Source organism: Ctenopharyngodon idella, chromosome 14, assembly GCF_019924925.1.
Source record: "Ctenopharyngodon idella isolate HZGC_01 chromosome 14, HZGC01, whole genome shotgun sequence".
Classification (NCBI taxonomy): Eukaryota; Metazoa; Chordata; class Actinopteri; order Cypriniformes; family Xenocyprididae; genus Ctenopharyngodon; species Ctenopharyngodon idella.
In genome coordinates, this window is record NC_067233.1 from 12,496,976 (window position 1) to 12,600,621 (window position 103,646).

Consider the following 103,646-nt stretch of genomic DNA (forward strand, 5'->3'; position numbering starts at 1 on the left):
TTCTAAAAAAAAATGTTTTGTTACTCACAACTTTCTAAAGGAAAATAAATGTTTGAAAATGTTTTTAACTGATAAATATTTGTTATGGATAAAGTTTCTAAAACCTAAGTCGACTACCTAGATTCTATGGCAACATTGAATGCACAGTATCTTTCATGAAAGTCGAAAAATGTCAGTTTGTCAATTCAGTACTGAAAACTTGGCAAACCAAATAATAATAATCAAAGTTCAATATAAGTTGACTATTTTAGGCTTTGCTTGTGTGTGCTTTATTTTTATGCTTGCTTGTGTTGTTAGCTTTGCAGCACTGATCTCAAAGCTGCAAATTCACTTTGCAAGTTGTTTGATTCGGTTTGTAAGTTTTCAAGTGGTAAATTAGTGTTTTTTGCAATTGATCGACACCAGCCACCTTGTCAGCTCATTCGTGACTCTTAAATGTATTTTTCATTAAAAAGTTAGAGAAAATCATGTAATTTGCTAAAAATAGAGATGTTAAAAATGAATAACATTAATATTTTCACACATATACTTCTCTATAGGACAGGAACTAAGACAAGACCTATTACTTATAATTGCACATGATAAGACTAATTACTTATAATTACACATTAATCATTTATTTACTTCATGCGTATGGTACTTTAATTATAACTATGAGTAGAAATATAAGGAGGTGAGCTCTCGCCTGCTCAATGTTTTTAAAGCAAATTTCAATCCTTGTTGACAGTTTTGTGGTATAAGATTTAGGAATGTTGGCATTTAGAAATTGAATTTTTTTTTTTTTTTTTTTTTTTTTTTGGAAATGTTTGTCTCTTTAGTTCAGTTTATTGGTTGTAGAGTTGTTGGGGTGATCCTTTGCTGAGCAGCTTTTTTTATATTTTGTCAGACAGGTGTCTGTAAACTAGTATATATAGTGGATTAGGGTTGGTTTAAAGGGATAGTTCACCCAAAAATGAAAATTTTATGTTTATCTACTTACCCCCAGGGCATCCAAGATGTAGATGACTTTGTTTCTTCAGTAGAACACAAATGATGATTTTTAACCCCAACCGTTGCAGTCTGTCAGTCGTAAAATGCATGTCAATGGGAACACAATCTATGAGTGTAAAAAAAAAACATGCACAGACAAATCCAAATTAAACCCTGCGGCTCGTGACGACACATTGATGTCCTAAGACACGAAACGATCGGTTTGTGCGAGAAACTGAACAATATTTATATCATTTTTTACCTCTAATACACCACTATGTCCAACTGCCTTGAGTGCACGCACGGCATCTGGTGCGTGAGGTGTGTACGTGCTCTGGCGTAGTTTAAAGGATTAGTCCACTTTCAAATAAAATTTTCCTGATAATTTACTCACCCCCATGTCATCCAAGATGTTCATGTCTTTCTTTCTTCAGTCGAAAAGAAATGAAGGTTTTTGATGAAAACATTCCAGGATTATTCTCCTTATAGTGGACTTCAATGGTCTCTCCAAACGGTTGAATGAAATTACAGTTTCAGTGCAGCTTCAAAGGGCTTTAAACGTTACCAGACGAGGAATAAGGGTCTTATCTAGCAAAATGATTGGTCATTTTCTTAAAAAATACAAATGTATATGCTTTATAAACACAAATGATCGCCTTGCACGTGCTTCCGCTTTCCGTATTCTTCAAAAAGCTTACGCTGTATGTCCTATGCCTTCCCTATTCTACTTAAGGAAAAAACTGAACTAGTGCCGCGTTCTTTCTGTAAGTTGAATGACATGAACATCTTGGATGACATGGGGATGAGTAAATTATCAGGAAAATTTTATTTGGAAGTGGACTAATCCTTTAAACTATGCCAGAGTGCGTACGCACCTCAGCACCGGATGCCGTGCGCGCGCTCAAGGCAGTTGGAGATAGTGGTGTATTAGAGGTAAAAAATGATATAAATATCGTTCGGTTTATCGCACAAACCGATCGTTTCGTGTCTTAGGACATCAATGTGTCGTCACGAGCTGCAGGGTTTCATTTAGATTTGTCTGTGCATGTTTTTTTACACTCATAGATTGTGTTCCCATTGCCATTCATTATACAAATGACAGACTGTAACGGTTGGAGTTAAAAATCATCATTTGTGTTCTACTGAAGAAACAAAGTCACCTACATCTTGGATCCCCTGGGGGTAAGCAGATAAACATCAAATTTTCATTTTTGGGTGAACTATCCCTTTAAGTTATAGTTGTGAACAATCTTCGAACTAACTCACGACTAAGGACTTGCTTCTGAAAGTGCATGATTTTCTTTTCTTTTCATATGCTATGAATTCAATTAAAACAAAGCACAGACAGAAGAGAAAATGAAATTTGGTCAGCAGTCAGAAAATCTTGTCTTGTGTTGCATATTCTATCCTCACATCTGAAATGATTGATATGGCTTTATTTGTGTGGCGTTGAAGTACGTTACAGTCATCTAATTATTAGAACTAGTTATGTCTTTACATATATTAATTGATTCACATTTCAAATGAGGTCTTTCACTTATGATTAATTAACATTTGGCTTAAATTTAGCCAAAAGTCTTGTTTTAAAGTATTCATACTCTCTAGTACAGTGGTATAGGGAAAAGGAAAAGGTAGATATGACATCAGCCTTTCATCCTTTTATACTAAACAGGAATTAAAAAAAAGTAGAAAACTGTGAAGATGAATTTGATGAGCAGTGTCCTTTTGTTCTGCTGACCAACTTTAGTAAAAATAACTATGTTCTGAAGCTGTCTTTCCATTCCAGCTGGATATCTGCCATGTTGTCGGATCCATCAAATGATTAATGGACAAGTCTCTTGGGATGGGTCTGATCAATTAAAAATAGATACTGAGACAGTCTGCAAGAGCGATTGAAAAACAAAAAGCATCAATTACAGAAAGATGTCGGTTCTTGTTTGGTGAACCACATTGATGACTAGACCAAATTTGCCGTGAAGCCATTTTCATTTAGTTTCTAAGCTCATGCTTTGACAACTGACAAAAGAGTCATCGCTTTGCTAGAAGGCTGTGTGCTTGAAAGATCCTCGCCGAACATGTAAGAGGTAATAATTGCAAAATGCTAAGGACAATTAGCACAAATAAAGGAAGATTACAAATGACTGGAGCACAGATGGTGCATGCAGAAACACACTTTTGTCCAGGATGTCTTGCCAGTTTCTTAGATTAATGCTGGTAAAGATTAGGTTGTCCCTGCAAGTAAAGGGTTGCATTAGAGCTCTATCTTCTGTAGCAATCTCCACTCAGTATTTATTTGAGAAATTGGCACTTTCAAAGACTGCATCACACAATCTATAGTCATCATGAGTCCTCTTTTCTTACCTCTCTTTTTTAATTTTTTTCTTGTGAAAGACAGATTTGAGTTGTTTGAGCTGGAGCCTGACTGATGGATGTTTTGGAAGTTGAATTATTTGCAGTAAGTTTGCCCTTGAAAATGAATTCACGGGTGCATAGAGGGCAAAGCGTCCATGGCAGTGGGAGTTCAAATTAGATTTTAGTCAACTGTACTGGACACTTACCACTTTTTGCTTTGCTTATGAGTGCTCTTAAGTCTTTAACTCACCCTTTGGCATTGTATGTACTTTATTGACTTGGTGAAAGAGAGTGTATTTTTCACTGTGGCGGTAATGGTCTGAAATCTAATGACTCATGACAAAGAATTGCTTTTTGTTTGTGTGATCATTTAAGTGTTGTGCCTTTTGATGGATGAAGAAATTCAAGTTATGGACTGCAAGAATATTGGCCTTGAAATGTGAAACAACCACACTTTAATCCTAAAGCATAAGAGAGACTGTACATCACTAAACCATTGCTGTACTTTTGCGTGTGGGAATTCAGTTTACTCGCTAACCTCCTGCAATCCACTTTAATCTGTGGCGAACTATGGCATGCAAATTCAGTGTAGATTTTGAGAGCACGTTTGCGTCAATACTGGATTCACTTAATTCCTGTAGTGAATTTGCCATTAAAACAAAATAAAGAGCATTTGAAAAATTTTTTAGGGAACTAACTTTTGGTGATACTAGTCAACCTAACATTTCTAAAAAAACATTGATAAATGTCTTTGTCTTCGAACATCAAACTTTTACTTGAAGTTGTCCAGCATGACCTTTTAATGACATTTGAAGAGGTTTCAGACCCGAGTGTAGCTTGACCTTGAAGCTCTGGTGGCCCTGCAATGCTCACCATGAAGATTCTTCAATTACAGCCAGGGCATTCTCTGACAGGAGATGACATCATGTTTCATCTGTACTGGACAGTCTCTTTGCTCCAATTGCGTTAGTGTGACTTGAGGCAAACCTTTGGCTTTGATGAAACCATTTTGTCCAAAGTTCTTCTTTCTTCCCCATAGAGGTTATATTGGATCAGTGTCAGCAGATAAATTATTGGTGTATGACTGAAGTCAAGTAAGGTGAAAATAGGAACATAAAAAAGGAAACTGAGCAAAAGAATGGCCTTGTCCCTCTGACTCTCATTGGAAAAGTCACATGTGGTTGAGTGCACCAACAAAAGGTCAACAATGGCCAGTGTAAATGCAACCAAGAGTGAAATAATCTAATGTGGGGCAGTGCAGAATATTTTCACCTTTTTTTTTTTTTTTTTTTGCTGTCCTCATCCTTCAAAGGCTGCTTGCAAAGGTATGAGTGCAATGACAGTGCCAAATCAATGTATTTTACAAGCATCTCTTAGAATACTAATATACAGTATGGATGACTTTTGTTTGAAGGTACTTGATGGTTCTCTTTACTGACAGGCCGTGATTGATTGGACTACTAAAAGTACCAAAGCATTTCAACCTTAATTTTGATCATTGCCATTAAAGGCAAGAATGGTAGCAAGAATCATCATGGGTGCATTTAAAAAATACTGGGATTTTCTTCTGTGTAAGGATTGCATTAAAGGGATAGTTCACCCAAAAAATGTATATTGTAATTATTTACTCACCCTCAGGTAATTCCAAACCTGTATGAATTTCTTTGTTCTGCTGAACACAAAGGAATATATTTGGAAGAATGTCAGTAACCAAACAGATCTTGCACCCCATTGACTACCATAGTATTTATTTTTCCTACTATGGTAGTAAATTATCAGCTGTAACATGAAAATAATTATCAGTATCAGCTAGAATTTTTAATATCAATACATAACATTGTACTTTTGTGCCATATCTATGCCAAAATGACAATAAACTATAACTGTTACTATTACTAAAATAAATGAATAGTCCAGGTTTAAGCATAGAAACATGTTTTATTTCACCATTGTAAGGCTTAAACAGTGTATTTTGTACAGGGAAGCTGGGCCAGCAGGGTTTGTTTTGTTTAATGTGAAACACAGACCAGTGTTTAAGGGAAAAAAGTCAGCATGTTTTTTGTTATGAACAACAGCTGGTGCAGAGATATAGCCAATGATTTCAGTCACTGCACTCCAGACCTAGAATATGTAATTATCTACTGCAGGCCCTTTTACTTCAACCGTCAGCTTCACTCTTTTGTTTATAATGGAGTATATATTCCCTCTTAAAGGTAATGTGTTTTTATAAATACTCTTATACCATTTCATTTCACATTTATTTGTATAGAGCTTTTCACAATACATATCATTTCAAAGCAGCTTTACAGAAAATGCATGTCAACATCACAGTTTAGAATAATCTGTAATCAGAGGTGACTGTGTCCAAGTTATGCAGTTTCAGAAATGCACATATACAAATCACACAGTTAGCTACCAATGTATTAATTTAAACAATGTATTAATTTAAGGCTCACTGAAGTAATTAATACATGTTTACAAATGATTGGGATAGGCATATATAGCAAAATTTGGAATGGTGCATGTTAATCCAGAGTTTGCGTCATCTCAAGTCCTCACAGGGGTTGGAGTCATCTCTTCACAGGTGTTGGGGCATCTGAAGTCTTCATAAGAGGCTGGATCCAAACTGGAGCTGGCGTACTCTCTAGATACCTTGGGATGGGCATCCCGAGATAAAACAGAAAATCAAATGGAAAATAATTAGCGTAGCTGCTGTTCATAACATTAACCAATACCAGTTTAATGTTGATAGACAACTCAGAGTAAGCCATTCATAGATTGATTGAAAATATAAACAATGTGGCTGTGTGGTGCTTTCAGGGATTGCTATGCTTGAGTTTTTTTTTTTTCAGTTCTGTATAGTTCCACGGAAATTGCACTTCACTTTGAGTCAAATGGAAACTTCACACTTTTAGAATTTTCTTCTTAATGATTTTAACCATAACAGCATGAAGACTGATCTACCCAAGTAAGAACATCATCAGATCCATGGCTTATCCAGAGAAGGGAACCCGTTAAATTACTTTTAGACCTTCATTACAGGGCCATTCTGAGGGCCATACATGTAATTGAGATTCTGCTGATCACAAACTAAAGGAAGAGGCTGAAGCTAAGCTAAGTGCAAGTCTACCAGAATTGATGCCTGGCATTGGAGACTCGTCTTCTTCCTTCCCCATTCAGTCGTGTCTGACACTCTGCGAACCCCTGTGGTAAAAAAATATTCTCCATGCTGTCCTGTCGAGCACTGCTTCTTTCAACTGTTCAATGTTCATATTGGTGTCTGTTTTGAAGGTGTCAAGCCAGCGAGTTCTTTGCCATCCCCAACATTACAGATTTCTCTAGCTAGTTCTCTATTTGTTTTCCTGTCTGTCCATGGTATTCGTAACACCAGTACCACATTTTAAATGCATCGATTTTCCTTCTATCGACCTTTCTTAATGTCCAGCTCTTGCACCTGTACAATGTTATGGGAAAAATTATGGTTCTGATTAATCTGCATTTGGTAGTTTAAGTGATGTTTTTGCTTTTCCGGATCTTATTCATACCAACCATTGCAGTATGGCCTAATGCGACCTGCGCTTAATTTCAGGGGTGGATTTTCCATCTTGGTCAATTTTTGAACCGAGGAAGATGAAATCCCAAACTGATTCGATTTCTTCATCATTGATTTTAATCTTCACTTCTCCACTAGTTGCTGTCTTCATGAACTTTGTTTTTTATGTTAAGGTGCAACCCCGTTTTTTACTTTCTTTCTTGACTTTCTTTTCTTTCTTTCTTGATTTTTAAAATCCGCCAGCAAGGTTGTATTGTCTGCATATCTCAAACTGTTGATGCTTCTTCCCCCAATCCTCACTCCAACATTGTATGAGTCCAGGTCTAAATTTTTCATAATCACCTCAGCATAAAGTTTGAAAAGAAATAGAGACAAAATACAGCCCTGTTTCAATCCTGAACCAATCTGTATCACCGTAAAGGAGGGCCGCTGTCCTGCAGAGTTTAAACCAGCTCCAACCAGCTCCAACACACCTGCTTGAAAGTTTCTTGTATGCCTACTGAGACACTGATTAGCTGGTTCAGATGTGTTTAATTGGGGTTGGAGCTAAACTTTGCAGGACAGCGCCCCTCCAGGACCGAGTTTGGAGACCTCTACCGTAAAGCACTGTTGCTTCTTAATCGGTGTACAGCGATTTAATAAACTTGATCAATTGAACTGCTGTAGTACAGCTCTTCTGTATATTCTCTCCACCTGTTCTTGATCTTTGATTGGCCACTCAGTTAATTTCCATCACAATCCCTGACCGTTCCTTTTTGGGCAGAACAACTGGATTGCATCTTCACTGCAGCAAACATGGCTCTGGTGTAACCTTTCCTACATTGTTCATTCAACTGTCTGTCCTTGTCCTTCCTAGCTTATAGCATTGGAACTCTGCGCTCATCTTTTTAACCTTGTCCTTATTGCTCCTGGCTTTGTCTACTCTTCGCTGATTGGCTATGTTAACGGTGTTGACGGTTAGCCACCTATTCGTCATCTTAGGCTTTTGGTAAGAAGCATATTTCTCAGCAATTTTGACGATAGTATCTCTGATCTCCCGCCATTGCTCATCTGGACCTTTCCCTTCTAGACTGAGCAGGTCAAACCTGTTACTTCTACAGCATAAATTGATGGCATGTTATTGACGTTGAATTGGAGACAGTTGTAGGCATTACAAAGTATGCTGGACTTCTTTCACTTACTTACTGGGAAACCTTGAGTGTGGTATGGTCTACAGTATGGATGGATGTACTGAAACTGTCACCTCGTCTGCCTCATTCTGTGAGAAAATCTGTCTGCCCAAGAAAGCAGTCATCAACAATAATAAGTCCTCTCTCTAGAGATTTGACAGGGCTCAGGAAAGCAAGGAAGTGGCCTACAAATCAGGTGGCAGAATGGTGGACAAGGAAACTAAATTGAACAAGGATGTAATGTCTGCAAAGAGGGATTGCAAGGAGTGGCTGGAGCATGACTATACCAACAACAGCAGAGTGAACATCTCAACAAAGAGTCAGCAGGTACAATAGGGTTGAAATGATTTCTTGTAAAAACAAACAAACAAATAAAAAAACACTGCAATTGGATTTAAAGAATCAATTAAATGATAAACAAAGGCGCAAATATAGTACAAAACAAATATGCTTATTGTAGCATGATTGTGGCTGTCAAACTGCATGTGCATCAGTTTTAACAATACCCTCAATAGGCTAAATAAATAACTATAATAATTGCTCATTCTAGCATTAGAATTTTGCACCCAGCACATATTTATCTTGTTTTTGGATGTATTTCGTGTGTTTAATGCTGAAAACTTGTGCTGTTTACCAGTTGGAAATGATCTTTGACCATGACAACAAAACTGTTCATTCTGAATAAAACAATAGGCTAAATGTTGATATCTGTCTTAGTTAGTCAAGTCCTTTTTGGGTTTTTTTTTAGTTTTGTTTTTTTTCTTACTGGAAATGTTGTTTTATTTTATTATTGTATGAATCTAATTAACTTCCACTGAAGTTGCAGCATTGTGATACTATGATAATGACTGTATAACACCTAAAATACAATACCACATTTAGAGATGACATTGCGCAATAGTGTTAAGCACCATGAAGACATTTTTTTTAATTTTTTTTTATTTTTTCGTTCTTATAAGTACCTAATACCTAGCATCTGCATAGAGTTACAAGCTTGTGACAACATCCTTTAAGTTTGTTAATTTAGGAAACCAGTTACTAAGAAACAAAAGAAATAGAAAAAGATGAAAACCAAAACTTTGTATTTAATTTTGAGAGTTTTTGTGAAATAAGTCAAAGTAAAATAATTTCTTTTCTCAGTGGATGTTAACCAAGGCAGCTGAGTTTTAGACTGGCAGCTAGTAGCCAGTTTTAATTGGCATATGATCAATAGCATCTGTCCCTACAACTTGCTACATTGTATACACTTGAGTTGCACTGGAGTTCTTACAAAAGCAGAATACTTTGCAGTAATTGGTATAGTTGGAAGACCTACCTTTTAGGGTCCTAGTGGGACACAAGGGTGAAGATAGTCTTGTCAGCTTACGTGCTTTATTCTTGAAAAGTGCTTGACCTGGCCGACTCTGGAGTGTCATTGTGCCTTGAAGGATGGAGCCAGAGGTTAGAGTGCCCAGGACTCAGACGTCAAGCCTTGTGGCAAAATTGAGACTTTTAAGCAAATCACATCCAACAGCAGACAGTCAAAGACAGCAAAGTTTGACCTATGACCCTGCAAGGAGGAACAACTATAAATGTGTGACATTTCTTTTAAGAAGTGTTCACTCAGCCTTGTGACATGAATCCAGACCCTAAATTTTTTAATTGTTGTTGTTAAATTATAAGTACAATTAGCACAGTTTTCACAAATAAGCTGTCAAATCTGCACTAGAAACAGAAAGTGATTACAATACATGTCTAATACACTCAATGTGCTTTCCAAATAATTTATAACTTGGCTGTCTCTTGCAATTACAGAAAAGTGATGTTGATTTATTTATGTAATGTGTTTTCTTTTCATGTTTTTTCCACAATTTCTTGCAGGCTAAAACTCTTTCCCATCACTATATCCGCTATATGAGATGGAGAAAACATTATTTACTCTTATGCTTACCAAGGCTGCATTTATTTGATAAAAAAATACAGTAAAACATTAATATTGTGAAATTTTATTATAATCTAAAATAGTTGTTTTCTATTGTGAGATATATTTAATAATGTAATTTATTCCTGTGATGGCACATCACATCATTTTTATCATTAGTTTTCATTATTTCATCACTCATTTCATTATTTCAAAATGCTGATTTGGTACTCTAGAAACATTTCAATGTTGAAAACTGATATGCTGCTTAATATTTTTTGTCTTTCAGGATTTTTTTGATGAATAGAAAGTTCAAAAGAACTTAATTTAAATAAAATACATATGTTTTGTAACAATGTAAGTATTTACTGTCACTTTTATGGCAGGAACACACCAAACCGACGCCGACGAACTAGTGGCGACGAAAACAGACTGCGGGGTTGGCTCACGTCGGCAGCGTCTGGGTCCAAAGTTGGCCTGGCACACCAAACCGACGCTCGACAGCCGACGGCCAAGTAGCACGTCCGTTCTGCGCCTGCATAAGATGAAATGCCTTTCTGTACCAGCAGGTGGCAGTAGCTGAACAGCCAATCAGAATGATCAGATGGCCCGACGGACGAATTCAACATGTCGAATCGGCCGAAAAAAAGCTGACGAGGACCAACTTCAGCCAACGGTGCAGAACACACTGAGAAAACTTAGTCGGCCGATGAACAAAAACTGCCCGACGGCCGACCATTGGCTTGGTGTGTTCCTGCCTTTAATCAATTTATTGCATCCTTGCTGAATAAAAGTATTATTCTTTCAAAAAAACATTTATTAATAAATAAAAATCTTACTGACCCTAAACTTTTGAACGGTAATGCAAATGAGATTTTCTCTTAGGCTTTGCCCTTCTCCATTACATTACCTGTTGAGCTGCTAACTGGCGAAAGTTTATAAGTGTCATTGAGTCTGATGATCTCTCAGCCTTATGTTGTAGTGGTAGGTTTGCAAGGTCATGCTAAATGTCTTGTTGTCATGTGTTGTGCCACCTTAAACCAATTAAGCTAGCATGTTACGAAACTGTTAACACTTCAAAAGGCCAAGGATTGGTGCCATCACTGCCGTTGAGCTTGAATCGCACACATCTGTGAAGTGCAAAGTCTTACCCAAGCCCTTAGCTAATCCACCTCTCGCCCCGCAAACCATCATTTCAAGCAGTGCAAATGCAGAGTTTAGGACAAATATATAGGTAAATCAGGGCCGGCAGCACATCCCAATCACACTCATGACCTCACACGCCATTTATCTCTCATCAGACAAACTGAATGTGCCCTAAATATGGAATAAAATGCGGGGAAAAGTGGTTGCTTATCGAGGAACTCCCAGGTGGCAGTGCTTAATGTATAATTATGGCGTGTGGCATGCGGCTTTCATTTTGAAGAGAGCAACGGTTTAATTACAGAGCTACCTCTGTTGATAGGAGTGTCTCTGCTTCTGCTGCCGTTGTCAGCTAAAAAACTCTGTGTGATCCCATGTTCAGATACTCCACATGTCTCATTAACCTGCCGGCACTGCTTGTGTTTTTCCTCGCAGTACTGCAAGATGTTAGTCTTCTAAAAGGCAGTAGAAGAGTGCCTTCAGCAGCCTCTGTGTTGAAATCGAACGTTTGAAGTTGCAGCTCTATATCTGATGACAGTTAACCACAGGACGAGATGCAGATGGTAGATGTGCAGTCGTGTGTATAAGTATACAGTGATGAATCATCCATATTCATCTCATTATTGTCAAAATGGTAAAATGAAGCTGGCAAAAACATTGTAGTTTGGTTGTGCATCATATTTAAACACATATGAACATACCATTTATACAGCTAGCAACCCCCATGTGTTATATGTCCTATTATGCCTCTTTTCACAAGATGTAATACAAGTCTCTGGTGTTCCCAGAATGTGTCTGTGAAGTTTCAGCTCAAAATACCCCACAAATCATTTATTATAGCTTGTCAAATTTGCTCCTATTTGGGTGTGATTAAAAACACGCTGTTTTTGTGTCCCTTTAAATGCAAATGAGCTGCTGCTCCCGGCTGCTTTCCAGAAGAGGGTGGAGCTTTAACAGCTTGCGCTTCAGTTGCTCAACAACAACAAAGTCGGAGAATCTCACGCAGCCAAAATGACGATTGTCAGTAACTGTGTTCAGCCTTACATTGTTCAAACCAGAGTCGGACACTGATGGAGAGACTCAGGAAGAAGTTACAACTTTTAGAATGAATCTGGATGTTTCTGAATGGTTAGTGGATAAATTTATGTAGTTGTTGTGGAGTTGATTCAACTCATCGACTAGCATGTACCATCATGTTAATCTTTTGTGCAAATTCAGCGTTGAAATGACCCTCGTTTGTGAATCGGTCGGGTGTGAATTGACGGCATGGCAACAACACTCTACTACAACAACTCTTCTGTAAAGCAGTTCATTACCACACTGCCTTTTTTTGCGTGTTCCCGGGGGCAGGGTTTATGTAAATTTTGGGGATTGTGATGTCACCAACCTGGGAAGAAGCTCATTGTAGTCCCTACTACCCCTTTGTTGTAGTCCTTAAAAAGCAATTTCTTTAAAAGAAAACATCTCCCTTTGCACTGAACTTTGAGCGTCGTAACTTTGCAGATGTTGTTTATGCTCAAACAGCAACATAACTAAAGTTTAAAAAGTGAAATAATAATCAAAGACCCCTTTAAAGCTGATGCTGAATGGCAATATTTTTTTATTCTTTTTTCTTTTTCAAAGCACATATTAGGACTTCATTTCAAAGACGGATTTGCAGTAGTGAGTCTATTGACCATAAGCTAAAGTCCTTGACAAACAGTCTGTATGCTGTCTGTGAGCACCTGAAAGCTCCCTCCAGAGATCATTTTGCACTCCAAGAAACACTCGCATTTACACGCAAAAAAAAAAAAAAAAAAAAGCCCTGATCGGTTTGTGATGCTCTTTTCTTTAAAGAAGGCATCAATGATTCCAGCATCCCTTTCCTGCACTGCAAATCACAATCTTTTCAACCTGATGGTAAGCTTTGGTTAAATGAAAATCCTAGTGTATGCATTCAGTTTGTGCCAAGCAATTCTAGACAGTCAATAGGTTTCTCATCTGTCTACAAACTTTATTATATTAGTGGGATAAAATTTAATGCTTTGTTGTAAAGGCATAGTTTGACCTTGAATGACTGCATATGAGATTTAAGGGTACAATAGTGAGTAAAATAAATTATATATATATATATATATATATATATATATATATATATAAATATGAGTGAATAACTGCTAAAGAAAAAAAAAGCAATATTGAAGAATCATAAAAAAATAGTCCTTTAAATGCACATTGTATATTCCAAGTCTTCTAAATCCATACAATAGCTTTGTGTAAGGAACAGATTGAAATTTAAGCCATTGTTCTCTGACTGGCATATCTTTACTTCTGCCACATGTACAGTAGTGGCCAAAAGTGATGTCCACACTGTAAAAACAAATTTGTTCAGTTTACTTAATTCAATTGTGCAAACTCGTTGCCTTAATTCAATAAAGTAAGCTTTACTTAATTGTATTAAGTTGATCTTACTTAAACCATTTAAGTTTTGTCAACTTAATTCTATCTGTGATCTGAGGAAGTGTACTCCCAGAGTGCACTGCGGCACAAATAAAGTAATTGCTTTGTTTTACTGTTTGTGGCTTTGTTTTACAATTTTATTTGTTGTCTTGTGTCAGTATTACCCCAACAATGACAGCAAATAAAATTGTAATGGTCCTATTAAAAAAAAAACTTAACTGTTACCGTTGTTGTGTTTTGCATGCTGAATGTTGATGCCTTTGTGTGACTCGCGCAAGGTTGATTGCAAGACACTGGCTCAACTAGAGAGGAATCAACCCTTTAAAAAGTTTGATGTTTCACAATAGTATGGTGTTTATGATATATATGTTATGATCTAATAAAACAAAATTCTACACAAAGTCTAAATTAGTTATTGGTTTAGTGCCAAATTATGTCACTTTTTAAAAGCGATCTATTTAATATGTCTCTTCCTGTGAAACCACAAATAACTGTAATTCCCTGTTTGGAAATCAATTGGAATCAACTGGAAGAGAGTTATAATAACATAAGTGAAGTTCCAAGTGCACAACCAAAGGAAACGCTAATCACTAAAATGGTGAGAAGAAATTTTAGGAAATCAGCATGAATTTATGGTCAACTTAAGCGACATTATCCCAAACATTTTAGTTGTATTGATAATTTAATATTCAAGATCACTTTAAGAAAATGAGTGAATGCAACTAAAGAAAGATAATTGCAGAAGTGGAGAAAATGAGTGAAAAGTCTATTAAGAATTGCCCCGCCTTAAAAAAAACTTTTTTTTTTTTTTTTTTTTTGCTTGACGAAATGGTACTCAAACCAGTCAAGTAATTTTTACTTGGGTTTTCTGAGTAACAAAGCATAGCACGCAAACAGTAAAGATTACTAAATTGTTTTAAGTAAGTTCAACAAATTCTTGGACATTAAGTAAAGTTCACTAAAAAAGGTTAGTTAGAACAACGGTTAGGTTTTACAGAGGAAATTTGACATCTTCACCCTTTTAATTTATTATTTAAAATATATAAATATATTATTAAAATGTTATTTAAATATTATGTTAAAGATTTTGTAAGCACATTGTGTAGTTGCGTTTGGAGTCAATTGTTTTATTTTTGATAACACAATGAAATATGCCAAATTGTGTGGACATAATTTTTGGCCAGGCTGTCATAAAAAGAAATTATGAACACATGCAAAAATGGGAGAACCAACGAAATATTAATAACTGATTATGTTGTAATAAATGTAGTTTTTTTTTTCCTGCAAGCTTTTTGCATTTGTTTTTTGTTTTGTTTTTTTGTATAGGAAAATAAAACCTTTTATTTTACTTAAAAAATAAAACCTTAAAAAAATAACTTGACTTTATTCTTAATGTTACGACATTAATCATGTAATGTTAGAATTTTATCTTTAAACCTTTGACTTTTTTTCTCGTCAAAAGCCTAATGAAAGATTATTCTCAAAACATTGAGACAACTTAATGTTATGACTTTTTACTCGCCTAATTTTGTGTCCTCTACACTGTTACTTCAATCACTACTTTTAATGTTACAGTTTTAGTCTTAATTTTACTTAAAGTATTGAATTTATTGTGTACTTTAAATCACTATTTTAATGTTACAGTCTTATAAAAACTTTGTGGCTTTATTCTTGTAAAATGCCTATTATGAATTTATTCTTAAACATTACAGCTTTTCTTTAAATCTCTCTTTTTTAAGTTTAACATGGAACTAAAACTCAAAAGCCATACCTTTTGTGTTTCACAGAAAAAAGGGAAAAAAATACAGGGTTGGAAATGATGACAAACTTTTTGGGCGAACCGTTCCTTTAAGACTTTGTTTTCATTTAACACTGTCAATATAAAAAAGTAATGCAAAGATCAAAGCAGAGAGACAAGATGAACTATTTGAAATACATTATTCAGTAATAGTGGATACTGTTGAGACTACCTAGAGCAGATTTTTGAATAATTGCCCCCATAATGGCATTGGCTGTGCTTTTTGATGTGAAAGAAAGATAAATATTTCACATGCTGGTTCAGAACGCCGTCATTAATATCACTATGGCATCAAGACTGACCTGTGGGAATGTGTTCTGAACAAAGCACTTCCTGTGGCATTCCTCTATTTGATTTCCTGCAGTAACCTTGGTGATCGGCTCTTATGGGCCAATTAATTCAGGTCACAGTTTCATCTTATTGGTCCATGCAGCAGAGTACCCAGCGCTGATGCAGCCTGAATACCAGCCAGGAAGAAATGATTCTTCACTCCCCTGGCTCCTATTGGCGCCTGCCTGACACCACTACCAAACTGGGCAAGTCCTTGGTCTGGACCCATTCTCAGCTGTCAAACCAAGGACCTTTTAACTTCCCTTTTAATTTACCCTGTGTGTCTTTTCCCTATAGAAAAAAAGCTTTTTTTCTATTCACAAGTCAATCTTTTGTAAGCTGTCTGTAAGAGTACTCGTTTTAGTTGCGTCTCATGGCAATAGGGTGTAAGAAGACTTCGGCATGTGTGTTTGTATGTGTTTGCATGAAAATGGGCAGACTTGTGCTTCTGTGAGCAGCTTGCAGATTACAAATTAGGCCCACATCCTTTGCAGAGCTCGTGGGCCTTAGTCTGAGAACCTCATTACCTATTCAGGTCACTACAGGACAACAAAGCTGGTCTGCTCAGAATATAGCCAATGCACTAAGGGACGCTCGGCTTATTCAGGCCCTTGATTTCAGCTCCTCCAATAAAATGGCAGCTTTGATGTCAGGTAGGTAGGCCTAATGGACAACTAATGAGCCATCACATGGTGGCCAGGCATTTTGAATACATGTCTGATCTTAGGATTAAAAGGCCTGTGCGTCTCCATATTGAGATGTGTGTGGCTTGAGACACTGTGAGATGAAAGATGAAAATGGCTGACTATTTAAATTATTTTCAAGGCTACATCAGCCATACATGTTTTAGTGCTCAGGCTTTGCCATGTTGTTTGTGTTTCATGCATTTCCACAGCAGATTACTTAATGCTTTGGCTTTTAGTACAAGATCTTGTAGTACAAGCTTTTATTTCTTTTTTTTTTTAATACATACTGCATTATCTTCAAGGTCACATATATGTAGAATGCCTTAGCCCTCAATTCTTCATAAACACTCTAATTCCAGTTGTTTATGTGCCGGTCTACCCATGTGTTTCTGAGCTCTACAAAGAGTCCAGATTGGTGATTGACGAATTCTTTACAAAGATAGATGGCAAATGAATAGTTTGTTTGGAACAGCATGATTGCTTTCACTCTAACTGTTAATGTACCTGAGCCCGTTCACCTTGAAGACCATCATTTGTAGGCGAGCGAGAGTTAAGAGTAGAGCATATTATAATGCAATACAAATTTGTGAATTAGAGCTGATTTGAAGCAGCTCGTCTGTCACCACTCTCTGTTGTGTTATTTTGAAAGGTTATAGGGTTTATAGCACGGACCGGGTGTGTTTTGTAACCTTTAGTCATGATGTGCCAAGCCCCTCTAGGCTGATTGCTGATGCATTAGTGCTCTCGCTTTGACTTCATCATGCAATGTTTAGAGCAGGACACACTCACAGTTCCCTTTAAAAGCAGTTGTGACCCCTGCTTGTTATGTGCTGCTGGCTTTTCAGCTCAGTCCAACACAATAAACACGTTTCTTTTGTTACAATTCCATAGAGTTCATATGAAAGAGATGTGTAAAATTTTGTCAGTGTTAACAGAAAAGTTCTTGGTGCAACGCTATTTTTTAAAATTTACTGTATGCATGTAATAAACATGTAATACCATTCAAAATTTTTAGATAGGTAAGATTTTTTGTTTGTTTGTTTTTAAAAGTCTCTTCTGGTCACAAAGGCTGCATTTATTTGGTCGATCCAAATTACAGCAAAAACAGAAATGTTGTGAAATAAAATTTTTACAATTTAGTTGTTCAATATATTTTAAAATGCAATTTATTCCTGTGATGCAAAGCTGAATTTTCAGCATCATTACTCAAATTTTCAGTGTCACATGATCCTTCAGAAAACATCCTAAAATGCTGATTTCCTGCTCAAAAAATACTTCTTATTATTATAAATTTTGAAAACAGTTGTTTAAATGTTTTTTTTTTTTTTTTCAGGATTCTTTGATGAACTGAAAGATCAAAATAACAGTATTTATCTGAAATCGAGCTTTTGTAACATTATAAATGTCTTTACTGTCACTTTTGATCAGTTTAACTCCGGAGGGTTAATAAAGGCCTTCTGAAATGAAGCGATGCGTTTGTGTAAAAAAAAAAAAAAAAAATCCATATTTAACAAGTTATGAAGTAAAATATGTAGCTTCCACCAGACCGCCTTCTGTATTCTTCAAAAAGCTTAACGCTGTACAACCTACGCCTTCCCTATTCAACTTACGAAACTGACGCAATGCCAGTTACGTTTTTTTCCGTAATTTGAATATAAATTTGGACTAAACTGCAATCTCTGATGAAATGAAGTGGTCTTGCGGGATTGGAACGACAAAAGACGAAAGTCTTATGGGATTGCAACGACATGAGGGTGAGTAATTAATGTCAGAATTTTCATTTTTGGGTTAACTATTTTGGGTGAACAATTAATATTTTTGTAGGAACCATGATTTTTTTTTTTTTTTTTCTCAGGATACTTTAATGAATAGAGTTCAAAAGAGCAAAATATTTATTTCAAATAGAAATCTTTTTTTTTTTTTTTTTTTTTTTCAATGAATGTCTTTACTGTCACTTTTGATCCTTGCTGAATAAAGGTATTCATTTATTTGAAGAAACAAAAAATCTTACTGGCACCAAACTTTTGAACAGTGTATATTATATATTTATATTTTTTGGATTCCCCTCCCCCACCCCCATGCCAATAATCAGTGATGTGTTTAGTCCTTTTGGGGTAGCAGGGATGCAGCGCTCACTATTGAGATTGTGATGGTGGAGCGAAAGCAGTGAATTATAGCTAGAAACTGAAAGCATCTCTTTGAGGCTCATTGTAATTGCTATTGGTGTGCCATCATGTCATTAAAATGGAGCCCTTGAGGAAAAAAAACAGCCAACTTCTTCCCCAGTGTTTGACAGTGTGACTTGGTCTTCATTGATGCTATATGCAGCTCACATTGGGCACCGCACGGCTGGTGCCTGCTTCAGTAAAATAACAAAAATTAATATTAATGTCACAGAGAATGTATTATGTTCTAACAGAGGGGGGTGCGAATGGCATATATGATACTTCTGCTCACTTCTCAGTTCGAAGTAAGCTATGGCATGTTTTACTGAAATTGCGCTCTAGCCAAGAAAAATGTAGACTGAGGTAATTCGACTTTAATCACCATGTTAGTGGTAAGCTATGTCATGTCATTAACCACAGGTATTTCATTTGTATATGGGTACTTTCTAAGTATGATTACATGACAGAAATTGTGCACAGTATTTAGATCAAGCGGTGACACAGCTTACCCCACTCCCCAGACAATTTTTTCACATCCCACTATACTTAACAGTCTCTGTAAGCCTCAGTGTAGGCCTCAGATGAAACTGATTGACATCAAGACTGTGATTCTGAAGGAGCCAACTTGTCTATTAACTGATCCATTAAAGAGGCGCAGATCTGTAAAAAACGTTTGTCGCTTTGCCTTTGTGAATCTCGCAACAGTGCGCTGGTGTTAGAGCTGTACTGTGTGAATATAGATGAGTCTCTGATCCCATTATCTAACCAGTTTAACTTGGAAATCCCCTTGGCTAAGTAATCGCTTTTGAAAAGCCTTTAAATATGAATGAGCTGTTTGTCTTGCTGTAGGGGTTACAGAGGGGTGGATGAAATAATCAATGTTTTAATGGTAAAAGGCAATGCTTAAATTAGTCATGTTGAAGAATTGATGAGTGAAATTATTACAACAAGGAAAATGGAGTTGATCAAACATTCACTTGGTGTAATCTTTGCCTGCTGCACATCAAGAATATAAAAATGTTATTTGATAAAAATATTTATTGCACTAAAACAATTGACTAATTCAACATCACATCTATTGTCTTATAGTTTTTTTTATCTCTTAAGCTGATTATATAAGTATATTTTATATATTAACCTTATATTAAGTTAAAACTTATATTAAGTATATGATTATGATTAAGTGACCTGAGTTAACCTGAGTATATGAGTAAGTATGTGCCCTATTAGAAACTGATATGGTTATTTTTTTACCAGTACCACCGTCATCCGCTTGAACAACTTGATGGAAACGCACCTAATTCGCATTTGTCCTTTTTTCTTTTTTTGCGACCTTTGAAAAGATTTGCTTTACGTTTGGATGGAAACCCAGCTATTCTGACTTAAGATTACATCAGACCTCCTATCAATTCACCATTAGTTATTAAATTATATATATAAAAAAGGCACTTACTACTCTCAAAGGAGCTAAATCGCAGAGGAAAATCAGAGGTCAAATTAAAACAGTTTCTTTTCGGACTATTTAAAAATAGAGAAGAATAGATTCATAAAATTGTAAGGGACCATATTCCCTGTGGAAAAACATTCCTCCACTACCTTTGAACAAAGTTCATAAAGCTTCAATTAACTAAGGTTTCAAGTTATGCCTCATCCTATTTCCTTTCAGTTTTCAAGGCAGTTTGAAATCCTCTGAGGTTCTTTCTCCTTGTTAATAAAGCATATTACTGTACGATATACTTTAATAACAAAGCCAAGGCTTCCATTCTACTGCATGTTTGATGTCTGATTGAGTCGTCTTTTTCATTTGGACTGTTTTTTAGGATTGACCTGAATGAGATGCAATGAAATTCTCCACTAGTTTATTGTGTGTGCAGCATTTTACAGCACGGCTACTTTCCTCCTCTAAATCCCCTCTTCTCTGTTTATCCAACCGGCTGGAAATCTTCTAAACACCAGCACAATGGGACTGCGGTGATGGCAGCCTGTTTAATAGGAGCTGATCCCCAGCTGTTTAAATATGCAGTCTGTTTTACCACGGAAACTTTCCAAGCTTCTTAATTGATACTAAGACTTTTTGAAAGCAGTATGGCTGCCTGGCACCGCAAGGTGTTATGGACTGGAATGCCATTGTTCTCTTTACAAATTGGTGGTCTTTAATGAGGACCACCTTGCCTTATACCATTGTCTCTAGTACAATTAGCAACATGCTGGATTACGCCACCCTAAAGATGGTTCAAGGAAACAGTGAAACAGGCCGTAATGTGTTTAAAGCCCCTCGGTCAACAATGTTCCCAAACATAAGGTTTTATTTGCTTTGTCTGTTTTATTGCCTTTGGATCCAGGTTTTCCCATTCACACCCCCCTTTTTTTTCTCTTTTGGGTGCTTTATCTCCTACCCCTGCCCCCAAGACCACCCTCCTCTTTCCTCTTTTTTGTTTTTTCTATCACTAACCCTCGATCTCACTGTCTTCTTTCTTCTCAGTTATTGCTTACTTTGTTTCATTGTAGTTGGTGCTGTCAAGTTTTTCCATGAGAAGTTTATTGCTGCCATACAGAATGTATTAGTCTCACTAGGAGGGTCAATATGAGTAGATGATGGAAGCGCTGTTGATAATGAAATGTGAGTGGGTAGCGTTGCAAGGACAGTAGACACATTCCCCTGCTCAGCCAGCTGTATGCACCTGCATTGTGAAAAAAAATGGGAGCAAATAAGGAGGGAGTCAGAGGAGATGGGGAAGGTGGTAAGATTTGCGGGTAAATAGACATAGGCAAAATGTTTGAAAATTCAACAGATGTTCCATAGGGAGATCAACTTTTTATCTTCCAGTTGTGATTTTATATATCCAGTTCTAACTTTTAAATCTCACAATGACTAAATTTCACAAATTGCAATTTTATTTTTCATAATTGCAGGTTACATTTCTCACAAGTGCAACTTTATATCTCCAAATTGTGACTGTGTAACTCACAATGTGACTTTAAATGCAACTTTTTATCTCACAGTGTAACTTTATTTTAAACTTTAGATCACATATGTATTCTGCACTATTCCACTTGTCTCAATAAACGTCCAAGACAACAGCCTTATCCACACCATAAACAAACAAAGGTAACACTGTACAATAAGGTTCATTAGTTAACATTAGTTAACAACATTAGTTAACATGAACTAATAATGAACTGCACTTATACAGCATTTATTAATCTTTGTTAATGTTAATTTCAACATTTACTAATCCATTATTAAAATCTTTTTAACATTAGTTAATGCACTGTGAACTAACATGAACAAACAATGAACAACTGTATTTTCATTAACTAACGTTACTGAAGATTAGTAAATATCTTAGCTCTTAGGTCTTTTTTGTGTGATATAAAGCTTTGCTTGTAAATACAGTAACAACTGTGTTGCTCATGGTTAGTTCATGTTAGTTAATGTATTAACTAATGAACCTTATTGTAAAGTGTTACCCAAACAAACAAACAAAAAGGCTAAGTTGACCATTAATTCATTCCATAACAGACTAAAATACTGCTTGCAAACACTGGAGGTTTTGATTGGCTAGATGTTTTCCAGTTATCCGAGGCTATGATCTGTTCTAACCCCTTCCTCATGCCTCTCTGATGAAACTACATCTCTGAATGGCATCATTATTAATGCCCCTCATAATGCCCACTTTGTGGAAAATGGACACTGCATTTCGTGGTTGAGCTTTTCTTGTAAATTTGAAGGCATTTAGAAAAAAAAAAAGGAGCATGCGTTTGCCTGTCCCCTCAACCTTGATCAGGTCAATAAAGCTCTTGCAGTGGATGATATAAGCTCTATGATAGGCACAGAGGTAATGAGAGAGCTTTAGATGCAGAGTTGAAGAAAATTAATCTGACCTGATAGAATAGAAAGGGAAATGAAATGGCCAAATATCACCCAATACAAAGACCAAGATTATATCTCTCACAAATGAAATGTCACAGACAGTGCTTCATTTACATGTCCTCACCTGATGATCCATCAAACCGTCACTTGTCAAGTGTATGCTTTCTTTTTTTCACCCCTCTGTTATGCTCATGCACTTCCAAGTTCTTACTTCTTATTTCAAACTTTGTGGAAGAGAAAATGGGCATTTGGGTGACCTATAAATCCTTCATCGCTCACACAGGTCCAATCAATTGCCTGATGTCTGCAAACCACTCCAGAGAGTTAAGGTCACAAAGCTAGATGTCCCTGATGCTTCTAGGTTTGTCACACTCTGATTCTCCTGGTTCTTTTCTCCAAAATTTGTTATGCTGCCTCACTGCTTCGGACCCTCCTTCTCTGACTCTATCAAAACAACAGTCATTAGGCAAATTTGCTTTGGTGCAAGATTATGTTAATTATCGCCAAATTATCACTTCATTAAAGCGGGTAGAGATAAATTATCTTTTTGATGAAATGGTTGCAGAATGGGAAAATAATGATCTGACTAAAATAAATAAATAAATGCAATCTTGCGCAAACGAAATAAATAACTAATCAGAGGGAGCAGGCGGCAAGCCGCTCTCTCGCTGCACAATGGGATGTGACAGAATGAGTTTTATAGAGAGAGCCGTTCCTTCCAGCATTCTCCATGTTTCTATAGTGGGACCCATACACTTTCCTAATTGAGGTATACATTAATCATTCCAAATACCAATTATAATGAAGGCCTTCATCAGCCTCACACGGCACCCTTTGTTTCCAAAACAAAGTGTGCTGCTCCAAGGAAAGACTGTGGTATAATTTTGTAGATTGATGTCTCCATAATAATCATTATTATTGTAGGTATTATCCTCATGACAAATTTTGCTCTGCTTCTTTCAGGGCGAACGCAATTATGTTTGAATGCCACCGTGGCTGAAAACACGGCAGTGGAGGCATTTAGACTTGTTCTGAGATGCCGTAGCCTACCACATTATACCTGAATGTGTGTCAGAGGAGATTATAATGCTGGAGCCAGTGCCCAAGTACAGTATGTTCTAACTCTGGTCTTAGAATGGTGGAAAGATTGGATTGCCATGGCAACGTCAGCAGGACACCTCATTCCCTGTTGCTGGCCTGTGGTTGGTGGCACATAAAAACAGATGGAATGGGTTTGGCTTCAGAGAGCATACACTCGGATCGGTGTCTCTGCTTGTGTTAGACTTTTGTCCTTGATCTAAGGAGGCCCAAATAGCGTCCAAGTACAATTAGTACTCTTATTGTATTTACTGTATGTTCTTGTTTATTTACAAGTTTGCTAGTTTTGTGCTAGTGAGCTCTTCCATTACCTCTTTACTGGGTTCCTGTAGGAATAGTTTGCTTAAATACAGGCCATAAATCACATTCAAAAGTAAGATTTTTGGTGAGATTACAAAACAAAAGTTACATTTTCAGCAGCAGATACTTCAGGCTTTAGTGTTACATGATCCTTCAGAACATTCTAAATATATATTTCTTATCAATTTTGAAAACAGTTGTGCTGCTTAATATTTTTGTGGAAACTGATACATTTTTTTCAGGATTATATGATGAATTGAAGCATTTGTGACCCGTGCTGGCAAAATGAGTCGCAATGAGCAAATTTTCAAAAATGAGTTATTGTTATTTTCACAATCTCTATTAATAAAAAAAACTTCAAAATGATGTATGATTTGTTGGAATCTGACAAAAAATGACTGAGCTACACCTGTTTGAAGTCGATAGAGTCAGCAAGGTCAATTTTGAAAAAAATCAAGTTAGTTTTCTGAAGGTTCCAAAACAAAATCACCTAGCAACCATACCTTAATAACACCTAATTTGGCACACACCTCATCAAAACCAAATATCTATAGGAAAACACATATATTCAACTTTTTTTTTTCAATATTTTACTTCAATATTTTGAAGAACTGTAATTCTGTTTATATGTGTAGATCATGCGTTGAGGTGTCTTGGTGTGCGCGCTTCGGATCTGTCAGCGCGAGTAAGATCGATTTGTTTACATCAGCATGAGATTGAAAATCACATTTCATTGGTTCAGACTCATGCCATCAAAAACTTGCTATGATATTCACAAAGTTGGAATGCTGCGCTTTAAAACGATACTAAACTTGGACTAATGAGGAAGTTGCTATGAGGAAGTGCGAGTGGTAAAGCAGCATTTTTCATGGACAAAGGAAAGTTACTCCTCTCACAAAACATACAATTAAAGATACTTTTAATTGCTATTTAAAGCATTTGGATCGTTAGATGAGGGCTTAATCAACTAATTTTTGTGAAAACCTCAAATTCGGCAAATTTTTGACTTGTTTTGCCTGTAGCTCATAATTAGCCTGTGCGCAGACTCATTTAGCCAGCACGGGTCACGTTTATTTGAAATAGAACTTGTATGTAACAGCATCCAGTCCTTCTTGTCACTTCTGATCAATTTAATGCATTCTTGCTGAATGAAAGTTATAACCAGCAGTTGCCTAAATGAAAATGCTTGACCTCATTTTAAAAAAAGTATATCAGAGAAATTAAGTTAGCACTTTTCCAAGAGAATGACTGCATCTGGCTGGCTTTATTACTGTATATCTTTTTCTGTTGATATGACCACATTATAATTATTTTTGATTAGTTATTGTGCAAGACGTTTGGCAGCGAATTTACAACACCTTCTGTCTGTTAAATCATGATTATGTTTGCCAGCACTGCATACGTGTTCACTAGCACAAAGCTTTTGCTCATGCCAGTGTTCCATTTTCTTAGACATGACAGCATCTTAAATCTAGATTTCAGAGTGCAGGAAGATGAAATAAACTGTTGCCTTTGGCTGAGCTGAATCCAATGCTTTTGCATTTAGATCTCTGTGACTTCATGCCTTTTTGGTTTCCTTTCCCTCCACTTATCTTTTCTCTTTCAGCCAAGCAAGGAAATTGCTCCTCTCAATCGGTTGCTGTAGTAGCCCAGTGCTCCTCTGTATGAGCAAACTGAAGCCCTGTGCCCGTAGATCACATAATCCCCTCAGGCTCCACTGTAATGGCACTGCAGCGTTGCACTGAAACTCACTCACTCATTGGTTGCATCATCTGAATATAGGTATGTCTTCCTGTTCATTTCAAATGAGTTGGATAAAGTTTGGAACATTCAGGAGGCATACGACAACCTCTTCTCGAGCCTCTCCACTTTTTTAACTCCACAGTTATTTACCATCATGATGAAAGCAATTGTAGGACCTTATATAACTCCAAGTTAAGTGATGTGAATAAAGTCGCGATAGCAGCAGAGCATTATTGTGATTTCTGTAGCTTTACAGTTCCCGCTTCCCACAAACTGTAGATTGAACCTGCGACCTTTGTGTTGGCGGTTGAGATGTTTTGAATTTAGCATATGATTTGGCCACTGTGATTAAATAAACATTGTAGAGTGGGCTCTCAGTCATTGTGAACTGATGGCAGACTCCATACCCTACAAGGTTATGGAAATGTCCCGGTGGTGAAGTTGTTTATGGATTATAGACCTTTGTGGTTCTTCTGCAAGACAGCCAGCGCTGAAATATTAGGCATAGCACAAATAAACATCAGTCTAATGGGAGACTACATTTTCCGTGTGCTAGTCAACAACAGTACAGCTATAAATGTAATGTACTGTATAATTTGCAACTATCTCCTCTCTTTTTAATGCAGCTTTACCTCTGATGATCTTCCCAAGTTCGGCTCAAGAGACACAAAATCCAATTTAGTCCTCCCGCTGTACTCTGTACACCTGTCCTCTGAGCTCTGGGCTCATTTTCAGCTTTTTGTTTCCACCTTTAATTAACAACTGAGAAAACAAAGGTAACATGCACAGCTAAATAGTGCAATGTCACACAGTTCAGCTGAGACTTCCATCGACCACAAAATTACTCTCAAATGGAATTAATCCCATTCTGGCACACTGGCTTGCAAAGTACACTAATACATTGTTATATTATTCATTCATTCATGTGGGTTACCATGAAAATATATTCCTTTTGTTAATTGTCAGTGATTTTGTGTTTACAGTTGCTTTTAATGCATTTTGATTTTAACAGCAGATATTTTGTGCCAACAAAAGGCATAATATATTACTTTAGTATGTCAATGTTATTAACATAAGCCATACTACACACAAATAAATGCAATTATATACATGCACAGTTTAGATTATATTTCTTTAGTATCACCAAAGTCCCTTTAGACAAGTCATGTCACTCGGCCATCTTTGAAACGCCTCTCGGGCATCCAAGTGCAGCTCCTATCTCATGGAATGGGGAAACATCAAATTCTCTAAAGCTGTATGCCAAGCTTTCGATTAAATTTCATATTTGAAATCAGCAATGAAATCTGACAACAACTGTCTCAAAAATTTTGTTTCTAAACGCTCGAATCATGACAAAAAACTGTATTTTTCAGGCTGGATCAACCTAATGCGCATGCACAGTCCTAAATGCGCATCTCTTGTGCCTCATTTCGGAGGCGCGCGTCTGACTGTTTCTATAGAAACCGGAGCTTCTAACGGCTGCTGCAGTGACGTGATGACTTTACCAATCGCGATTGGCTCTTATTTAGAAGGCGGGACTTATTCCGCCATATTGCACGTTGCACTTTCTCCCATTCATAATAATACGAGTTACACGTCTTGTGTTATTCTATAGTCTTTGGTATCACTCATGTCATGTATGGTAGAAATTCCCCTACGCACCTGACTTAAGCTAAATGGAGCGATTCCACTTCGACACCTACAAATGTGTACTATACTAGTGTCTAAACTTCAACACCTGCTTCAAGTTGGGCGACATCTCACCCCTTATGAACACTATCACTTGGGAATAATGTCTCTAGTGCTCCAGTAACCAAACAGGCTGCAGACAATGCCTTTGAATATGCTTTAATCACTGCCATGAGGATCTCATATCAATCAAATACAATCCCCATCGACAAAAAGCGTACGAGAGTTTTTATAGAATAGGAGCATGGCATAGGTGACATGATTCATTACATCATTCTTCTCCAATATGATTGGTTCTTCATATGTATAATTCTCTGTTACTAGGTAAAAGCAAATTTGGATTCCTTGATACTTGAGCTTGTTGCTTGGGTCATGATGTTATATACAGTATATCACAAATTAGACAAATTTGTATATTGTCTAATATCTACATACATATATCTCCACAAAGCGGTGTGCCTGCAACCCCTTCAGCCGTGACTTATTCACGATACAGCAATAGCCTTGAGTACCTTATTGCTTTTATAAAATGGTTACCACACAATACAAATATTAAAGCCAAAAATATGTAACAATGCAACTTTCATGAAGTCAACTCTTACTAAAAGCCTTCCTTCCGCCGAAAAAAATAGTCCCTGACCGTGAACAGCAACAGAAGTTACATTATTAGGCCATTAGATGGCGGCAAAGAGTGTCTTTATGAGTGTGTCCGTCAGTAGCAAAGACTTCTACATTGAAAAGACTGAATTGTTGTGAACACAGAACAAGACGCAACTGACAAATGGTTTGACTAGCACTGTCAGTCACGGGAAAACCCCTTAACTGTTAAAACGACAAGATAATACATTGGACGTTTAAACAGATTTTTTATTATGAACATAGGACTGACCTGAAGGAAAATTTTAAATCGGAATGCAGATAATAAACTCGCTCACTCGATCTCTTTCTCACAAGACTCTTCTACATAATACAGTAAGCTTCAATGAACAATATCAATTGAGAACAAACAGTTTACGTTCCTATAAGGTTGGCTGCTAAGGGTGTTGTGTAGTGATACACAGAACAGTTGGGTGAAGCGGTCATAGCCGTGTTTTATCGTGAATAAAACACAGCTATTGACCAATCAGAATCAAGGACAGGAACTAACCCTTTTATATATATAATTTCCTCAACACATGCTTGTTGATATTAAATAAGGGATATGATTTTACAATAAGTTGTAGTTAAAATGAGTTAATGCATCCGGTATCATAAACTAACAATGAACAATACATTTACAGCATTTATTAATATTAATTAATTTATAAATATACTTATACAATTGTATGCATTATGAGCAACAGTATATTTATAAATATAAATATTTTTACATATAAGCATTACCCTAACTAATAAATGCTGTAAAAATGTTGTTCAACTAATGCATTGATTCTAACTTCTCTGCAAAGTGTTGCCAAAAAAAGCAACAAAACATATTTATAAAGAAAAGGGAGGAAGCAAAAAAAATTAGGACAAGTAGAAGAAATAGAGTTTGTTACAAATGGTTAGACAAATAAAAACCACAATGGGAGCCATTAAGTGCCTGTTAACAGGTGCATGTTATTGTCTCGTGCACTCTGGCATCCACAATTCGTGTCCTCTAATTGCATACTTGGTTTTCGCACTTGAGGAACGTCTGATTGGGAGTTGATTAGTGAATGAGTTCTCCACATCCACATGAAAGGTGTTTAGATGCCACCGAGAGTGGAAAGTTTCAGTTTGTGATGAAGGGCTTGTGATTCAGGGACCATTTCATTTAAAAAGCCATAATCTAGAGGAGTCAAAGACATCTGAGTAATCTTGCTATAGATTTGCACTCATGTATAATATTGTTTAGTCTCCTCTATGACAGAGAGACATGGATATTGTGAGGATGGGGAAAACATGGAATCTGAGATGAGATGACAAATTTCCTTTCATTCTAGATTTTGTTTTCAGTCGTTTTGCTCAGTAACATGAATGAGTTTGGTGAGCTGTCTTGTAGGTAAAGATTAGATGTCAAACATCGCATTCCCATATAATTAAATGTTTCTTGTCTTTACAAATTGGCCAAAAGTTTCCCACTATGTAGCTTTACTTGTTTGTTTGTTTGTTTGTTTGTTTGTTTGTTTGCTGTGCCATGATCAGCACATGGCGGTGTCACATCACTTTATTTAGCAACATAATCTGCATTTGTTTTAGTTCATCCAAAATCAACATGCCAATGTGAGTCAAGCTTCAAAGCAAACTGCTTCCTATTGATACTGAACATTTTCTTTGGATGTGAAACAAAGCTTAGGCACAGCTAAAAGGGGGAAAAATTCCCACATTTTAGGATGGATCCAGAAAATTAATTAGAAAACAAACTGGACAGAACATAAAAATCTTAGTGGGCATGCCAGTGTTTCATCTGTTTACTGTTTAAATCATAGAAGCTGTTTGTTTGGCAGTGTCGAAATATTCTGTATCCCTGTAGCTTCATTCAGCTCTCCTACAGATGGATTTCTCTCTTTGAGCGTCCTGGTTTATCTGCAACAGTTCAAAATTATGATAGAAACTTTGGCTGCATAGAGCAGAAAGCTTTTTCCACTGGTGTGAGATGTTGAGGAAGAACACATGGAGTTTACTTTCTTCAGGGTAACAGGGTCACCAAAGGGAGATTTTTCTAAAATACTGAAATATTGCACAGTAAGTTGTGATTTTTTGCCTTCTACACAATGATTACCCTTGGAGAAAATCATTATTTCATTATATCATGCATAACCATTGTAATCTTTATCAAAATGACCAGATGAGTGCTTTGAGATCTCTCATTATGAGGTCTTTAAAAGTCATTGTAGTGTGGAGAGAACATTCACAGCATTGTCTGTTTTATTGAATAAATGCAAAAAATATCTGTGTTCTAAGACCTAGTGAGCTGCCTACTTAGACTGCATTTGAAGGCATCATAGGCACATTCCTACGATGGCCGAGAGAGCTCAACACGCTGCAACTGAAGAAAACACATGCAGATAGAAAAACCACCAGCAAATTAAAACATTTTCATCAGTTTGACAACACATCTGCTGCAAATACTTACTATGCAACCACATACAGAAACACTCTGCAAATGCTCACAATGCAACCAAATACAGAGACATGTTGCAAATACTCACAATGGAACCAAATATAGAAACGCGCTGCAAATACTCACAACGTAACCAAATACAGAAACATGCTGCAAATACTGACAATGTAACCAAATACAGAAATGCACTGCAAATAGCACAATGCTCAACACACTGCAACTGAAGAAAACACATGCAATCAGAAAAAACACCAGCAAATTAAGAAAACATCTTCATCAGTTTGATAACAAATCTGCTGCAAATACTCAAACACAACCAAATACAGAAACGCGCTACAAATGCTCACAACACAACCAAATACGGAAACGTGCTGCAAATAGCACATAGGTCAACGCACTGAAACTGAAGAAAACACATGCAAATAGAAAAAAACACCAGCAAATTAAGAAATCATCTTCATCAGTTTGACAACACATCTGCTGCAAATACTCACAATGCAATCAAATACAGAAACATGCTTCAAATACTCACAATGCACCCAAATACACAACAGAAATGTTTCAAGGGGACCCCAACAAGTGTTGTTTTGGTAAACATTTATACTTTGTGAATTATGCAATTCCTGAGTGCAATGCAATGAGCTCCATTAAAAATACATTCAAGATGGTGGACAGGTTGAGAGAAATGTTAATTATAAATATTCTTATATTTCATTCAGCAATGTGAAGTATTCATAAGATGTCTCTTTTTATCCTTTAAATTAGGCTGCCCCAAAATGCATTGCAATGAGTTACATAAAAATATTTATTTTGTGAAAAAATATTCTTTGTGAACATATTTCAGTTGAACTAAAGTTGACTACCCAGCATTTGTTTTATTTATTTGTTTATGCTAATTAGAGAATCACATTGTTAGCGTAGCAACAGGATAACTTCAAATTTGATTGGTCTTCTTGAAACTTGATTGATCTCCTGCTTTCATATGGAATGGCAAGGTTTTATATGACACCATAATTTAGGAACATAAACATGACAGCTTAATTTGTATGAATAATCTGTTATGCCTATTGTTTATTTAATCAAAGCGAGCTTGCAGTGTTGCAATGCAAAATAAGTGTAGATTTTTAGATGCAGGTTTGATGATGTTGCTTTGATCTAGTCTCAGAATGAGTGAATACTAATCATTCCTTACATAAGCTATCCCTGGGGTTCAGCCATTAACACATGGTCCAACACCCTGCCAAAAAACCTTGCCTGCCATCCAAATCTCCCCAACCCAGTGCTGTTCACCTCCGTATTGTATCACGTACACCCCAGGCTCGTTCTAACCTTGGGCCAGCTCAAGACCCCAGTCCCCTTGTAATGAACATGATAATTAATGAGAACCATGACCAAGCAGTGTGAATTATGTTGGCTTTGTTACCAGTACTATGGCACACAGATGTATAATAAACCTTGCCTAAAATAAGACCTGGAATAAAAAGCTATTAATACAAGTCATCACGACTGTAATGACTCATTTGCACAAAGGAGGAAGAATGGTAATCTGAACACATTTAAAATTGAAGCTGACAATGAACTTGGTGCTGGCGAGTATACGCTTAATGCATCGCATTTTTGAGGTGAATGGTCCCTCCCCATGACAACTCCTAAGTATTTTTTTTTTTTAATTTTACAAGTAAATTGTTGTAAAGATGATAAACTAATCGTTTGATTGAAATACTTTTATTTTGGTTAAATATAAGCAAAGAAATCTCCCAAGATAACACATTTTTAAGAATAAATGGGATAAATAGACTTGCAACAGGGTTTCTAAGACTAACCTGAAATATATAGAAAAATGTAATTATTATATTATATTATATTATATTATATTATATTAGAGACTTGATTTGAGATCTAAAGAATTTTGAAAATGTCTGAGGGGTACAAGATGGAACAAATAATAGGATATTTGGGAAATAAGAAACAGCTAAAAAATAAAAGCAAAATCTCTCCCCTCTGTTAGCATACAGCAGCCTTATATGTATGGGGACGAGTTAAATGACATGCCTAGTGATTTTTAGCTAGCCCTTGCACATTTCTGATCTTGCATGAGAGTGCAATCCATCTTGTCGAATTACTGTAATGTTGGAAGAATAGTCCAAATCAGTTTTCAGCCAACTCCATTGTCACTTTTGGGTTTGTATAAAAGGCTGTTGGCCAAGAAAGAAATGAACATAAGAGCTTTGATTCAAACAGGGAAGATGGAGAGACCTCACAGGATCATTCGATCCTTGTCAATACAAAAGCCTCAGGTGCTCTTGTTCTTTTAGTGTGTGATTCTTCTTCTGTGTATAAGGCAGTCTGGCATATCTGCCATCTAGTCTTTTGCTACAGGGAGGATGTAGTCACCTCTCATTCTTTCTTTTCTTTCCTCTTCCTTTCAGATTATACCAAGCGTCTGACATATGTTGCCAGACAATTTCACTGACATGCAGAAAGCTTAGGTCAACTAATCAATCTCTCCATACTGTACTTCTGCCGGGTTAGCATGAGAGATCCTTGACCCCGATTGGAGTGGTGGATAATGCAAACTGTAACGGCCAGACTTTAATTTTCAACTTTTCTGTCGGCTCTTTTGTCCTCTCGAGAGGGGGCATTGACAGCTGTTTCCTTGGATCTTTGGCCCATGTCCGACATGCCCTGGACTGAGAGGGGTGGCTTAGGTCAGACAGTGAGTACGTCAGCTCAAGACTGGCTTCTCTAAAGGCCACTTTTCTCAGACAGTCAAGGCTATCAGGGAATCAGGCGTGGTTATGATATCATCTGTCTGCCTTTAGCCCAATTACTGTGTGGTGGCTTCCCCCCGGTGCCACAATGAATCTGGGCAGCCTGCAGTAAACACAAAACACTGTGTCATTTTTCATTTGCAGGGCTGATTAGGGTTATATTGTGGGGACTACATACAGATGAGGCAGTGTTTGTCAGATTTGTAATGGTGGGTGAGAAATGGAAAGGCTAATCAACCTTGTGACTGACGGTAATGATCGACCTCAGGTCCTGTTCGTGTATAAACAAAGTGCAAATTCTCCTGTGATGCTTCTCTTAATGATGTGCTTGAGCATTTAGCGTCGCTAGAATAACTTCTCACTTCTTTGGATTGCTACAAATAAGTACATATCCCTATTCAGGGCCGACGCCAATTGAGAAAAGTGAAAGCGAAAAGCGAGCATGCATTCAAAAGCGATTACAAATTCATGAAATGAACCCACCAACCCCCCCTCCATCTCCCCGGCTGAACATGATTTCGCAGCCCAGGCTCATTAGAAAAGCGTACCTGTGTCAAAATTTTTGCCAAACGCAAAATACGTTGCATCGTACACGTTTCGCAACAGTTTCAAAGTGAAATGTCCAGTGAGTGGCACTAAAAGCGTGTTTAGTTTTTTTTTTGGAACAGATGAAGGTGAATATGGCAACGTTTTATTACGCTGGAGTCTGTACATATCACCGCAGTTCTGAATTGATAATGTCCAGTGAGTTGCGCTAAAAGCTTAATGCTCTTTCACGTTTAATAACGTACACCTACACTAAACCCTGAACCTACCCGATAGTGTTAAAAAAAGGAAATGTGACATGAATATGCAATCATAACCATGGCATTTTAGCTTGTTTTTGAACTCGTCTTTGACCTCTTTTACCGTGACTCAATCGTCTTTCATGGGATTCGTAGCTGAGCTTTTCGCATTGCAAGTACAATTCTGTACCAGCTGAGCTACCGAGCAAGCTTGTTACATCTGGAGCTGGGTAGGTGATGCAAACTCCAAAATATATTCGTTTACAAATCATGCACTATGGTAAAAAGTGTTTTGAGGTCATAACATTATTGTGCAAGGAGTCGCGTGAAATCAAGTCTTTATTAATCCGTAATCTAGTGTTCATTTTTGCTGGAAACTGCAGTGATATGTACGTATTGGTATGTATTTGAAGATTTGCAAAAATGTTGACACAGGTACGTTTTTCCAATGAGTCTCTGTTGCGATTTCGGCAGTCGCTGACACCCCCTAGAAATATACATGCCCCCCGATGTGTGCCCTGGCTTCGGCTCTATACCTATAATTGGTTTGCCTGGTACTCTGAAGAATGTCTTTATTGTAGTAGTTGAATCCAGCCCTGTAGTGTTAGCTTTGGTTTTGTTTAAAATTTGTGAGACGGCTTAAAAAAAACCTCAAAATTTCCTCTTTGTAGAATAATCATGAATTATAATGAATGTTCACTTGCCAAAGCCTTGTTTGAAAGTTTGAGAAGAAAAAGAAAAAAATCCAAAGCCTGAAGTATGAAAGTTTGATAGATACCACCTACAGAAATGTGAAATCTTTGGTTTAATTTTTGGTTTAATTTAGTTTATGTATTTCATAATGTTTATTAATTAAAATTTTTTAGACCAAAGTAGAAGTATGCTGTGCTGAGTTGGCTCTATTTGGCTCTATGGCTCTCTTTTTTTTATGTTTGTATTTTATTTACAAAATTTAGGAATTTTCAGTGGGCCATTTGCAATGGACCTCCAGAGGTCCTCAGACACTGTTTTGCAAATTTCTGTGGTAAGACAAGTTATAAATGCAGCATCTCAATACAGTGTGTAGATCTATTTTTGGCACTGGATTTCAAGCCTGGCTATATTTTCGCAATTGACTGAATTAGTATTGGCCACATTATATGGCTACAACTCCTGGCAGACCATCTTTTCCTTCCTTCCATACTCTTTGAACCCATTGTTTTGCAACTTGTAAATCCATAACCCTATTCTCTATTGTAATGAACTCTGACTTCCTGCAATTCACACTCCCGGATCCTTCATTTGAAGAATGTCAGAGTTATAAGATGACTACAGGGAAGAGAATAGGAGGCACTTAACATGAAGAGTCTTCAGAGCCAAGAAATCTGATCCATATTGCAGCTAAGTTTAGGTTCCCGCTTTGTGCAGGTGCAGGTTCTTTCCTCATTGAGACACTCTGCAAGGCTAGGCCAGTACATACATTTGTGAGTCAGACAATTGATCACACAAAGGGTCACCTCTGCTTCTTTAGGCCTTTGATTTGTATCCTCATTGACATCACACATGGGCTTTTCAGTTCTTTGTTAATACCACAATTCCCAGTGTTCTTCACTTTCAAATGAGACTGACCTTCCAGCACAGAGGCATTCCTCCTCCAGCCTACTGTGCACCCCAGGCATCCCTGCACCTCATGCAGATGGGCTGTATGGCTGCATGCAGGTAGGCTCTGTGCTGGCTTCAGGTCGATCCGATTACTCTCCTGTGGTGAGGATAATGGCCTTGCCTGAAGGTGTGGATCTTTAGGAGAGGCCATTATCTGCCTGACATGTCCTCCTTGGTCTTCTGCACAAGGCGTTAGTGTCTAGACCAGAAAGGTAGCCAGTCACAGTTGCACATCAGTATACCACATGCACTTGATAAAATGACAATATCCTAGAATGATGATGGTAAACAATGCGGCTTTGTTTTTATGGAGCATAGAGTGTTGCAGAAAGACAGCCAGCCATTGAATGTAATATAGTATGTCCTTCTACAGCCATTCTTAAAGGGGTAGTTCACCTAAAAATAAAAAGTTATGTCACTGTTTACTCACTCTTATGTCATTCTAAACCCTAGGAGTTTTTTCTTTGGTGGAACACACAAGGCTGTTCTTGCCTATACAATGCAAGTAATTGGGGACTGAGCTTCAAAGATAGATATGTGACTTTCTTCTTTCTGATGAGCACAATCAGAGAAATAAGTTACGAAGTAAGATATCTAGCTTCCACAAGACCGCTTTCTGTATTCTACTTACGAAGAAAGTGTAAAACTCTCGCAGTTCAAAAAGCTTACGCTACGTTCTACGCCTTCCCTATTCAACTTACGGGAAAAAGTGTAACTGACGCGACGCAAGTTTACACTTTCTTCATTACTTGAATACGGAAGGCGGTCTGGCGGAAGCTAGATATTTTACTTCATAACTTGTTAAATATGGATTTTTAAAAAACATTTTTTACACAGATGCATCGCTTCTCTTCAGAAGGCCTTTATTAACCCCCCGGAGCCGTGTGGAACATGTTTATGATGGATGGATGTGGATGGAGACACTTTCTTCAGCTCATAATCGTTTGGTAACGCTTACTGCCATTATAAAGCTTGGATGCGTCAGGATATTTATTAATATTTCTCCGATTGTGTTCATCAGAAAGAAGAAAGTCATATACACCTAGAATGAGGGTGAGTAAAGCTTGGGGTAATTTTCATTTGAAAGTGAATTCATCCGTTAAATTTAGTTTTGTTGGTCTAACCTTATTAAGGTTAAATCAATGATGTTAACCTAACTAGTAACATTTCCAATAATTTAATAAAAGTTTTTATTTATTTATTTTTTATCAATGCATGGAAAAGATCAACATTTTTTTTTTTTAAATTCTCTTCTTATTTCACAAAAGAATGTTATATTTGGAATAACATGAGGGTAAATGATGACAGAATTTTCATTTTTGGGGTAATGTTCCTTTAAGACATCCTTTACTGTGCTGCTAGTACACCTGCTGTGGCCCAGTCATTATTTGCAGCTCTATGCCATGATGTGTTCCACAATTAGCATCCAAATTAAGAGTATAAAGAAAGAACATTGGCCCTGAGATTTATTGCCTTGTCCCAAAATGCTCTCCCACAAAGGGCACAGCAGGGTGACTGGGTTATAGCCCAGTACTGACATTCCAAGTGCTTTTTGACCCCAGTAGGGTATGTCTAAATTATTAAGCAAAGCAGTTGGTTTTGATATACTTTTTTACACTTAATAAATAATGAAAAATAACTTTTAGTCTTGTAAATTTAAATATATATATATATATATATTTTTTTTTTTTTTACATAAATTTCAGTTTGCCCTCCAGCTATTGTTTGGGATACAGAACTGGTCCCAGAGGTTGGCCTGAATGAACAGTGGGTCACAATGAGCCCTTTCCCCACTGCTGGAGCAGCTGCACTCCTTTTGATAGAATGAGGTCAGTTCAAGAATGGAGATGGCTGGAACTGATTGAGGGGCCTATTCAAAGAAATAAGGTACAAACTGTTTTGTATTGGTGGAAAAAAGTGGCACCCTCCCCCCATTCCCCTTCCCCTCCTCCCACTTTTATTTCTTTGCATGTCGCTGTCTGGAATAAATCATTTAAATTGTTCTCTGATTCCCTCTTCTACCATTTGGCAAAATGATAATTGAAACATTAATAGGTCGTTAATAGGATGTGTGTCCCGGTAACCTTTGAGATAAATCTCTCTATAATGGGATGAATTCACCCTGACCAACAGGAATCTAGAGTAATTAAACATGAGGTGACGAGGCTCATTTGGGCATGTCTTATTATTCATTTGTAGCTCAGAGCAGTGTGCGCTGCCATTGGAACAGATTTAGGAGTCGGAAAAAGGACGCATTTGTTGGTCATTACACCGAGTTTGTTTGCAGTACTAATGATGAGGCCTACAAGCCTTTTTAAATTAGATGCTTGACTTTAAAGCCTTGGGTTAAGTGTAGTGTCCTATTAGTGACCCTGATTCATTAAAACAACATAATATAGTGCAGTGCAGGCACTATAGGCAGTCCAGTGTGTGTTTGAATTTTGTGGTCCAGGTCCTGCTTGAAAGTTGTAACAATGCGCCCCTTTCTCTGTGTCATTTTCAGTCTTTTGTCAGATGTTGTTTAGACAGATAAGTAGCATCACATTGCACTGGGTATGAATCCAAGTAATGATGTACTTGGCCAGTTGTGTGCATCATCCACTTCAGCAAATTAGAACGACCAGTCATTTGAAATTGACACTCCTCAGTTGGATGATTCCCAAACGGCTGCTTTATTTGGCAGCATTAGGTGTATTTTCTGCTGTCGTTTTTTGCAATTAGTCAGAATCAGGATATGTAAAAATTATGTTGCAGAATGATTTTGTAGGGAAGCATTCAGATTGGACCTCAGCGAAAACTAATTTTCATTTGATTGTCATCACAGCAGCCGCCATTGCCACACACATTAGCATATTACTTTCAAGGAAAATTAACAGTAGATATTCATATCACATTAAAGATTTTAATGAATTATGGCAAGACAAAAGATCGCTTAAGAAAGGATAATTGCTGTATGCTGAACTCGGGTTGCGCTCATTACTTTTCAACAATGCCGTCTCGCTCTCTTCCTCTCCAATCGAGACGGATCTATTCCATTATGAGCCATTTGATGGCAAATTAAAAAGAGTGTGATGGAAACATGCAGAACTGATGAATTTAGACAAGGAGACAAAGTGGAGAACATTTAATAGTTTAATAATAAGCTGCAGTATACATTCAGTGATAATTCCGTTTTTCATGTTGCCAGAAGCTGTTTGGTGAGACCAGCAAAAACATTCAACTACTAGATCTATATCTTTTTCACACATTGCTGCTGTTTGTACTTCCCACATTATAAAATGAGTATTGCAAAGAAACTGATTTTGCAATTTCTCTCCATCCCCCGCTATTGCAATTCCACCAAATCAGTTTTTTTTTCTCCTGCAGTAAAACAAACTTGTTTGGTTGGGCTTGGTACGGCATTCTTAAATGATCTGGAAAAATGGAGGGCTGTACTTGATGATAGATAGCAAAGCAAGTCTGTTTCAGAGCATCTGGGTTTGCTTTACATGGAACCATTTGGCGCCTCTCAAACACTTCAGAAATGAGTGGAACCATTTTGAGTGACTCAAAATGGTAGTGTTACTCTTACCCTTACTTGAGTATTAAGATTAAACAACAACCTGTTATCTTGAAAGTTTAATGTTTGTCGCAATTTTTTTGGTTTCTTTTGCTATCTCACTCTAAGCTCATTGTACTGACACACTACTGTTGGTGTTGATTTTTTTTTTTTTGATATTTTTTTTGTCTTTTTCACTTTTTTTTTTTTGCCCACACAGAAACTTGATGGCACAAGAACTGACCAATAAGAAACTCTTTTACAACAAGGTAGACTGCAATCAACAGTTGCCAGGGGTAACACAGTGAACAAAAATTCAAGATCAATTGAAAATGTAAAAAAAAAAAAAAAAAGGGATTAACATAGTCAATAAAAAGGGGACAAATAAAGAAAAAAGCCAGTTAATTTCAAGTATAACTTACTGATAAAATAACTACACAGCATTAAATATTCTCATTATACATTTTAAATTATTTATAAAATATATTTTGGCATATATGTTTTTTTTTTCCTTTTTGTGTTTGTGTACAAACGCTACTGTAGCTTTAGTTGAACACCAATGTTTATTTTTTTTTTTTACTTTCGCAACAAAACATTAAAGGGATTGTCACATAACAACAGATTATTAAAAATGATAGTAGTAAACCCTAAACAGAGTTTCACATAGCAAGACGTAAGTGACGACCCCTTCTATCCTAGCCCCATAGTCAAAATCCAAAAAAGTACAAGACCAGAGCACGAAGTTCTAGTAAACTGCGCTCCACTGGCTACAATCAGGAAAGGGCACAGGAGATTTCAAAAGCAACAAGTCTTATGTGGTTTTTTTTTCTTCTTTTTTTTCTGTATATATATATATATATATTTATATCTGGCTGGTAAGTCTGGGGGATCGGTCTCTCCCTATTCCAGTTTTTCGGTGAGCTTGAGCTGATAGCGCAACTTCACTTAGCTCCATCTGTGATAAAAAATAAGCACTGTAGCGACCTCATGGTTTGCTGACATTGGAATGTCTTGAGGGAAACAGAGAAGGGTTGTCTTATCAGACCAGTGAGAAGCCACTGAAATGAAATGAAATCTGTGGGAGCGTTCCTGTGCGCTCTCCCGCAATCGGACGGCTTACGTCAGATGGGAAGAGTCTCGCTAATCTGTAGCGTCAGAGAGACCCACGTCCTCTTCGGGAACAGTGAGCGGTTTGGCAGCTGAAGCAAAAACTGCATACCAAAGAAGGCATTAGAAGAAAGTTAGAAGTCTCTTTTGAGTCTACAAGGCATGACTGTACTCAGGTGTCACCGGCGGTGCCCTGGAAGGTCTTTTTCCTCTAAGGGTAAGACGTGAGAGCAGGGTGGTGCGTGTCACGCAGCATACAGTAACCAGCCTGTCCACTGCAGATAGACGATTGCGACGAACGTACAAGCATTGTTGTTACTACCAAGCCACGATGACAGTCTGAGCTCGCAGATACATTTTCAGCTTAGTTTGTTCGGTCTCTGGAGAATACATTGTGCTGCACATGTGTCTCCCCCTTCTATCCCCAGGCCCGTTCGGCTCAACGCTCACAAAAGCACACATATACACACAAACGCACACGTCGGCACACACTCGTAGTAGTGTATGCTTTCTGTGTACACGTGGGAGTCGGTTAAAGCACGATGTCCTTCAGCCGCTTGCTGCCGGGGGATTCCTTCTCACGGCCGTCCTGCAAGAGCGTGTTGATCTCCCGCATAGCCGGCTCACTGTCTTTCCCCTCCGGCTGTCGGAGCAGGCTGTGGTTGGCTATGCGCTCTACGTCCCGGCATTTCAGTGTGTTGTAAGCGGAGGGTGGTTTGGACTGGGGGCTCTTCAGGTGCACAGGGGAGGTGATGGGGCTAACTGCCTCTCGGCCGTTTCCCGCCTCGCGAACTGTGCCGTTGGTCTTGGGGCTGCAGACGGCCGGCTCTGCCGTTTGTCGCCTGCCCCTCTGTTCAGCCCGCTCCTCGTCTGGCCCGTCTTTGCCAAAGGTGGCAAAAGTCCTTTTGGTGGTGCCACAGTCCTCATAATGCGGTACGTCCACGGTTGTGGCCTCGATGGACAGAGCTATGACGTTGCGGCCGTGTTCAGGAGACTTCACTTTCGCTGGCATCGGCACCCGGGGCATCCAGCAGCGATCCGAGTGGCCCAGGATACGACATTCGTCTTGGCAGTGGAAACCCTCTGACTGATCTGCACAGAGAGAGAGAGAGAGAGAGAGAGAGAGAGAGAGAGAGAGAGAGAGAGAGAGAGAGAGAGAGAGAGAGAGAGAGAGAGAGAGAGAGAGAGAGAGTTAGTTTTGTTGTCTAAACAAGGGGTTTTCAAACTGTGGGTCGCACGCAGTCACATGGCTGCAGCTAAATTGCTTAGTACGATTTTTGAATCGCTACATGTTATATAGCAGCGGCTCGGTGCACATTATTAACGAAACTTGTTCGATTACACCGGAGAATTCATATGTCATTAAAAGGCTGTTTCAGGTCTGTTTATTCATCTCTGACATCTGTTCAACTCAGCGCTGTTGTCTTTCAGAAACATGGTTGAGCGTTCTTTGCGTTCCCCCCATGCATTTGGCTACCTCCCAACACATAAGGAAAATAATAAACATGTTAAAAGCATTTTACATGAACACACAGAACAAGCATTAGAGAGTTCTCTGCGCTGAACATCGAGATGAGTTTAAAGCCCGGATTGGCTGTTCAGCTACTGCCACCTACTGGTACAGAAAAGCATTTCTTCTTACACAGGCGCAGAACGGACGTGCTATTTGGCCGTCGGGTGTCGAGCGTCGGTTTGGTGTGTCAGGGCAACTTTGGACCCAGACGCTGCCGACGTGAGCCAACCCCGCAATCTGCTTTCGTCACCACTAGTTCGTCGGCGTCGGCTTGGTGTTTTCCGGGCTTAACACTCGCAGCGCGGATCACAGTTCATATCCTGACCAGAGCGAGCGTGTTTCAAGTTTTTATTGACATTTTATCTACTCTAATGCTCCAAACATGAACCAGCACATTATACGTGCACGTTTAATCATCTTAAAATAAAATATGTGCACTGTACAGTGGTATGTCTTATCATGAACGATGGATTATTTTACGTAAACAGAACTTTCCCCCATACTTCACTTGAAAATCTTGAGATAGATTATACTTGTCTAGGTGGGTCCTGAAATGAAAAATATTGAGAACCCCTGGTCTAAACTGTGCCGTTTGCACAGCTTCTGCTTATTTGTGGTTTCTTTCATGGATTTCAGATGTAGTTTGTTTTGGTGCTTTCATCTTTCCAGCACATGTCAGAGCTGGAAATGGGAAAAAAGACTCCGTCATGCTGAAGAGCTCCGCTCCATTTTAATGTAAGCTGGCACCACTGCTTCAACAAGTTTTAATGCTAGAACTTTCAAGAGCCTTTTAATAAACCAATTAAAGGGTGCATTGTTAAATCAAAAGTGGATCACCATCTTGTGAGTAATTGTTTCACTCTGTCGCCAAGCTTGATGAAAGGAGGGTTTAGACAGTGCAATCAGAGATTTCACAGTGAGGGACACTGGCAAAGTAGCCTCATTGTTAAATGCTGAACATTGTGCTCTGTCTCTGTCATCTAGCTGGCAGTTATAAATATGTAATGATGTTTTAAAGCTGTTGTGGAGTTAAAAAAAAAAAAAAAAAGATTTGTCTGAGCCAGTATTACTACAGATCTGTCCTTTGTTGTGTTGGAGGGAAGAGCTTTCAAGCTGTTTTTTGTATCATTATAACAACAAAAAAAGCCAAGCTCTCTCTCTCCTCAAGTTGAGGAGCTGTCTGCCTCTTTCCCTTCCCTTTTATTTAAAAGAGATGCATCTGTAATAATCAAGGCAGCTCTCTTTTTATTAGCAGTCAGCCCAAAACAGCTTTCTGCGTGAGTCCTTTTGACTCCATACATATTTCATTATTGGCCATCTGGATAGACAAGCACAACAAGAGCACTCTCTCTGCTTAAATGTTTGCTAATATACACAAATGGCATTTGCATAACAAAATCGCTTCCTCAGATTGCTGTTTCCACATGCACCACTAACATATAATAAATAAGAGCATAATTAGGGATGCACTATTAATTCTGGCCAATAGCAATAATACAAATTATTTTTAGATCGCCGATAACCAATAAATTACCTAGTTTATTTAGGCATCTGAATTCTTGATTGCACCACATTTATACATAAAAAATATATAATAGCATTATAATTTACAAAAAAATGTGTATGTGTATACGTGTAAAAACAAATAACTGACATAGTACCAACATATGTGTATTCCTAAAGTGTGACGTTCCAAAGTCACTTTGATGAATACTGATATAGTGTTTGCAGTAATTTTAATGCCAGAGAACACCTGTTATTGTTGATTGTCACCAAATGATTCACTGCATGACAAGTTCACATGCTATCACCCAAAATAGACAGATAATCTGCCGCACAGATGTTTGTTGACACATTTGGTCAGCTTCCCTATTGGTAAATCAGCCCAAAGGTTGAGACCTTGCTACGTACTTGTAGCCCTCAGTGACAGTGAGAGATTGTGGGAAGGATTCACACATTTACATCTGGCACTCCGAGCTTGACAGATCATCCAATTAAAATCACTAATTATCTGCTTTTCCTGCTCTTTCAGGACTCTGAGGGACAACACAGCTTTGGGGCCTGAATCAATATTTAAAGATTGAAGCGTTGCTTTCCAAGATCTCCACTGCCAAAACTGTCACCCTTAAAATGTGTTCTAATGAGATTGACAGATTACTAACTGAAGTCTGGAGACACTTCACATCTCCTGCGGCACATGTGAGAAGATGAGAGCTCCTGTGTGTTTGTGTATCTGTGTCCATAAGAGAGATTTCACCCAAATATATGGACGGCAACATTCACACCCAGACCGTCACTCACATGGATACTTCCTCATACTAAAACTCGGAAGAGCAGCAGGGAGAATGGAGAAATTAAATTGAAAAAGTAAAAAATAAATTGAAAAGTAAAGCTCCGGATTGACTACGGTATCTCAAGTGGCTCAAATTTAGCCCATAATTACCAAGCCCTGTGAACACGCACACAAGTCCACATCTTGAAAGTGCTTTTCATCACCAAAAGTCAATGTTATCACCATAGCAACAAGGGTGAGTCTCACCATTATCCACATATACAGCGAGCAACTGCCGAGGACACCACACCTGCCATGGTGCAATCTGCCTACCCAGAATTCCTCCTTTCATTTCATAAGAATCGGCTTTTCTACAGAAGCATGGATTTATCTGCATCCTGTGGATCAATAGGAGGCACTTTAACAAGATTCAAATCATTTTCACCTCTTGAATGGGCAACACACAAAAATAGAGTGAATTTTCCAATTCCCCTTCCTTATGACGGGAGGGACACACACATACATTGAATGTTGTCGTCTTTTTCAGCCTCTGTCCTTTAAGGGGACTCCCGCGGAGCGATTCTCTTGTAAATTACATTGCTGTGAATGCAGAACGCCATTAACAGCTCTCTTGCATCCTGTCAGTGGTTTATCCACAAAACTCACAGATGTTTCTCTCAAAGATCTGTGCTAACCACATAACAAATTGCAGTAAGACATGACAGCCTGTCGACCCGTGACAAAACAAGAATCTCTTCCTATCTTTTTTTGCAATACGAGAGATATAAATATAATGCCAACAAATGAAGCAATTAAAGCTTCAATGCAGCTGATCTTTGAGTTTTGCAGAAGAGAGCAGTGAAAGGCAGACAGCCCTCCTACAGAGAATGTCTATTGAAAGTCATCAGGAAAATACACTTGCCAATCAGATCCGGGAAAAGACTTAAAATACAGTCCGGAGCACTATGTCAGAAGGAACATTTGCTGTCTAGGATTTAAAGCCTACTAATTATGGTCTTGGCTCTGGCTAGAGACGGAAGCGTCTATGTTTTCTCACTCTTCCACATTTGTAAAGTAAAGTAAAGCACACAGTTTATAAAAAAATGTCACGGGGATGAAAGTCCCACAGCAGTGCTGAGTATTGGAAATATTGGGATTTATTTTTTGCACTGAGACGATGAAAGAATGCACAAGGTGTTCGGGAATGTTTTAAATATGTTTACTGCGATCTGCATTCTGCAAGGCTGAAGAATAATAAATAGTGCCACTTGTAATGCAAAGGCTCACTTGATAATAACCCACCATGGCTGTCAGCTTGTAGTAGAACAACATCAGTTTACTTCACGAGAGAGGAACTCGGACCAATCAGGTCTGTCCTCTAATGAGTTTAGAATGAACCATGGATGGATGGATAGATGGATAGATGATAGATGATAGATGCTAGATAGATAGATAGATAGATAGATAGATAGATAGATATTTGAACTGTAATAAATCTGTAAATTCCTCTTCCTGACACTCTAATTCAACTTCCTGATATCAAAATTTTGCACAACGCTGCAACCTAAAGAGGGATTTTTATCCATTAAAAATGTCTGTTGTCATAAACATGGCTAAATGAGCTAAATTTGTGGGTGGGCTGAGTTTCACATTGGCTTTTAATTTGGAAAAAATGAACATCTTTTGTGTCACTGCCAGACTTTTATCTTGTTTGGAAGCTATTATGCTCCTTCTTGGAAAACGCACTTTCTTTTCTCTCCAAAAATTCGGGCACGAGCGCTGGAGGTATGCATTGTTGATGTAATGAGAGAGAGGGATGGAGAAAATGCAACTAATGTACCTGTTTAAATAGACCCGGGCTCAGAGAGTATATGAGGTAAAGTGGGCATACTCACTCGCTCTCAAACATACTCTGCGACTGTGGAAGTAATTGCAACCACGGGGCCCTGCAGTTTTCACTGTGACACTATTCAGTCACTTTGGATTTACGGGCTTGGGGAAAGAATGTCATTTCTTTGAGGAACAAGGTGAAACAGCCAAAGAAACAAGCAAGACGTTCCTAATAAATCAAACCATTTTGAGCTACATGATGCATCGTTTTAAAGATTAACTATATTAAACCTGAGCGTGTTTTGATGCGGTTTTGAGCATAAAGATCGTATAAATCATATTTAGACGCATTCTGCCTCCAAAAGCATATTTTTCTTCTTGTTAGTCTCTCTCTCTATTGTTGTTCAGTGTAGACTGATGAAACAATTCAGCTGCAGCCGACTCCTGTGAGAAATAATGTACTGAGTGAGAGAGCAGACGTCTGTTGTGGTGCTCACTTTTTCACTATTATATATTTTTTTATTATTCTTATAATAATAAATAGTGCATTTCTGTTTAATTTCGTGATTTCCCACCAGTGTTTAGAAAGCTAAATGAAACAGTAATGTCAAATTTTGTATCTTATTTATTATTATTATTTAATAGGCTACTACTACTACTACTACTACTACTAATAATAATAATACATATGTTTTTTTTATTTATCATTTATTCTTATTTATTTTGTATGTATTACCTCTGAACCTTTTTGTGGAACAAGCACTTGGCAATGGCTTGAAAGAAAATAGGTAGCACATTATTTATTATTTATTATTTAATAATAATAAATAATAACATTTTTTTATTTTTTTTATTATTTAATGATACATTAAATATTATTTTATATATATTTTATATAAATATTATAAGATATTATTAATGATTTCCTGCCAGTCTTTAGAAAGCAGAATGGAACAGTAATAATGTCAAATTTTGTACATTGTTATTATTATTATTGAATTTTGTTATTTTACTTTTATTTATTATCTCCCTATTATTTATTTTGTTGATATTTATTATCGCTGGACCTTTCTGCTTTCTGCCAACACTTTGCAGTAGGTGGCACATTAAACCGTGTGCCATGTTAATTTGGCTATATGAGAGACTTAAATAAATAAAGCAAATATTGTTAATCTCATTCACGTCATTCGTTGGAGGCACAGGAAGTGGCCAGGAGGTCCTGGGTGACTTTGCAGCGCGTCCGTCCAGGATGAGGGTCATGTTGGGAACCTTGTCTCCACTCTAACACTATCGCAAGCTGCCATGCACAGGCTACGACAAGCCAGGCAGACGCTGGGGGCTTCCCACGAGGGAGAGTCCAAGTGCTGCTGTCATCCCAGCCAGGCAATTCAGTCTGTGCACCATAAATCAGCCGCGAGCCCTCAGCCCTGCGGGACCACAAGATGGAGTGTGATGGTCTTGTTTTTACAAACAGTGGAGGAGGATGCGTCACTGAGCCACGAAGACGGCACTCGGTGCAGAGACCTTGCCATCTAGAGCAGCTCTCTAGCATTCTCACTCCATCTGCTCGCTCCCTGTCTTTCTCTTTTTTCTCCTTCCCTCTTTCACACCATTTGGAAAATTAGTCTGTTTCGGTATTACACCTGTACATCTGCTTTCCTCTGTCTTCTCCCCTCAATTTCTGTGACTCCTTCAGGAAAGTGACCTTGACATCCTCTGTCTTTCTTTGGTTCGTATATTAATTATTGAGGATCTAATACTTGCTGCTTAGCCTTGTTAAGGACTGTCACACGGATGGCAAATCAAGGGTTCCCTGTGCCTGCGTCTGTGTCTTAACATTAGTACCAGTCAATTTATCAGGAAGTAAATCAGGGTCTGGTCTATCCCGCTCTGGTAAGTGTGTCTGACAGCCAGTCTCCTCAGTGAAGCCATCTGCACTTCTTTAATCTCAAACCCATACTGACAGCTTAACTTATATCTGTGGTTTACCACTGCATCGTTCTTTTCTGACTGTAGCCTTTGTGTGAATTAGTAGCACAGCTCCAAAATATATCTCTCCGCCTCTCCTCCCGCCCCATCAGACCCTCTGTGGCTGGTCCTAGTTAAAGAATGAATTTCTAAACTGGTGCTGACAAACAATGGAGTAGCCATAGATTGGTACAAACAGTATCTGCTTAACAGCTGTGTAAGTACATGAGGGAAAATGACACAGTGATGCTGTATTATGAATCACTTTGAAGCAAAAATGAGCTGCTTTATGTTGGAGAAGAGGAGGGTGGAGGCTAGCAAATGGACTGCTTGATGTTTTGGTAATGAGCTGAGCATATGCCTCACACAGGTAGAATATATTTCTTTACTTTATGGCGAGGGACTGTTTAGTAGAATTATTTGTTTGCAATAGCATTACGATACAATTGTTTTTACAAATCCAGTTTATATAAGGCTATATTCTTCTGTTGTGATCCATTGCTTGCTAACATTTATTATTGAAGGATTAGTTCACTTCAGAATTAAAATTTTTCTGATTATTTACTCACCCCCATGTCATCCAAGATGTTTATGTCTTTCTTTCTTCAGTCGAAAAGAAATTATGGTTTTGAGGAAAACATTCCAGGATTTTTCTCCATATAGTGGACTTCAATGGCTACCAATGGGTTGAAGGTCCAAATTGCAGTTTCAATGCAGCTTCAAAGTGCTCTACACAATCCCAGCTGAGGAATAAGGGTCTTATCTAGTGAAACAATTGGTCATTTTCTAAAAAAAAAAATGTATATACTTTTTAACCACAAATGCTCGTCTTGCACTAGCTCTGCAATGCTCGGCACGCATTACGTAGGGGGAAAAACTCCATCTCATTTTCTCCTCCGACTTCAAAATCATCCAACATCACTGTTTTACCTTTTTTTTTTTTTTTTTTAAGGCCGATTGACTTAGCTTTTGCACGTTCGCTTTGTAAACACTTGCTTGGTACTTCCACCTATGTCACGTGACTTTTCCAACATGGAACTTTTTTTGTGACTTTTTTTTTTTTTTTGGCTGATTGTTTCACTAGATAAGACTCTTATTCCTTGGCTGGGATCGTGTAGAGCCATTTGAAGCTGCATTTAAACCACAATTTGGACCTTCAACCCGTTGGAAACTGAAGTCCACTATATGGAGAAACCCTGGAATGTTTTCCTCAAAAACCTTCATTTCTTTTCAACTGAAGAAAGAAAGACATAAACATCTTGGATGACATGGGGGTGAGGTAAATTATAAGGAAATTTTAATTCTAAGGTGAACTAATCCTTTAACTATGTCAGGGATTTTAAAGGTTTTTAATATATGATGACCTGCTTTCAAGAGACCCCCTTTGTAAAATATGAAGATAGCTATATATTTTCATGTATAAACACCCATTAATACAGTGAAAAATAAATGATTGTAAATATAATAGAATAAAATAATATATAAATATATACTGTCTAATTAGCTGGCAGTGTGTAATTTTCTATTCACTATTAGAGTACTTTTAGTTGTATAAATAAGAAACCATAAAATCATTTGTAATTATTTTTGTGATCTTAAACCATTCTTTAGAAAGCAGAATGCAACAATAATGTCAATGTCAAATTCTCTACATTTGTTATTAAATTATTATTAATGTATTGCTATTTTATTGTTTTATTTTTATTCTTTTTTTTTTTTCCTGGACCTTTCTGCTTGCCCACACTCATTGCCAACACAAATAATGATAATAAAAAAAATTCTGCTTACCCACAGTTTGCAAGCTACTGAATTTCGTGACTAAATCCTAAGCTGAAAGTATCAGCATGTGATGACTGGGAGCCATTTTGTGGGAAAGGCATCTTAAGAATAGTTTAGTCATAATTGTTGACAGTATATCTGAACTTATTTAATTTAATCATTGAAATGAAAAGGTTGATTATGAAGGACGCAGTTACTGTCTTTCTGCTCTTTATTGTATAGAAAGCTTCATAGCCACTATTAGAAGCTGAACTGAGCTAAAGGGTTAGAATCCCTTGAGGATGACCAGAGACCGATGTCATCTCCCTGTTGCCGTGCCACTGCACACTTAAAGCTCTCCAGTGAATGGTGTCATGGCCTGAGAAGTAGATAGCATGCTAACATAGGGTGAAGTGACCTCTTAGAGGCCACTGATATAAAACATGGGAAATATCTGACAGAAAACAGGATATTATGTCTCTGGGTTTGGAAATTACAGAAGCACAAAGAAGGCCATTATAGTGGTACTCAACCCCAGAGTTTTCTTGATAATGGCGGTCCCAAAATGAACCTGACTCATAGATCTGGCAGCCACCAAGGCACGCACTCTAAGGCAGCCAGTCGCAAGAGCGGGCTCTTCTTTTCCAAAAGGATTGGTTTGTGGAGGACATCTTTAAATACTGTTACAAATGCTGTATTCTGTGTTTAAGCTTGACCGAGCAATGTAGCTAATTTACTCAGAAACCCTTGAGTCTGAGAAGAGCGAGAGGGACAAAGCAGACAGTAAATTACATCTGTGAGGGGACGGGCTGGGCTTTGGGGGTTGAGGGTTTGGATGGGTGGGGAGGGGGGAGTGAAACGGAGGACGCAAACTCACTGGCTGCAGCAAATTAAATCATCTGTGAGAAGCACATTGCCGAAGTCGGTGAACCCCTCTGAAATCTGCAGGCCAGCCTCTTTTCTTGAAGCAAGCCTAAGAGATATTCTCCTATTAGGGCTTTATTTGCTATTCATAAAGCATCCAGCCTGGAAAATGTAACTGGCTTCAGGGCAGGGGTGGCAAAAATAGATTTGTGGGTGGATGAATGTACAGTTTTCCTTATATTTATTCGGTGTTTCTTGACCTTCGTTCTTTATTCAATTACTGCTTGCATTTGAGCTGAGAAAAATAAAAAGAATAATTCATTACAATATATATTATACTACTTTTCAAACGTTTGAGGTCTGAAATTTTTTTTTTTTAAGTCTCTTGTGCTGACCAAGGTTGCATTGAATCAAAAGTACCATAAAAAATAGTAATATTTTGGAAACTATTCTTATTATTACAATTTAAAATAACTGTTATCTATTTGAATACCATTTAAAATGTAATTCATTACTTCACATTTACATTACATTTACATGTAGTCATTTAGCAGATGCTTTTCTCCAAAGCGACTTACTTCAGTCCTCAGTGTCACATAATCCTTCAGAAATCATTGTGCTCAAGAAAAAAATTCTTATTATTATGGAAGCTAAAGAGTTTATTTGTATTAATATTTTTTTTGTGAAAACCATGATATATTCTTTGTTAAAACTCTTTGATGACTAAAAAGAACAACATTTCTTTAAATAGAATTCCTTTGTAACGTCTTCACTGTCACTTTTGATCAATTCAATGCATCTTCGCTGAATAAAGGACTAAAATGAATCTTACTGACCTCGAACTTTTAAAAGGTAGTGTATATAAATATATATGTTAAACATAATCAAAAGCCAAAAGATTCATGGATTGACCAAAGCAGAAGTGGCTATTTAAATCCAAAAACAGAACTCAGTAAAAACTTAACATCCTTTCCCATAAACTATGCTATTGCTTCATTTTCCTCCTATTGTGTTATTTTTTATTCAGTGGAAATAAAGCCGATGCCCTGTTCCTGTCAAGCTAAGACTGACAGAAACGTACCCGGACACAATGCAACCTGAGTGCCTAAAATCAGTGTCTCTTCGCTTCAACAGCTGGGCCCAACTGCGTAAGCCGAATACTAATATCTCCAGACTGTCGTTCCCTGTGAGACGCATGTGAGCGGCCTGCTTGCATAGACTGTGTTACATAATTAATGCAGTGTGCCTTCTCATTCAGGCATGTTCGCTGTTCACTGTGTCAGCCTTGGCTATGCGTTTTATATTCTGTTTCATCTTGATTTTTGGGGGTTTTTTTTCAAGCTGGCCTATCTGATTCGCTTTCTTTCATTCTTTTGTCTTTCTTTTCTTCTGTCTCTCATTCTCTTCTTCGTGCCCGTCTGCCTCTTTCTCCTACTTTCTTTTAACCGACTCCCTCATTATTTCCCATATTGCCCCTTCTGCCTCTCTCCTTCTTTCACATTCTATCTTTTCAGATAACGCAGGGAGACTGTACACTGTTTGACTGCTTGTTAACGTTCTATTTGTCTTTATTTTTCAGAGTTGATTTTCGTACGCATATAAAGTCGGTTGTGAAAGTGCTACCTGTAACGGAAGAACTGCCTGCCTTCCATCATATCATCATAGCCCAGTATGACAAGAGTCGGCAGCCAAGAGGAGGAGCCCTGCTGGCTCACCTGATGCTTATTGTACTGCCGATATACAGCATTGAAGTCCAGGTGCAGTATAGCCGTGCCACCTCTAAGTCGGTAACCGTCTGGCCTCTCACCAGGGACGCCACACCCCGTTTTGTTTTCACATCCCTATGGACGCTTATAGTCTCCCTTTTTATTACTATTTCAATAGTCTTCACTCCCCACATGCCCAAAACAGCAGCTCTGGCCAACCATTGCAAAACGCGGTGTAATACTGAGTAAAATTGACAAGCGGAGCAGCACTGCAGCTGAAATGGCAGCAGACCTTGCCTTGAATTGCAGCCAGACGGTAGGGAGGGGACATATGTGATTGCTCATCTATATGCTGCAAAAGCTTACCTTAAAGAAAGCATGAGTCATGCACCGAGCAGAGACTCAGCAGTGGGGCGTATTCCTCAGTGAAAACCCTGAGATCACAAACAAGAAGAAAAACAGCACAGACTAATGTCAGACTCGAGTTGAGTCAAAGGAAGTTAGTGGGTCATTGGCGATGGAAGGCACCCGGTTGTGCCAGAGTGGCGGGTGGGATTGCGAAAGGCACAATGTGGGCAGTGTTGCTGTGGCTGAAGTTAATTGGATTTCCTTGGTGCCCACTCTTGGCCACATGCAGGGCCGTGACATTAAATGCCCTTATCTATGACAGAAGAATAAGACCAAGTACAGAGAAAGCCACTAGTCTTAAGAAGCCTTACTGACAGTCCCTAGTCACCTCATGTGCTCTTTCACAATTCCAGCTCAACTGGGGCAGAACTGGACTCCAGGGGTGGGCAGCTTGAGTTTGGCATGCTATAAAGTAGCCCCAGAAACTATTAGGAAATTTAGTCACTTAAAAAGTTATGAATTTCATTTAAGAATATTAATCCAAGTGGCATCTGCAAATATGACATCGGCAATGATGCTAGCAGAACTAAATTTACTTTTCAATGAATTATTTTTATTTTTTTCGTGGCTGTGTGCTACTGCTCAGAAGTTTGGGGTCAGTATGATTTTTTTTTTTTTAAATAAATTAATATTTTTTATCCAGCAGGGATGCATTAAATTGACAGTTATAATAATACACTTATAATGCAGTCTTGGTGAGCATAAGATACATCTTTCAAAAATATTAAAAATCTTACTGACCCCAAGCTTCAAGTCAGTTCATATGAAATTCACACAGGTGTTTAAGCAGAATAACCCCTGGTTAGTTAATTTTTTTTTACTGTAAAACTAAATCAGAAAGCCTCCAAGACTTTTTGCCTTCATTCTGAACAACGTATCTATTGGTTCATTTTTTTGAAACATAAAAACTTTTTGTGAAAATTTTTGATTGAAAGGTGTGCTTGTGCTATTTGTATTCTTTACAATAAATGGCACTTGTTTTGACATTTTGTTGTATAATGAAAAGTTAATAAAAAGTTTGTTGTATAATGAAAAGTCCATATATTTTTAATTGTGATTTACTGTATTTCACAACAGGGAAGCGGTCTTGCTTGAGGCTCAGAAGCAAAGCCCACGAGAGGAGCTCAACATGGGAGCTAATGATCCCATAAAGGCCAAAGATTAAATTAGACATCTATCACCAATGCGCAATTGTGTAAGTGACAGCTCAGATTTGGATGGAGACATATTAGGCTGAAATTTTGTGATGTTAATGTGACAGAAATGATGATCAAGATTGCATATTATCCTTTAACAAAGGGTCTGAGCCCCCGCTGTGATGTTTGGCCCATTTGATTGTGTTGATCTCCAGTCTTGCAGTGCAGCAGCCCATTCCAGCCTACTCTTTAATGGATAGTGCACAAGAGCAGGGGAGCATCATTAAAAAACCCATTTTGAGGCCTCCCTGTCTCCCATTAAACTTAACAGCCAGCCTCCCCCATTAGTTTTTATTCTCCTTTTTAAGGGGTTGGGGGCAAGAGCCCTAAAACCATGAAGGTTAATTGGCTACCCAGAGGATGAAGTGATTGAGTTCAATCTCCTTTTTTTTGGAAGCCTTGAAAACAGACCGTAGGGGCGGCATAGAGGAAAACAAAGTCTGTTGCAGTGGCACGCTCAGAATGCATGCCACACTGTCTTTTTTCCTCTGAGGAAAACGATTGTTTAAGCTCTGGGGAGAGCTGACCGCTTTGAGAGAAAGAAAGGAGAGTATTTGCACGTAAAAGGTTTGCTGAGGTTTTCTGCTTTGTGAAGCTGACATTATACAGAGATAAAGCCTTTGGGCAAAGTGGGGATACTCCCAGGGTTTGTGGCCATAACTGATCTCACTCACCAGTCCCTGTCTTTAATCTTTCATCAATAGCTGATAATCTGCCTGACTGAGGTCATTTTTATGCAGGAAGAAACTGAAGTGAATTTTAACCTACTGAGATCATCTGCAATGGAGTGTGTGAAGATGCACTGAGGACAGAAGGATAAAGCAGTGACAAGATGAAGGCATCCCTGTGAACCCGGTCAGTCGTTCCCCACAGCACAGTCATTGCTTTGATGGTACGTCTGCGTATGCATTTCAGCCGATCATTTCATGTTTACACCAGGGCAAATGAATATACATCAGAGTGACAGGATACAGAAAGGGCAACTGCCCAGGGTTTTAACCTTTTCGTAATGGCTGTAATTACCTCAGACGAGCAGGAGGCATCATTTTAGTGTTGCGATTCAGAATGAGTCGTAATATGGGAGAAATGCAATGCCATAATGGGGTGTATTAAAGACAAAACAGGGAAATATAGCATGGAAAGGGAATGGAGGACGACTTCTATTCACTAAAATGCATGCTGCGTTAATAGGAAGGGGGTTAAAAGAGAAATTCTCGCACTGCCGCAGTGACAGAGCAGCCAGTTCTCCCTTGTATCTTTTTCTCCTCTCTCTTTTCTCTCTCTCATTCACTCACACCCCCCTCTCTCTTTTCTACCCAGCTGCAGTGATAAATGTCTCTTTGTATTCTGGACAGAAAACTGCCGGGTACAATGTACTTGTCAGAAGACAGCTGATTTTTTTCCCCTTCACCGCTGCAGAGTTTTGGCTATTCGTAATCTTTCCTTGAGTGAGCGAACCCCAGCTGTCCTAGAAAAAAAATGCAATACGCAATTGACATTTGCTAAAGTAAATAATGTGTGCAACAGATTATCGTGTTTGTATAAGCGTGGGTGTGTTTTGTGAGTTCAGAACGCTCTTTTAATCAGCACGCATTTCGGTGGACACGCGTGTAGTTTTGTCTGTAAGCGTGAATCAGGAATGTCGAGTTTTAGTGAAGCGAGCTGAGCTATTTTAATGGGAGTTAATGGAGTTGACTGTAGAGTCGGACTTGCTGTGGGTGCTGTGGGCTTCATGCCAGCAGGGATCTCATCCTGCCATCTATTAAACCGACTGCCTACCAATCGAGGCTCACTTTTTGGCAGCACTTGCCACACAGTCCAATCCAATCCCTGTCAAACAGAGAGGCTGTGAGGATGAGGGTCTGGTTCAGCTCGGCATCGGTGCTGATGGGATGCCGCTGATTGGATGAATTTTCTAGTACTCGGTGTGTGATCTGCAATTTACGCGACCCCTACGGGATTCAACAATAAGGTTTTTTTTTTCTTTTTCTTCTGGCTCTGCTCACATTTTCACTAACCCCAACACGAAAGAACTGATTTTTAATTTTAGCAACGTATTTTTCAATTTTTAAGTTTTTTTTTTTTTTTTTGTAAACAATGTTTACACATTTGTTTTATTTTTTAAATATATTTTTTATTTGTATTTTTTATATAACTTTTTTCCTTCGACAAATGAAAATTTGCAACAAACTGGAAATGTATACAATGTAATATATCCATAAATTCATAAATGCACTTTTTTGGAAAATGATGGGAAATGGGTTCAATGGCAGAATTTGCAACAACAGTGTAAAATAAATCAGAGAAAACCCAAACATCTAAGTTCACAAGGCATAAAAATGAAGATCATTGAATGTAAACTTTTCAGTGGCAGTGAAAGGCCTGAAAGGACAAGTGATGATCCTGTCAACTAGCCCAAGAGTCTCTGACGCTGACTAGTGGGCCATCCTTATTTTTGAGCCCTGCTCTATCCCACCCGGGTAGAAGAATCTGGCGCGGGTTGCAAGAAATGCTTACTTGGAGACCTAGGCACCCCAGTAGCAGTTGTTACAATGAGCCCATTATAGTCCCAGAGCCCTCCACTGGGATGGACTTTGTCTCACCTCACTATTAGTTACGTTCCAGTTAGAGCACAGCTGGGGATGCGATGTGGTTAGCTTCATTTTACCTTCTGCACCCTAGAGGGTGTTTTGCTCCTGGGCTTTGTTACTTGTGGATTTTCATGACTGCGAGAGAAAGTAATGCAGGTTTGGATGAGGGTCATGAGTCAGGAAGGGCCAGGGGGGTACGGAGCAGATGGACATGAGGATGAAACTTGTGTGGCCAAGAAATCCAGCGTAGTTAAAGACAACTCTCCAAAAACACAGATCAATCAGGATAGCACAATTTGGCACACTGCAGACAGCGTGGCGCCGCGTTTCAGCTGACCTATCTGTCTATCCGGCTAAAACCCTCACTCAATGCTTTTCCTTTTGCACAGTCCCTCTCTCATTAACCCTTAGATGCACACTTTTTCATTTCTCCCTCCTTTTAGTCTCCCAAATTGACTTGAGATTGAAGAGCTGCAGTTCTTTCTCACCGTGACTATTAAACAGCACATTACCTTGCCGCCTTAATCTTCTCCTCTGTGTTGAGCACAAGGCCAATCTCCCAGCATTCCTATCTGTGCAGTATTGCACCCAGTTACATACGTGTTCAACAAACAATTGGGATTCAGCCTGTTTTCCGAGGAGATTATTAACAAACAGCCGAGGAGCGTTGGTCCTGAATAAGCAATGGAATCCTGAGCCTTTTTTTCCTAACTGTTCCACTCTCTTTCTCACTTTCTGTGAATCAAAGCTAGGATTGTCTAGAAAATGAGCTGTCAACTGAGAGTTCACAATGAGATACATCAGCCTCATTGCCAACCCTAGAAATAATGAACCGCTCCTTTTTCCCCCTTTGATATGTTCAATAAGCCACCCATAACAAGTGCAGAAAGATAAGAAGCCCCCTCTTGAGCTGATTAAACCCCATTCCGAGTATTCAGCAGGAGATTGGGGGCTCAAGACAGAACAGTGCTATTCAGAGTTATGTGATTGTCTGAGATGTTTTCATGTTTTTGAGAGGAAGGCACGCCTTCAAAGAGAATGACCTCAAGGCCTACCTGCCAGAGTACGGTGTGAAAGCAGTGAATAAAAACACGATTAATTTCCCCATTTTTACACAGTGTTGTGAAGGTAGCTGCTGCAGTGCTAAGCTTCAATGCCTTGCAGTAATACTCTGACACCTTATAGAGAGAAAAACGCTTTAATGCAGGAAAGTAAACAGCACGTTTAAGAGGACGTTCACACAGGCACTCTATCTGGGCTACTTTTTAATCGCTAGTCTATTCTACACTTAGGGCCAGATTTACTAAACGGGGCAAATTAGTGTGAGAGCGCAATTCCACAAATGCACCAATGGGAGTGGCAAGTTTTGCACGGGATCTACTGCTGACGCGCAAATTAAAGATCACAGACGCAGTCAAATCATTTACATAATGACCAACGCAATCTAACAAGAGCAGCACAAATAAGCAGAGCTGATGCTCTCGATCAGGTGCGGATCGACACAGGCGCAACTTGTTACATGTAATCTGACAAACACGTACAAATATATGGGCCTGATATCGTTTGCCAAGCCATGTTGGCCTGTATATATACATATATATAGGCTAACATGGCTTGGCAAACGATATGTTCGGATAACGTCTTCCTCTGGCATTCCAAAGAAATTAATATGAGTGAAAAAATTATTTTTTCCCTTCTGCCACGCACTCTCTGTGCCATGCAGCCATGTTGCAAAATGGGTTAGGACATGCTTTTTTTGGGCATTAAATAAACGCGCAAATACCAGTAAATTGACGAGCGCAAAGATTAATAAATCATGTTTCCTGATTCATTTAAATACTCTCCTCCCATAAATTTTGCGTCTGAAAGGGAAACTCCTACAAATGCATATGCAATAAGGTCAGCCGCAAAAACAACTCAGTCCACACCTTTTCAGCACTAATTTTGCACTGCGTGTCTTTAGTAAATCCCAACAGTAGTTTTTTAACGCCAAAAGAGGGTTAGCTGTTAGTAAATCTGGCCCATAGATGGACCTGGCCAATAATCACATTCTGTTCAAATCTATTGTGCTCCGCCTAGCTTGTGTTTTTAACACAAGAATACATCACACACAGACAATATTAATTTTAAGGTGTTTTTTTTTTTTTTTCTTTTAGCCTTTTAGTTTTTTACTTTTGACGAATATACAGAATGCTTTTAATCTTTGTTATTGGAATGTTATTGTTATTTTTCCTTGTCATATTTTTATTTTAACAGTTTGTTTTCCTTGAAATAGTTTAATTATTGTCATGATGTGCATTTGTCATCTCCATTATCATTGACAAAATCAAAACCCTTCATTAACATCCATTTTCATCAGTAATTTCATTGACTAATTTAACACTGCACTTAGCCCATTAAAGGCAAAATGTGTGGCATTTTGATTAACATGTTTTTCATATCATTTTCATTAATTACACACCATAGAAATGTAATTTAATGCAATAAGTCCAAATTATATAACCATTTATTTATATACCTGTGTGTCTTATATCAGTCAGAAACTCAGTGAGCCTTTAACGTCTGATTCAGTCAAATGTTAATATTAGTTTTTAAGAGAAGTCAGCTGTCATGGTGCACCCTTGAGGCTGCAGTTCAGTTCAGAGTGGAGAGAAAACCGCACTAGACTGTCAAAGTCATCATTTCTCCTGCTCTCTGCACCCTGCTTACCTGACTCAGAGTCCTCTCTCTGTCTTTCTCTGTACCTGTCTTCATTTTGACATCTGTCAGCATTTGCATTAGGCGATCAGAGACCCCCACGCAAAAAAAGAAAAGAATAAAAATGTTCACCTAAAAGTTTGGGGTGAGACTGGAGTGCAAAAACTGTTATTTATAGTTGTCAATTATTTTAATATGAGAAAAACTGGCAGGAAAGTTGAGCAGTACAGTGCGTATACAGATCTTGCCTGTAACGGGTTGGAGAGAAGGAGAGGGCGACTAAAGAGGAGGAGTTTGTGATGGGTGAGGGGGTCCATGGGGGGTGGTGGAGACAAAAAGGGAAACTCTTTTATCAATTTCATCAAAATCAATTAGAAGCCAGAGTCTACTGATGGGGCACTGGGTGGTGGAGGGAGTGTAAAATCCTGGGGCAAGGGAGGAGATACAAGCCCGTGGGGAAAGAGGAATTGATGAATAAAAGACTCCCGGGGTCGGGGACACTCTGAGTGGAACATGCTGGAACTCAGCAGCTGCAAATTGAGCTGCCAAAGCTCCTCAATCTCCTCTGGGGGTGGGAAAAAAGAGAGAGGAGAAGAAGAGCTTAATGGTGACTGTCATTTTGTCTGGTGGGACTGGGAACTCTACAAATAGCCTTCAACTAGACCTCTGGCCTAGAACAAACAAAATCAGCAGTCAATCCTTGAGATTCACAGATTTGTTTGGGCCCGTACGGGCCGTAAATGCTCTTGAAGGGATGTGGAAAGTAAATGCAGAAGTATTTTTCATGTTTATATGCTATTTCTATCAGGTACCATCATCCTCAAGAGTCTTTTGCTACTAAACTGATGTATAATTCAACACAGGGAGGCTTTAAACACAGAGGGAAGGGTTCGGTCAACGATGTCCACGCCATAATGCATTCATCACCATTTCACTGAGAACTGTAGGTAATTCTGGCCTAATTCAATCATTAGTCTTGACTCTTGACCACCACAGCCCTCAGCCTGCTACAGCAGCATTAGCACCGTCTCCCATGCTGTCAAGAACACGCCATCTCCCAATAAGTGCAACGTTTCATGCCATAGAAGCCTCCATAAATTGCTGTATTCTTGAAATAAAGAGTGTAAACTGCAGGAAATAGGCATAGATCAAGGTAATAGAATAAAAAGGCTATGAAGGAAGCACCCCTGAGGAAGTTTGTGTATTGTGTATTAAGAGACTACAGTCCTAAGAGGGCTTTTTCCCCCCGTTCTCACACTACATCTCACAATGGAAGAGAAGTTGGGGAGGAGCATTTTTAAATCGGAGGTAACACTGTGTCCCTGGTGCAAACGTTACCTTTTCAAAGAGCTGCATGAATCATAAGCATTTACACTGCTTGGCAGCCTGGGGAACGAGACAGGAGGGAGCTTAACTATCCCTCAACTTCCTGCCTCTGTCTGTTTCCAGGAAGAACGAGTGGGGAGTGGGGAGTGGGGAGTGGGGGGGGGGCATAAAAACAAAAGCAAAAAGGGGAAACAAAGGAGAGTTTTTATATCCAGAATCTCTGTTTATCTCCTCTGGCAATTGCAGTTTAAACTTGTTTCACTGTACTAGAACAGTTAAAGGGTAGATCAGAGGTATTCCCACTAGAAAAGCTATATGCTTTAGTGTCTTGGTGAATGAGTGTGTCTATTTCCTAGCTGGAAATTCAGCCTCAGGTTGGTTTTTGGTGAATCTGTAAGAAACCAAACTAACACCAAACTCTAGTGTAGCACCTTTTATGATACAAAATAAGGTACATGAGCCGCTAAACATGAGGATCTCAGAACTTTCAGCAAATAGTCCACCTGAGGTTTCAGCAAGCACACTTCAGCAAAATAATAAAGTGCAACACTTTTTCAGTAGCCTTGGTTCCAGAAGTAGTTTACCATAGGGATTAAAAGAGTTATAAGCCATGACCCAAACCAATGAGCTATGAGGTGAATCACAAAATGGCAAACTTTGATGGGGGAAAAAAAAAAAAAAACTACAATGCCATGAAGCATTGCGAATGACAATTAACTTAAAGGATTAGTTCACTTTAAAATGAAAATTGCCTCAAGCTTTACTCACCCTCAAACCATCATAGGTGTATATGACTTTCTTCTTTCAGGTGAATACAATCAGAGTTATATTAATAATCACTCTGATGCTCCTAAGATTTATAATGGCAGTGCAAAGAAACCACCTGTTTGAAACTTAAGAAAGTGCATCCATCCATCATAAACGTACTACATACAGCTCCGGGAGGTTAATAAAGGCCTTCTGAAGCGAAGCAATGCATTTGTGTAAGAAAAATATCAATATTTAACATGTAATAAAATAAAATAACTAGCTTCTGACAGACCGCCTTCCATATTCAACTTATGAAGAAAGTGCAATGGCTCTCGCAGTTCAAAACGCTTACGCTACGTCCTACGCCTTCAGCTTACGAAACATTTTCTATTTTTTGCGTAAGTTGAAATGGAAGGCAGTCTGGCGGAAGCTAGTTATTTACCTTTATAACTTTTTAAATATGGATATTTTTCTTACACAAACACATCGCTTCATTTCTGAGGCCTTTATTAACCCCCCGGAGCCGTGTGGAGTACGTTTATGATGGATGGATGCACTTTCTTCAGCTTCCAACTGGTGGTTTCCGTTCACTGCCATTATAAAGCTTAGGAGCATCAGGGTGATTATTAATATAACTCCGACTGTATTCGTCTGAAAGAAGATAGTCATATACACCTAGGATGGCTTAAGGGTGAGTAAATCATGGGGTAATTTTCATTTTAAAGTGAACTAATCCTTTAAAAAACGATGAAGAAATGTAAAACTATTCATCTAAAGAAATGTAAAACTATCCTAATTCTCTTATTAGTGGAGATTTTTTTGCAGAATCATGGATAATGTAGTTTTTTACTAGGAATTTTGCTGTTAAACATGGTTATTTTAAAAAATACATTTAAATAACGTGAGTTGATGGTTTCAACAAAAACAGAAAATGACAGGAATTTTTATTTCTGGCACCCAACAGTTGCACTCTAGAAGACTGCAGAGATTGTAATGGCAGAAGAATTCCATTATGTTTCTGCATATGTAATGTCCATGGTCAGTTCATTTCATAATTATCAACAGGCTATGATACATCTGCGGCTATAGACTTTTAAAGGACTTAAATGAGAGCTGTCTGTTCATTGCATTGCTTTTCACTGGAGTAAAGGGGCCTGTAACTGCTGCAGAATAATATGATAGAAGACATGCCTCAAAATGACATTAGTATCTGATACTTGTCACCATCTAATGGCTTTGGTTAAAACCGATGACAGCGACATTGAAGTGGTTGCTCATTTTGCTTATCTGCTATCCTTTATTTTTAATGTTTGCTTGCTCATGGGCAGATAAGAGCTTTGCTAATGATAAAATGGCTGACCTGGAAAAGCTTCATCTATTTGTAACATTCTCTGTGTACATTTTTCTAATTGTGTCCAATTACAGTATGCGAGTGCCAAGCTGGAGGGTATGTCAGAGTGCATTTTATGAGTCCTATATATGCATTTCTCTTAAGGAGAGACGTCTACAACAGCTTAAACTGTAGTCATGAGGCTTACTAATTGTTCATTACAAGTTGACAGGAAGTTGGCGGTGGAAGAAATGCAGAAAGATCTCCATCATGGAAACCCAGAGGCTTGTAATTCCTCTCAGCGTTTTCCATAGCGCAGACAACACATGGACGCCATGGTGAGCCTAGAAACGTTCAAACAAATCTGCTGATGCATCCGACGTGTTTACATCTAAAATTTAAATGGGAGAACATTTCCTCCCTCCGGTTGCCAAGTAGCCATACGTCTTGCGATTTATCTGGAGAACAAGCCGGTTAATTAGCCTGCTGAAATTAGCCATAGAGCACACGATCTGGACCAAATGAGATCTTAATTGGTTCACCTGCCAATTCTACATAATTCAGGCTCCTGCTTTACAGAGGGGAAAAAAACACAATGAGGAAGAACAAGCTAAATTATTTTATAGCCGTTAACTTGGTCTTTTCTCATCCTTAGCTCTCTTATTAGGCTCTTCTTCCCCAAGCAAGATACAGGGATCTGTAAGCAGCAGTACCATGAGTCAGACGCAGCCAGGCTTGATTTAACGCGTCGCAGGCGTGCCACAATGCGTCACGTTCTTTAAACTCCAATCTGAGTGATCGTCCTGTTGATTTTAATGACCTCATTTCCCTCAGAAATGCTCTTTATTCTACTCTTTTTTTTTCTTTCTTTTTTTTTCTATTCAGCAAATGTCAAGCTCTCATTGTAATTCAGAAAATTGGTTGACTAATTTCCATCCCACAAGAATAGAGTTTTCGGTATTGACTATAAGCGGCCACTGGAGGTGTTCAATTGTTCTAAATTACATAGATCAAAGGCTGATTGAGCATGACAACACAAAACAATCGGTGCAATAAAACCATTCAGAGCCCTCTTTTGGTCTTCTCCGCGCTTTGATCCTCAGTAGCGCTGCCACTCGTCTCTCTATAACTTTGTAGCATTGAGTGACAGTAGCTGAGAGTGAACATGACCTCCTACTGACTCCTGCCATCATACCGGATGTCTTTAACGGCAGTTTAAAAAAAAAAGAAAAAAAAGAAACATCAACATTAATTCCCTGCTAAATGATCCGCGTGAATTATGCATGAGGAGACTGCGTGATATGTAGATTTCCACCTTCAACCTTTGTCAGCCTAATTGCTGCCATTTAGGTCTGGATCTGAAGTGTTGCAGTCGACTGCAGACGCGGCTCACATCCGTCAATAATGTTCCCGGGCTTCGTATCAAAGACACTCCAGGAAGAGAAGTGCTGCCTGTGCATTAGCTAGGCGCCTCAAGGCCAACTCTGCCAGCGAAGCTATGTCTTGATTTTTTTTCCCTATATGCTTTCAGCTAGTCAAGATCTTTCTGTCTTACCTTGGTCAGGTAGCTGCGAGTTGTTGGGGGGTACGGTCATATTCAGTACATCGTTGACAGCCGTGTCAGCGTAGTGCCCTCTCTGAACATCATGTTCGCTGTCGGTTTGGTCGCTCTCCTCATGCCCGCTGTCCTTCAGACTGTTTCCTTCCATGTCCTTGAATGTTGACGTGCTACAGCCAGGTGAAGGAGAAAAGACGAGAAAGGAGGATAGTGTTATTTGTCTGTCAACTTTGGTTTCATCATTCTCTCTCTCTTCACCCCATGCTACCTCTATTTATCTTCTAGCTACTCCAATGGTGTAGCTGGAAAGAAGTTGTTTTACTAAGATTCTTATATGATGGGATAAAGGATCAGGGGTCAATGGCCTGCACTCACTGTGGCTGTGCAGAGATTTTCTGTGTTCCTACATTTTCTTTAGACACTTTCAGAAATATGTCTTGTATATCTGTTGATTGCAGATGCATTTATAGGATAGTTGACCCAAAAATGAAAACTCTGTCATCATTTACTCACCCTTATGTCAGATTCTTAAGCTCTGGCTTTCTTTTATCTATGTAACACAAAAGGTGGATATTGAAAAATATATTGACTGCTCTCTAATGTAAGTGAATGAGGACTAGGGTTGTCAAAATCCAAAATGAAAAAAAAAGAAAAAAAAAAAAAGTATTATATTTGTGATGCATATGATGGATCTGTGTGAGGAACAGACCAAAATAAAGGCATATTATGGTGATGATTAAGTCATTAATAACAGTGGTGCCATATGTCTTGAGAGGTTAATATTTTTAATTTCTCCAGAATAATATACAAAATGACTTGTCTGAAATACTTTTACGATTCATTTTTGTCTTTTAAAACTTGATTGCCTTTCACTTTCATGGTGCTGACAAAACGATTTTCTTAAAATTCACTGTAACACTTTACAATAAAATGGAAAAAAACAATAAAATTTTTTTTTTAATCTTAGCTGTTTTTGATTTCAACATTTACTAATACTTTTAGTAATACTACTAATACTACTTTTACTATTTACTATTTTCTAATACTAAATCTGTTGTTGCATTTTTATTAAGTAACTAACAAAGATGAATAAATACTGTAACAAAGATATTGCTCATTTTTATTTTTTAACCACTGTTAACTAATGGAACCTGGGGGTGAGTAAATGATAACAGAACTATTTCTTTAAAAAAGTACAATTGTTTTCATGTAAAATATGTACATGTAACAAAATGCAAAGCACAGATATAGATATCTTGTATAACACCACTGCATGAGCCATCAATATTTATGGTTTCTTTTCCTGGAAGAGAAAGACTTAAATTTTGACAAAACAAAAGCTATGATTCTTTTATTGCATGGGTTTTTTAACGTAAACAAAATCAGGCCGCTTATTGAGGAAAACTTGTGTTGGTCACATAAACCCCTGGAAGTTTTAAAGAAGAGGTGTAATAATTTGAGAAAACTATGCTTTCCCTCTTTACCTACATTCAATGACTTGAAAGAACGAGAGGGGTAAAAAAAAAAAAGGAAGCTGCAAATTGACAACTGCAGTGCACAAGCCTGATTTCCCTTAATTTGATAGTTAGCCCAGTGGAACACATTCAGCTTCTGAAGCAACAGCGAGGATCAGAAACGCATGCATACACAAACACACACTGACTTGCATAGACAAAAGCATCTCTGTAGCCTCTTCTAAGGAGAAAGAGAGGAGAGAGAGAGAAAGGGGGGGGGGATTCTAGCAATGTCACTGCAATGGTGGTACTGCAGCCTCTGATTTTATCAGTCTAATTGCACCTGTCCCAGTCTGTGCGCCCACAGGCTCCAGAGGGGATTTCTTTGTAGTGTCGCAGAGCCAAACAGCAGACACTTGAATACTCTTCGTTTATGTAAACATAGGCAGTGCTTTCTTCAGAAGATAAAATTGCTGTAATTGGTTTGAAAAATGCAGTACTGAGGTAAACCGGAATGTTCTTTTGCTTCAGGTAAGAGAGGCATTACAGTCCCGGTGCACATCCGTAGCATATCTGCATGCCAATGGTCCATGCCAGTCAATAGCCTCCTTTTAGACGGACTGAGGAATGCTGGCCAAGTCCTGCCAGTACAAAGGTTCTATTGTCCTTGCTCCTTTCTTCAAAAATGCTTAATAATGTTACCTTTTCCTTATCTCTGTGGCCTTACAAAGCCCTCCTTGTGTGCACTGAGGAAGAATCCCCTGGAATTCCAGGATTAAAATTCATGTAGATTTAGCTATCTGATTAACATCTACACAGATGTAGCTTAACCATCCAAGCCTCCTCCGCTCTGGGCTACAGCTTTAATATTCTCTAACATGTAATATGTATACACGTTTGCAGGGATTTGATGGAATTATTCATATTAGGGAAAAAAGAAGAAATACTTGATGAGGATGTGCTAAATCACTTATAATACTGAATTATTAAAACTTAACACTGCCCATTTATAAACATATTGAGCATTAATATCTTACCCACAATATGTGGCCAACCCTAGACTTTATTTTTTGGTTATTTTTAATGAGAATGGCATTTTAAAAGGGCCGTATATATTTTCAAGGTAAAGAGAGTGCTGTACGGTGGCACTGTACTCTAATTGTATGTTCATCCATTGAAACTAATATGCAAAAACATATCATTGCGAAATATCTGACACCCAGTCAATGTGGAAAAGGCAGAATATGTGCTAAATTACTAGTATTGCTGTTTGCACATGCAAGTAGGGTGTTTAGCATACTACAAAATAAAATATGAAGAAAAAAAAAGAAACTGTGATCTGTCCGCTTTAAGGACACATCTAAATAAGTGAGATAAGTTAATCTGATTGCTTTATAAAGACATACCTTTTAATTAGGTGTGCTCTGCTGTTTACATAACTGGAGTCAATGGAATAATTCTCCGTCTGGGGGAAAGAGACAGAATTAAAGAGGGAGGGAGAGAGAGAGAGAGAAAGAAAGAGAGAGAACAAAAATGAATTTAATTATGCAGCAACCAAAATAATGTCACCAGTAATTGCCTTTCAATATAAATGTTATTTTACACAAAGACTCTAGTTAGCTGCCTGGGCTTTCAAAGGCAAACTCCCCCATTCTCTTTCTAAGCACATGTGGCCTGTTCTGCTGCAGTGAGTCTGCTCCTGTCGTCACTCCTCCAGCCTCCCCCACCCACAAAACCATCCTTAGTCAGACCACGCTCTTCAAAATGTCATTAAGCCAGACTGGGGAATAGAGGAGGGGTTTGGGGGTTAGAGAAGAAAGTTTCCTCTCTTCGAATACTGCTTTTCCTCACAACACTTTTGAGGATGCTAATGTGGAAATATCAAAGAAATAAATAAACGGAGGGAGGAAATTAAGAGCATGTCAGGGGATTTTTTAACTTTGCAATTGCAGATGAAAAAGCCTCGATCTGCATTTGATGACTCTTTGACCCACATTGAGAAAGACACTTCAGAGTCTTCTGGAAGGCATCGCTTTCTGAATAAAAGACTAGAAGTGTGCTGTAGAGCTGGGTGATATATTTATCGAGTGTTTGCAGCATATTTGTGGTGGTATTTCTGGGGTTATGAAATTTAAGCAACATCATGAATAATGCAAAGACTTTAACGCACTTCATATTTGGTCATTAAATTTTGTAAACAGCATGACTAATTTCACAATCCTCTTTGACTTGCAGGAATTAGAGTGTAAAGACAGATATGTTCCTAAGTCATGCTGTTAAGTTCAAATAATTTCCAAGAATCACTTTAAATTGAATAGGAACTTTATTCAAAGATTTATTTGCATGGTCAAAAAGTCTCCACATGGCATATTTAAAATAATTAGTATAAAATATATTCATCTCAATTAGTGCTTATAATGATGAGAGATATTATTAAAAACTTAAGGTTGATTTCCTCTTTGGAATAAACATTTTCAATCTAACATGGCTACTACAGATGCATGTATTTTCCATGGGGAGAAACCTGCCTCTCAGATTCAACTTCAGCTGATTCTAAACCGAGATAGAAAAGAATTCAATGGCTTCCTTCCAGGGGTATGTCTAGCCATCAGCCCCTCTGACAACAGCAGTCACCCAGACGATAAGAAGGTTAATGCAGACAGTGCAACAAGCCCAATGATTATGCCGCCAGCCAGGGACCTCCAGACTAGCTGCTGGGAGACAGATACAAGCTATCATAATCACATACAGAATAACTCTGCATAAAGATCTATGATCCCAAACACATGCCCATTTCCTTTCCATTTCCCACTTGTATATATCACCAGTGACTACGAGATCCCTACAGCACAAGACGCTACAACTGTAAATACATAAAAGTGACATGTCAGTGGAAATTATTTCATTATATTATATTATATTATATTATATTATATTATATTATATTATCTGTGCAAAAGTCTTAGGCCACCACCAGAATTGTTGTTTTATAAATGTTTTAATGATCATACATATTTATTTTTCTGTCTCTTTATTAAGTAACAAACAGAAAATACAGGAAATATGTACAAAAAACGGAACAAAATGGCTTCTTTAAGCAAAAAATAGTATTTAGTGTGACCTCCTGGACTTCTTCCAGTTTCTCAAAGAAAACTTCTCATCAGATTTTGAAAGTTTTCTTGGCCTTCCAGTCCTTTTCCATTCCATTTAGGTTTAAGAGAGCCAGGTTCCTGTTATTGCTCAAATGTAAGAGGAGGTCACTTAAATACTTGCCACATTAGCCTATAAAAGCTGTTTTTCTGATTTTTTTTTTTTTTTTTTTAATACTGCATACAAATTTCCTGTATTTTCTGGTTATATTCTAATAAAGAGACATAATTAAATATGGTCATTATACCATTGCTAAAACAACATATAATGGTGGCCTAAGACTTTTGCACAGTATTATATTATATTATATTAATTATATTATGCAAACATTATTATGTCCGCTAAGACCAAATACATTAACGTTGCCATATTCATTAATGTGCCAAAAGGATTTTGATAGTTGTCATGATTGAATTAATTTTAACAATATACAGTCAAACCAAAAATTATTCAGACACTAGATATAATTTTTTTATTTTTTTTACTAGTGGGTGTAGGACACTATACTTCATTTATGTAAGTGAGGATACCAAAATAAAGTAAACTGTGACATATTATACCCAAAAATTCTTGTACAGTGGACTACCAGTAAAATTGATAAAAATGTGGGACCAAAAATTATTCAGACACTTTGACCTGACCAGGTTTTGCTTAAGTGTTATCTGACATAATTAAGATTAATTTTTTTCTTAACTCTGAGATTTTGTCATATTTTATTAAAACTATAGTAAATAAACTGTAATAATGAATTAAATGTTCAAGGTGTCTGAATAAAGTTTGGTTTGACTGTATATTTTTTTAAATGAAATATGTAAGGAACTGTCTCTTTAGAGGCCTGTTAAATATATTATAATATTAAATAATATTTAATGTTTCATTTACTAATTTTGACTTTGTTTTTCTAGTGTAGTAATGCTCATCACTGTCGACTTCAGACCTTCTTCCATCTTCAGTCAAAATAAGCTGCAGCTTACCGCTTCACCTCCACACTTCTTAATTACCTCCACGCATGATAATATTTTAATTACAAGTGACAGCTGACCAGACGTCTAATTGAGATGTTTAGGCTGGTGAAATCTGGACCCACTGAAGGTTAATGTCCTCTTTTATGTGTGTGTGTGTGTGTGTGTGTGTGTGTGTGTTTGGAGGGGAGGGGGTTCTTGCCTGTGTGGGTGCTTGCTATGGCTGTAATTAAACCTTAAGTCATTGTAATCAAGGAGATAATTTGTAAAAAGCCATTTTAATTAACATTATATTAGCAGACCTCAATTTGGAACATACTCTTGTTTGTTCTCGTTGCAGCTCACAAGGTAGTTATTTGCCTCTTTGTTCCTGTCCGGCTTGACTCCATTAATATCAAAGTAATAGGCATGAGCAATTATTTCAGAACTCTAACAAGGCAGGTGTGTGTATGTATATATATACACACACACATATATATATATATATATATATATATATATATATATATATATATATATATATATATATATGCAAAGAGTTTGGTTTTTTTATGCCACCTGTGCTCTACTTTAGTCCCTGTGAGAACTCATTACAGAGCCTTTCCATCTCTACAGTCGTTCACAAAAAGACTAATGAATAGCAATGCACTTAGCAACAAGGGGAAGGCTTCATTAAAAAAAGACAGTATACAAATTTCCAAATGATGTGCCTCTATGTGGCCGGCCCATAATTGGTTCTGAGCAGCCTTATCCAGATCTCTGCTGGGAGAGCGAGAGGCCGTCCTCCTTGTGTATCTACACATATGAATCTATGCTCTCACTCTCCTCGGCCACGGCACTTAAAACAAATGAGAGCACTGTTGAAACGCAGTTACACTGCACGGATCACTAACCCTTTTACGAGAAGAGTCGCTATCGATGATGCAGGCTCCGTCATCTCAGCAGATTTCCTTCTGTTGACATTTTGATCTCTCTGCTTATATCAGAGTGGGCTAATTGGAGTAATAGCTTCAGTTATGCAAATGCAGCTGCTGTTCCATAGAGACATCTCACTGCTAGATATTACGAAATATGCTTCAGTACTGTATTCGAGCAGATATCAACACGTTCTTTGAAGAACGTGATAGATAAGTGCCATTATTCCACAACAAAAGCATTTATTGATGTGTGGTGATGATTCGCTAATGGATCATGATAATTAGTAAGCTTCCCTCAAAAAGGGATATCAATTGTATTGCACAACGTTCTTGTGTTTTTCATTAATTCAGGTTGATGGCCAGAGGGCATTTAAGAGGCGCCCTTGGCCCTTAGAGGTCTTTATGCCAGAGAGCTTCCATGCATTAGCGGCAATCTTCCTGTAAAGTAATGTACTGTATGCCTACACCGCTGACCGCCATCAAATCATAAGGACTATCAATATTTCTTTCACAGAGGTTGGGTTTCAGGCTCAGAGATGAGGGCTGCTTAAACTACAGACGAGCTGCCACAAATGGCTACTTAATCAGGTTCTACAATGTGTTGTTATGATCCGAGCGGCCCCAGTTTGGCGGCCAGTGTCACCCTATCCCCGTAATTATTGTTGTGTTTCTTCCCACATACTTAAGGGTCCGGCGGGGCAAATCGCACCCTAAGAGCTCTGTGAGCAAAGGCGGAAAGGCTGGAGAGGAAAGTAATGGAAAGGGGGCGGTAAACGAGACCTTCAGAGAGCTAGGCGACACCCTAACCTCATTTTTCTCTCTCTCTCTCTCTCTCTCTCTCTCTCTGTCTTTCTCTCCAACCTGCAGCCTCTAACCCCAACCGAACTCTTCCAACTTCAGCCAGTGGAGAGGAAAAGCAATCTCCTCGCTTAGTTGCCGCTGTGAGATTTGATTTGCCTTCTTCCCAGCGTGACAATTGGTTCCGTAGTCCGGATGCAAGAGCGTTCATTGTACGGGGGCCAGATGCAACGAGTATGCGGAGCATGAGTTCTTTAGGTGGTAAAGAAATGGGAAAAAAACATACTTGTCACACCTCTGCTGCAATTTATGTATTATCTCTACTGAGACTGATACATCAGCCCGTACTTGCATTGACACATGCAAATTATGCACTAATTCAAACTGCACGCTAGAACAGCAATTAATAATTATCAGACTGTACCCTTGTTTTCACCACCGTAGATAAAATGCCTATTAAATCTGATTTTAATTCATTTCAGGACACAAAACTAGTGAAATTAAAGCTCGAAGCATTTTCTTGTTCATTTTAGGGAGTGGTTGGGGACAAAAAAAAAACGTGTCTTGAAGATCAAGCGAGTCCCTTTTTCTTGTTTCTAACTCCACTAAAGTTCAAATGCTCCTAATATGTCACAGTCAGAGGTGGAAAAGCATATTCTCACTGCACTTCCACTGAATACCAATGCTGCGGCAAAATAAAATTATTTTTATAAAAAAAAAAAAAAAAGCATTATGTATTACATGAACTAAAAAAGCAATATGAAGGACCTCAATTAAAATAAAACCGTTCTATTAACTCATTTTAATAGCAGTTTGGTGTTATTTGGAAGCTGACTCTTCAGTCATCTTAAAGCTTATTTACACAGTCCCCAGAGTGCTGGGAGGAAATCGGTACTCATAATGAGTCCTGTTGTTTATTTACCTCCATCCACAAGGAGCTTACTGAGGAGAGGTTATCATGAGGCAAAGGCAGGTAGCGCATAGCTATTTTCTTGTTAAAAAAAAAACTGGAGACAGGCTTTGTTGAGCAGGGCTTAGTGATAGGAGCAGAAATGAGCCTGTAGCAAGGGTGGCATTTTCCACGGAGGCTTAGGAGATGTCTATATGTCTACAAATGTAGTGCTGCAGTGAGGCTGCAGAGAAATTACGTGTGTGCTGTTTGACTGTGCGAATGGAGCAGGGGAGTCTCACACCCGCCGGCATATTGAAAGCCAATCTCAACATGGAGTCACTCTGCACAGACATCACACACTTTCCCTTTTTCCTTCTATGACATGCAGGCCTTCCTTTACTTTTATTTTCATTGTTTTCTTGCCTCCTACTCCCTTGAAGCCTTCTCTTTTCACCCTGCCATCTTTTTGGTGGGTCTGCAGCATCTCTAAGCCGCTCGTCTCGCTCCACACGGCACCCGTGAAGACAGGAACGGACCACCGCGGCTTCATCTTCGCACCTGGTAGGAGTGGATTTATCCTTCCTTCCCCAGCTCAGAGAAAGACAGCACTCCTCAGCCCGGTGTTAGGTTGCCAACCCCTGATTATAGAATTTCCCATAGATCCTCTGCCATCTGCTAGATTATAGATTTCCCCCCCTTCTCTTCCAGACCGTGTGAGCCCTAGGGGAGGCTCGACAGTATAAAGCAAGGTGAAGGAGTGCCTCAGGCTCGCCCTGGCATCGGGATGAGATTACGTTTTCTATTTCTGCCTCTTCGGAAGGAACCGTGATGAATATCAGGACTTGTTGTCGCTTAATAGAAGCCGGCTACCTACAAACACAAATTATAATGAATCAATCGCTACGGGAGCCCATGTGACAAATAAGCTGCCATATCCTCGAGATCATTCCACTTCATCACCTGTCAATTCACACTCAACCCAGTTAGGCTCGTTGCAAATCCATCTTATTATGAAACCATTTCCGAGTATAAACGCTTTTGGAGCTTTAAACTGGCTGTATGTTGTTGTTAAAAAGAAAAAAAAAACGCCCAGTCAAAGTGATTTGTATTTTCAAAAAACAATTCCACAAAAAAAAAAAAAAAAGTCTATCCTACGGTAACCTTCGCATTATTCCTCTAACTAAAGCAGTGCTCCACGGGGACAAAACAGTGTGTTACAAATGAGTAAACACAATATGCTTCCCTACCTCATTCATTCAACATAGCTTTTCCTGTGAAGTGTAGTAGATATATTTCCTTTAAGAAAGCTCTCATAAACAACCAAAGGAGAAATGGGTATTTCCCAGATCACCCGTTAACAGAGAAGGGAAAAAGAAAATGCCCTTCTGTTTGATCCTGTAAAAGACTCAATCTACATTTGCTAAGGGCTATAGGCTCCATTCAGTTTGTGTGTGTGATTAATTATGCATACATTAATAGCAGCTATGTTAATAATTCATAAGGTCGTCATATGTCAGAACTCTCTGCCTTTTAGCATGATAAAAAGATTTAAATAACCTTTCCTATCATGCATATATGCATTCCTCCAAGGAGGATCATACTGTTGTGTTGTTTTCTAACTTTTGGCCACATTCCTACTGTGACACTCCTTTCTGATCTACTGTATATGTGAGTGTGTACTTTGATATTTCTCTTTTACAAGAAGACTTGGGTTGTTTGTTGTTGGTCTGTGGTGTGTGGGAATTCATCAGATACTCTGTCCACTATAAATAGCTCTTTGGACGTTACAATATCCTTTTCAACCCGCAGTGTGTGTCTGTGTGTGTTTCATAGATTCACAATCTGCTTGGATGTTTTACAGGAAGCAGACTGGTCATAATAGAAGAGAAGGTGTGTGTGTGATTGTGGTGGTGTGTGGGTGGGGGGCCTTGGCTATCATATTGCATTTTCAGAGGACAGTTTAGCTATAGAAACTAATGAAACTCAAATGGTCGCAACTAGCAGAAGTCAGTCCTATGGGATTTTATTCTAATTCAAATGCTTGGACTAAAACAGATTCACTCCTTTCATTCAAAAGGCTCCTCACATCCACCTGGCGTCACCTGGGATGGAAAAGGAGAGTCACCGGGGCGATAGATAATAGCAGAATGTACAAACCTGTGTTGGTTTACTAGCCTTCAGATAAAAGGATGTGACACACACAGGTTATTGAGGTACAGTCTTTGTTTTCCTACTGAATTAGGGGAATTTTCTTTCAATTCTGGCTCTTAGTATTATTAGGAAATCTATAATGAATGCATTACTGTTCAAAATATTGTGGTTAGTTATTTTTTATGTTTTTTGAAAGAAGTGTCTTATACTCATCGTTTATTTGATCATTTGAGTGAAATATTAATTTAAAATAACTGTTTTCTGTTTCATTATATTTTAGAATGCAATTTATTCCTGTGATGGCAAAGCTGAATTTTCAGCATCATTACTCCAGTTTTCAGTGTCACATGATCCTTCAGAAATCATTCTAATATGCTGATGTGGTGCTCCAGAATGATCAGAATATGACAAAACATTGATCTTAATATTATATATGTTGAAAACAGATGTGCTGCTTAATATTTTTGTGAATACTGTGATATATTTCTTTCAGGATTCTTTGAATCCAACAGAATTCAACAGAACAGCATTTAAAAAAAGAAAAAAAAAGAAATATTCTGTAAAGAAAAAAGTCTTTACTGTCACTTTTGATCAATTTAATGTATCCTCGCTCAATAAAAGTATACATTTATTTTTTTTTAAAAATCTTACTGACCCCCAACTTTTGAATAGTAGTGTAAATTAATCATAAATATTATAAAGTATAAATATATCATAATCATATAAATTAATTTTCAAACAATTCTATAGGTTTTTAAGGTTTTCTTTTAATCTAAATACTTAAACAGCACTGTTTGTAACATATCTAGCATATTTAATGGTGCTTGTTAATTTGCCTATTCTTAAAAGGTTTGCTCATGATAGATAGATATATAGACAGACAGATAGACAGACCGACAGACAGACAGGCAGGCAGGCAGGCAGGCGCCAAATGACTCTGGCTGCACTGTTGAACATGAAGAGAGTGAGTGCTTCGCCTGTTATATTCACAGCTCAGGATGAGCACCATTGAGCCATTTTACACCATAGTCATGCATCTTTCTGTTTCTCTCTCCCTCACTGACACACTCACTAATACACACAGAGACTCATTCGGCGGGCGTGAGTGGAGATGAGCGATGTGAACACCTTTACATCAGTGTAATATCCAGCACTGGGCTCCAGCAGGGAGTGCCGACTCATCCATTCTGGATGCTGCTTTTGTTATGAGTGTAAATCATATACTCGCTTGACACTTTGATCCAAAATAATGACATAGTATCTAGGGGTATATCCTCCCAAATATCTATCAACATACTAAGATGTCTAACAGACCATGCCACCCTTCCCCCACGCCTTCAGCCCATTTGCCTCCCTCACCAAAAGCGTGGCACCTTTTCACAATGACAAGGCACAAAAGCAACAGGATTTTTTTTTTTTCTTTCTTTTTCCTGTGGATGGAAATTTGCAGCTACTCATTACAGACTCTTAGTCTCTCCGGATATACTCCCTGTCTGTCGCTGCCTCAAGTGCACTTTCTCTTTCTCACTCTGTTTTTTCATCTCTCTCTTTTCCCCCTCTCTAAGACGGATTGAGCCAGCCTCCTTATTGACATCTTCTTACTGACATCCCTAACAGATGAGATGCGTGGAGATGCAATGTGATGCAATGTGCAAACAGGAAGCGGTGCGGTAGAATGCAGGTGGAACTTCATCATCTTTCACTAATCCCTCCAACCTTCCCCACTTATTCAAACAAACAGTGTTTACTGAATACTTGGCTTCGGTTCCCAGGCTCCAGAGCTACGGTGTAGCAGTTACCACATGGTCTAGACATTTTGAGGTGATGCTAATACGGATGACAGATTCAAGCCTCTCTCTCTTTCCACTATGTAACAATCTAACTGTGGTTCACATAAGGGGTTCTCAAAAATCATTCAATTATTCACATTCAAATCAGCCACTTTAACGATACACACAAAAACCACGCACAGTTTTGTTTCTCCTTATATGTTAAGTGTCTTATCCCGCATCCATCTTTTGTGTTAGAACGTTATAAAAGTGAGTAAATATTGACAGACATTTTGGGCAAACTTACTATTTAACATGGCTCTTGCAATGCAGTATTTCTTTCTTTCTTTCTTTCTTTCTTTCTTTTTAAAATGCATTTTTATCATTTAAATGATTCATATAGTCAAACCAAAAATTATTCAGACATTTTTTTATATTTTTGATATATTTATACTAGTGCAGGACACTATAGTTCATTTATGTAAGAGAGGATAGCAAAATAAAGTAAACTGTGACATATTATACCCAAAAATTCTTCATACAGTGGACTACCAGGAAAATTAATAAAACCAAAAGTTATTACACTTTGATCTGACCATTTTTTGCTTAAGTGTTATCTGACATAATTAAGATTATTTTTTTCTGACACAGTTTAACTCTAACATCTTGTCATATTTTATTACCATTTTTTTAAACTATAGTGAATAAACTGTATTAAAGAATGAAATGTTCAAGATGTCTGAAAAAATGTTGGTTTGACTGTATATTTTTAAGTCTATTGACAATATGACAAGTGAAAATGCTAAGTTAATATTTATGAGGTTTAAAAAAATTAAAGACTTTAAACTTACCTGCCCTGCTAATATTGTTGGCTCCTTAATTTTATTTTTCATTTTTTTTAACTTTTTTGGATTTTTTAATTCAATTTTGGACAAAATCATCTGCTAAATAAGGTATTTGTATTTTTTATTATTACTCATTATTAAGTGGCTACATTTTGTAACAATATGTGACCCGTGCCTGGCAAAATGATTCGGAATGCGCATGGGCTAATTTCAAGCTACAGGCAAAACAAGTGCTCGAAATTGATGTTTTCACAAAAATGAGTTCATTAAGCCTACGTCTAGCGATCCCAATGCTTCAAATAGCAATTAAATATCTTAAAGTATCTTTATTTGTTTTCTGAGAGTACCTTTTCATTTGACCATGAAAAATGCAGTTTTTCTCTGCTCACTTCTGAATGATTGGCGCTTCCTCTCAGCACAAGTTTGGTATTGTTGTAAAACGCAGCATTCCATCTTTGTGAATATTAATAGCGAATTCTCGATGGCATGAGTATGAACCAGTGAAATGTGATTTTCAAACTCATGCTGATGTAAATAATGATCGTGCACAAAGATGCCTCAGACAGCGCGCGATCCCGATATACACATTTACACAGAATTACAGTATTTAAAAAAATCTGTTTTGGCGAGTATTCACGCAGACATCTGTTATGTCTTAAGTGAACGTTTGGTTAACTGTTTGGGAAAAACATCTGATGTGTAACATTATTTTAGATCTGTGTGGTACAGCAGGTCTTAATATATAGGAAATCTGTTTTGTTAATGTTAATCAAACAATTGTGAAATCTGAAAAAAGTTGAATATATATATTTTTCCTATAAGATATGGGTTTTGGCTTGGTTTGTGCCAAATTTGGTGGTACTGCCAGGGATTTTAAGGTAAGGTTGCTAGATGATTTTGTTTTGGAACCTTAACTTTAACTCGATTTTTCTCAAAATGACTGGTTTTTCTCAGTCATTTTTTGTTAGATTCCAACAAATCATACATCATTTTGAATGGTTTTTAACAGAAAATGTGAGAATAAATTTGAGAATGGGAGATAAATTGCTCAGTTTGACTCATTTTGCCAGCACGGGTCACATAATTTGCTCTGTTTTTCTAGCCAAAAAGAAAAAAAACGAACCACTGTAAGAAAAAACTGCAAAGATGCAAAAACCATTCCTCCAAGCCCCCTCTTTTGCACTTTACCACCTTACTACGTGCTGCTGGATGACAGGCGTAATAGTGGCTGGGCACTCCCGCAATGCCCTAATGGACAGATGGGTGGATAAAAACTCCACTGTAATCATAACAAGCTTGACCCAATCAGCATAATTCATGATGCAATACTATAAAAGTAGTTAGCACTCAGATTTAGGCACGCTGGACACATCTGCTCCTAATATTTGAAATGGCCTTTTTTAGCAGCTGTCAGCATCGGGATCGAGAGCAACGCTTTACCTTGCCACACATCAGTGGCTCATCTGTAGACCAATGAGCAGATGTTAATCAGGGTGCTGACAGTCTGCCATCACCACTCCACAACAACGTTCCTTCACACCATTGCGCTGCGCGTTACACGAGGGACTGCTGACAGATATGGGCCTAATTCAAGCATGCATTTCTTTGGATTTTCAATTAGCAATTTCCTTCAAAACCTTCTCTCAACTAAACTTCGACACTTATTTAACACCCTTCCCTACACTCCTTTAACACTGTACAAACAAATAAACCCACAGCAGCAGCAACACACTTTACATGCGTGCTGACAGGCTCACACCCTTGTTTTACATTACCACATCCTGGTGCCTGACCACATATGTTCGCAGACACACTTTCCTAAGTTGGCCGATAGGGGTGCTGCTCTGCTCCAGCTCCCAGAGAGAGCGGAGCAGCTTGTTAGCTTGCTGTGGCGAGGAGGGCCAGATGCTGCGGGCTTGACCCCATGCCGCCACAGCAGCTGAAACACACCAGGATTATCTGTACTGACTTTCTTTAATTTAATTTGTATTAGACCATCTTTAGGGCCAAACAGGTTTGGGGGGAGGAGAGCCTGGAAAGGGGGTTGTGGACCAAAAAAAAACAACAGCATACGGATGGCACATCACCCCCTCAGTGCTTTAAACATCTGCATTCACGCTGTTAAAGATCAGATTGGTATTTGGCATTGTGCCAGTATAACGACAGTAAAAGCACACCTTGTGTCACACTATTGTCACCAAGACTTCCTCGAAATAAAGAGCTGAAATCATTTGGCTTGTAAACAATGCGTGGTAATTCTCTCTTATCAAAGACATCAGGGTGCATTCGTGTGCATGCACACGTGGGTGTGCTTGTGTATTTTTGCATGTGCGCAGCGGTTTTCGGAGGCTCCCTATGTGTCTGTACAGATTCAAATTGTGTTAGTTTGTCTTTGTGTCAGAGCAGTGGCGAACCATTTCATTCATCTCTTGTTATTTGGCTCCTCCTGATTAGCAGCCAATTTCATTCCTTGCAGGCTGATAAAAAATGTGATATCCTATAGAGTTGGACTCTTTTTATTTATTCAGAGGGCTCCAACTGTGGCCATTCTATTTAATCTACATGATGTTTTTCAAAAGCAAAGTGGTGAAATCCCTCTACAGTTTTAAGCTTCAAAACCCAATACTTAACTGGGATTCAAGCTAAGCTTGGGCGAAAATGGTTCCCCCTCCGTATGCGCAGCGTGGCTGTATCTCTAATTTAGCATTTTAATGCCACTCTCCGGAGAAAGTCGTAGCCATTTTGCATGAGGAGCCACGGGATTCTCTTTGTGTTTTTGTTCAGGTGGCAGGCTTGTTGATTGAAGCTATCGTGCACTAAAAAAGCAAAGCAATGCCACACACATGCGCACATGCAGCGGCTGCTAGGAAAAAAAAAAGAACAACATCAGTGCAGCATAGACAGATCAAGAGTGCGAACATCTATAAAAAGATAGTACTGCTGGAGAGTGTCAAAGTGGAGAAGAGTTAATCTTCCTCTGTTTTGATGGCAAGTGAAATAATTGGGCTCTCTTACACTCATTACATGAGAATAATGCCAACCTAAGAGTTCTCCAGCAGCTCCAATTTTGTTCAGTTCAAGCTTTGAAAAATAGCACTTCCCCTGATTAGCAGAAACAGAGAAGATCTGACACCTGGGGTCCTGGGCTCTAGGTTAATAACCAATTTAAGACATTTTTCGAAAATGATTCTTTAAAATGGGGTTGTAACATCTACAGGGGGAATTTGATGGGGATTTTAGTTGCTTGCGCTCAGGTAATTATTGACACAAAATATGCTGTTTCGCTCTTTGACTGAATTTGTCTTCAAAATCCTTGTGTTGTCTGAAAATACTCCACGTATCCATCCTAGTTTTATCCAGATATGCCAACAAACTGTCCTAATATGGAAAGTGAAGCTGATTTTTACATTTAATGACTCAAATCCTTGTTATTTTCTCTATTATTCTCATAATTATCGCAATCAACTGTCTACCTTTATAGATGCCCATATTGAGAGTGTAGTTTGACGAACCTGCCAAGCCTGGCAAACAGCCCTTCAGATAAATGCGGCATAATTACTGTCCTGGTTAACAGGCCTGCTTTAAAAGAGATCATTAGTTAGACTAGAGACGAGGTCAGCCTAAACAATATAGGGTATCGGTTTTGAAGAGAGAGAGCATTTATCTCTCCTTTTGTTCTTACAAAACCAATATGTAGTGATTTCTGAAATGGATTTCTCGTATATTGTTAGATTTGCTAATTAAAACATGTACAGATCGGCGCGGTTGGATTCTTTGTTAATTAACACCCAGAAAGTAACTTTAAGGTGAATTCAGAGAGAAAGAATCAAGTGACGTCCCTTTCCCAGTGGAGAACAGGTGCTCTCAGGAGCATGCAGATAATAGGAGGTTAAAAAGGTGTCACCTTGTAAACAAGAATCTACGCACACACACACCTCTATTTTTGCATTGCTCCCTTAGTGATTGTCTCCCCACTGGATACTCGCTTTCTAGACCAAAAAAAGGTTGTGCTCTCTGTGCCTTTGCCCCTGCGGAGTCCGATTTCTCTCGCTCTTCACCCCCGTGAGACACATGGCAGCCTCTCGCTTTCGTGCAATTTCAAACAACACATATCATGACGTGCTGGATAAGTGCTTGTTGCCCTAGCAGCCACGACAGTGAGACATCCAAAAAAAAAAAAAAAAAACAGAACTTAATTTATTGAGCTTTAAACAAACAAGCTCAATTTGGATACATTCGCATTTTGCTCTGTGCCTCGCTGCTGCAAAATAAAAAAAAGAAAAAGTAGATAAATAATTCAAGTAATGACAACCGCAGCCTTTGTTCACCAACTTCCTTTCAGATCTAAGAGTTATCTACTTTACAAATGCTTGTTTTGTGGTGTTGTATCAAGCGAGTAAATAAAACTTCCAGCTGTCTTGCCATCATTCCGAATAAGAATTGTATTCAAAGTGAAAACTGAAAGCCTGTACATATGCAATCCTGTCAATCCACTTCCTGTAGATAAATAAATAAATATAGGCATAGCTAAACAGCTGTGTCTAGGATTATGAAAAGGATAACCTGTTTTTTTTTTTTTTTTAATGCAGCTTTTATGGTTGTATTTTGTTGCCTTACTATTTACAAATAAATGTAAAGCTTTAATTAATAAAAAAAATAGAGATATGAATGTCTATAGCAAAATTAACACATTCATATTTCTTTTTTTTTTTCATTCATTTTATCACTTCTTATGAATATGACCTTCTTAAGAGTTAGTTAAAGGGATAGTTAATCAAAAAATGACAATTTTTGTCATCATTTACTAGCCTTCATGTTCCTTTCTTTCTTCTGGCACACAAAAGAAGATATTTTGCAAAAATGTCTGTGTTTTTTAGTCCAAACAGTGGATGTGGGGTTTCTTTTTGTATGGACAAACAGAAACATTCTTTAAAATATCACTTTTTTGGAGTTTTTAAACCAGTCCTTAAAACTTAGTTGTTTCATGTAACATTTAAAACTATGCTAGTGTAGTATTATTACTATTATTGACTATTTTCTGTTTTTCACAGAAGAAAGAAAGTCATACAGGATGGAACGACATGAGGGTGATGAAATTATTTTTAGGTAAACTATCCCTTTAGGAATTAGAAATAGAGTCAAATATGAATGTCTAAGTAGTAACACAGATATAAAACATGTCCTACTGATTTTCAAGAAGCTAGACTATAGGCTGTGACCATTGGGAGACGGATTTATAGAAAATTTACAAAAAGTTATCAAACTGAAAACAGCTTTAAGCTTCCTAACATGCTGTTTTCCTGCATTTGGGAATGAATAGCTTGCTACTGCTTGTTTTACTCATTTACTCCAATAATATATGATCTCAGTACTTTCTGCTTGCTTATACGTGTATTCTGGTGACACATGATCGCTGATAAATGGCCACATTATCTGACTGTAACCAGTTTCTTATATACACTTTTTTTTGGAAGTCACTGGGAAGTGTTGAGGGAAGCACTGATAAGCAGCTCTTATCCTTTTAAGACTGCCCCTTAATCCGACAGAGGGGAAGCTGCAGCTTTAAGAGATTTAGCCTGGATTATTGCTAGTCTTCCAAATTAAACCAAAAGTCAGCTTTCTGTGGTTGCTCATGCAAACTACAGCCCACCACAGCACTGCGACTGGAGCATTATAATTAGAAACACTCCCTGTCTCTCTTTCTTTCCCTATCCAGCCCAGTAAGCAGCACCCAGGTAGCATCTCTTTACAGTCTCTGAGCAGTTGTCTGCCCACGGTCTCAATTTCTCCATCCTGGAAGCCCGGTCCTTCTAGCGGCTAAACCTCAGGCGTTCCTCTGAACCAGGGTGAGTTGTCTCGAGCACAACCAATCTGGTCTTAAGCCTGTAGAGTAATCATTATTAAGACACGAGAGAGTCTGTGAGTCTCTCCGACGTCCCCTAATCTGTCAGCCAGGCTTGTCTGCGGTGCATTAGCACGCCTATAAAACATGCTCAGGACCGCAGGGCTATCGATGGCAGGAAGGGCTCGCTAGTACCTGTGTTCTATCTAATGGCGAGCGATGTTTTGAAGTAACTAAATCAGCAGAGGCCATAAAATATGAAAATACCATAAAGCAAACATTGTCAGCAAGAGCCCAGAGCTACATTGTCAAGCTACCTCCCTGCACCTTCGTATTTCAGGACACGACATAAAAATAGACCACAATAACAATTAATCACGCTCTGTGGGGAGAAGCTAAGAACCCCTGAGAGAAAACTGTCTCTCTCCATTTGTTATATGAAACACCCAAGACATAATAAACAAGAGACCAACAGAGAATAACACCCCTCCGCACCATACACCACCCCCTCGGGCGATATTTATGACAGATCAACTCGTGCGTTTGGGGGCGTCTTTGTGGGCTTTTGTCGCTATAACTGGCTCTGTCGGTTCGCTTTAGGCTAACGATGTCTCAAAAGTTGGGTCCACCAAACACAGGTCTTTAAAGTGACCTGCACCCCCAAGGACAAATTAAGCCGTTATCATTACAGCAGAGAAGCAAGACTCGTCAACCCTATGCAATTCCAGTCTTTCATTCGCTCACATTCTTCATCATTCTTTCTTTCAGAGCAGCTGTCTTGTCAGAATGTGGTTAGAGAGGCTGCAGCCCATGCTGAGAGCACAGCGCCCAGAAACAGAGCAGCAAATCAGAACACACCGATCTCATTCATTAACTTTGGCTCTCTGGCTGCAGGACATCAAACGCTGGACGTGACAAGAGAGTCAAGGCAAACCTCCATTGTGTCTTGTGGAGTGGTCTCCCAAAAAAAAAAAAAAAAGGCAGCTTTAAATCATTTTTGCTTTTTCTGTTGCATCATAGACATTCAATTTCAGGAGCTTTTCACTAGCAGATGTTTATTTTGGTAAGTTGGGTTTTCTAGCACTTTTGACTCTGCATGTCTCAGGCTTTCAGGTAAAATAAAATAATAAAAAAAACCCTCTAGAAACAGCAAATCGTGTCAGTAAAGTAGGCCTACTGGAATCCCATTTATGCAGGAGGCTTGAGCAATCAAAATGCAAAACAGGATCAAACCTTTCCAACCCCTTGAAAAACAAACAAGCCAGAGGAAAATTCTCACAGCATCTTGCCAATACCATCAACGTATTTCTCACTAAACTTGAACTTTGTTTCCAAAATTCTCATTGGCCCGTGTCAAGGCTTTCATTTACTCACCCTCATGACTTTCCTTCAAAGAAAAGAAGTCGTATGGGTTTGGAACGACATGAGGGTGAGTAAATGATGGCAGAATTTTCCTCTTCGGGTGAAATATCCCTTTAAGACAACACAAAGAACAGCCAGAAGCGGTATGGAGGAAGAGGGGAATATTGAGGTCTTTGAAAGAAAGTCAAGGGGGAATGGGCGATAGCAATGATTGGAGTGGCTAAGGCCCCTGGAAGGATGAACCTGGTCATAGCCCATTAGGAAAGACGTGAGCGGGTGCTACAGCTCATTACATGCTCTGCCTCCTGTTCTATGGCTGAACAATGCACAATTATGTTGGCCTGCTGTTTTCTCAGCGCTGCAGCTATACAGCGGCCTGCCTGCCAACAATCTCGCTGTTCATTAAACCACCTCAACACACACTCAGCACACCCTGCCTACTAGACAAATAACCCGGTTGCCAATAGACCCACAAAGGGGCTGGTTATTCTTACTCTTGTAAACCCAGTGAATGCAAAAATTAATCTCTGCCAATATATGGTGCAATATTTTGTACACATTCTCTCAAGAAAGTCTTTTTTGTCCCTTTCATAAATATAATAGAGGCGAGTAATAAGGGTGAGTTCTTGATATGTAATTGACTCGATACATCAGAAGTTTGTATTAGACGCAAAAAAGTGAGGCAAGCACAGATCAATACATAAACAATTACGTTCTGAAATTAATCTGTGAAAATAAATGTGCAAAAACCAACCAAAAAGGCAATATAACACATTCTAACAAACTGCACAAGACTTTTGTAACACGAAACACTGGAGATAAAAGTGTGGTTAAGGTAAATTTTCTTTCTATCTATCTTTCATATATCCAATTTATGATAATGAATGCAGTCTCTGGCACTGAGAGAACAATTTATAGTGAAAAGAAAAGGTGCAAAAATAAATTCAGGTCAAAAGGTGTGTTTGTATGAGATTTTAGCTGGGAAAACAAAATTTATAATGGCTATTCTTTTCTTTTGTTGTTATAATGTCAAAGGAACTTCCTATACCTCCAAATGCTTTTGTATTCTTTCCTCCTGGGGTTATAGGGAACATCCTGTTAACATTCAGAGTAACTGGCCACTAGTGTTGTCACGGTACCAAAATTCCAGTAGTCGGTACCAATACCATTAAAATTTTACGGTTCTCTGTACCAATTTTGGTACCACAGGAAAATCTGTTGGAACTATTTTACTATTTTATTTAACTATCCTATTTTAAAAACATTAAATATGATGGTAATCATACATATAAATATTTGGAGCGTGTGTATGTTTGTGGGTGATATATACCTCAATGAAATAAATTCTGAAATATAAAAAAATAAATAAACAAATGCTCAATCCATTTTGTAACAGACGTGCGTGTTTATTTTAGCTATTCCATCAGTGAAACAACACACTACAGCCTGTAAAACTATAAAATAAATATCAGTAAATAACGGTAACCTAAATAATAAGAAAGTTTGATTTTGCGCTGCCAGAGAAAGCGAACCTAAAAATCGCTGGCGTGTGTGAAACGCACTATACAAATAAACTTGACGCGCCTGATAAAGTCTAATAACAAGCACAGACTGTGTTAAATAGAAATTGACTAATTAAATAGAAAAGGTTTCTGTCCTACAACGCTTTTTCTACTTTACCACAGTAAAGAATGTGAATATAATAGGCCTAAAAGCGAACGAAAGGAAGAAACGTTTATAATCCCCTGCTAAGATTTGGGAAAATAAACAGAGATTCCATGTTCAGTGGAATAACTAATGGAATATTGTTAAATTCTCTGATAATCGGGTGACCAGATCACGATTCTCAAAACAGAATACAATGATGACAAAGCTTAAATTTATGGACTCACATACCTCTCTCATTCGGCATGAACCAAAATGTTTCTATTCCGATGTCACAATCAATTGCTAACCTATTATTTCTTTTGTAAACAAAGCTTTGTGCTTCACTCGTGTCATATTCACGTAAATACTGGCACAGCCCTATCAGTGGTACCGAGTACACCCGGATACTCGGTACTCCCGGTACTACAGAAATGCTGGTATCGTCACATTTTCAAAATTTCAGTACCGACTTGGTACCGAAGTACCGGTACTTTTGACAACACTACTGGTCACCAATTGATTGTGAACTGCAAATAAATAAGCTACATGTTGCTTAACCAAAGGTCATGTTCTGTAAAAGCACTTTCCACCTCTGTACTTGGGCATATTTATAGCATCCCACTTTCAAATGATTCAGACAACATTTATACTGTAATGCAAATTACTGATTGTGAAAAAACAGAGAGTTAAATAGATATTCAATTTCCCTAAAAGGTCTATCCATGTGCAGATCCCTTGGTAGTTTAATTGGCAAGTAGGTATAAAATATTTGGAAGGACATCTGCTCTCACAAATCTGATAGTTTGCAGATACACATACAACCCACCAGTTTGAATTGCACCCACTAGGATTTTCTTGTATTTTCTTTTTTGTTCTCTGTTTGTTCATGTCAGTGCACTACACATGTAACTGTGAATATTGCATGTAATCTGCAAGTTAAAATAAGCAAACAATGGTGTGCCTTGTCCATATAATTTAACGAATCCACTAGTATTCTGATAAACCATGTAGAAAGTTGTCTGTTCGTCATTCCCCTGTGGCAATGCCTTGTGTTAGAGAATGTAGGCCGACCTTTCCCATCCTATTAATTTAACCACAGGCATTTTCAGTGCTGGCAGCTAAATCTGTGTTAATGAGAGATGAGGCTAAGAGAGAGAGAAAATCATTTATAAAGTTATTTTCCTCTCTTGTGGGTCTCAACTGTATCTGTATCTGGCCAGCTACTTTTCCATCAGAAGTCCTTTTTCACAGGTTCCATCTTGTCGCCCTGATCTAAGCGATATCACACATTAAGTGTTACTTCGCAACAGTGTGAAAAAATTCTGTTCTTCTTCAACTGTTTTTTTTTTCTTTCTATTTTTTATGAAAAGTGATTTCAAAGTAAACCTGCTAAGAGAATATCAAAATTCCAAACATGAATGGCTATAAAAGATGCTGTCATAACCATTCCAAGTAATCCAAGTAAAGCTCTGTAGCTTATGTAACAGTCAATAGTTCTAGTAAATTTTCTGTTTTCATAAGCATTTATCACCAGGGTAATTTTAAATTACTGCTATATTTTAAAACTAATATATTAACACATGAATCCTCTGATCTCTCTATAGGTTGTTTGATGATAACTAATCTAAACTTCACGAAATAACAATATTTCATAGAGATGCCTGAACCAAAATTTTGTTTGAATGTACAAGAAGTTTTGTCTTCCATTTCTGTTTTTAACATGTGTCACTTTGCAAATGCTTTCGTATTAGGGCGCTTTTTTGCACTCCATTCTCTCGCTCTCTCCTTTTTTTTTTTTTTTTTGACTGACTAAGGATATTACATTGTCAGCTTTTTGTCCTAAATGTTTGAGAGCGGACATCAAATGAGAGTGCTTATGTCAGCTCATGACTGGAGTCACAAAGATAGCATTAGGGGTTTTTCTCATTCCAGATGAGGCTATGAATGCCTCATCTGCGGGCTACAGTAAGGCGGTTTAAAGAGAATGCGTTCGCTTGACTATATTTCTCTAATAATGTCTCACTAGAACGTCAGAGTTCAGCGAATGGTTGAACATTCGTACTATAATGGAACTGTGGCCCTTTTATTAGATCCAGAAATGTTCCTGTTAGTAGGCGACTCTTGAAGGCAGAATGCCAGCAGAGTCTGTGGCTTACAAATATAACCTTTGAAAACTGCCATCTTCATCTGCCAGAATCCAATCAGAACGCATCGCAAGGTACTTGAGATAAGGCACATCTCTCACTTCCTTATCCTTTTTCTTCCTGCTCTGTCTCTCGTACTGTCTATTTTTCTCTTTGGCACATAACATAAAAGAAAGAACAGGAGAGCTCAAGTTGATAAAAAATATTTCATGTTTAGGCAGTCTGTGTAGCTGGCAGTCTGTTGTTTTTCAGCATTTCTTTCATTCATTTCTTTCTTTCTTTCTTTCTTTCTTTCTGTTTACTAATTCCCCACCTAATTGAAAGTGGCGAAATCCAAGTTCTTCATCAGAGCAGCCCAGTTCAGTGAAGCCTTTCTGAAAGCCCTTCAGGGAGGCAGCATGCTGTGGCCTTTACCTTATCGTGTATGGGATTTAGAATGATTAATTGGCTTAGTCTGACGAAAGTCAGAGAAACACAAAACCCCAGCGGTTTAGTTAAGTCAAAACATTTTCAAAACCCTGACCTGAAAGGTGAAACAAATGATTTTTAAAAAGCCATTTTGTTTTACAAAACAACCGAATGATTGAGAAGGAATTAAAATTCTTGCATGACTTTTGGGGAATGCGAGGCTGTTGTAAACCGACAAACAACAAAAAACAACAGATAGCTCTGGTATAATTTTGAGGGTTTGGAAAACAGAAAGTTCTCCAACAAAGGTTTAACTACACTAATAGGGGCTAATGTATTCAACAACCACTCTTTCAGAAGATAGAGACTAAGCATGAGACATAGTCCTAAGTGGCTGAAATGACTGGCAGCTGATGAAAAAATGTGCATTATGTTTACATGGCATGATATTGCTTTGTATACTCAAAATAACACGTAACACGTATAATAATAACACGTAATAATAAAATAAAATAACAATAAAGCCTTATTGTGAAGCTATATGTGCATGCTGGATATGCTACTGATTAGTTTGACACCCTGGAGAATAGGGCTAACATAACATCAACACAAAGTGAATGCATGCATAGCTTTGCTTCATTATAATGAAAAGACAACTCTCATAATTATATGTCTGTATCACTATATATGTGATTAATCTAATCAAATGTACAGATCCTTATTGACAGGCTTATCTCAAATATTAAAATGTATCTGAGTACCATATGCTAGCAGTGGGATTTATGAGCTAATTTCTTCGGTAACAGAATGCTAGCATCTGGACGAACAGTACTTAAATTATCGTTCCAAAACCAGAGACAGGCATTCTCCAACAGAAACTCTGACAGTGGTACTAGTAAAATAAAACAAATATTGAGTTTTCTTTTTCACACTCTCCTTAAAACATTCATCTTTTTTAGGACACTACAGTACATGAAGTAGCAGGACGCATTCTCCAAGCACTAAGGCAAAGCAGATCAATACTTCGTAGATTTTTAGTTTATTATCAGTGTCATGGGTGAAGAGAAGCCTCGTTTTAGTTTGAGCAGACTATCATGTGTGCTTATGCTGCAAGATTCATTACTGATCTTGTACTGAGCCACATTTCTACTGCGGCCTGAACCTTATTTTAGAGACAACCACAGACAGGTTAACCACATGGCTTTCTAAAAACAATGTGACTCCTCAGAGACTGGGACCACAGAACCATCTCCAGAGAGTCAGTATCATGAACACAGAGCTTTCCTGGAGCCATGAGATACAAATTGCTGTTATCGCTATATATATATATCTACCATGTTCTACCCTCATGTTACTGCCTCCTTAGGAGTCATTGTATTCCTCATTTGTAAGTCACTTTGGATAATCACGTCTGCTAAATGAATAAATATAAATCTTGGACAATAGTTTTCAGCCCTATTATGTGTCTTGTTCAATGATGGCCTTATACCACAAGTATATCTGCCACTGCTGTTGTGTTGTGCTCTGCATGTTCACAAAAAAGCACACTATCGGTAGCATCAGTAAGCATCTACTATCTAGATTATCAGATTAGTTTCATTATCAATAAGCCGGCAGTGTGTAATTTTAATTAAAACTATGCAATATTTCTTCCCTTGCAGAAAGAAAATTGGCATAGCACTTTTCCAAACATGCATTTTCAGAGTATAAGCTCCAACTGGGACTGTAAAGTAAACAAACAAACCACATCTCAAAATCTTGTCTGAATCACAAAATGCTGGAAAACAGCCCTCAGGCCTTGATATTTCAGGGCAAGGAGATGCACGGTTAATCACAACTGTGTACCAACCAGTGTGTCCTCAGCGGACCTCTGGGAAACCCTGACTTGTAGAGTCAAATGCTTCCAAGCCCAGGCTCGTAATGCGTGACAGAGCTATTATCGGTCATTTCACAGCTGCAATGTTTGATTGTGCCCCACATAAATGGATGCGTAATTACACTGACAACATTTTTCATATACAGCATGTTGAATAGGGAGTCACTGTATTTTGTAAATGTCACACAGAAGGGGAAATGGATATGGGCGACTGTAGTCTGCTCATCCTCAGGGTCTGGTGGAGAAATATGCAGAAATGTGGTCAAAGAGATGTTTGTTAATGTCAGGTGGAGCGCCGCGCATGATGAAACCAGCATACAAATAAACCCACTCCTTTATCAGGCCAATCACTGGTCTATACGGAATTGGAAAATGTGTTATATGCCCAGACTTCTGACATTAAGATGCATATATATACACCGCCTCTCTTACTCTCTCTACTAATGCTGCAGTGAAACAACAAAGCTTTGCTTTAGAGTTTATTGAACTATCACACTCAATCTACAGGCTTATTTAGCCCACACCACCCCCCTTCCTTAATTCTTTGTCTTTTCATCAGTTGAGAAAAATAGATGTTCTTTAATCCTGCTGCTTAGGTAGTTTTATTAAAGGATTACGCTACCATGCCTAGCTACTACATTTGCCGTTACACTCCGTAATTCCTTTGTCCAGCCAGCGTGCAGCTTTAAGTCTTGCGTTAACCTCTGTGTAGTCTGACGTACTAGATGATGGAATATAGGGCTCTATCTGTATATTCCTTCATTCAAAAGTTTTAGTTGAGCATCTAGCGACAGCTTCAATATAGTAGTGCTATAACTGCATTTCATTGATTTTTTTTTTTTTTTTTTTTACAGGCTTTACAAACAACGAAAAGGGCTGAATCAGCCAATCAATTAATTGGTGCAAATTTATCCTCTCTCATTTTGCCAGCGGTAAAAGGAGTAACAAAAAAAGTGTTACTGTTTGTGTAACAGCTGACAATTCAAACAATACACAGTTGAGTGCATAAGTTTGAATGCCCCTTGCAAAATGTATAAAATTAGGCTATAAGGTCTTTTTTATTTAGTACTGCCCTTCATAAGCTATGTAAATATATGTCCCCAAAGACAAAACGACAAGTGATCCTTTTCAACAGTGTACATCCCCTTATTTCTTAATGCATCATTTTGCCTTATTGAGCGCCAATGAATGTTGGCACCTTTTGTAATAATTGTGCATGAGTCCCTCATCTGAAATGTGCAGAAGATTCTGAAAAGTCAAAAAAAACACGCAGTAGCTGGAGGGTTTTTAATTTTTTAGTGGGCAGCTTCATTACTCGAGACAAATCAGGGACTTACGCACACTTGTCACAAACATGCAAACAGTCGTTGATCATTGAGGAAGCTACACACCATCATAAGAACCAAGAATCGTCTGTGTACATTGTTTTATTTATTCATATTTTTTTCTTGTGAAATAGATGTCAAAAAATATCTAGAATATCAGGACAGTACTAAATAAATAAACAAAATACAACATGTTTATGATCTATCTTATTTTTCTAAATAATAAATTATTTTCTTACAGAATCTGAATTTTTTTTTTCATTAGAAAGATATGATGTATCATAAAAAGTTTATATAGTGTCTAGTTTCTCGTCCTAAAGCAACCTGATTGGTTGATTACGTCACTGTTGACTACCCCTGCCATCACAATAAAGCCTACTTATTGTGTAACTCTACTGCAAACAGATGTAACTTCGCCTTTTCATTTTAAATGTCCACCACAAACCACTGCATGCCACCCATTAAGAACGAGAACTTAGGTGCGAATCGTTGTTTCGGCAATGATTGTTCTTAATGGTTGCACCTGAAATTACATGCAGCGCTGCCGATTAGCCAGGTCAGTGCATTTGGCAGATGTTCAGGCTACAGCTCTTTTGCTCAGCACGAAAAACAGAGAGCAGAAACAGAGGTGGCCAAATAATCCACTTTGGCAACTGTCCAATGTTGGCTGGCTCACTTTTTTTTTTATATATAATAACTATACTTAGGTTTCCAACACCGACAAATAATGCAAGCATGGATAGGTATGCAGGCTTAGTTAAAAGAAACCATATTTCAGTTTTCCAGTATTGCAGAGAAAAACAAACAAAAACAAAGCACCCGAGTGAAAGAAACCGCTAGCTATCAGTAAGCAAATTTAGCCTTTTTGACTAGGTTGGGTTAGCAGCCCTATGACGGATTTCCCTCGACCCCACCCTCCCTTGCCGCTGGTAGCCGTGGCAGGCTGAAGGATGGAGCAGACTGGAGCAAATCTCACCTCAGGCAGCGGCATGCCGTTGATGATGAGGTCAGGCTGCTGAGGGCCCTGCCCTGTGAAGGTATGGTGGTAGCCATGGTTGGGTGCAGCATTCCTGGAGTTCTGGTTCTCCACGTTGAGGAAGGTGCTCTCGGAGCGCCTGCAGCCCAGCGGCAGAGTCTGCTGGTGGTAGTCGAAGTAGTTGAGCGAAGAGGTGAGAGACGAACAACTCACCACATTCATCTTGTCAGTCTCCTCCACGTCCCGCGGCACCAGCCGGATGTCGTTCTTGCTCAGCTTCTTCTTCTTGCTGGACTTCTTCTGGTTGCCGTAGGAGTACTCCGCCACCCTGCGCAGGTACAAGAAACTGAACAGACTCAATAAAGCAGTGCTCTGCCTTCCTCACTGCACACACAGCCGGCACCAGGTCCTCGCCTGGCTCGGGCTGAGGTGCCAGATCCATATTCATTGGCGGCGCAAAAGAGAGCGACGGCCACATTCGAGCGACCTCCGGCCGCCAATGGAGCCGACATCCCTCATTTGTTTGCATTTCCATGCTCGGCGATTCGACTTGTCACAAACACATACACAATGCAAACATGCTAAACCACAGAAGCACATACAGCGACAAATGATACTAAGCATCATAGCAAATGTAAGCAATAATATTCAAAATTTAGCCCACATTTGTCTGCTTTTTTTGCTTGTGTTACAAACAAGCCCACTGGCAGGTGGGTTGTGAATTTCAATTCTCTGAGCTACGCTCTGTGGCTACTGCTAACTTGATTTGAGGGTTTTGATTCTAATCACAGTAAATGAGAAACTTTGAGATCTTACCCCGAAGGATGCTTAAGTTGCAATCTAAACATAAACTTATGAGCTCATAAAGAGAGTTAGTGTTTTTGTCTGAGCAATTCCCCACTGACCCCTCTCTCTTTTTCCCATAAGGATCATTACATTTTGTAGCCTGAAACAATCTTACACTTATTTCTTTTTGTGTCATTTGAAGGGCACACATTCATCGTAACATAAGACTTTAGCTTAATGGTACACTGACTCTGCCTGCACAACACAAAGCTCCTCTTTCTGTGCTTTTCATTTGGATTCAGACTGTGTCTCCCTGCTTGTTACTTTTTTCTGGCTTGGAAAAATGATAACGGTGCAGGACCTTATCTTTTTAGGAGGCATCTAAAGGCATTTTTCCTCTGTGCGAGTTAAAGCACACATTAAAAAAAAAAAAAAGTTAGGCAGTCCAAGTAATGCTTAATATCTGGTTGAAAAAATTCACTATTATGTTGTCAATGGAATAGTGAATTTTTTCTTTTGATAAAAGATATTAAATTGCAAATATGTGATTTAAAAAGTGGCTCTTTATATTTATAATAATGATGTTAATTATTAATATTATTTTGAATATTTTTAGTTGCTGTCTGTATTGTTTTAATAAAACAATTTTGTTTTCTGTAAACTGCAACAGCATCAAGGTATTTTATTTAACTGTATTAATAAACACAAGTCTCTACGGTCTGTTTGGTCATACTGTATGTGTTTGGCTCTCGTCGCAGTGAATACAATCCAAAAAATCTCAGATGAGCCAGAAAGGAGAGTCAGTGAGCACAGCAGAAGAAAACCGTATCAAGCACTCTCACTAACCCCCTGTTGGGAGAGCTGAAAGCCTCCATCAGGTTTCTATCTGGAGAGGAAAATAAATGTTAACGACAGCAATCTAAACACAGGCCATCTCGCGATCACGGCAAGGTATATATACTCTGCACGCCTAACCATCGAAATCACGATCTAGCCTTCTTCAGAATGTTCACTTGCATACATCTCTGTTAAAATGGATCATTTACTGTATGCTGCTGCATTACAAGACAGAAACGTCAACAACAATTTGAGGTAAAATATGGTAATGGTTTCAGGTTAAATTTGCAAAAGCAATTTATATGGAAATGTTGAGTAGTAATGTAGCAGAGGGAAATCAACACAGTGGCCAATGTTACAGATTGATAAGTATTCATATTACAGTAGATTAACAAAATAATATTCTCCCCTACACACTATGTGTCAAAGACTATTACAGTTCTATACAGTTGCATGATTTACCTTTTATGAGCATAATTGTTACTGTGAAAGTGTAATTGTTGCCACAGCAACATTTGGTTGCTATGCCCTTGCTCTTGTATTTTGATACAGTGACCTCTACGATCATAATATGTTGTCAACCCATAAACAAAGTCTCTAAATGTGTTTTCTAGTCAATATTTTGATTAGAGTAAATTTGAGAGAGGACCTAAAGGTCATACAATTTCACCAATAATTTATGCAGGCGCCAGTCTCAGTGCAGATGGTGTGTAAGAGGAAAGGCCTGTGCTTTCTTACATAGAATGCATCAGTTACCAAATAAGAAATAGTACATATATCAAGTTGTTTTTACTTATTTTAGTGCACCCTATCATTTAGCTTTATTTTTCACTTGTTTACTTATTTCAGAGATGTCTTAGTGACAATATTACTGTAACAAAAATCAACCCACTAAACATAGGTCAAATTGCTACTTACATTTAGTATAAACATTTTTCTACCACTTTAAATTAAATTATGAAAAAGACAGTTGAACGGAAATGCTAGAAATTTAAAATCGAGTAAAAATTACACATTATTGTGATACGTTGGAATGGTTTGAAACAGATGTTGTTAGAAGAAAATTATGACATGTTTGAGCCTAAATATTTGTTTTGGTATTGCTATTGTATCTGCTATTTATTTACTACATACATTATAATTTATTTATTTATTTTAAGCTCATGTGAGGCTCTCATATACAGCTTTATAATTGAGGAATAAAGAAAGATTGATTCAGCTTTGTAAGAAGAAATATTTATGATAGTGTAAAAATAATAATCATGATTAACAGGTGTAATTACTAAAATGATCTTCTGTTATGCTTTTTTTCTGGCAGCAGCAGAGCAAGCTAGCAAGGCCTGAAGCGCATGCACAGTTGATGACACAGCGCGTGCACAGCCAAGATACACATCAAACATGCTCTCCAATGTCTTAATCATTGTATTCTGTCTCATTCATTAATCCTTGTATGCTGATTCTTTTCCAGTACAAATATGATTATTTGCAGGATAGTCAACTAGACCAGAGTGCGAATTATTGAAGGGTTGGTGAAGTCTGACGCCCTAAGTAAGGCCACAAGTAAAAACAAACAAAAAAAAATATTTGTGTAGGCCTCTACATATTTTACATCTCCCGTATTTAATTATTTTTTCTTCTTCTTCTAAAACAACGATGGGCGAATTTCGGTGAGCAATTTGTAAAGCCAATTATTGGAGGTTTGCCTGTCTCGCGCACCAAAATTGTTCGTTGGCGCCCCTAGCACAGGTAACAGTCAACTACTTAAAGATGTTTGAGTTTTTTCGTTATTTACTTATGAAAATAATCTATGGCTAAAGTGATAAATGGTTCATGTGATAAAATAAACAGCAGGCCTGCATTTAATATTAATATTTGTCCAATATTCCAAACTGCCATAACTGAAAGACCTCGAGCAACGTATTGTTGCTATGGTTACCACCTCAGGTAAATGCAGATTCTGTCGGTGAGCGTGTGTTTAGCGCAACCTAACTTTTATGATTAGGCCTTTTATTTCCCCTATAAGGTCAGTGAATAATTCGCACACTGAACTAGGTTGTGTGTAACTTAAAAGGATGTATCAAAAATTGTTTGGGTACCTGCAGTTGTATGTTCGGATTTCCTTGTTATCTCTTTTGCACTTGACTGCCACAAAGATCATTGTGACAAACAGGATGACTGCAATAGAACCCAGGGCAATGATGAAAATGAGAGACAGGTTGACGGGTCCGATTTGCTCCTGTGCATTGAGATCAGGGGAGAGATAAATGACAATATAGGCAGAGGCAGAAAGAGAAGTTTGGCCGTGGTCGTGCGCCACCACAGTTATTTGATAGGATGGTTTCGCGTTCTCCCCAAACGTCTTTGTCGTTCGCACCTCGCCGTTTATCTGGTCTATTTCAAAGTATGCCATGTCTCCTTCTGAAATCGAATACGTTAACCTTCCATTTTCCCCCTCGTCGTAATCATCAGCTTTTATTTGTGTAACCAAATAACCAACTCCAGCATTTTTTGGAATTGACACCTCCGCGGTGCCATTCACCAGGGGCGGGGTGGTCATCACAGGTGTGTTGTCATTTACATCCAGTACAACAATGCGCACGGTGGCGTTGCTGGTCAAAGGTGGATCTCCCCCATCCTTCGCGGAGACTTTAAACTCAAAGGTCCGCGTATCTTCGTGATTAAAAGCCCTAACGCCGTATATTTCGCCGTTTGAGTTCACAGTAACGTAAGATTCCACAGACATGCCCCGCACCTCCGATTTGATGATTTCATACGACACAGTGCCGTTCATGCCCAGGTCAGGGTCCCTGGCGGACACCGCCAGCAGAAACGCACCTGGGACGTTATTTTCTAGCACCATGGCTTGATAATGTGGCTTGGTGAAGTACGGGGGGTTGTCGTTTTCATCCGTTACTTTCACTGCAAAAGATTTCGAGCTTCTTAGCGGGGGATATCCGCTGTCCTCGGCTAGAATGGTCAAATTGTACATGTCTCTCTGCTCCCTATCCAGGCGGCCATCAACAAGTAAGGTGGAAAAGCTCTCAAACTCATTGAGTCTAAAAGGCACATTGCCCTGCAGTCTGCACTGCACTTTTCCATTCGCTCCCGAATCGTTGTCTGAGACTCTCACCAGAGCTATTACATATCCGAGAGGAGCGTTTTCGCTCACCTCTACCATCTCGCTGTTTTCTGACAACAGTTTGATTTCTGGCGCGTTGTCGTTTATGTCGATTACATTAACAATCACTTTGCAGTGGGCAGGGATTGAATTTGGACCCAGATCTTTGGCTTGTACATCAATTTCGTGGACGTGCAATTCCTCGTGGTCCAAAACGCCGTTGACGGTGATTACGCCTGTTTTGGGGTCGATTTTAAACATTTGTTTGGTCAGGTTGGAGACAAAGTTTATGAATGAGTAGACCACCTCGCCATTGGTTCCCTCGTCTGGGTCCGTGGCGTTCAAGTCTATGACTAACGTGTTAATGGGAGAATTCTCCAGCACGTTTACAGTGTATACTGGCTCATCGAAAACGGGGTTGTTATCGTTGGAGTCAATGACTTTGATGTTAAGTTGCACAGTCCCAGACTTTGGGGGGTCTCCACCATCCTCCGCTGTGAGTTCAAACGTGTAACGAGACTGCGTCTCTCTGTCTAAAGTCTTTTCCACCACAAGTTCTGCGATTTTGGACCCGTCTCCCCTCGTCTTAATCTCAAGACCGAAAATATCATTAGGGGTAATTGTGTACGTCTGGATGCCGTTGCTCCCCGAGTCCGGATCGCTTGCCCCCTCTAGGGGAAATCTGGTACCGGGAGCGGCATTTTCCGAGATTTCTATGTCAATGTGGTTGGTGGGGAAGCGGGGCGCGTTGTCGTTTACGTCGATAATCTCAATTTTAATCACGCAGATCTCCATCGAGTTCGACATCACCTCCAACGAAATAAAACACTTCGGTGTCTGTCGGCAAACAGCGTCCCGATCGATTTTTTGCTTTGTGATGAGCAGTCCGGCGGGGCTCAGATTAACCCATCGCGGCTCGGAATTGGAGATAACCCGTAAATAAGGCTGTCGGTTTCCCAGTGCAAAACCCGCAACTTTTGCGTCCGCCGTCACGTTGGCTATCTTTGTGCCTGGACGCAGCTCTTCTTCCACGGTGTATTTCAAATTGAAAACGGCACTGACTCCAGTCCAGCACAAGAGAAAGCACAAAAACATTTGTACGAAATCCATGTCCTTGGAATGCATTATACCTGTTGATGTCTGTGTTCACACGCTCATTTGCATGATCTCTTATTAACATTTACATTCGGTGCGACGTAAAAAAGCTCCAATAAGTCAAACGAACAAAATCACAGTCTGGTAGATATCCTTTAAAATGAACCAAAATGTTTATAGCTGCGATGAAATTCATCTGACTTAATGATTACGCAGATAACTTCCATTTACTTTATCGAAATCTTATCAGGCCACCCATGTCTTGTATTATTTTTGAAAAACATATGAAGAAAACTCGTGAATAATTCTTCATATAACGAATGTGAAAACATTGTGAACGAAAAACATGGCTTCAACATGAACATTTGCGTAGTTCAGGGTAACCGAGATGTAAACCGACCATTTTGAGCCAGTGAACGAAATATTCAAAACAAATGTAGGCTAAATGTCCGCTGGAAGGTCCTCAACTTGTGAATGAATGAAAGGAAGGATCCAATTCAAAAATATTTGCTCTCGGTATCATGATTCGCGATGAACACTTGCAATTGAGTTAAAACATCGCTCATGCCTAATCAATCCATATAATGATGTGAAGTTAGGATGTCTCCTTGATCCGCATTTACGTCCATGCACATATCCAACTGAAACCACAGTGATTCCAATTTCAGAAGGAAAAATCAGTACAATCTCTGAAACTGGAACAATTATGGAAAACCAATATTATTAAAATATCAGTCCAGTTCACAATTCAGTGATATTCCCAGTCGAGCAAGAGGTGGGTGTCTTGTCCACTGAAGATTTCTCTCAACAAGCGTAAATTTCTTGTATGGAGGTATTTCAGCTGGCTTTAGTCCAGAAAGAATGACACTAAATCCGAAAAAAAAAAAAAAACACTGATAAAAGATAAGTGAAGAAAAATCAAGCATTTATAAGTGCAGCTGGGATCGTCTCGTTGTAATAAATGCGTCCGGTCTGAAATATCCAGCCTCTGGATGAAGCGAAATAGTTCTTGATATAGTTCTTAAATGTGGCTCACTGAGCTAAACGCACGGCGCTCATCCTCAGCGCATACTGTCGAATGCACAGCTCAGTGTCTCGCGCTCAGTCTCAGGACCCGCAATCCCCACAGCCAATCAGAGGTTACACTGGAGAGCTGGATTTGCTGGTGGGTGGGGCAAAACTACAGATATGAACTCGGCCAACTAGCTCTAGTTCATGCAACACACAGTCTATGTTACGCGTGCCAGTTATGTACAATTGTTGGTTTTCAAAAGGGTCAACTTTTTATAAGATATTCCCGTGAGAAATTTTCGAAGAGCAATTAGTTGAGGTAGATAATGTCTTTTTAAACGCTACAGTTCTTGTTTTGTATAGGCTATATATATATATATATATATATATATATATATATATATATATATATATATATATATAGGCTATATATATATAGCTAGTTCTATCAGCATTCTGAGCAGTTTTGAGATATTGAGATTGCATGAGCTTTTTGAAGTTTTTGCATTACTCCTTTGCAGACAGAACCTTTTTTTGTTTTCCAAAAAGTCACAAAATATGTAGTATTTAATAAAATTTACATTATTTAATCATTTATTTATTTTTTGTCTAATGTTTTGTCCGATAATAATCCTAACTGATGGCGCTCCAGTGGTCTGCTGTTGCTATGGTTTCCTCCACAATTTTTTTCCGCGATTTCCGTTCTCGATTAATTTTAGTTTTGTCTAGATTTAAGTTAAACGATAAGAAAACAACGATACAAATAAATAAATATAATATGTATATCAATTCAAAAGTTGACGATAATTATTCTCAAGCAAAAGTAGGCTAATTGAATGGATAGGCTTATACCTACCTAATCAATATAGCCTATTCAAAATTAATATATTTTAAATTTTCTTGACCTAAAGCAATAGGTGTGCGGCCATTTCATCCACTGGCAAAGGACCCTTTAGCATACAGAATATCAGTTTAATTATTTGCCTAATTTTACATCAGTCCGTATCCACGTCATTTTACGCCCAACACGAGCCTGTTTACTTTCAGCAACAGCCTGCGTTTTTACTCACTTGTCTGTACGAGATTCAATAAGATGTAAAGGTGATGCACATGTTGCGCTAAGAGTAGCCGTGTTAAGAAATATTAATGCATACATGCATATGAATATAAGAGCACCAAATCAACACAATAGTCGGGCTTGAAATTATAGCGTTTGCGTTAATTACGAATCCTTAAGATAGCTGCATTTCGTTTCCATCTCTGATGACGACCACAACGTGTCAATGACCCCCCTCTCCGTCTCTCTCTCTCTCTCTCTCTCTGACACACACAGACAGAAAGAAATAGAGGCGCGCTCGGGCGTAACGTGATATGAAATGCTATGAGACTGAAGGACAAATAATATTCATTAGTATTAGTATAATTAGTTATTATAATTGATATTGCATTATTATTAATGCACGTGTTTTTGTCATTACTCAACATTCCTTGACAATATTATATCGGTTATTACAAAAGCCCTTTTTATACTATTTAAATTCCTCTGTATCTGGCTCATGAACGCACAAAGAGTCAGGAGTCGTGCACACATGACAGCATGTTGAGGGTAAATCGTGTTTAAAGTCACAAGGCTGACACCTAGCGGCCGAAAAGAAAACATATATTTTTTTATTTTTTTTATTTCTGAATTTTCAACTGAATGTCTAAATGCTATACATAGGAGGATGACTGACCAGAGACATCGCTTATTTATTTGCCATACAGCCATGAAAGCTCTCAAGCAGTCATATTCATGAGCAAGCACAGATATCATCATCTTTAAATATTCCAGTTCACGTTTGTTTCCAGCTTTAAAATCTTTAAGGGCAGCTGTCAACCTGTTGCTGATGGTTGAAACCTGCCAAAAGCAAAAGCAAGATACTAAGGTGTATTTTTACAGCTAGTTTTATCATCTTGGGGTATAAAGATTAATGGTGAATGTTGTTTTGCTTCTAGCCTTTTAAAATGTAGCAGTATGTTCCTTCAATAAAACTCTGAAGGAAAGGTTGTATGTGTGCAATGGACTGCCTTGACAAGTTGTTTGTTATCTTACTTTCCTCACGCAAAACAAGCTCACATGTTTTGACGTGCACCTTCATTTTTGACATCAAGGTTAATAGATTTAGCTGTTTTGTCAATGTCAACAAACACCAGAATGCATTATGCTATACAAACTGAGTTTTCTTGCATGCATTGCCGTTATGCTCAAATGAAGATGTTTGTTGATAATTGTTGTGCAACATTTCTTTGGTACTCAAATGCCTTTTCTTTCTTTCTGATTTCCTTCATTCTTAGAATTCTCTTTGATATGACGACAGCATGTAGAGATTTTGATTCTGCAATAAGTGATGCATATAGATGGGGGTTTTAATCTTGCTGTGTTCTATTCATTGTAATGAAAGAGAAATGACCATCAAAGACGGAGTAGTTTCAGCCCAGTGGTAGAGACAGAATAAAATTGACCCTGCATCAAAAAAAGCAGCGATGGCTCTCGAATAAATAACACTGCATGGCAAACCAATGCTTTCCAGTTCTTGGAAATGGAGTAAAACATTAGTTAGGTAGAAAGTGATCAAGAAGAGTGGGGGAATTTGTCTTTATATCTATCAGGCTGTCCAAATAATGCTTTCTTAGCACTGTTGCAGCAGTGTTTTCGGCCCAGTACCCCTCTAACTGCTAGGACCCTTTGTGTGAATTGTTAAGTAAAGTAGCTCAAAGGTGCACACAGTCTGCAGTCCAAGCTACTTTGTGCAGCGGGAGCCACTCAATCATGCAGTGGTTTTGAACTTTTTAAGACACTTTTTTTGCTCCAAGCCTTGAGCCAACACTTTCCACAGTACATAGAGAATAACTGATTTGATGCTATATTTTGCTGCTAAAGCATGGCATACTTCTGTAGCCAGTCCCTTCTGCTCACTTTGAAAAGAATATCTGAGCTTGGCTGATATTTTGCTGCCTTATTACTCTTAGTGTGCAGCAGCCTACCTTCTACTGAATAGCATGGGCGCTCACCGTGACTCAGATCTACAGGTGTTCTTTGGAAGAGAGAGAGAGAGAGAGAGAGAGAGAGAGAGAGAGAGAGAGAGAGAGAGAGAGGAAAGAGCGTGATTTATTCGATTTCAGACAAGATGGAGGCTCTTTCTTTGGCTGGATGTGGCTACAAAGAGGACTACTCCATTATGGTCTTCATCTTAGGGTTTTTCAGGCATTTGATTTCCTCTAATGATTGTGGCTGGAAGCAGACAGCAAGATGACTGACAAGCCCATCTTCAGTGTAGCCTTGTCCTGCTATCTGTGCTTCAATACATGTGTTAAAATATCCTCTCTCAATCTGACCCCTTGTTTACACTGCACGCGTGTGCGGCGCGTTACGGCTGCGACGCGGCGACCGGAGCTGATACGCGGCCACTATAGTCAATGCTCGTGTTTACACCAGCCGCGCCGCGGCGCGTTTTAGAAGCGTCCCAGAAGCAGCTCGATAGGCGCCTCGCCTATTTTTGATGGACGCCGCGTCCAAGACGCGCAGCTCAAATACAAAATAAAGTCAAAATAATCACCCTGTGTAAACTCCCGCTCATATTTCACATCACTAGGAGGCCAGAAACTGACGACAAGAGATTCGAAGTTGAAAAACTTGATTTTTTTTTTGTTCTTGTTGTCCATAACTGGACTTTTAAGTGTGTTAACTTCGTCTGTAGGCTACAGCAAAATAAAGTATGGAATATCAATAAACACAATTAAACTGGACAAAATATAACCATTTAGCCATAAAAACACGAAAAATCAAGGAAAAATCTCGCGAATCCAGCCGCTTCGCTTCTGAAATGCTTCTAGTGTGAGCTGACACCACGTAGAGGACGGAACAAAACCTCGCCGGAGCCGTAACGCGCCGCACACGCGTGCAGTGTAAACAAGGGGTGAGCCTTTGTGAAGCTGGGAGGGCACTGTTGCATCAGTGATGGAGCTCTCAATATTGAAATGCTTGTTGTTTGTCTTTTGGTAAAGTGGAATGACAAAGGGCAGTCTTTTTATTTACTCTAAGAAGAGATTTGAATTATAGATGATTAATTTTTAGCACATTGTTGTGTTTGTATCTAAATATTTTACTTTGGTTTCATATGCATGTATTTATTAGGAGATTGAGTGTCGTTTCCAGCAAATCACTGAGCACTATTACCATCTTCTGCCCTTTGTTGTTATAACCGATCTTACTTGACCCGCTCCGAGCGGGACTCGAACCAGAGGCGGGCACACTAACAAGGACGCAGCCTCTAAAGTTAGTCACTAGTGTGCCTCTTAAGGCCAAGAGTGAGGTTTACTTACTAGCTTGCTTCCATTAC

At 38.5% G+C, this 103,646-nt stretch overlaps 1 protein-coding gene across 4 annotated transcripts; it reads right to left on the reverse strand.

The window, feature by feature from the left end:
• Positions 1 to 38,604: 38,604 nt before the first annotated feature.
• On the reverse strand, positions 38,605 to 99,350 carry pcdh19 (protocadherin 19). 4 transcript variants are annotated; one of them, XM_051860047.1, is made up of 5 exons: positions 96,140 to 99,350; positions 92,634 to 92,748; positions 66,763 to 66,821; positions 63,900 to 64,072; positions 38,605 to 41,227 (listed from the first exon to the last, which is right to left on the reverse strand). In XM_051860047.1, the coding sequence occupies exons 1-5, from the start codon at positions 98,284 to 98,286 to the stop codon at positions 40,668 to 40,670; spliced, it is 3,054 nt and encodes a 1,017-aa protein (XP_051716007.1). In that variant the 5' UTR covers positions 98,287 to 99,350; the 3' UTR covers positions 38,605 to 40,667. The 4 variants fall into 4 exon arrangements, with proteins under 4 accessions (XP_051716007.1, XP_051716006.1, XP_051716005.1 ...); XM_051860046.1 differs by having other exon boundaries at positions 92,634 to 92,766; XM_051860045.1 differs by having other exon boundaries at positions 92,421 to 92,748; positions 96,140 to 99,349.
• Positions 99,351 to 103,646: the final 4,296 nt, after the last annotated feature.

What these genes read in the sequence shown, in the direction of transcription:
- pcdh19 (XM_051860044.1), bottom strand. Translation starts at nt 98,286, where the DNA reads ATGCATTCCAAGGACATGGATTTCGTACAAATGTTTTTGTGCTTTCTC. An exon ending in AGAGCACACCTAATTAAAAG is followed by an intron (nt 64,073 to 66,762) that starts GTATGTCTTTAT and finishes ACCTGGCTGTAG; the next exon opens with CACGTCAACATTCAAGGACA. An exon ending in CTCGCAGCTACCTGACCAAG is followed by an intron (nt 41,228 to 63,899) that starts GTAAGACAGAAA and finishes CTCTCTGTGCAG; the next exon opens with ATCAGTCAGAGGGTTTCCAC.